Below are 138,536 nucleotides of genomic sequence, written 5' to 3'. Positions count from 1 at the left end.
GCCCCCCGCCCCCTCCTCTCCCCCCCGGCGGCCGGAGGGCGGCCGGTCCTCCAGACGACCCTCCCCTCCCAGCGGCGGGGGAGGGGCCCAGGTTCATCGGAAGGACACGGCCGGACGCCCCCTGGGGCCATGCGGCCGAGGGTCTCTCCGACCGGAGGCGGGGGGCGGAGCGGGGAGCCATTTGGTTTGTTTATTTTTTGTTGGGGGGCGGGGGAGAGGGTGGGGTGTCTTACGGGGTGCCCGGGGGCGCCGGCTGCCTGCATTCCCTCTGCAAAACGCAACAGCATGAGCCTGCACCCGCCCTGCTGCTGCTACTGCTGCGGCTGCTGGAGCCCGCTGGGTCTGGGGTCTGCGCCCCTCCCTCACTGCCGCCCTCGGTCGCAGGCCCTACTTGCACTACTTTGGTTTCATATCTGTGCGGGAGCGCCCAGAACGCAAGGTTGGGGCGCTCCAGGAGAACTGGCACCCTCTTTAATCCACGCCTCCCCCATCTCGAGTCTCAGTACACGCTCCCCCTGTTCCCCAGACCCCGACCCCCCGGGTTTAAGACACCCACACCCCAACCCCGCCGTATGAGCCCCCCCTCTAGATAGCTCGTTGTGGGCAGGAAACGTGTCTGTTGTTATAGTATACTCTCCCAAGCTCTTAGTATATAGTGTCCTGTGCACACTAAGTGCTCAATAAATACGGTTGAATGAAATGAATGAACAGCAGATTCGCCCTCCGCACCTTAGACTCCGCCTCCAGGGCCTTCAAACTTAGACTCCCCCAAACCCCACCACCTGCTCCCCAGAACCCAACGCCCCGAGCCCAAGACCTCCGACCCCTGGGCTTCAGGCACCCACACCCTGGTTCTTCTGACCCCCGGGCCCGTGATCTTTCCACTAGACCAAGCTGCTTCTCTGGGCTGAACTGGTTCCAGCCTGGCCCTGTCTTGTTTTCTCCATCAACAGCTCTGGGATTTTACAGAGAGGTCTGACCTGAGCAGAGGGGTCAATTGTGGTAACGGTAACCTTCCCGCTCTGAAGAGCTAATTGAATTTCACAGTAATAATAATAATGGCATTCGTTAAGTGCCTACCACGTGCCAAGCACTGTTCCAAGCGCTGGGGTAGATACAAGGTAATCAGGTTGTCCCACGTGGGGCTCACAGTCTTAATCCCCATTTTAAGGTATTCCTAAGGCAATCCTCAGCCCTCAGAGAGTGAGCAGTCATCTCTGCCATTATGGTTTAATAATGTGAGAACCTGGATGCTGAGTTCAGTGCTCTGCACAATAAATGTTCAATAAATAGCATGGATTGCCTGGTTCATTGGATGTGCAAAGTATCTTGTAAAACATTACAATTCAATCCCAGGTTCTAAACTCCTCAAGGTGGTTTGGCTTTTGTTAAATTTTCACCAAGTCCCTAGTACAGTATTCTACACACCAGGCATGTCCAACACAATACTCCGCATGCAGCAAGCACACAGTACAGGAATTTGCACATAGCAGGTGCTCAGAAAATACTGTTCATGGTGATGATGATCATGTTGAAGAAGATAGTGGAAGTGAGGATCACTGCTGTTTTTGAAGATGAGGTCATACCCAACTTCAAGGTTCTATTCTGTAGTGAACAGACCCACACATTTCCCACCCAAAGGTCCTCTTTTTGATATTTTAACTGAATTCAATTTTCCTTAACCCTCACAACCTCTTCAGATCATTGACCATTCCTCCTCCTCTTCCTCCTTCCTCCCTTTCCCCTTTTACCTCTCCCTCCTCCTCTTTAGTTCTCCTCCTTTGTTCTTCTCCTTTGTCTTTCCTTTTTCTACCCTCTCCTTTCTTCTTCTATCTTCTTTCTTCTTGTTTCAATGGCCACACCTAGAGCACTTGAGAAACCAGTAGGGAATGCCATCCCTTCTCTGAGGTTGTGCCCAAGTTTGGGTGGAATTGGGGGGGAGGGGGGAGAGGGGAGAGGATCTGGTAGCCCAAAGCAGCCTCAAACAGCCATTCTCAGCCAGGTCCAGGTAGGCAGGGTTGGGCATGCATGCATGCATTCATTCATTCATTCACTCAATCATTTATTGAGTACTTACTGTGTGCAGAGCACTGTACTAAGCGTTTGGAGTGTACAATTCGGCAATGGAGATAATCCCTGCCCAACAACAGGCTCACAGTCTAATAATGTTGGTATTTGTTAAGCGCTTACTATGGGCCGAGCACTGTTCTAAGCGCTGGGGTAGACACAGGGGAATCAGGTTGTCCCACGTGGGGCCCACAGTCTTAATCCCCATTTTACAGATGAGGGAACTGAGGCACCGAGAAGTTAAGTGACTTGCCCATAGTCACACAGCTGGCAAGTGGCAGAGCCGGGGTTCGAACCCATGACCTCTGACTCCAAAGCCCGTGCTCTTTCCAGTGAGCCACGCTTACAGTCTAAAAGGGGGAGACACAACAAAACAAAACAAGTAGTCATGCATCAATACCATCAAAATAGATAAATAGAATCATAGATATATACACATGATTAATAAAATAGACAAATAAATAATATATACAAATATACACAAGTGCTGTGGGGAGGGGAGATGGGTAGTGCAGAGGGAGGAGTAGGGGGAATGGGGAGGGGAGAAGGGATGGAGGGAAAGGGAGGGCTCAGTCTGGGAAGGCCTCCTGGAGGAGGTGAGCTCTCAGGACTTTAAAGAGGGAAAGAGAGTTTGGCGGATGTGAGGAGGGAGGGCATTCCAGGTCATTAGTAGGATGTGGGCCGGGGTCGATGGCGGGACAGGCGGGAACGAGGCACAGTGAGGTTAGCAGCAGAGGAGCGGAGAGTAAGGGGTGGGCTGTAGAAGGAGAGAAGAGAGGTGAGGTAGGAGGGGGGCAAGGTGATGCAGAGCTCAGAAGCCAAGAGTGAGGAGTTTTTGCTTCATGCGAAGGTTGATAGGCAACCACTGGAGGATTGAAGGATCACACACTGCAGCCAAGTGGAGTGGAGCCTTCACAGTAGACTGTAAGCTTGGTGTGGGCAGGGAATGTGTCTGTTTATTGTTCTATTTTCCCAAACACTTAGTGCAGAGCTCTGCACACAGTAAGCACTCAATAACTAGAATGAATGAATGAATACTTTGTAGGGTTAGAACAGCCCTGAAGCATGTAATAGACCCTTGCTCACCCCCGCCCCCACATCTGCTGGGGAGCAGAAACTAAGGGGGGAAGCAGCATGCTATAGTGGATAGAGCACAGGCTTGGAAGTGGGAAGAAGGTTCGTGGTATCTAATCCTGGCTCTGCCACTTGTCAGCTATGTGACCTTGGGCAAGTCACTTCACTTCTCTGGGCTTCAGTTACCTCATCTGTAAAATGGGGACTAATATTGTGAGCCTCACGTGGGACAAGGATTATGTCTAACCTGATTTGCTTGTATGCACCCCAGGGCTTAGTACAGTGTCTGACACATAGTAAGAGTTTAGCAAGTACCACATTTATCAATCGTGCCCCTGTCTCAATGCCAGTAACCTGACCCTAACCCCGACTATACACCTGATTCTGATCAGTCTCTAGCCCTGACCCCTGACCCAGATGTAACCCTGATCCTAATCCTGACCTTGACCACAGCCGTAACCGTAACCCAACCTTAAAACCACTTTTCAACTTTAACCCCTGCTCTGGGGAAAGGAGAAGCTGGTTTGAATGGAGCCTACTCCATTCCCCCCAACACCCCCACACCCCCAACCCAGCTTTGCCAGAGGGTGGTCTCCTGGGCAGCATCATTGGTTGCCTTGGGGAAGACTTGGAATGACTATGGATCTGACTCATGACCTCTAATAGAGTGGCCATAGTCAAATCTGTCTAGTCTGCTCAAAAGTCAACTAATCTGTCAATTAATAGTATTTATTATTAATAATAATAATACTGTTGGTATTTGTTAAGCGCTTACTATGTGCAAAGCACTGTTCTAAGTGCCAGGGTAGATGCAAGGTAATCAGGTTGTCCCACATAGGGCTCACAGTCTTCATTCCCATTTTACAGGTGAGGTAACTGAGGCACAGAGAAGTTAAGTGACTTGCTCATGGTCACACAGCTGATAACTAGCAGAGCTGGGATTAGAACCCATGACCTCTGTCTCCCAAGCCTGGGCTCTTTCCAGTGAGCCACGCTGCTTCTCCATACTGTGTATAGAGCATTACTGTTGAGAAGGTACAGTATGACAGGGTTGGTAGGCACTTACAGTCCAGAGGGGGAGGCAGACATTAAAATAAACAAATAATGGACCAGTGGACAATTAGATCAGTTGCATCCAAAACATCCAGTTACCTGCTCAAAAATATCCAGATACCCTCCCTTCTGCTCTCTCCCCCTGCTCCCCTCTCCAGCCCACTCATTTCCTAAATTGCCCTGTAGTCTAGAGTAAAGAGCACTAGGCCTGGGAATCAGAGGACCTGGGTTCTAGTCCCAGCTCTGCAATTTGTCTGCTGTTTGACCTTGTGCAACTCATTTCTCTGTGCCTCAGTTTTCTCATCTGTAAAATGGAAAGTCAGTATCTTTTCTCCTTCCCCTTAGACTCTGAGATGCAGACTGCATGTTATCTGATTGTATTAATTGTGGTATATGTTAAGTGCTTACTATGTGCCAGGCATTGTACTAAGCGCTGGGGTAGATGCAAGGTAATTAGGTTAGATTAGTCCCTTTCCTTCATTCAATCATTTATTGAGCACTTATTGTGTGCAGAGCACTGTACTAAGCGCTTGGAATGTACAATTCAGCAGCAGATAGAGACAATTCCTGCCCAACAACGGGCTCACAATCTAAAAGGGTTGTCCCACATTGGGTTCACGATCTTCACCCCCGTTTTACAGATATCCACCCAGCACTTGGCTCATAGTAAGCCCTTAACAAATACTACAACTCATATTTCACCCCCTTTTCTTCCTCCACCTCCTTTCTACCCATGCATTTCCCAGATGGGCCTGGCTCAGAACCTTCCCACACCAGACCCAGCAAGTCTGTGGCAAAGCTGAAAATTAGAATTTGCTGCCTGAATCCACTCCTGCCATCCAGTCTGGCTCTCTGTCATCAGCCGGATAAGGCCAGCAGCCCGAGGACTGTACACACACTCGCTCAATAGGAGCTGAAGTTCACTTTCTCGCTCTTCAAGATTACTAATCACTATCTTGTCCCTGAAATGCTGCAAATCCACAAACCCTCCTGGGCCACAGTACTGGCCTCCTCCGGTCCCTATTCCTGGCCCCTGCCCCACACTTCTTTCTGCTTGCACCCGAGCTACATAGGTTCTAATCCCGGCTCTGACATTTGTCTGCTGTGTGATCTTGGGCAAGTCACATAACTTCTCTGTGCCTCAGTTCCCTTATCTGCAAAATGGGGATTGAGACTGTGAGCCCTATGTGAGACAGGGACTCTGTCCAACCTGATTATCCTGTAATTATCCTAGTGCTTAGAACAGTGCTTGGAACATAGTAAGCGCTTGACAATTCTTCCTCTTATTGTTATTATGCTGAATGGAGGGCCAAGCCCTAAGGGAACTGCATGGCCTTCAATCGATAGTATCTATTATCTTCTTACAGTATGTAGTATCAGTACTTACATAATAGTATCTACTTACACTATGCAGGGCACTCTACTAAAACCTTGGAAGAGCATAATGCACCAGAATTAGTAGACCCGAATTTTGGCCACAAGGAATTTATAATCAAACTGCTTCTTTCCCTTTGGGCCATTTTTTTTTTCAGGTGAGGGAGGCACGGGAGCCTCTGGGGAAAGGTGTTCTTTCATCCTCCCAGTGCTCCAACCCCAGGGTTGGGGTGACCAGGGAGACCAGAGGCGGGGTTTCGAGGAAGCTTTCACAGAGAGGAGCAGAAGAGAGAGACAGAATGTGGGGGAGCGGAAAGGGGGAGGGCAACAGCAGGGGGAGGAAGGAAGAAAGAAAGAGGAGGAGGAGGGAGCCGTGTCTCTTGTGCGTGGGGGGATGGGGACGGACTTCTAGCTACTTTTTCAAATCCCCCTTCCTCCCTCTCTTCTTTACTCCATTCCACAACTCTCCATCCCCATTTTTGGTTGCTTTTGCTTGGGAAATAGTGTATGGAAGGGAGGGGCCAGGGACCATTATGAAGGCATTGAACTTTGGAGAAAACAGTGGGAGAGATAAGAAAGAAGCTGCAGAATATTCAGTGAAGCTACCCTCCCCATACCTCTTCCCAGAGGCTATTAACAACATTCCTGCAGCAACCTGTCGTGTGTGTGTGTGTGTGTGTGTGTGCGTGCAAGGCTCAGACCAATCAGGGAGCATGGGAAGGGAAATCAGGAGACCTGGGATCTAATGCTGTGTGACCTTGAGCAAGTCACTTAACCTCTCTGGGCCTTGTCTTCATCTGTGCAGCTGAAATAATTTTCCCTCCCAGTACCAGTGTCTGAGAAACATGAAAACAGGCAAGGTGATGTCAGCGAAGTATTCTGAGCTTCCAGAAAGAAACGGGGTGCTTAGTTCCAAGTTCTGGCAAATGGTACAACCAACTCCACGGTTTTCTGAGGCTTTCTGGACCGGGCTCATTGCTGGGGCCTTGGGTCGTGGTCTCTTTCCCAGTTTGGATGTCAGTTCATCTCCTACCCCAACAACCCCCTCGCAGCTGATACAGTCCTCTCGACTGTAAGCTCGTTGTGGGCAGAGAATGTGTCTGTTTATTGTTGCATTGTACGCTCCCAAGCGCTTTGTCCAGTGCTCCGCACATAGTAAGCGCTCAATAAGTAAGACTGACTGAATGAAAGTTACTGCAGCCAACGGGGCCTCTGACACCCCTTCCCACTAACCTCTTGATGTTATCGTCCCCTACTGGATCAGTTGTAAATTTATCATTGCAGCCCATAAAGGTACAACTGGGACTTTAGTATTAGTTTTTGATTTCTAGTTATTATATTTACCACACGGCCACATTCTTACCACACAGTTAGGACGATAAGGACCAAAGGTGGAAAGAATGATAATAATAATAACAACAACAATAATACAACAACGATAATGATAATGATGACAGAGGTATTTGTTAAGCACTTACCAAGCCCTGTACTAAGCCCTGGGATAGATATATGAAAAACAGATCAGACACAGTCCCTGTCCCACATGGGACTCACCATTTAGAGTAGAAGAACAAATTTTGAATCCGCATTTTTACAGAGGAGGAAACTGAGGCACAGAGCAGTTAAGTAATAATAATAATAATGGTGATATTTGTTAAGTGCTTACTCTGTGCAAAGCACTGTTCTAAGTGCTGGGGGAGATACAAGGTGATCAGGTTGTCCCACGTGGGGCTCACAGTCTTAATCCCCATTTTACAGATGAGGGAACTGAGGCCCAGAGAAGTTAGGTGAACTGCCCAAAGTCACACAGCTGACAAGTGGCGGAGCTGGGATTAGAACCCATGACCTCTGACTCCCAAGCCCGGGCTCTTTCCACTGATTCACGCTGCTTCTCTGTGACTTGCCCAAGATCACAACGCAGGCAAGCGGCCGAGCCAGGATTAGAACTCAGGTCATCTTACTCCCAGGCCTGTGCTCTCTGCACTAGGCCTCACTGCTCTTTGAGCATTAGTGAACAGACTCAGGAATTAATTCTACTAATAATAATTATGACATCCTTAACAGCTTGATAGGTACCAAGTACTGCAGTGGATACGAGTTTATGAGATCTGATAAAACTCCTGTCTCAGGGCTCAAAATTGATTTTGTCCCTATTTTACCGATAAGAAAATCTACTCTATTCCCAAGCACTTAGTACAATGCTTTGCCCACAGTAAGTATGTAATAAATGCCACTGATTGACTCCCATCGACCCCTACTTTTCCACTGGCAGTGTGAGGTCACTTCAACTTTTAGAAAATCAGGAAGACTCTGCCACTTGCCTGCTGTGTAGCCTAGGGCAAGTCACTTAATTTCCCTGTGCCTCAGTTTCCTCCTCTGTAAAACTGAGATTCAATACCTGTTCTTCATCCTACTTAGACTGTGAACTCCATATGGGACAGGGACTGTGTCCAACCTGATTATCTACCCCAACGCTAGTACACTGCTCAACAAATTCTACTTAAAAAAAAGTTTATAGCACTGCTGTGAACCATGAGATGTGTGTGTTCATGTGGGAATGGGTGACTATGTGTCCGTGTGCCCATGTGCATGACCTCGTGAGTGCAGAGTCAAATCCCTGCCTTTCCGATTTTCTCTCCAGGCCAGATCTTGGCTCTGATGTCAGTCATATTTACTGAGTGCTTACTCTGTGCAGAGCATTGTACTAAGTGCTAAGTGCAACAAACAGACATCTTCCCTTCCCATATTGATCTTATAGACTAGAGGGGAAAAGCAATGGGTCCTTTGAGTCAGAATCGAACCAGCAACCTAAGGATGTCTAAGGATACACTTTTCCAGTCCTCCGCTCTACCAGCTGAGGTATCGAAAGCTCCAAATGTTCATTTCTTTGAGGGAAAAATGGAATCCCCTGTGAGAGGACAGAAAACAAGGCTCCTGAAGCTGCAGTTTCAAATGGAGTCAAGAAAGCAGGGAGGGCAGCGGTCAGTAGTCACTATTCAGTGTCTGGTGAGGAGCCATTAGGCCAGGGCCCAGAAACTGTCCTCAGGACTGAACCTTGACTGCCCCAGGAGCTGCTCCTCACTTCTGCACTGATTTCTGTCCCACCTTCTCAATCAATCAGTCAATCAATCATCATATTTATTGAGCAGATACTGTGTGCAGAGCTCTAGACACAGTGCTTGGGAGAGCACAATTTGTCTGTTATATTTTTATGTATACTCTCCCAAGTGCTTAGTACAGTGCCCGGCATACAAAAAGCCCTCAATAAATACGATTGTTTTATTGATTGACAATATAACAGAGTTGGTAGGTACGTTCCCTGCCCGCAACAAGCTTACACAGTCACAACTTCTCTGAGCCTCAGTTACCTCATCTGTAAAACGGGAATTGAGACTGTGAGCCCCATGTGGGACAGGGACTCTGTCCAACTGGATTTGATTATATTCATCCCAGGACTTAGAACAATGCTGACACAGAGTAAGTGCTTAACAAAATTCCACATTTATCATTATTATGATTACTAATACTGAGGCTCAGAGAAGTTAAAGTTCATTCATTCATTCAATAGTATTATTGAGCGCTGAGTATGTGCAGAGCACTGTACTAAGTGCTTGGAATGTATAATTCGGCAAGTGATTTGCCCAGGGTCACACAGCAGACAAGTGATGGAGTCAAGATTAAAACTCAGATCCTTCTGACTCCCAGGCCTGGGTTCTGTCCACACAGCTTCTTTGGAATCTTGAAGTTAAACACCTTTTTGGGTTTGAGGAGATGGGAGATAAAAGTGATTGTGGAGGTGGGGAGAGTTTATGGAGTTAGAGGGGAGGAGGTTTGTGGATAAGGGAGGGGTTCGAAGGTGTGAGGGGAAAATTTGATACCTATTCTCCCTCCTTCTTAATAAATAATAATAATTGTGGCATTTGTTAAGCACTTACTTTCTGCCAGGCACTGTACTAAGCACTGGGGTGGATATAAGCAAATCAGGTTGGACACGGTCCCTGTCCCAATCTCAATCCCCACTTTACAGATGGAGTAATTGAGGCACAGAGAAATGAAGTGATTTGCCTAACGTCACATAGCAGAAAAATGGCAGAACCAAGATTAGAACCCCTGACCCGCTGACCCTCAGGCCTGTATCCAGTACACCATGCTGCTTGAGCCCCATGAGGGACAGGGACTGTGTCCGAGTTGATTGTCTTGGATCTACCCCTGGGCTTAATACAGTATTTGGCACATAATAAGTGCTTAACGAATACCACAAGCGTTATTGTTGGGGGTGGGGGAAGGTGTGTGCGAGGACTCCTCCCTCCCAGGACTGGGTTAACATTGTTATCTTGGCCATTCATTGTTGTGCAATACTTAGCAGTCATCGTACTGTGTGTCTATTTACTCCGTTTAGATGGTGACGGATCTGCTGACCGGATCTGCTCACCCCAGAGCTCAGCCCTTGCGCTTCGCCCAAAACAAGCGCTAAATTGGTGCCAGCCCCGAGAGCGGGAAAGCGACTCCGAGGGCCGCAGAGCAGCGCTGCAGCTCACATTCTGACCACATGGGGGCAGCACGGAGGACCCACCGAGCTGCAGTTCTGATCTCGGCCACAGGGTGTCAGGGTACGCGAGCGGAATCTTTCCCGCGTCCCGCGTCTAATAATAATAATAATGTTTGTTAACCGCTTACTATGTGCAGAGCACTGTTCTAAGCGCTGGGGTAAACACAGGGGAATCAGGTTGTCCCACGTGGGGCTCACAGTCTTAATCCCCATTTTACAGATGAGGGAACTGAGGCCCAGAGAAGTTAAGTGACTCGCCCACAGTCACACAGCTGACAAATGGCAGAGCTGGGATTCGAACTCATGAACCCTGACTCCAAAGCCCGTGCTCTTTCCACTGCGCGACGCTGCTTCAGGGCGTCCCGATTGGGCACGAAGAATCCCGCTTATAATAATAATAATGGTATTTGTTAAACGCTTACTATATGCAGAGCACTGTTCTAAGCGCTGGGGGGAGTCAAGGTGATGAGGTTGCCCCATGTGGGGCTCACAGTCTTCATCCCCATTTTACAGATGAGGTAACTGAGGCACAGAGAAGTCAAGTGACTTGTCCAAAGTCACACAGCTGACAAGTGGTGGAGTCGGGATTAGAACCGATGACCTCTGACTCCCAAACCTGGGCTCTTGCCACGGAGCCACGCTGCTTCTCTGCTCATCTCCTGCCGCCTTGATCCTCAGTGGATTCCAGCTGACAAGTGATGGAGTCAGGATTAGAACCCATGTCCTCTGACTCCCAAGTCCGTGCTCATTCCACTAACCCTCGCTATCTCTACTAAAGTTAGAGGCAGAAACTGGCTTCCAGTGCTATGGGAGGACTTCCTGCAAGGATTTTATTGTTATTATTATTAGTGATAATAATAATGAAATCCTCTAACAATAAAAGTGCAGTTTGTAAAGTAGTTACCTTATGCCTGTGATAAACAAATACAATCAGATCAAACACAGTCCCGTTCCCACATGGGGCTCATAGTTTAAGTGGGAGGAAGAACAGGTAGCTTATTCACATTTTGCAGATGAGGGAACTAAAGCACTGAGAAGTTAAGTGATTTGCCTGAGGGTCACACAGCAAGGAAGTAGCGGAGCTGGGATTAGAATCTGATGTTTTGTGTCCCAGGCCTTTCCACTGAGCCACACTGCTTCTCTCAGACTTTAAGGTAACACAATGGCCACCAGGAGCAAAGGAAACATTAAAGGCCAGGCAGAGAGCCAGGACCTGTCTTTCAGTCCTCAACTCTCTTTCATCTCCAAATGTCAATCCCCAAATTCACCTGGTTTGTGTAAATACTAGAGCTTGATTGCTCAACTGTGGGCAGGTGGGAAGCCTTTGATGCTGAGCAAGGACTGATGGGGAGGGAGGACTTAAATATCTCTCCCTGAGCTCAGTTCTTACATGCATTTATTTAATTTTTTTGAGGCAGTGGAAGGAAAAAGAGAGGGCTGAGGGCTAGCTGTGGTTTGACCAGTTTAAGTGCTTTTGGGAGTGACACCCCTCTCTTCCTATACTCCAAATTGGGTGTGTTTTCGGGGTAAGTCTGATAATGATTGCATTTTGCTGTGGAGTTGGAGGTTTTTAACTCACATTCTCTTCTGCCCCCTCCTTGATCCTCCTTGTCACATTTATATTGAAGCTTGGTAGGGCCACTCATTTTGATGTGGTATACAAATTTCTCCTCTAACTCTTTCCCAGTTCTTTCTGCATCAACCCAGCTCCTGATACTGGCCTTCCAGCTGTTTTCCCCCAGACATCTTGGTGTTCTTCACTGTAGTCCCTAACTCTACTCCCTACTTTTCTCAAGTTCCTCTTCCAACTTTGTCTCCCAACTGATTGGACACAACTTTCTCTCCTGACTCCCTCCAAATGTGTCCTTTACTGTTTCTGATATATATCTGAATTTACCACATTCAGGAGGTCTTCCCTGACTTCCTTAGCTGTGGGTAACACACAGATCCATAGGAAGAAGGAAGACAGAGTCCTCTCCCTGTCTGGGCACAGGTGACTATGGCGATGAGAAGAGCAGTGCACAAGAGTCCCGTGCCAGTGTCCTCGGAGTCCAGCAGCCTGCCTCCCGGAGAGTGCCCAGCAGAGTCCTCAGCATCCCAGCTGGAGAGTGGTCCCCCAAGCCCAGGTGATGAGGGGAGAAAAAGGGAGGGAATGGCCCTTGCCAGAGACTTCTTGGGGTCTCCCCCAGGTCGGGTTCTGGAGTGGCAGCACAAGAAGCTGGGGCCACCTGTAGTTGGGTCCAAATGGGAGTCATCTGGTCCCTGTGGCAGGGGGTGGGAAGGCAGGTCAGGGTGGGGTCTGGGACTCACCAGGGTCCTCTCAGAGATCTGCTTCGTTCACTTTATCTGCCAAACTGCTGGGGAGACAGCGTTCCAGGGATCTTGGCCACCTAGCCCCTGCAGTAGCCTGACAGTCTGGGGAATGGTATCCTTAAGTGGTTCCCCCCCCCCCCCCCACCATTTGCTCATTCTCCTCCTTCCCACTTTACCCCTGGCATCCTTCTGAGCTGAAGCCACAGTTTCAGGATCCTCTGATCCTAGAAGTCTGGTCTGTGCCTAAATCCTTGAGAAGCAGCGTGGCTCAGTGGAAAGAGCATGGGCTTTGGAGTCAGGGCTCATGAGTTCGAATCCCAGCTCTGCCACTTGTCGGCTGTGTGACTGTGGGCAAGTCACTTAACTTCTTTGGGCCTCAGTTCCCTCATCTGTAAAATGGGGATTAAGACTGTGAGCCCCACGTGGGACAACCTGATTCCCCTGTGTCTACCCCAGTGCTTAGAACAGTGCTTGGCACATAGTAAGCGCTTAACAAATACCAACATTATTATTATTATCCTCCTTTTTTATATGATCTTCTCAGATCCACTGCCCCCTCCCTTATTCCCTTCTTCAGGTTTCTGAATTTGTCTCTGACCCCTTCCCTCCTCCATTGTTTTACTGCTCTGTAGCCCACATCCCCCTTCAAATACATGGATCTGCTGATATTTATGTACTTACTATGTGCCAAGCACTGTCCTAAGCACTGGGGTAGATACAAAGTAATAAGGTTGTCCCACATGGGGCTCACAGTTTCAATCCCCATTTTAAGTGGGGACAGAGAAGTTAAGTGGCTTGCCCAAGGCCACACAGCAGATAAGTGGCAGAGCCGGAATTAGAGCCCATGTTCTCTGACTCCCAAGCCAATGCTCTTTCCACTAAGCCACACTGCTCCAGTGGTCCCCCTCAAGCTCAGGGCTTCAAGCTTTCACTGGCTCTATCTTCCTCCTTCCTAAGGGTCTGCCTCTGTCATCCACAGCTCTCCTGCCCAACCTTGGTGCGCCTCCCAAACAAATCTCACCATCCCCTCTCCCAATTCTGGCTCCTAACTCCACCTAGGGTGCCAATTCTCTACTCTACTCTCCAGGTCCTGCACATTTGTGGATATTGTCTTGATCTCCATTTAGTAGTGGTGAGGTACTCTTGTTTCAGCCAGGCAGAAAGGACCAGATGGTTAGTGCCTTTGGGCAGATGTGGCAAGGCCTTTTGGTACTGGCAAACTGGGGCATCACTAGGTCTAATGCCATTCTTAATGTTGGAAAATGACCTATTGGGATTAGTCACTCAGAATGCTGGCCAGGTCTTAACAACAGGCCAGTGGTTCCTTGCCCTTGGTTGTGCTGTGACTGCACAATAATAATAATAATTATGGTATTTAAGCACTTACTATGTGCCTGGCACTATTCTAAGTGCTGGGGTAGATACAAGGTAATCAGGTTGCCCCATTTGGGGCTCACAGATGAGGTAACTGAGGCACGGAGAAGTTAAGTGACTTGCCCAAAGTCACACAGCTGACAAGTGGCAGAGCTGGGATTAGAACCCATGACTTCTGACTCCCTGGCCAGTGCTGTTTCCACTAAGCCATGCTGCTAAGCCTAGGGAAGACAATTGTCCAGGTGTAGCCTGGGGTGTCTGCTCTCACTCCCACACTTTCTTTCCTCTGTGCAGTGCCCGGAGGCTGGGAATTTGAAGCTGCCCCTAGTCCTCCCAGGAGGGTGGCTGCTGCATCAGTGATGGCTGGGGAAGAGCCCTCTGAGGAAACTAGGGTAATTAGAATGCAATTAAACCACAACCGAGACTCTCAGGGCTTACATGTTGGAGAGGTGAGCTGCTTGGGTGTGAGTGGTGGGGGGGAGAAAGACAAAAAGAAAGAAAAGTGTGATGATCCTGAGAAAAGCAAATCTCTCTGAGCCTGAGATGAGAATCAGTTGTGTGACTTCACCAGTTGCATAGCTGTTCCCTTGGGTTGAGACCCCTCTCAACCTGCCCCTTGGAATGTCCCATTTAGGCTCCATGTAGAGAGGCCCCAGATGTTTGCACGCACTCACCCTGGGCCTCCAGGGGTGGGACTGGGGGGAATTCAGTTTTGGCCCCACAAACAGCCCTGGAACCTATGACTTGAGCACATAAGCCACCTTTGGCAGGGTTGCCCAGAGGCAGCCCTAGACCCAGGGACTTTGCTGTGTCTGACTGAAAACTGGGCCTTGCCTGCCTTGAGCAGCTTTAAGGGACAGGGGGCAGGAGAGGAAGCATCTCAAGAGTCTCTATGAACTCCCTCCTTGCAGGGTGGAGAAATCTGGGAGACCTGTCCACCGCCGTTGGTCTCGACCTCCAGTCTTCCTGCTGACATGGGGTACCCGGAGCCCGCCCCTGGAGCCGAAGGTGCAGTAGTCCCCCAGCCCAGAAGCCCCTGGGATGGCGCTTGCTACTGGGACCCTGTGATGCCCATTCATCTACTGATCCCCAACAGACTTTGGGACTAGGTGCTGGGAGTGGACCCTGGGGCGGTGGGCCCCCCGAAGAACAGTTCCCCTGCCCCGGGGGCCTGGGGCCAGCAGGCTGCACCCCGGCTCTTCGTGCCCCGTGCTTGCTCTCCGAGCCTGTATTATCCCCCGCAGCCACCCCCTTCCTCCCTCACGGGGGGCCTCCTCTGCCAGCTGGCTCTCATTACCAGGTTCTCTGCTCATCCCAAACCCACTGGCCGTGGCAACCCACTGGCCTTGAGCAAACCCCTCGGCACTGGCCAATCCTTACTTCAATCCCTCCATCAATCATCAGGCCAGCACATGCCCTCCGTCTGATTCTGTCCTCACGTTTCCTCCTTGGTAACCAGGCAACAACCCCATTTTATCCTGGCTTTCAGCCCCTCTCCATCTCCCCTGTGCCCTACCTGGAGAGTAGAGGGCCTGACTTCTTTCTTTTCTTCCCATCCCCCTGACCTTTGGCTAAATGCTCATATCATAGTTTGTCCATATCTCTCCCCCACCCTCCCCAAGTGTGCTGGAGGACAGAGTTGGTTCTCCCGGGCCCAGTGAGGCCTGTGATAGCATGAATCCTTTTTATCAGAGGTGACAGAGTTCTCTGCTGCTTAGGTCACTGGCTCCCTCGCTGCTCAAGACTTGCTGCTCATGTAGAAGACTTCCTTGCTTTTACAGGATCCTGTGTGGGCTGCATCCAGCCTCTGTGCTTTTACCGTGTGGTATTTGAGCTCTGCTCCTTGCCCGCAGAGTGACTTGAATAAAGCCTCTTACCGGGATCCAGGTCTGTCCATCTTTTTACTACTAATTCCAGTGGCAGTGATTGTTGAGGGGGAAGTGCAGGGGCTGAGGGGGGCTCAAGGTTAATCCTGTCCGTGGGGTAAGGGCAGAATAGCATGGGCAAAGTGACGGGGGGCCAGGAGAGGCCAAAGTCAATCATGGGTAGTAGATTGCTGGGGATGGAGGGGATTTGGGGGAGAGCAGGGAGAAATATCATGGCTTATACCCTGAGGAGAAGCTGGTGGCCATCATGGTGGCTGAATGGGAAGAATTGGTTGGAAAATGACCTTAAGGACTTTATCACTTGCCCATTCCCTACTGGTAAAAGGGCAATTATGGTGTCAAGTCTCTTTTCTGCCCCACTGCCCTCCTACCTTGATTGATTTTTCTGTGCAAATCCCCCAAGGGGCTATTGTTCCTGCTGTGTCTTCTTCTCCACCCACTCCTTTTGGGACCCTCTACAGTCTGTATCCTCCCCCACAGCTTGCTCAAGGGCACCCATAATCTCCTGTGCCACCTCTATAGGCCCATATACCCCTTGCCCCAGTCCCACAGTCATACTTAGAGGCACACACACTCAAGTTGTCTGTCAGTTCAAAGGAGCTTCTGATGATCTCTCTCTCTCTCTCTCTCTCATATACAGTCATGGGTGCCAATACCTATACACTCATCTGTGCACAGATGCTGCTATTTGTGCCTACACCATCTCAGTCACAACCTTGCTCCTATCTGGAAGTCACCAGAAGCATGGGCTGCACCCACCCTGGATTTGGCAATGTCTGGGAGTTGATTGCACTCTTGCGGTGGTGGGCCAGGACACCTGCTGCTTTTTTTCATTTCTCTGAGATGCTGACCTTGGACTTAGTGTCGCTGGGTTCTGCCTAATTCCCCCTGATCTGTTCTCTACCTTGGCCCCTGCCTCTGGGAGGACTGGGTGGGCAGGACTGGAGTGGGGTTTTTTTTAAGCACTCTCTAGGCCAAGCACTACACAGACCAAGTCCATGCTCCTGTCTCAGTAGCCCTGTGCCCCACCCTGGTCCCAGTCACGGGGTGGGGGTAAAGGGCAAAGGGGTGGAATCCGGAAGTCTGGGGAGGGTAGATTGGAGGAGGCAGCACTGTACCATAATCTGAGTCATATGGGCTCCTACCTGACTGGTTCTCACACACAACCCCAGGCCAGCTCTCTCTGCCCCATCCCCACCCTTTTCTTGGGGACAGACCTTGCCCCGGGCCTGTGAGGGGAGAGGTACCAGGACCTGGGATGAGGTCAAGGGTTAGGCGAGGGGGAGGGAGAGAGACCTAGTTGGTAGAAGGGAAGGCAGATATGAGGAACTGGATATGGGAAGCAGCTTGTGCTTTGACGTGCCTGGTCAGCGTCACCCATGAGTCACCCTCTGCTGAGGAAGTGGCACTGAGGGCTCACAGAAAGTCAAAGTCCAGTTGTGTTCCCCCAGAGAGCAGTGCAGGGAGCCTCCAGCCTGAGGGGAAGGTGTCATGGCCAAAGAGAGAGGTACTGGAGCATCTTCTGGTGAGGGATGGGGGTCCTGGTCTGGGCACTTAAGAACCTGGGTCATGGCAGGGGGAGGCCTCGGTTGGCTGGGCTTTGGGCTCCTAGCAGTGCCTCCCCACCCCCACCCAGGGTGCTGGTGGGTGATGGTGATCAACTTGAGGGCCAGGAGCCCCCTTTCCTCCACAGGTCTGATGTCAGAGAGTTTTTCCTCCATGCCACCCCTCAGCTGCCCAGGCCAAGCCCTCTGTGAGCTGGGAGGCTCCTTCCCAGGATCGGGGGCAGGACAGGCATATGTGGGGGGAAAGGGGAAGTGGGGCTGGAATTGGGCAGAGAAGAACCAGACTCTCCACTCCGCTGTGTTGTAAGAGGGCCAGGCCTTACCCAGAACAGGGAGGTTCCCAGAAGCTCTGTGCTCCTCTCTAGTCCACCATTGTGGCTGGAGGGCAGTCCAGAGCCTGGAATGGGAGCCCTGTCTGGCTCTCGCTCGCCGGCTGATGCTATGACCTCTTTGCCAGCAGAGACCTTGGCTGCAGACCCAACCGTGAGGTGAGATTCTTCCATCCTCTGCCTTCTTAGTCTCCCAGTAAGGGACTTCTGGAGAGGGGGAGCCAAGGGCTTCCTGGGTCTTTCGCTACCCCTGACCTCCCAACACTGTATGTTTGTATCCTCTCATTCCCCTGACCCTGACTGAGTGCATGCCTCTTGCCCCTGCTGACAGTGTGTGTGTGTGTGTGTGTGTGCGTGCGCCCGCGCACGCCTTCCTCCCTCTTTTGCTCTTGGATGTGGAACAAAAACAATCTACGGGGTGGTTCTTCTAAAGTTCTTGCTTTCTTCCTATGTATGGTCTTTATGATCCAAAGCAAAGGACGACTTTGCCATCTCTCTCCCCTGTTGTCACTCCCTCCCCTCACACCCTTTTCTCCCTGAGCAGATCCAGCCAGACCCCTAAGCTTTCCCTTGCTGAGGCCTCAAGGATTCCCCATCCTGAGTTGAGCATCCCCTGGCCTCTGACCCAGCCACTCAGGCTGACCAACTGGCCCCCTGGGCTTGTAGGACAATCTACTAACCTGGCTTGGGTCTTAAAGCTCACAGGTTTAGAGACATCAGCCCTAATCAGTCAGTGAGCCAGGTGTCACAGGTTAGGGAGTATGAAGGGGATGAATAATATATTACAATTTATTAAGCATTTGTGCACTCACTTCTGGAGTTCATGCAAGATAATCCATCCACTCAGACACAGTCTAGGTCCTATACAGGGCTCACAGTCTCAGAGGAAGAACAGGGGTCTTGTCTTCATTTTCCAGATGAGGAAACTAAGGCACAGGGATTCCGTGACTTAGCCACAGTCACACAGCAGACCAGGGGCTAATTTGGGTCTTCTGATTTCCCGTCCCATGCTCCGTGCTCTGCCCATCAGGCTCTACTGACTCTGTCAGAGTAAACTGGAGTAGGAGAATCTGGAGCTGGGATCAAAGGGGGTTGGGCCTGGGATCAGGGACAGGTCAGCTCACCAGCTTGGTGAGACCCGGGTTCCAAGGAAATCTGGGACTGCTTATGCCTCCTGGCTGGAAAGGAGGTCATGGGGCTCAGAGCCCCATTCCCACTTGAAGACTCCTGACTCTCTCACCTTCTGACTCCCGGCTCCCTACCCTCTGCCTTCCAACCTCTGCCCTGTGCTCCATTTCAGGAGGAGGATCAAATCATGGGAATTCACATCCTTCTTTGACCCCAGCCAGCTGCGCAAGGAGACCAGCTTGCTCTCAGAGGTGTGGTGGGGCTCCAGCAGCCGCCTGTGGCGGAGCTGCAGCCAAAACAGCACGCATCATGTGGAGCAGAGCTTTTTAGACCACTTCCAGGCCCAGCGGCACCTGGGCCCATCCACTACCTGCACCATCACCTGGTTCCTGTCCTGGAGCCCCTGTTGGGAGTGTGCCAGAGCCATACGAACCTTCCTGGACAAGTACCCCACAGTGAAGCTGACCATCTATGTGGCCCGCCTGTACTGGCACATGGACCCCCAGAACCGCCAGGGGCTCCGGAACTTGGTGAAGGGCGGTGTGGATGTCCGGATCATGGGTCCATCAGGTACGAGTCCTTCTGGGAGCCCCACCCCATCCCAACCCCACAGGGAGAGGACAGTGAGAAAAGAGGAATTGGGTTTCCTTACATGAGTGAGGTCAGGCAAAGGCGAGATCAGGGGAAGAGAGAATGGGGAGAGGGAATGGGGCTAGGAGCGGGTGAGCTAAGTAATAGCTAGGGCATAGGGCAGGGCAAGGAGGGGAATAGGGAGAGAGGTCTAGGGAGCAGGAGAAGGAATTGGAGAGCTCCGTGAAGGAACAGGGCTATGGCAAGGATCTGGGGGAGTGGGTGGACAGAGGAAGGAAGAGAGGAGGAGGAGGACTGTTGACCACAGGCATCCACTTAATAATTCTGCTTATTTGCTGTGGTCCGAGTCCATTCCCTGCCTTGCCCCACCTCTCTCCATCTCCAAGGATGATGGACTGCAGCTGCTGAGAAGATGACTGGGAGATGGTCTTAGCTCTGTACCCTGAGGCAGGTTCATGGAAGCTCCAGGACCTGAAGGTGGAGGGGTTGGGAGTGAGTGGTGGAGGAGGAGGAAGGATGGAGAGAGCAGAGAAGCAACCAGAGACCATCAGCTGCTGACTCCACTAAAGCAGGGAGAAAGCACAGGACTGGCAGTTCACAGACCTGGCTTCTATTCCCACCCCCAGCACTTGCTGATGTGTGACCTTGGGCAAGGCACTTGACTTCTGTGCCTCAGACCCTTCTCTGAAAATGAGATTAAATACCCGTTCTCCCTCATTCTTAAACTATGATCCCCATGTTTGATAGGGATAGTACCTGATTATATGGCATCTCCCACAGTGCTTAGCACAGAATAAAGGCTTAACTAAGTGATTCATGTAGAAACATCTTCTGGTCTCATGGCACTTCACATTCCCCAAATAAGCCCCTCTCCTCCTTCCCGGCTGGGGAGGAATGGAGGAGAGCTGTGGGTGGGGAAGGGGCTGCTCTCCCTCTTCCAGCCCCCACCCTGTTGTTACCTCAAGCTAACTGGTGTTTCTGGGCCTCAGAACACTATTACTGTTGGAGGAACTTTGTGGATTACAGCAGAGGAGAGGAGGAGGAATGGCCCCGATACCACCGTGTGCCCATACACCTGTTCGACCTGGAACTGCACTGCATTTGTCTCGTGAGTGCTGCCTGCTGGGAAAAGTCGGTCCTGAGGGTTTCCATAGGCCCTCGGTCCCAAGGCTTGTCTACACCCTTGAGTGGTCCAGAGGGCCTAGGCCCCGGAGTGGCCTCTGGCCTGAGTTCTTCAGAGTTTCCAGGTCAAACCCCTGCCGCCTTCATCCGTAGTCGCCTGCTGGTGGGCCTGGGGAGGGGTGGCCGGCATCAGCCTCTCTCACTGACCTGCACCTCCACATCCAACTGGGTTCAAGCTGCTACTGGTTGTGGACAGTCTTTGGGAGTGTGGGGGGAGGAGGGGGGGTCGCCATGTCCCAGGCTGGGGAAGGGAGCTAGAGCCCCTGACCCCTTTTGGAGAGGGCTCCGATCCCAGGGTGTCCCACTTGACCAAGTGACCGAGCCCGGCTGGAGGGAGGGTGGGGGACGAGTCTGCCAACTGGCAGCCATTGCCGGTGGCGACCAGGGTGGGACTTGATCTGAGAGTCACTGTCCCCCTCTTATTCTGTCCCATTTCCCCCTCCCCCCCCAGGACCTCCCCGCATGTTTGACCATCTCTCCAGTGAAGCACCAGCAGCTTCTATCTTTCAGCCTGACTTTGCACACCTGCCACTACCAGAAGCTCCCTCCTGCTCTCCTTCTGCTCCTGGGCTTGGTCAGACCACCACCCCCCCAGACATCACTTTCTGTTGCCCACAGAGGGAGGGGCCCAGGCACTGTGAATGGAGGGGAGTGGGACCCGAACAACTGGGGTTGGTTCTGGGTGCTCAGGTGAGGAGGCAGACTTGCTTAATGGATGGGGCTCAGACCTGGCAATCAATCAATGGTATTTATGGAGTGATTCATTCAATTGCACTTATTGATTGTTGAGTACAGTGCTCAGCAAACAGTGATTGATTGGTAGTGTCTGATTGGCAGGCGGTAGATCCAGCTTCCTGTCCTAGCTCTGCCCCGACCTCCTGTGTAACTTCAGACAAGTTGCTTTTCCAATCTGGGCCTCAGTTTCCTCTTCTGTAAATGCGCTAAGATCCCCACTATTCCTCCCTCTGAGACTGAGCCTTGTGTTCAGAAGGGACCTTATCTGACCTGATTATCCTCTATCTACCTCAGTGATCTTCACTGCACTTGGCGCGCACTCAGCACTTAATAAATACTGTCATCAGTGACCGTGGAGTGTGGCTGTGAGCGTCTTGAGTTGGGCCTCTAAAGCTGGCAGGGTCAAACTCTCAGAACCCCAAGGGAGCAGGGGACTGAGAGACTTGGATCAATATTGGGGACTCCTGCTTTAAGGGGGGCCCCTGTCTCCAGCAGGGTAGCAGGACAAGGGAGGACATATGAGTTGGGCCCCTTGCTGCTTAGGGATGGACCATAGAAAAGCAGCGTGGCTAAGTGGAAAGAGCATGGACTTGGGAGGCGGAGGATGTGGGTTCTAATCCCAGCTCTGCCATTTGTGTGCTGTGTGACCTTGGGCAAACCTTTTAACTTCTTTGTGACTGAGTTACCTCATCTGTAAAATGGAGACTAAGATCGTGAGCCCCCTGTGGGACAACCTGATTATCTAGTGCCTACTCCAACACTTAGCATAGTGCTTGGCATATAGTAAAGGCTTAACAAATACCATAATAATTATTATTATCCAACACTCCTAACCCTCCCCTCCCCAACCCTGACTCTGCTTCGGTCAAGAATAAACCAAAGTACACATTTACCGCCATGCTGAAGATAAATCAGCCTTGCCGCAAATGTAGTGTTGGAATTCACTGAGGCAGGCTTCCTGGAGGAGGTGGAATTTGATAACAGAATTGAACCTAGTTGGGGGTAAATGAAGCCAGTGATAAAATGACACCTTAAAACCTAACATTGCTGACAGCAAAGGACTGGCAGAGGCAGGGATTGCAACAGTGAAACAGGAAAGCCAGGCCTGGTTCCTGAAATGCAGATTTACTGGGCTATTTCCAGGCCAGGCCAGAGAGGAACAGGATACCACCCTCCTCCTCGACCCTGCCATCCTCCGCTGTGACTTCCATGAGTCCCTCTTGACTCTCTGGGAGAGTGAGGGACAGTGGCAGCCTAAAGTCTCAACTTTCCAAATGTGGTTCCTGCCTCCGAGATGGTGGTGGGAACCACGTTTAGAAAATTGAGAACTTATGAGTTGAGACGGTGACTGCAGCCGTGGGAGTCTGAGCAGTGAGGTGGGAAACTTTGCTCCACTTGCCCCTTCTGTATATGTCATTGTCCCTGCCTCTCAGGTTGAATCTGCGAGCTTATTGTAGCATCCGTCCTTATGTGCCTGGCATCTGTCCATCCTCTCTCCATTCCTTCTTTCTTAGATGATGAGAGCCGGTGCTGGGGCCCGCAAGGATGATCCTTGCCCGGTTGTCTCGTTCCCAGGAGTCTCTGTGCGTCACCCTCTGTCCACTGCTCCTTTGGAAGGTCCCAGCTAGCCCAGTGGAGCAATCTCACTAGCCTTCTTCAGGAGGCAGGTTTGTACCTCTACCCACTGCTGATGTGACCAGGGCCCTCTACCTGAGCCCTTCATTCCCTTTCTTGGTCCACTGCATCCACCCTCAGCTACTGGCCCCACTCTCTGTCACCTTCTGGAGGCCAACAGGCCCCTTGACCCTCTCCAGCAGTACTAGGGTTGGCTTTGTCACCCGAGCGTCCCTACACTCCAGCCTGGTGGAATGAGCACAGGAATAGGATTCAGGAGACATGGATTCTCACCCACTACTTACCGGCTGTGGGACCTTGGGCAACTCACTTATTTTGTGCCTCAGACTCATTTGTAAAATGGAGATGAAGGGGGAGGGAAAACAGATATTTAGAGTGGAACCCCATGCAGGCCAGGGACTATAATAATAATTGGTATTTGTTAAGTGCTTACTAAGTGCCAGACACTGTCCTAAGCATGGGGATAGTTATGAGATAATCAGATTGGATACAGTCCCTGTCACATATAAATCCCTCTCGGTCTTAATCCCTATTTTACAGATGAGGTAAATGAGGCACAGAGAAGTGAAGTGACATCCAAGGACACTCAGCAGACAGGTAGTGGAGCTGGGTTTAGAACCCAGGTCCTTCTGACTCTCTACCAACTAGGCTGTACTGCTTCTATGTCTGACCTGATTAGCTTGCATCTATTCCGGAGCTTAATACAGTGCTTGGCTCATAGTAGGCTCTGAACACAATTTTTTTCAATTATTATCGTTATTGTTATTATCACTATGTCTTTAGGATTGGCCCTGGCCCATGGCAGGTCCCAGCCAGAAGCAGAAGCCAGAGAAAGTTGTTATACCATTCTTAGATCGTCCAGCCCAGGTGGTTTTAGGGTCAGTGCACATGCATGCACATGTGTGTGAGTGTGTGTGCGCACACACGCAATAAACCTCCCCTTCCCTGTGGGTGGTCCAGGCACAGGGGACAATAAGCAGGTGGTTTCCCACCCCCACCTTGAGGGAAGCAGGAGCCTCCGAAGGAACCAGGTGGCACGTTGCCGCCGGGGGCAGGAGAAGCTTGTCTAGATTCCGGGTCAAAATCAGGCTGGGGTGGGACTGTGGAGCTGGCATGAGTGTGGACATTGAGAAAGAGTCCGAGTATCGAATCCTCTCATGGTGGCCCCTCCCTCTTGCCACCAAGCAGAAATTCCTCACCATCATCATGAGGGGCTCCAATCCACGCTCTCTCTTCTACTGAGCCCCTCTGTTTTCCCTCTGCACCCCCACTTGCACACTTCTCCCCCCTCAAGCTCATCTACTCCCTGCCCCTTCTTTTCATCTCTTTCACACCATCCCTCCCGCCTGGAATTCCTTTTCCCTTCACATTTGGTTAAACCACTGCTCTCCCCATCTTCAAAGCTCTTTGACAATCACACCTCCTCTGGGAAGTCTTCTCTGATTCAGCGGTCCTCGGTTCTACACTTCTGAATCAGTCAGTCAATCCAGGTATTTATTGAGCAGTTACTGTTTGCAGAGCACTGTACTAAGCAGTTGGGTAGATATGATTCCTGCACACCAGGAACAGAGTCTAGAGACAGTCTCTGTCTAGTGACTGGAAACATTTTACTGTTTCAGCACTTCCCCATATGCTTCTTTCAAGTCTCTTCTTCCTTCTGTCTTAGTAGTAGTAACTTAATTAGTGTCTGTATCCTCCACTAGGCTGCAAGCTTCTCGAGGGAAGGGATTGTGTCTACTCAGTCTATTGTACTCTCCAAAGTGCTCAGCACATAGCAGTTTACAAACTCCTTGAGGATAGGGTTCAGGTCTATTAATCCTACTGTATGGTCCCAAGCGTTCAGTACAGTACTCTGCACATAAAAGACTTGAAAGCTCCTTGAGGGCAGGGATCTTGTCTACTCACTCTATTGTACCCTCCCCAGTACTCAGTACGGTGCTCTGCACATAAGAGATGCTTAGTTATTATTATTTATTGACTTGGAATGGTCAGTAGGAACCAACTGGATGGCTTCGTAGGAGGTAGTTATTTCCTAAATATTTGTGGTGGTGGGTGAGGGGAGCAGGATAAAGAAGTCAAGTTTCTCTTAGGATGAATAGAAACCTACATCTGGAATTGCTAGCTCCTCACTCTCGAGACATCCCCAGTTCAGGCAAATGCTCCCCCAACCACTTTCCTTAGGGGGGGAGGGAGCTTGACTGGGTTAAAAAAAAACAAACAAACCCAAAACAAACAACAAAAAAACCAGACCCAGGAGTAAGGAGACCTAAGTTTGAGTCCCAATTCCACACCCTGCTGCCTGTAATTTGTGGTATTTGTTAAGTGCTTACTATGTTCCAGTCACTATACTAAGTGCTAGGGTAGATACAAATTGGGTTGGACACTGTCCCTGTCCCACGTGGGGCTCACAGTATCAATTCCCATTTTACAGATGAGGTAACTGAAGCACAGAGAAGTGAAGTGACTTGCCGAGGTCACACAGCGGACAAGTGGTAGATTTGGACTTAAAACCCATGAACTTCTCACTCCCAGGCCTGTGCTCTATCCACTACGCCATGCTGCTTCGTGCTGCCTGTGTGATCTTGAACAAGCCACTTAACCTCTTCAGGCCTGTTTTCACATCTGCCCGATGGGAGTAAAATACCTATTCTTCCTCCCACATAGAACAGGAGCCCTATGGAGACAGGGACTGTGTCTGACCTGATTAACTTGCATCTAACTCAGTGCTTGGCACGTAGTAAGGGCTTAATAAATTCCATCATCATCCTCATCACAAACATCATTATTCATAAGAACTTTATACACAATGTGAACATGGAGCTCGGACAGCCAGACTGCAGGTTGCCACGCCCAGAGATTAATGCTTTGTTTTGGGGGCAGGAGACCAGTCCTGGCCAGTTTGTGCCAGCCTGAGGCACCAACATGCCCGTGCTAGTGGCCGGCCCACACTGTCCCGAAGGAGGCATAGTGAAGGTCTCAAGATGATGTGGCTGCACGGTCCAGGGAGGCCTGGACAGGCTGACTTGTTAGAGAGGTCAGCTGTGACTGTCTTTTTCAGACTCAAACCCTAGGGCTTGATCCCCCGGGCAGGGGGCATGGGAGAGGTGTCCAGGCTGCTCTGCCCTTCTGGGGCAGGAGGCATGGGAGACGTGTGCCCCCACAGCCCAGGAAGCCTACTCGGTGTGTCTAGGCTGCTCCATCTTCCCTGGGCAGAGGAAATGGGAGTGGTGGCCACACTCACTCCATCCCACCAATCAGGGCTCACGGGAGAGGTGTCCAGGCTCTGCTCTGTCCCACCAGATCCAGGTCATGGGAGGGGTGTCTAGGCTCTGTTCCTGGCCTTCCACTCCCAGCCTCTTCATGTCAGGGATGCCAAAGAATGAGGAAAGGTGGGTCCGGAACAACCCCCACTTCCAGGTCCCCCCAAAAGTACTGCTGGATGCAGAGCAGGCAGGTTAGATGGAGAAGGAACAGGCTGGGTGGAGAGGGAGTGGACTGGAGTGAGGTGGCTGGGACAGACCTTGAGGCCCCGGTTGAGCCTGCATTTCTGCCCCTGCCAGACAAGAGAGCCTCCCTCAGGGCTTATAGACATCGGAGCCTTACAGACATTCAGTGCAGAGCTCAGCCCATTAGAGACAATCAGAGATAGCAAGACAGGAGGGAGAGGAAGGAGAGACAGAGGAAGGGCAGAGGACAGAGAGAAGAGTAAGTAGGAGATAGTGATGGAGGGTAGTCTCATCATCTTCAGAACTATCAGCTGCCTGCAGCCTCCTCGGGGGTTCCTCGGGACTCCTCCTGGGACTCCCAGGGATTCCGGGGCTGTCCTCAGAGTCCCAAGGTGCGGAAGGCATCTCTTAAGTCATCCACTTCATACAGCGGCTGCAGAGGAAGAAGAGGAGTGGCAGGTGAGTCAGGTTGGGAGGTGGAAGAGGGAAGGGACTGGAGGTTGGGAGGGAAGGAAGAACCTTAGGGAGAATCAGAGAGGAAAGTTCATCATTTTCACAATGTGTTGGTGTCTACAGTGTGCAGAGTGCTGTGCTGGCAACCTACTGTGTGAGTAGAGTGCTGCACTGGGTGCAGGTTGAAGCAGGAGCCTGCAAGCTGGTCTAAGGTGGAAGAGACAGGGCAGGAGATGTGGTGGGGAGGAAAGAGAGATGGGGCAGGAGATGTTGGGGGGAGTGGAAGAGAAGGGGCAGGAGACGGGGGCGGGGAGGAGGAAGAGAAGGGTTAGGAGATGGTGGAACAGAGCGGGCAGGAGATTGTTGAGGGGGAAAATGGGGCAGGAAGACACTTACCAATAGGATCCGCCGGAGCCTTCTGGACAGACGGACTGAATTCTCATGCAGCCCCTCCCAGGCCTTGAATGTCCGCTCTCGGTTCTCCACAAAAGTATTCCAACAATAGAAGTAATCTGGGGGTGGGAGAGCATGGTGGGGACATGATGGGTAGGACAAGGAGGAAGGGTGGGTGAGGGACTGGGGAAAGGAGGGGGCTGAGGGAGGATGGGTGGGAGGGAAGATATGAAAGTGGGGCAGTTGACCTGGGACTAAGGAAAGAAAGGGGGAGAGCCTGGAGCGGTAAGGATTCTGCTCTGAGATTTTCCTTTTGCCTCATTTATCCATAGTTCTTCCCCTGTTCCTTCCTCTTGGCTCTGACCAGCCCCTTCCCCTGCTCTCTCTTAGCTGAACCCTGCAACCGGACCCTGCCTCCTCACTCCCATTTCCTACCCAAACCCTCCGCAATCTGTCTGCCCAGGCCCTATTCCCTTTCTCTCCATTCATTTCCCACTCTTCCTCTGGTCCTGCTACCCCATCCTGCACACTGTCGCCTTCCCGGCCTCTTCCTCTTCCCTTCCCAGCCTGATCCCAGCACAGACCTTTGAAGGTCATGATGGCGATCTGCACCCCGGCCCGGTGGAGCCGCCGCAGTCCCTCTGGCTCGGCCATGCGATCCTCGCAGAAGTAGAGGCGGGCGGCAAAGATGCGCAGGCTCAGGTTGGGGTTCCCGCGCAGGAACTCGGCCACGTGGCGTGCGCAGTCGTAGCAGGGGCTCCAGGACGTGAACCACGTGACCCGGTAGCAGCGGCCCGGGTCCAGATCCCAGTCAGAGATGTAGCGGAGGAAGAGAAGCTCCACGTGGCAGCCTGACTACAGGGGAGAAGTGGGGGTGGGGGGTGGGGGGTTTGGTTGAGCCGCTATAGCAGTGGACCCCAGACTGAGAAGGAGAAAGCTAGGGATGGACTGAAGATGATCCAGAAGCTTCCAGAGGGGTTGGAATCAATCCAGGAATAAATCAGTGGTTTTCAAGAAGGAAAGTTAGGGAAAAGGGAGAGTCAGGGGTGTAAGATGGTCCATGCTGTCAGTGGAGCAGAGTCTGTGTTGGAGAGCAGAGTTAGGCATATTGAATGGTTTGTGCTGGGTCACTGGGGGAAAGTCAGAGATGGAGAGGAAAAACTCAGGGGTGTTGGAAGGTTTGTGCTGGATCACTGGGGAGAGTCAGTGATGGAGAGGGGAGAATTTGGGATGCTTGATGGTTCATATTAGGGCCATGGGGGAGTCTGGCATGGAGAGGGGAGAGTCAGGGGCATTGGATGATCAATGCTGGGTCACTTTGGGAGTCAGAAATTTGGATGTTTTATGCTGAGTCACTGGGGGAGTCAGGGGCTTGGGTGGTCCATGCCTGGTCACTGAGGGAGTCAGCGCTTTGGATGGTCTATGGTGGGTCACTGGGGAAATCAAGGGTTTGGATTGTGAATCCCTAGCCCTGAGGAGGCTGACCCAGAAGGCCTCAGCGGATGGTCCGGTGCTCTGACCATGACACCGTACCTTGTTTCGGAGGTGGCCGAAGTCCAGTGAGAAGGAGGTAGCACTGTCCCTCCGCTTCACCACGTAGCACAGGTAGGTTTCATGCCGCCCCTTGGCCCAGCGTACGTTTTTGAAGTGGTAAAGGAACTTCTTCTGATTCATCAAGAGGCTGCAGACAGCAGGGAGGAGAGGGCAGGAAGTGATCACCCCAGAGCCAAGGGCATTGGTTCCGCTTCCTCCCACCTACTGACTGACAGACTGGCCTGCAGCACTAACACCAGCACTGGACTACGAGAGGCTCCACTTGGCCTCCCTGGGCCACAGAGCAGCTTTGATCTCATCTTGCCACCAGGACGGTTCATGCGGAGCCCTCACTGGTTCTGACCTTTTCCCTTTCCAAGAGGCTTTCAAACCTGCTCGTGTTTGTACACGGGATCCCCTGGGGCTTCCTGAGGAGACTCAGGAGTGTCTGATGGTCCATGTTAGGTCACTGAGGAAAATTCAGGGATGGAGAGGGGAGTATTAGGGCTTTTGGATGGTCCATTATGGGTCACTGGGGAAGAGTCAGGGGTGGAGAGAGGAGAGTCAGAGATGTCTGGTGTTGTCTGATGTCTAGTGTTGGGGCACTAGCGGAGAGTCAGGGATGGAGAGAAAATGTCAGAGGCTATCATCTGGACAGAGCCCTGTGCTGGGCAGCCTGGGGGCTGACCTAAGGTGGAGTTATTCAGGGTTCTGTAGTGATAATTGAGGTCTAGTCAGTTAATCAAGGCATATAATATAATGCCTTTGGTGGTCAAAGTCCCACAGAAACATCAGGTTCTCTGAAAATCAGGTGAGTAAACCTGTTCTGTACGTTTTCATTCCACTTACTAGCTCTATTGTTGGTAGGCACTAGCTTGTCCCGGGCAAGCCTGGTCTGATTGGCCTTTCTCTACTCTCTTCTCAGTCAGCTTCCTCTCTTTCCTCCCTCTTCCAATCCAGGAGCTCTGTGATTCTCACCTCCTCTCTCAAGTCCTCCCTTTCTCCCTCTTCTCTCCCTCGGTCCTTCTGCCTCCCCACCCTGGTGCTCCCCAGGCAGCGCTCTTCGCAGCAGCTTCAGGGAGACCGGCCCAGGTTGTTGAGCGGCCCAGCTGGACGCAGTCTCCCCTCAGAGACCAGCTCTCATCCAGGCAGCAGGGTGAGGGAAAAGTTATAGTTGATGTTTCATCTTCTGGGAGGGGGAAGGAGGAAGAGGAGGAGGTAGTAATGGAGGGAGTGTGGAGTGGGGAGAGGAGGTAGAGGGGAAGAGGATGGGAAAGAGAGGGTGGACCGGAGGGGGCAGGACTAGGGGAAGGGGAGAGTAGGCGGCTACTGAAGGCAGTAATTCCGGTCCGAGGCTCAGGCAGTGGTTCTGGGCAGCTGGGCTCTGTGAAGCAGAACCCCAGCGCGTCCCGGCACAGCAAACCAGAAAGGAACAGGTTAAAAATAACTCTGATTCATCCTCGCCTTCCCCAAGCCCTGTGGCTACATTCTCGGTAGAAAGTGGCTTTCTCTCGGGGGACTAAAGGAATTTTCTGTCCCAGATTTGGGCTCTAGGTCCCGTCTGCAGCCTCTGCTTCTTCCTCGGAGCCTTGGGCCTCCGCTTCTGCCTGGCCCCGCCGCCCAGCCTCCACCTCTGAGCCTGCCTCCCGCTGGCTTGCTCTTCATTTCCCTTTCTCTACCACCCTTTCACTTTTTACCCGCACTGAACTCCCTTTCTCTCACCTCTCCTCTCCTGACCCTCCCCCTCTGCCCTCCTCTCCTACCTCCCCACTTTCTCCCCTCGCCCCCCCAACCTCCGCTCCCCTGGGCCCCTCCGACTGAGCCGCAAGAGCAGCCCCGACGCGGCCTGTGTTGCTGACCAGCTCTGGCTCGGGTTTCCGCTGTGGGGAACCACAGTGACATCAGCTTCCCTGGGGAGGTGCCAGCGCACCCCCCGCCACACACACTCCCTCCCCGCATGCCCGCCGAGGGTCCCCCAGACTCAGAATTCAACTCTCCGGTGGGGGATAGGACAGATGGGCCGAGTGGGGCCAAAGGGCAAGGTTGGGCTGTGGATTTGCCCGGTGCAGGATGGGTCCGGAATTCAGCCTGCCCCAGGGCTTCCTGAGACCACTGGCCCCTCGGATGCTTCCACAAGGTCTAGGCCGACTGGGCTGCCGGTCTGCCTTTGTGGGCATCGGTGAAGAGAGAAGAAAATGAGCAAGAGCACTTTCTCCGATTCTGCAACCGAGACCTCAGAGGGAGAACCCCTGTGAATGGAGGGAAACCATGGTAGTAAAGAGGACGGGCGCCGCCCAGGACTCCATTCACTGCTCTTGCCGCTCTCACGCACTCACCGCTGCTACGGTTGGATCATTCACTGCTCCCACTGCTCTCGCTTCCCTCATGTGCTCACTGCTCCCACTGCTCTCCTTGCTCTCACGCACTCACTGTTATCACTGGATCATGCACTGCTCCCGCTGGTCTCACTCCTCTCTCTTCTCTTACCGCTGTCGTGTGCTCACTGCTCTCATTTTTCTTACTGTCTTTGCCGCTCTCACACACTCACTGCTGCTACCGCTGCTCTCACTGCCCTTACGGCTCTCGTATGTTCACTGCCATCACTCCTCTTACTGCTCTCACTGCTCTCATGTACTCACTGCTGCTATTGTGGAATCACTCACTTCTCCCACTGCTATCACCACTTTCACGTATTCACTGCGGCTACCACAGGATCATTATCATTCACAGCTTCCACTGCTCTCATTCCTTTTGCCGCTTTCACTGCATTTACGCGCTCACTGCTCTCATTACTCTCCTACTGCTCACTTGCTGCTCTAATGCTCCCGCTGCTCTTTCACTGCTGTCACGGCTGCTACCATTATTTTGCCCCATTAACCACCACTCCCACGCAAGGCCCTTTCTAGTTCCTGGGTTCTCTGGCCTGAGACCAACCCCAAATCCCCAGAGCCACCACCGGCAATCACAAATATTTCATTACACGCAGGCGACTCCCAGAGAATTCACACCCGCCGTTGCCGGCGTTGTTTGGACCGGAGTCGCTTCTCATCCAGTCAGGAGACGGACGGGTAGAGAGCTAGAGACAGACACACAGGCCGAGGGAGAAAATCAGACAAGACAGGCAAAGATGGAGAACTAGAGAAGAAAATATGTCAGCAGGAAACAGAGATCAAGAGTCAGAGACAGACACAGAGATGGAGAGCTAGAGACAGAAAGCTAGAGACAGACACGCAGAGATAAAGTTGGAGGCATGACAGAGACGAAGAGCTACATACAGAGCTTGACAGAGAGGGAAGCGCTTACCAGAGTGCTCTGCACACAGTAAGTATTCAAAAAATAGCATCGACTGATCGATTAGAAGAGTTGGAGGGGGCAGGGAGCAGCTGAGAAGCAGCATGGCCTATTGGATAGAGCACAGGCCTGGGAGTCAAAAGGACCTGGGTTCTAATACCAACTCTGCCACTTGTCTGCTGTGGGGCCTTGGGCAAGTCACTTCACTTGTCTGCATCTCAGTTATCCCATTTGTCAAATGGGGATTAAGACTCTGAGCCCCATGTGGAACAGGAACTGTGTCCAACCCGATTTGCTTGTAGGGATCCCAGCGCTTAGTACAGTGCCTGGCACATAGTAAGCACTTAACAAATACCACTATTATTATTATTACGTGAAAGAGGGGCCTGGGGCCAGCGGTCTGTGGCTGAGAGGAGTGGCCCTGGGGCTGCCGATAGGGGAGAGGGAGGGGGAGAAGGGGTGAGCCGGTGAGCACCCTGAGTCAGCTAGACAGAAGAAAGAGAAAGGGATCCAGACCTGGGCTGCTCTCAGTGCAGATTCATTGTGAGAAACCCCAGAGAGAGAGAGAGTGTCAGAGATATAGAGAGAGAGGGAAGCGGAGGGGGTTGGAGGACGGGTAGCGGGGACACCCTGGTTACCTGTCCATGGCCAGGCGGAGCTGGTCCGGGCTCGATCAGTTTCCCTAGGGTGGCAGGACAAGTAGGGCGGCAGCCAGTGCCTTCGGGACGGGTCGACCAGGCCCCCAGCAACTCACATTCAAATTTGAACTCTTCTCTGCAGCTCCTCCCCCCCACCCCATCTCCCCCGCCCCCCCCACCCCCCCTGCCAGCACCCTCCCCTCAGCTCTGTTCCCTCCTGACTCAGGTCTGATGATCCTGGGGGAGGAGCTACTGGCCTCCTCCTACCCCCCCACCTGCCCCACCCCACCCCCCATGCACGCACCCACAGGCACACACAGACACACACAGGGTTCAACAGACCAGGGGAGCTGTGCCCTGCTCTGCTGCTGCTGCTGCTGCTGCATCACCTCTTCACCCACAGCCCCCAGATAACCAGCCAGGGTGGCCGGGGGTATTCTCAACATGACAGTATTTACCCAGGTCCTCTGTGTGCAGAGTGCTGGACTGGTTTCTGCTGAGGGCACAGCACTGTACCACGATCTGCTGTGTGCAGAGGGCTCATCCTCTAGACTGTAAGCTCAATGAGGGCAGGGAATGTGACTGTTTATTGTTGCATTGTACTCCCTCAAACACTTAATACAGAGTTCTGCCCACAGGAAGTGCTCAATAAATATGACTGACTGATTGCCTGCTGTGTGCAGAATGCTGTAGCCTGTGATTTATTTATTTATATCTGTAATTGATTTATTTACATTAACATCTACCCCTTTAGACTGTAAGCTTATTGTAGGTAGGGAATGTGTCTGTTGATTACTATACTGTACTCTCCCAAGTGCTTAGTACAGTGCTGTGCACACAGTAAGTGCTCAATAGATATGATTGACTGACTAATCAGAGTGCTGTAGTGAGTGCATGCTGCTATGGGCAGAGTGCTGTACGCAGATCTCTATACTAGGTATCTGGTGTGTGAAGAGATGTACCAAACATCTGATGCCTGCAGAACACCATTCCGAGCACCTACTATGTGCAGATTGCTGACCCAGGTGCCTGCTGTGCATAGGATGCTCTATTTGGGGGCGTCTGTTGTGTGCAGAAGGCCGTGCTTGATGCCTCCTGTGGGTCAAGCGCTGTGCTGGGTGTTTGGGAACCATACAAAGGGGTAAAATGCATGGTCCCTGCCTTCAGGGAGCTAATAGTCTAATGCAGAAGATGATAGGAGGGAGTGGATGAACATTCTACAGTTGAAGATGAGAGTCTGGACACAGGTGAGACCCCAGAGTGACTGGAGAGGTGGGGGGAAGGGGACAGAGATGGGGATAACTGGTCAGCCCACTTGGCACAGCCCAACCTGAACTCTCAGCCTGGCCGCTTTGGCCTGAAACCCTCAGGAGAAGACAAATCAAAAGGCCAAGGATTTTGTACCTCCCTTCACTTGTCCATCCAATGGTACTTCCCCCCATCAATCAATCTGTCCGATGTACTGAGAAGTCAGCACCTTGTGGAAAGGGAACATGTTCATCACCTCTTATATTGGACTCTCTCAAGCACTTAGCACAATTCTCTGCACATAGTAAGTGCTCAGTAAATATAACTGATTGATTGAGTGCCAGCCGAAGGCTACACTCTGTACTAAGTGCTTGGGGGAGTATAGTAATAACAAGATGCATGATCTCTGCCCTCCAGGAGCTGGCGGAAAGCTCTAATGGGCAGACAGTGAGAGCAGGGGGAGAGCAAGGATGTGTGTGTGGCGGGGGAGTCATGTATACCTGTAGGAAGGGTCAGCGTGTGCAAAGGCAATCCTGAAGTACCCAGGGGGGGTCTATCAGAGTAAGAGCCTCCACTTAGCCAGGGAGGCTCACAAAGACAGAAGCCTCTAGGAATAGGATGCTCCCCCCAGCCTCCCCACACCTCCATCCCATAGGCCCACAGGCAGCCAGCGGGCAGCACTGTTTTCCAGATGTCCGGGGTTGGAGTCATGAGAGACCTGATCTTAAGCTGCTTCTGCTTATCCTCTGGGCCCCTGGCATTGGCTCCCCTGGCCCTGGGGGCCTGGGGGCTTGGCCAGCCCAGACCTCTCTGCTTCTAGCCACTCTCTCCACCCCAGATCCGATGGGGCTGCCTGTTTTCGGGGAGTGCATACCTCTGGCTAAGTCTCCAATCTCAGCCTGCGCCCGGCAGGTGGGGACAGAGAGGGTGGTGGCGGGGGTGGCGGGGCAGGCGGGGGGGATTTCCTTTCTGTCTCACAAGCCAAGAGATGTCTTGGTTACAGATGAATAACTCAAAACGGCCATCGAGGGAAGCTGGAAACTGGCCAATTTGCTACTCCAGCTCTCCAAGGGAGGGCAGGAGGTAGCTAGGGAGGTGTGTGAACTTATGCGCGCTTGCGCACGTATGTGCATGCATGTGCATGCGCATTTGTGTGCGTACCTGTGTGTGTTTGTGTCCATCTGTCCCTTCTAATTCCTACCTCCTCCCCAGGCACCAGCAGGTGAGGAGAGGGCTTGCCTGACACCACCGGAGGTTGCGGAGGGTGTGAGGTTCCTGAGGCTCTGGAAGGTCATCCCCCTCTCCACTGTGCTCTTCTGCCCTCCACCACCACCACTCCGGGGACACCGGAGAGCACACTACAGTCCGGGCACTTCTGGGTCCAGCTGCTTTGGAAATCTAGGGATCCCGGAGGTACTACTGCTCTCTCCCACCAGCGGTCCACTCAGGGATCACAACGACTGGAAAGGTCGGAGAGCCTGGAGTGCAGGGAATGGGTCCCGGGCTTGGACAACTCAATGGACAGCAGGTTCGGGCACTCCCACCCGGCCTGCACCTTGGGCCAAGAGTTCACTGCCAAGACTGCCGGCCTGGTTTTACTCACCAAGAGAGAGCCTCGATGACAATTCTGAGCCCCGTGGGCAGACCTGGACATCTGGGCTGAAGGGCTGAGAGACCCGACCCTGGGAACGGCAGCCTGGGTTCTCTGTGGGGAGGGAGGCAGGAAGCGGCCCCCGGGCCCCCGGGCCCCGCCTCAGATAAACAGATTCCCAGGGACAGGAGCCGGAGGGGCCCGGGGCGGCCTTTCCCTCCGGGGGTATTTTTGGACCTGGTTTAGGTTGCTCAATGCGATACCCTGTCAGTGCTCTATATAGTGCCGAGAGGGTCCGTGTGGGCGAGAATGCGGTCCTGGAGGGCTTCAACTTCTCCATTTCCTGATTTTGCTGCGTTTCACTTTCCCGCCTGTGCGTCTGTCTGGATTTCCCTCGAGGACGAAGAGGGGTGAGGGGGACACCAAGCACCGAGACAGGAATCACTCACTCGACAGCTGCTGGGGAAACTTGTGGGCAAGATTGTGGGGATGACTGGGGGCGAAGCAATTTGTTTGGAACGGATTAAAGAACTGCTCTCTGCTTACGTGTCATACCCAGTGTTCCTCTTCTCCACAGAAAAATCCACCGAGCGACCCCCACCACCTCACACCTCGGCCCATCCGGTCCAGGATTCCACCCCCACCAGAAGTCCCAGTACACTGAGAGGTGCTGTATGCTGGTTGCCCTTCCGAACATCCACCTTCATCCAGCACCCTTGACTGTCCCCTCCCCACCTCTGGCTCTCCCCAAGTGATCCAGTACTGACCAACATCCCTAACTGTCTCCTCAGCCCCGACTCTTCCCCAGTGATCCAGTATGGACCAACACCTCCAAGTGTCCCCTCCGTATCCCTGCCTCTCCCCCATTGATCCGGTACAGATCAGCCAATACCCCTGATTCTTCCCTTTTCATCCCTGACTTCCCCAAGTGACCCAACACAGGTTGATAACCTTGACTCTCCCCCCATGACCCAGCACGTATCATCCAACACCCCTGACTCTCCCCTCTCCATCCCTGATTCTCACTGTCCCAGTGTGGACCAGACACCTGACTTTCTCTTTAGCGAGTCGGCTAAATTATGTCATGCAGGACTCAGAAGGGCTCTCTCTTTGTGTAGTTTCGTGTGGTTTTGTGAATGTACAGGCCACCCCTGAAGGCTATCTTGCCAAGTTCCTTCATGTTTCCTCAACTGGGGATCACTGATGCATCTGGCAGAGGTGGAGCTGAGACTCAGGATGGTCATTGGAAGGGATAACTGCTCAGCCCCGGGCCCCAGCTCGCCCCTCCCCTTGCCCCCGTCTGGCTGCTCCTCCCTCTCACCGCCTCTTTCCCGACTCACTGTCGTCACCACATTCCCAAACTCTCTTCTCCTGGCTGCAGTCAAGGGGAGATGCGTCGGTCGTTGCCCCCGCCCCCCATCTTTCCTTCTCCCCTGGCCCCTGACCCCCAACCGGGGAGGGGAGTACTTCAGCCCGGGGCACTCAGGAGGCACTCAGTAAGTACTACTACAGCTACCTCTGCCCTTTACCTTTTTGATGGAGGGTGGTGGTTCCCGGCGGGGGAATCCATCTTAGCGCCTGGAGGAGGGGGAAGGCTTGGAAGCCATGGGGAACCTTTCCTCACTTCTTGTTTAAGGTTGTTGATCAGCAGCTGGTGAGATTTGAAAAGGTTTCAGGAGGAGGGGGAGAGGAATCCAGGCTGTGGGCAAGGAGTAGACTTCAGGGACTACGGGTTCAGCTCTCGCTGTGTGCAGAATGTTGTGTTGGGTACTTATTTTGTGCAGAATACCGTTCTGGGTGCCTACTGGGTGCAGGGCACCCTGCTGGGCACCTTACTGTGTGCGGAGCTCTATACTGGGCACCACCTTTAGGGAGCGCTCAATTGGATGCCTGCTGAGTGCAGAGCAATATGCTGGCCATCTAACGTTTGTAGAGAACTGTACTGAGTGCCAACTGTAAACAGAGCTCTGGGATCAGCCCTCAAAGTGTTCACAGTTCAGTGGGGGAGATGCCCACTTGGTGTAAAATGGAGATGAAGGCTGTGAGCCCCACATGGGACAACCTGATGACCCTGTATCTCCCCCAGCGCTTAGAACAGTGCTCTGCACATAGTAAGCGCTTAACAAATACCAACATTATTACAACAAGCAAAGGGAATCAACAGTGTAACCAAACAGCCAATAACATGCCCCACACCTGCCCACTCCTCTAGGGGTCAGCATCTTTGCTGGGCGCACACTGAGCAATGCTCAAGTGACTACATCCAAGAGACGATGGAGGCAGAAGGGCTTCATCTGCGCTCTGTCCCTTTTGACGACTGGCCTTGGCAGAGACGACAGGGAAAGAGAGGGAGAGGTGGAGAGGGAGAGGGGACAAGAGAGAGAGAGAGAAATGAAGATGGAGAGAGGGAGAGATGGAGAAAGAGAAAGACGAAGTGAGAGACCACTATGGAGAGAGGGAGATGAGAATCCTGAGAGATAGAGAAAGAAAAGCAGGCAAGGAAAAAAAAAATGAACCAATCAAGAGTTTTTATTGAACATCTACCGGGCATCTTCTGAGAAGCAGTATGGGCTGGTGGAAAAAGCATGGGCCTGGGAGTCAAAGGACCTGGGTTCTAATTCCAACTCTGCCCCTTATCTGCTGCGTAACTTTGGGCAAGTCTCTTTTCTTCTCGGTTTACTTACTTATAAAATGGGGATGAAATACCTGTTATACCTCCCCTTTAAAATGTGAGACCTCTGTGGGAGAGGGACCATGTGTGACTTTATTATGTTGAATCTACCCCAGTGCTTAGTACGGCGGTTGGCACACAGGAAGCATTTGCCAATGCCACAGTGATAATTACCAAATACCAGTTTATTAAGTGCTTGAGAAAGTACAGCTGAAGCAAGATGCCAGTTCACTGCTCTCATGGAACTTATACCCTAAAGAGGGAGGCAGGCAAAAAAGCATTGTTCGGTCAGTGAAAGGATGAATATAGAATCAGTTGAACAAATCATTGACTGCTCAGGTGAATACATTACATATGTAAATGAATTAAAATATACAGCAGCCCCTTTCTGCTGAGGATAAGGATTAATGTGCACAGGAGATAAGGGACGACGCTGGGCTGTAGGGACTGAATAGAGGAAATTAATCTGGGAGGGCTTCCTGGAGGAGGAGGGAGCTCAAGGTGCTGTGCCGATGGGGGAGAGCTGTGGTCTGGTGTTTCTGAGGTCGGAGATAGGGGCCTGGGGAAAGGTGTGAGCGTGGGGCCAGACATGGGGGAGTCAAGAGCGGGGAGCTCGGGAGAGAGAAGAGGGTTGCCGGTGAGCCGCAGGTGCAGAGGGCGGACGGGGAGGCGAGCAGGGGGCGAGGCCGGGGGTCCCGCTGGGGACGTGGGCAGAGGACATGGGCAGAGGAGGTGAGAGCAGAAGATGGGGGAGGATGGACGGTGGGGTAGGGACGGAGGTGGACAGGGTGGGCCGACGGACGGACGGACGGACGGACGGATGGATGGACGGACGGACGGATGGGGTGGACAGGGCCGGGGCCAGGGCAGGCGGGCGGCAAAGGGGTCGACGGGGGCGGGTGGACGAGGCGGATGGCAGGACGGACGGGGCAGACGGATGGCCGGTGGGGGAGAAGGGAAGGGGGTGGGCGGCGGCAGTGGCGCTGGGGGAATGGAGAGGCAGCGAACGGTCTCCGGGTGGATGAGTGGAGCTGGCCAGCGCCGGAAACGCGGGTGAAGAAGTGGGGTATCGGGGCGGCTCGGCGGCTTTGTCAACAGGAAGCCGCGGCCGCTGCGCCTCTATTTATACAAACAACACGTGCTTTCTCCGACCCGCCGGCTCGCAAGTCGGAGTCTGACTCGGAGGCTGCTCGCCCTGCTTGGCTGCTTTGGGCCCAAAAGCGAGAGGTCTGCGGCCACCTGCTCCCTCTCCCCACCTTCCTCTCTCCCCTTGTCTCCCCCCTCCCGCCTCCCCCTCTCTCCCCGCCCCTCTCCACCCCCACCTCCTCCCTCTCTCCGCCTCCACCTTCCTTCCTTGGTCCCCCTCCTCTTCCTTCTCCCTCCCCCTCTCCCCCCCCCGCCCTTGAGGAGTGTCGGGGGGAGGGCTCGGTTCTTTCCCGGCTCAGCGCCACCGTGTCGGCCCCCGCGGGAGGGAAGGAGGGGCCTTCTGGGGCTCGGTGGGCTTGGAAGGCCGCTTCGGGGGTTCACGGGACTGAGCGCCCGCCCAAGAGGGCTCCGGCTGCCCCGTGGGCTCCTCTCTCGATTCTTCAGCCCGGGCTGAGCCAGGGGAGACCCAGTGACTCGGCCGCATTCCAGTGTCCTACCAGCTGATCCGCCCCGCCCGCCCTGCCCCCGGGGCGGCAGGATTCTGCCCCACCCCGTCCCGCTCCCAGGACCGGGGCAATCTGCCCTCCTCCCAGCCAACCCACCCCGGCCTCCCCCGATCTCTCCGGGCCTGGACCCGGGCCATTAGAGGGTAGAAAGCGGGTGACCGAGCTCCCCTGCCCCCAGCCCAGCGGGGGGACGGGGCCCAGACCGACCCCCTCGGTGCCCGGCCTGGGAGACAGCTGGCCCGGGCACCTGTCTTGGCTGTCTTGGCCTCGGGCCAGACCACCTGCTCGACCCACCCGGCGCTGGCTGTCGTTCCGAGGCTCCCCGGCTCCCTTCTCTTGACAGGTGAGATCCTGCCCTCCCACTCTCCCTGTTGGTTCCACTGGCCTCCTGTCCTAGGGCTGCCACGCACCTGTGGCCAATCAGGTACTTGGGGCCTGAGTCACTGAGCAATTAGAGGCGGGGTAACCCGAATCTTGCCCCCTCCCTGGAGCTGGGCCTGGGTGACGAAGAGACGCGGGCTCAAGGCCCCGTCAGACTGTGTGACCGCACCTGTGTCATGGGGCCGTTTGGATTCATCCCGAGCCCAGCCCCCGAATTCCCGCTCCCGGATGCTGAAGCCCCGGCCCCCGCCTCTGGAATCCTTCTCCCAGAGCCCATCTCCAGAATTGGCTTCTACACTCCGGGCTCTGGTCAGAGTTCCTCTGGAGTCATGCCAGGGGAAAGGGCGGGCACCCACTCTGGTTCCTAAATCTGTGGCCCTCGTGGGTGGGGGCCCAGGGAGTCTGGCACAGGGCAGACACCCCCACCCAGTCCAGAGGCTCCCTGCTTGGGGAGGGGAGAGGTTAATGAGGGGGAAAGCCTCTTTCTCAAAATATGGCCAGAGACGCTACCCCAGGGAGAGACGCTAGCCCGCACAGTGAAGACTGGCGACTCTTCGGAGCAGTTCCTCCCCTTCCCCTTGTCCCAGTCATTCATTCATTCAGTCGGTCAGTCAATGGAATTTATTGGGCTCCTAGTGAGTAGTGGGCCGGGAACAAAGTATTTTGGGGAGAATAACAGTAACAAGACAAAAGATCCCCTCCTTCGCCCTGAAAGAGACCCCCAAGCAGAGGCTAGTGCTGCCGGGGCTAAGTGGCGGAGAGCCCCAGGAAGGGCACGGAAGGAAGGAGGCAAGGGAGGGAAAAGGAGGAGGGAATTAGGATATGGAAAGGAAACTTCGATCTGTGAACTAAAATTCCAGACTTGCACTTCTCCCCAAGCGAGGGTCTAGGGGAGCTGAGGGACCAATGGAGATTACCTGTTGGAGGCTGAGGGCATTGGCAGAGACCCCTAAGGGAAGGCAGGGCTGGGCAAGGGAAGCAGGGGAGGGCAGTGTGGAAAGGACAGAGGGGAAGGGGGAGAGAGATGGAAAAGGGTTGTGGGGGACAAAAGGGGCCAGGGTCAGGTTGGGGGGCTGAGGGCAGGGCAGGTTAGAGGGCAGGAGAAGGCAGGGTGAAGCAGATTGGGTTTCTTGGAGGTCGGTGATGTTTTCCTTCCTTCTCCTCCCCTTTTTCTTATTCCACCTCCTTCGCCTCCTTCTCTTCAGAGGCCACGAGGTCCCTGGGGGTTCTCGTCCCGGCAATGGGGCCGGCGGAAGAAGTTGGAACGGCGAAGACGGCGTGGGGACAGACCAGCCAAATGGCGGCAAAGCTCATCTGGAAGTGTTGGGGCGGGGGCAGAGAACCAGGGAGAAGGAGGGAGGTATTTGTGAGAGAGAGTCAGAGGGCTCAGTGTCCATCCTTGCCTAGCTCTCTCTCCCGTACCCACTTGGTCCTAGAAAATTTGCCACCCATCACAGAGAGATTAAAAACTGAAGCCTGCTGGGCCCACTTATGGACTCCCCAACAGCACCGGGCCTGCCCCCAGCCCACAGGACCTGGCTGGCCTCCTGGATCCTGGCTCGCCCCCATCCCCGGCACCCAGGGCCTGTCCTGTCCCCAGGAACCTGACCTGCCCCCGTCCCCGGGGCCCAGGGCCTGGCCTGCCCCCATCCCCAGCCCCCAGGGCCTACTCCAGGTTGAACGCAGTTTCTTTCCGCGAAGTCAGTCCTGCTCTGACTCGAGGACCCAGGAGGGAGTGGGCGGCTGAGTCAAAAGGAGCTATGACTGTGGTGGCTCTTCTGACCGCGCTCTCCCTGAGGGGCTGGCTGCTGGCGAAGGTGAGGAGGGCCTCAGGGTCCCTTAGGTACACAGTCAACAGTATACACAGCCAACAGTACCCATGGGCCCCCGGCCCGGCCCCCGGCCCGGTCCCAGCCCGTTACTCTGCCCAGCGGGATCTCAGCCTCCCACAGAAGTCCACCGGGTCAGGGGCCGGGGGTAGGGTCTTCTCAGCCCAACCACTGGTCTGCTGGGCAGCCTGTCTGGCCTCAGTTTTCACATCTGTAAAAGGGGGTTTTCCCTTTGTAGGGCTGGGCTGGAGTTTGTGATTCTTCTGTCTAGCTGGGGGCCTGAGGAGGGCTAAATGGGGCTTAGAGAGTTGCCAGAGAACAGGAAGCTCAGGCCCCAGAGCCTGACTCCAGACCCACTGACTGCTCCTGCCTAGGGAAGGCCCGCTGGCCCAGTGGGGTGGATGCAAGCCTGGGCTCCGGTCTCAGCTGGCTCTCAGATAGAAGGGGTCGGGCAGGGTAGGAAGCTGTTCCCTACCTGATCCTGCAGCCTCTCCCCACTCTAGCCAACCCCCCAACGCTCCCTGGCCCATCCGCTCAAGCCTGCTGCCTTCTCACCTTTCATGACCTCATCCTCCTTGCAGACGACACGGGAACAAACCTCGTTGTTGATGATATACATGCGGCGCAGGCTGCAAGATGCGGAGTCACCGTGTGGTGAGGACAGAGACTGAGCCAGCCGAGGGGCACGGCTCCCGATCCCAGGCCCGGTCCCCTGGGTCCTCTCTACTCTTCCCCAACCCCTGAAATCAACCCTTCCCTGCCCCTGGCCCCGCTCCTAGGTCCGACCCTGCCCTGCCCTCAACCTCAGTCCCCAGGGCTGCTGTGCCCCAGCTCCAGTCCCCTGAGGTCAACCCTGCTCTGCCCACCCTGCCCTGTCCCACTCCGCCCTACCTCCCCCTCTGGTTAGTCCTCCAAGGCGAGCCCGGACCCCTCACCTGGGTCCTGGGTTGAATCCACTCCCCAACCCCAGCCCTCACCAGCTAGCGGGTCTTCTCTTGTCCGTGGCTCCCCATCTTGCCAGCAGCCTTGCCCCTTTTTTCCCCAGTGTGTGTCCCCTGATCCCATTTCCAGCCTCACCCTCAGCCAGTTGTGCCCTTGGTTCTGCCCCACCCCCAGGACTCGATTTATGAAGCCCCTTCCTCTCTAATAACAACAATGATAATAATTATGGTATTTGTTCAATGCTTACTATATGCCAGGCACTATACTAGGCACTAGGGTGGATACAAGCAAATTGGGTTGGACCTAGTCCCTGTTCCACGTGGGGCTCACAATCTCAATCCCCATTTCACAGATGAGGGAACTGAGGCCCAGAGAAGCAAAGTGACTCGCCCAAGGTCACACCGCAGATAGAGCTGGGATTATGACCTTCTGACTCTCAGGCCCCAGGCTCTATTCACTACGCCATGCTGCTCCTCTAGCCCCCTCGCTCTCTTGGCACAACCGGCCCTTCTCCTGAGCCGTCCCCAGGGCCCAAAATGAAGCAGGCCCTCGGCTCCTAGCTGTAGTTCAAACCCGCTGACCGCTCTCTCGTTCCTCCCGCCCGAAGAGGTCTCTACCTGGTGATGCACAGCTGCTGGATGCACTGTTTGACCGGCCGGTGGACCGAGTAGAGGCGGGTGCAGGGGAACTGCTCCTCCCGACATTCTGGAACGGGGTCCGAGGCCGAGGCGGAGGGAACGGGGCAGCCACAGATGGGTGTACAAGCAGCCCGTGGCCACCAGGGGGCCGTCTAACTCTCTCGGCCTCGCTGCGCCCCCTGGCGTCCGGCTGAGAGGGAGCGCTCTGCCCGGGGAGCCCTCGGTGCCCGGGTCACCGCCCTGCCCGGGGAGCTCTCGGTGCCCGGGAGACCTCCTTGCTTGGGCAGCCCTCGGTGCCCCGGGGACTGTCCTGCCCCGGGGAGCCCTCGGTGCCCGGGTGACCGCCCTGCCCGGGGAGCCCTCGCTGCCCGTCTGACAGCCCTGCCCCGGGAGCCCTCGGTGCCCAGGAGACCTCCTTGCTTGGGGAGCCCTCGGTGCCCGGGTGACCGCCCTGCCCGGGGAGCCCGCGGTGCCCGGGTGACAGCCCTGCCCGGGGAGCCCTCGCTGCCCTTCTGACCGCCCTGCCCCGGGAGCCCTCGATGCCCAGGAGACCTCCTTGCTTGGGGAGCCCGCGGTGCCCGGGTGACCGCCCTGCCCCGGGAGCCCTCGGTGCCGGGGTGACCGTCCTGCCCGGGGAGCCCTCGGTGCCGGGGTGACCGTCCTGCCCGGGGAGCCCTCGGTGCCCGGGTGACCGCCTTGCTTGGGGAGCCCTCGGTACCCGGAAGATCTCCCCACTGCCCGGGGGCGCCGCTCTGAGCAAGGGAGGCTGCGCCCAGTAAGGGGCGAATCGAACAGTTGCCGGGCTTCGCCTGGGCCTCTCAAAACCTACAGCCTCCGATCCGGAATGGGGCCTCCAGCGCCCCCGGGGCCCCCCACACCCCCAGGGGCCCCGGCCCGGCCGCTCAGGGTCGGGTGGATCACTAATCTGGAGCAGCTCCGGTCCCCCCTCGCTTCCCGTGAGCTGGGCCCTGGGGTAGGGGGACCCTAACCCATCCTTCGGCCGACCCCGCAGCGGAGAGAGGGTGTGGAGCAGGGGACGCGGGGCATTCGTACCTGCGGTGGCGTTCTTGTCCGAGGCGGCTGGAAGATAGAAGACGGACTTGGGTCCAGCGGAGGCAGGGCCCTTCCCCTCCCCAAACCCAGGTCCTGCAGCCTCCACGGCCCCGGGGCGACTCGGACGGGAGGTTGGAGTCAGGTGTGTCCAGGTAGGCCTTCCCCATCGCCCCCAACGCGCTGCCCCCCCCAATCCCCTAAAAGCCCTCGGAGCGCTGCCCCGGACCCCGAATCCGGCCGGCGCTGTGCCAAGTCGAGGGCCCGGGAGAGACGGGGGTGGTCTGGCGGGGCTCCGGAGAGTTTGGGGCTCAAGGATCTGCCTCGAGAATGGGGGTTCGTCTAGTGCGGGCCTGGGAGCGGAACTCAGAGGGGACCGGTGGGCGCGGTGGCCCGATGAAACCGGGCAGGTGGGCAACGGAGGGGCATCGGGAGGGGTCTGGGGGTCTGGCTGGGCCTAGCAGGGGAAGGGAGAGGAAAGTTGGGGGGCCGATGGGTTCCAGGTCAGCGGAGCACCCCCTCCCTTGTGGACAGAACGGAGTGGCGGGCGGCCTGCAAGAGGGCTGAGACTAGGGAACTTATTGAGGGGTGCGGGGAAGAGGAGGGCGAGGGCGAAGAGGTGCCGTGGACGCCACTGCCCTGGGACCGAACTCACCTGAATCGTCCGTTAGAGGCTGGATATCGGCCAGGGCTGCCAAGGTACAAAGCAGAGTGAAAGGGGAGCCCTGGCCCCCAAGGGTGGGCGGGGGGTTGGCGGGGGCAGTCGGGGTGGCGCCTCGATTGGCATCTGGTAAACTCTCTCACAGGGCACGGCGGGAGAGGCCGGGAGGGAGCCCGCTGGAGAGGCCGGGAAGGAGGGCAGCTGGTGCAGCGCTCTGACCACCTCGCCTCCCTGAACGACGCCAACCTCTGGAGCGCCTCTGGAGGTCCCTCCCCGACTCAGTGGCCCCGGCAGGGTTGCCCTCTGGCCCTGCGGTGCTCCCGCCCCACCCCGGGCAGCCCCCTGACCTTGCAGCGGCCCCAGAGCAGAGCCAGTGGCTCCTATCCCATCTCGATCTCCCACGTCTACTATAACTCGCCTGTGTCATCCGTCGGGGGGTCATCCACTGCTAGGTCTGAAAGACAGGAAACAGGGCGTGACCTGCAGGGGATCCTAGGGGAGCGGGGAGCGGGGGGCGTGAGGAGAGCCCAGGGCAGCTGGAAAAGGGCCAGCAGCAGGGAGAGGCGGCCGCAGTCGGAGGGGAGCCCGGCCAAAGAGGAGGCAAGTTATGCAGAGCACTTCCCCGTAATGGGCCAAGCCAGATTTGGGGGTTGTCCCCGTGTGGCTACGCTCCCTCTCCTCTGCCCACAGATGGCCTTTCTCTGAACTGGGGCCGTTCCCCACTCCCGCTCCTGCTCCTCGGCCCCTCGTCTGTGACCCTCTCATCATCACGCCCCCCCCCCGCCCCCGGCCCCAAGCCCTCCGGCTCCTCCTCTCCGAATGGAACACTTACTAGGGTCATCTGTGAAGGTCTCTGGAGTCGTGTCATCTGAAAGAAGCAGAAGATTTTCAGCCCCTCTCATTCCACAGTGAGGACCCCACCCATCCCGCCACTCATGGCCCCTGGCCCCAGTGCCAAGCTCCTACCTCATCCACTGAGGACGCTAGGGAAACGAAGCATGAGAACTCTGTTAGAGTGAGAGCTCCTGAAGGTCAGGGGACATGACTTTTGCACTCTCAAATGTTTAGTACAGTGCTCTGCCCACCATAGCCTCTCAGGAAACACAATTGAGGGATATAGCGACTGATCAGAAATTCCACTGCCCCTCCACCCTGGGACGGTGACTCTAATTAGGGGAAGGTGGTGACAGAGGAGAAGAGATGAGGACTGAAGGAGGAGGAAGAGAAGGATAAGGAAGAGGACGAGAAGAGAGAGGCAAAGCAACCTCTCCATCCCCAACCTCTCTCTTTTTCTGCAATCTCACATTTCCTTCTCTTTCCAGGACAACTCTAATCAACAGGTCCTCTAATCAACAGGTCCAATACTGAACTCCTCATCTTCCCTCCCAGATCCTCTCCTCCCCCTTACTTGCCCATCCTGTTGACAATACTATCATCTTTCCTGTTTCACAAGTCGACGACCTTGGCATTATTCTTGATTCATCTCATTCATTCAATTCATTCAATATTTATTGAGTGCTTACTATGTGCAGAGCACTGTACTAAGCACTTGGAATGTACAAATGGTCTCTCCTTCAGTCGGGGTATTTGGTCAGGCACTAAATCCCCTCAGTTCTTCCCTCACGATATCTCCAGAATCCACACCTCCTCCTCCATTCAAACTGCTACTGTGCTGATCCAAATACTTATCACATCCCACCTTTATTTCGACATTAACCTCCTCGTAGAGCTTCTTGCCTCCAGCCTCTCCCCTCTCCAGTCCACACTTCACTCTGCTGCCTAGATCATTTTACTAAAACCTTCTGTACACATCTCTCCACTCCTCAGGAACCTCCAATGGTCCCCCAATCCATTTTGGTCTTAAGCAGAAACTCTTGACCATTACTCTAAGGAACTCAATCAGCTGACTCCACTCTACTGTGATCCTCCCTCCTCTTCCACTACACCCCAGTTTGCACTGTTCATTCCTCTCAAGCCAAGCTACTCACTGTGCTTCATTCTTGTTTCTCTCAACACTGGCCACTTGTTCACACCCTCCCTCCTGCCTGGAACTCCTTCTCCCTTTACATCCATGAGAATACTGCTCTCACATCTTCTTCAGAAAGGCTTTCTTGAGCAGTCAACACCCACTTGATGTACAATGCTTTGTGCTGCTACATCAATTCAATTGTATTTATTGAGCACTTACTGTGTGCAGAGCACTACACTAAGCACTTGGGAGAGTACAATACAACAATAAACAGGCACATTCCCTGCCTACAAGCTTACAGTTTAGAGGACACAGTAAGTGCTTACTACTGCCACTTCAACACTTCGGCACTTCTCCCCTACCTGTAATTGATTTTAACATCTTGCTCCTCTTCCCCAGGCTAGTTTGTAAGCTTCTTGAGGATAGGGATCATGTCTATTTATTGTACTCTCCCAAGCACACCACTCGGTGTTCTGCACAGAGTAGACTTCTGTGTCACCATGATTTAACTCCCTTTTTATTCACCCCTTCCTCAGCCCACAGCATATCTGTAATGTATTTATTTATATTAATATCTGTCTCCCTCTCTAGACTGTAAGGTGACTGTGGGCAAGAAATGTGATTACCAGCTCTGTTATTTTATACTCTCCCAAGCACTCAGTATAGTGCTCTGCACACAGTAAGCACTCAATAAATCTGATTGATTAATTGATGGGCAGATATACTGTACGGGCAGAGATCAAGTCTACTAATTCTATTTTACCCTCCCCAGAGCTCAGTGGAGTGGTCTGCACAGAGTAAGCTCTCAGTAAAACTACTGGTGGACTAATGTCAATGATAAAACATGAAATCATCTTATTTGCTAGCTGCAGTTTCATGGGTGAAGATCACATGATGAGTCTTGCGATGCCTCCCCGTGAGGAAGAATGTCATAAAGGCCTGCAGGTGTTGAAGAAGCTAGGGAGCAGGTGACCTCGACTCCCTGGATCCACAGCAAGAGGCCCGGCCTAAGCAACGGTAGCCTGACACCTTGACTTGCCCATATTTCGACACAGTGGGTCCGAGCAGGATCGAATTCCCCGGAGGTCGTGGGATCCCATCCTTGCGCCTTTAAAGGCTTGAATGCCTCTGTCCGGCTCTGCCTGGAGGTAGGGATATTGACTCACGAGATCTCTTCCAGCTCTGGGATCCGGAATTTATTTTCCTCCCGTTGGCCGGCTCAGAGCAGTAGGGCTTCGTGGCCTCTAGAGGCCAACGGAACCACCGGGCTGTCCCTGGTGCTCGGCCTTACGGTGCGGTCAAGATCTTGACCCTTCCCAATAATAATAATAATTGCGGCATTTGTTAAGCGTTTACTATGTCAGCCACTATACTAAGCGCTGGGGTGGATACAAGCAAATCGGGTTGGACAAAGTCCCTGTCCCACATGGGGCTCACAGACTCAAATCCCATTTTACCGATGAGGTAACTGAGGCCCAGAGAAATGAAGTGACTTGCCCAAGATCACGCAGCAGAGAAGTGACGGAGCCGGCATTAGAACCCACTACCTTCTGACTTCTAGGCCCGTGCTCTATCCTTAAGGCCACGCTGCTTTCCACCTTTTCGCCTGCCAACATGTGACTAACTGACGATCCTGCATCTGACACCCCGCTGCACTCAGCCATGGCTTCTCGCCCACTTTTCCGCCTGCCGTTTTTTAAGCCTACTGCCCTTCCCCCTTTGCCCCCAGCTGGGCGGGGTACCCTCTTCCATGTCCCGGATGGGTGGGCCACCCTTTTCGCACAACTCGTCGCTGGACTGGGTGCCCTTTTCCATGTCCCCGACTGGGCGGGACACCATCCTCCTCGCTAAACCCCCCAGCTGGACGGAGGCCTTCCCTTCTTCCCGTTTGGTCCTCCTCACCACCACCCCTTCTCACTGCTGCCCCGCCCCCAAGTTTGCGAGAAGAAGGCCCCCGCCATCAGCGCCCGGTGTCCCGCGGGGTAGGGCTTAGCCCTTCGTGACTTCGCCGGGCAGCAGCAGCAGGCGGGCGACGAGGTCCGTCCGCCTCGCCTCTCCCCTGCAAGCCCTCCAACCCCGAAAAGCGCCACAAGTCGGGCCGGCGTCTAGCCAACCCGATCTTTTTGCCCGTTAACCCGGGGCAACCGGCTCCACTCCCTAACTCCTTTCCTCACGCAGCTGGTAACACCCGCTCTGGCTTCCAGCATTTCCAAGAAAAGTAGCGTCTGTTTTGGGTGGATCTTTTTTTTTCCCCATCCCCTCTTCTCTTTCTGCTGTCCCCTGTCCCCCTTCCGCCCCTCCTGCCCCGCAGGCACAAAGAGACACTTACCCCCTCGCTGGGCATTGGCCCCTGGCTGTATCCAGGCTGCAGAGGAAGGAGGGAGAGAGAGGACAGAGGATGGGGGAGTGAGGAGAGATGCGTGAGTCCGGCCCCGCCCATGGTCTCTACTCTTCCCGTCGGAGCGGAGAGTGTCGCCAAGGGGACCCCACTGCCAGCTGGACTTGTCATACTCTTCTGGGTCCTGACACAACTGATCCATTGACCTCCCCGCCTTTACATACACTGACTCGCCCCTACACTGACCTTGTCCCCTCACTGAACTTTCCACCGCCACCCTCACGGGCCTCAGTCCCACTTTACTTTGAAGTCTCCTGTGGACCTCACCCCGCCTTCCCGCGACCGGCTTTGAGCTGTGGATTTTACTGTTCACAGCCTCACTACACTGCCCCCAGGTTCACTTCACCTATTACCCCTCCCCCGACCCCTTGGCAGGGGCTGTACCCCCTCAGTCCCTCTGTCTTATCCCAAATTCCTGGCCCCCTGTGGTGGGCCTATCTTCCCATATCCTGGGCCTCATGTCTTGTCCCGTGTCCCATGCCCTGGTCCCATTCCCTTGGCCTGTGTCCCATGCCACGTGTCCTATGCCTGTGCAATGCCCAAACTTTCTTCCATGTCTTGAGCCCCGGGTCCCATGTCCTATGTCCTATGTAGTGCCCCATGCCTTGTTCTATATCCTGAATCCTTTGCTCCATGCTATGTCCTCCCCCACCCATCCTCCTGTGTCCCACATCTTATGGCTTATCCGTGTCTTGGGTGCCCTGCCCATGCGGTCCCCCAACTCACCGGACAGAGCAGCAAGGGCCACAAGGCACAGCAAGACATGGGGACCACTGGGCAGCATCTCTGGGGGGAGGGCAGACAGGAGGCTGGTCGTCAGTACAGACCGGACCCCCACCCTCCTCTATCCAGCCTCCTTTGTCCTTCCTCCTGCCTCCATCCAGCCTCTGCTCTCCAGCCTCCCCCTTCCAGCTTCTTCTGTCGAATCTACTGCCTCCTCCAATCTCTTCTGTTCAGCGAGCTCCTTCCAGCCTTCCCCATCGCCCTCCTCCCTTCAGCCTCCCTCCTCCATCCAGCCTCCCTCCAGCTTCCTGGATAGGTTTCTCTCCCCTGCTTGCCTCAGTCTCTCCCATCACTTAGACTGCGGGCAAAAGGAAAGTTTACCTTCAACCCCCCCCCCCCACAAAAAAAAACCCCAAACCCTCCCTGATCTCAGTGATCCTATCATTCCCCCCGGCCAGACCAGGCTCTGGTCATAGGATGATTCTCACTGCTCTTCCTTCCCTTCCTCTCCTCTTCCCTCCTTCCTTCCTTTCCTCCCTCTCGCCTTCCCTCTTTCCCACCCTCCCTTCTTCCCTCCCTCCTTCTCTCCTTCCCATCCTCTCGCCTTCTCTCCTTCCCTCCCTCCCTCCCTCCCTTCTTCTCTCCGTCCTTCCCTCTCTCCCACCGTCTCGTTCGGTTTGCCAGGCGCGCCCCTCCACTCTCGGCCGGCCGTTCTGTTCAGCCCGGGCTGGAGCGCGAGGTCCGGCCCCTCCCCAGAAAGGACCTCCTCAGCTCTGCCGTTGCCACAACAACAAGGGAGGGAGAGGGGCGAGGGCGGGGTGCAGGAGGAGTGTCCTAACGGGACTGGAATGAGGGGCCTCGGCCGTCTGGCGGGGTTGCCTGCGGCTGCAGTCGCTCCCACCCTCATTCCTGGCACTGACCACCCGCGGCTGGAGGACTCCCAGGCCGTCTGGGTGGGCCCGCGGCCAGGTCTCACGCCCGAGCACATGTGCGTCGCCTGCTCTTGGCCTTGTGCCTCTTTGCTCCCCGATCCCTTCCCTCCTCTCACCAACATCCCCTCCTTCCTTCCTTCTCTCCTTCCACCCCACTCCATCCCTCTGGACCCCTCTCGTCCCCCCTACTCTTCGCTCTCTGCCTCCTTCTCTCTCCAACCCCCTCTCTGGCCACCTGCCTCTTCCCACTGAAGCTATTCCTTCTCTCTCCAGAGCTTCTCTCTGAGAACCCAACTGAGCTTCCTTCTCTCTATTTCCCCATGGTTCTTTCAGTTCCCTTTCTTCTTCTCATCTGCATTTTTCTCCGATCTCTCCTGCTTTTATTTCTCTTTCTACTGATCAGCCCTTCCTCTCCCCACTTCCCGTTCTCTCCCCTTCTATATCTCTCCTTCTCACCTTCAGGGCCTTTCCGGGCTTCTTGCCTTTCCTACTGTCTACACTGTCCCCCATGTCTCTCCCTCCAAGGCCCCCCTTGAACCTTCACTTCGTGACTCAGCCAAGGCCGACAGCTGCTAGGTGGGATGCAGAAGAAAGGGCTGGACAGGTTGAACACAGAATTGCCGTTCCCCAAATCCCATCCATCCGAGGTGAGAGTCTCCACTGGATCTAGAGGAAGCAGGTTATTATTATTATTATTATTATTATTATGGTATTTGTTAAGCACTTACTATGTGCCAAGCACTGTACTAAGCACTGTACTAAGATACAAGTAAATTGAGTTGGACACAGTCCCTATCCCACTTGGGGCTCAAGGTCTAAATCTCCATTTTACAAATGAGGTAACTGAGGCCCAAAGAAGGGAGCTAACTTGCCCAAAATCACACAGCAGACAAGTGGCAGAGGTGGGATTAGAACTCATGACCTTCGGACTCCCAGACCCGTGTTCTATCCGCTAGGCCCTGCCATCTCTCTAAAGCTGAGAGCAAATAGCAGGAATCAGGTCTAAGCAGTTGTTCCCCTAGAATGAGCTGAGCACGGGGAACCCTCTCCCACAAGGTGACGCAGAGCCGGATCCCAGAGAGGTTTGCATGGATCCGGGGGCGAGAGGCAGTCGGTTCGATTTGGCTCGCTGAGGGGACGGAGAGGGGAGCGTCGAGGGTGTTAGATTGTCTCTGTTGGGTCACCGTGGGGAGAGTCAAGGACGGAGAGGGGAAGAGTTAGGGGCAACGATGGATAGGGAAAAATCGTGGACGTGCCCCCCTAGGGGGGGAGTCAGGGCTGGAGAGAGGAGAGTCAGGGGTGTGGAATGGTCAGTGCTGGGTCCCTGAAGAGGGGAGAGTCAGGGCCGGAGAGGGGAGAGTCAGGGGTGTGGAACGGTCAGTGCTGAGTCCCTAGGGCTGGAGAGAGAAGAATCGGGGTGTGGGACCGTCCGTGCTGGGTCACTGGAGAGGGGAGGGTCAGGGGGGTGGGTTGGTCCCTCTCGAACTCTGAGGGGGCTTGCCGGGGCAGGGGCGGCTGCGGCGGGGGGCAACAGCGGCAGTGTCGAGGCTCCGGACAGGGCAGGGCCGGGCAGGGCGCAGGCGGGCGGTCGCAGGTCTGGAGGGCTGAAGGTTTCCGAGGGCCCCGAGCAGATGCAAACTGGCCCCGGGCCGCGCTGGCAGCGACGGCCATGAGCTCAACGGCGTGGGCCGCTCGCGTCCCCCGGCGGCGGGAGGGGCTTCTCCCCGGGCTCCGCGGCCTGGAGGCGGCGGCCAGAACAGCGTGTCCCGGGCCAGGCGGCGCCGAGGGGCCTCCGACGGGGGAGCGGGCCGGGGAGAAGCCCCGAGCCTGGCCCTCCACCCCAGACCCCCGAACCTAAGGCCCGTCCCGGGGATCCGGCCCTCCGGCCCCGTGGTCCCCGCCCCCACCCCCTCCTCTGCCCCAGGGCAGCTCAGCCGCCTGGACAGAGGCCGGACAACATCCCACCCTCGGAGGGTGACTCACCGGGAGGCCCCGCCGCCTCCCCCAACACGGCCCCTTTCCCTCCATCTGCTCCCCGGACCCCCACCCTGCTGTCTGTCTAGGCTCGAGGCACCGGCCGGGTCGGAGGCGGGGAAGGGGAGAAGCTGTTCGGACCCCGCATCGTCATCATCACTGGTATATATATCGAGCGTTCACTCTGTGCGGAACACTGTACTAAGCGCTTGGGAGAGTACAGTACAGCAGAGTCGGCAGACACATTCTCTGTCCATAAGGAGCCGCGACGGAGCCTAGAAGCAGAGCTCCGAGCAGCTGCTAAAACTCCAGGGAGACGCTAGGCGAATCCCAGCTTGCATCCCGACTCCATTCTCCACCTCCAGGCCGATCCCCACGATGTAAGGGCGACTCAGATTAAGGGGCGACCTTCCCATCTCCCCAAGATACTTCGTCCATTCTGAGGGAGTTGGGGGACCCTCACTGCTTCTCCCTCTAGATGGCCGAGAGTGACCTCCTGGTTACTGTCTTCTCTGGGTCACTTCCCTGGTCACTGTCTCCACAGGATCACCCCCAGGAAACAGTATTCCCTGAGTCACCCCTTGGTCACTATCTCCCGGGTCACTCCCCTGGTCGCTATCTCTGCAGGGTTACCCCCGGGTCACCCTTTGGTCACTGCCCCTCCGGGTCGCCCCTTGTTCACTGTCCCCCAGGTCACCCCCTGTCACTGCCTCCAGTCACTCCCCTGGTCACTGACTTTACCGTGTCACCCCTTCATCATCATCTCCCCCGAGTCACCCCCCCGGTCACTGGCTCTGCTGGGTCACTCCTTGGTCACTGACCTCCTAGGTCACCTCTCTGATCACCAGCTCCCTTGGGTTACCCCTTGGTCACTCTCTCCCAGAGTCACCCCCTCCCCCCGGTCACTTGTCCCCTCTGTATCTCCCTCCAGTCCCCCAAGGTCACTGCACAGTCAGCAGCTCCAGACCCATGGCCTGAGATGGTTGTAAGAGATCTGTGAGGAGAATCCTCAGGGAAGGATAGGAATAGGGTTGGGATACAGGAGGTTCTTTCTGGGGTGGTTCAGAGGAGCTGGCCAACCTGGAGTGAGGAAAGGGTAGGGGCTGGGGGAAGCAGGTTCCACTAGCCTGGGTTAACTTGGCATCCTCTAGACCGTGAGGTCATTTTGAACAGGGAATGTGTCTGTTTGTTGCTGAATTGTACTTTCCAAGCACTTAGTATAGTGCTAGGCACACAGTAAGTGCTCAATAAATACGATTGAATGAAATGAATGAACGAATGCTTTACACACAGTAAGCGCTCAAATGCAGTTGAATGAATGAAGGAATCTGACCTGAAACTGCAATGGCCTAGTGGATAGAGCACGGGCCTGGGAGTCAGAAGAACTTGGGTTCTAATCCTGGTTCCACCACTTGTCTGCTGTGTGACCTCGGGCAAGTCACTTCACTTCTCTATGGCTCAGTTACCTCATCTGTAAAATAGGGATTAAGACCGTGAGCGCCTCGTGGGACAGGGACTGTGTCCAACCTGATTAGCCTGCACCTACCCTGGCAGTTAGAACGGTGTTTGACATATAGTAACAAATACCATCATCATCATCATCATCAGCTGGAGAAGAGGATGGTGGCCCATGACAAAGAGGAGGCTTGATAAAAGGGGGCATGTTGGCTCTGAGGAGGAGACTGTAATTGGGTTGGGTACTGGGGCCTGTCCATCCAGTTACCCTGCTTCCATACAGGTGAGTGTTCATGTGTGTGTGCATGTGTGTGTTTCAATAAATCAGTTATATTTCTTAAGCGCTTGGTGTGTGCAGAGCACTGAACTAAGTGCTTGGGAGAGTACAACAAAATCGGCAGACATGTCCCCTGCCTTCCCGCAGCTTTAAGTCTGGAGAAGAAGACAGACCCTAAAATAAATTATGGGCATGTAGTTAGGTAGGAAGCAGTGTGGCTTAGTGGAGTGAAAGGACCAGGGAGAGGACCTGTGTTCTAATTCTGGCTCCTCCATTTCTCTGCTGTGTGACTATTTGAACCCAGATCCTGTGACTACCAGGTCTGTGCTCTTTCCTTTACCCCACTCTGCTTCTCCTAATTCTGTACAAAAGGGAGAGGGAGCTCCAGACCAGAGGAGGACAGGGACTCGCTAATGCCAAGGTTACGGGCTTGTTTGGCAGGGGTGTTGTCAACAGGGATAGGAAAGACAGGAGGTGGTGTGTGTGCAAGTGTGAGGGCCACCGGTCGACAGGTGCGTGCCAGGTGACGCCCACCCCCTTCCGCCCTGGGCACCAGAGTAGGGGCCCTGGCATCTCCGGGCCTTCAAGTGGGGCCGCACGGGGCCGGTGGAGTCCCGATGACCCGCCCCGAGGCCTCCCACGTGCCCCCGACCCCGAGCGCTGCCGTTACATGGCGTTAAGCGTTGTGGACGGCGTGATGACGGCATAGGGAAGCCTGTTCCAGGCCTGCTCCGAGGACCACCCCCAGGTAAGGAAGCCGTGACGTTTCCCGCTCCGGTACCTGCATACGCCGGGGTTGCTTTCAGCGGTCAGCCCTTTTAAGTTTCGAACCGCGGCCAAGACCATCCTCCTCCATTCCCCCCATCACCTCACGGCCTCCTACTGCACCCCCACCCCTCCTTCCCCCCCCCCTCCCTATCATCCCATTGCTTCCTGCTGCACCCCCACCGCGCCCCTGCCCGACACCTCACCCCACCCCGCCCCGCCAACATCATCCCACCGCGACCCCCGCCCTCCCAATTTCCCCTCCGTGTCCGGTTCGAGCCTCACTACACTCTGCTACCAGCTGCTCTCCCCCCACATCCCCACCGTGCTCCCTGTCCTCTGCCCCCATGCCCTGCCGCTGCCACCCTCCGCCCCAGTCTTGCACCATGTCTGCTTCATGTACCCACAGCCCTCCCCGATGCACTTTCCACTTCCCTGATCATGATCTCCCATCAGCCACCTTTAGCCCTCGTGTGATAACCTATTTGTTTCCTGTTGCTTTATCTTTTGATTCCTTACTTTTGTTTATATTATTTGAATCTACGGTCCTTTACCTACTGTATATTTAGCAATCTGTACTTGCTTGTCTCCTCAAACACCTCAACCATCGCCCATTTCTTCTGACGTAAAACCAAGTTCCCTGGACCACGGGATTTCAGTCGTCAAGAGCTCTCTCCTCTTTACCCAGACTCTCTCTTCTTCTGCTACTCCCCAGCTGACACTCTGTGCTTCTCGCAAACCCCTTACCTGACAGTGCCTTATTCTCAACTCTCCTGACCCAGAACCCCTGCCTGGGATACCCACCCCTCCACCTTCTGCAAAACTATACCCCTCCCCCTTTCAAAACCTCCTAAATTCCACCTCTTCTCAGAGGCCCTTCCTGAGTCACTTCCCACTTCCTTGATCATCATCTCTAATCAGCCACCTGCAGTACTCGTGTGTTTATGTATTTGTTATCTGTTACAAATATCGTTTGATTCCTTCTGTTTTTATGATTGACTCTACACTTCCTTACCTACTGTGTATTTAGCAGTCTATTTTTAAAAATGATATTTGTTAAGCACTTATTATGTGACAGGCACTGTACCCGCTTGCCTCTGCCCTGATCATGAGCTCCAGAAGGGCTGTCTTTAGTTTTCTTTCCAAGTGCCCAGCATAGTGCTTTGTCCTCAGAAGGCAGGCAGGACAACACTTTGCTTACAGGAGGCACCCAGCACAGTGCTCAACACACAGTAGGCGCCTAGTATAGGGCTCTGCACACAGTAGGTTGCCCAATAGAGCACTCTACCCACAGTGGGCGCCTAATAAACAGCTCTGCCCTCAAAAGGTGCCCAGCAGAGTGCTCTCCCTTTTGAGACTACTCACTGTACTGGTGACAACGGTGGTGAGCCCTGAAGAGACTCCAGAGCAGAGTGAAGATGAACGGTGTCCATGGTGGGTGGGTTAGAGTGGGGAGGAACGGAATGGCGAGGGGAGGAGATAAGGGGAGGAAGTCGCCGGGTGCAGTCCCTTGGGTCGGGAAGGGAACCATGGACAGCGTTCACAGTGCGGTCTGCTGGGGTCGGTCCAGGGGTCCAGAGTTTGGCCTTGACCCTTGGAGAAGAACTTGCCTCCAGGGGCCTTCGGATCTGGGAATGTTTGAGAAAAGGGGAGAACAGGGAAGAACGTATTTCTGGGGACTCTGAGGTCCTGGAGGTAGGGGGTGGGAGTGAATGACCTCTCTCCTCTACCGACCCTGCCCAGAGCTGTCTGATATTTGGTTTTGTTTCCATCAATCGAGTTTACTGAGCACTCTCTGTGTACAGAGCACCGTACTAAGCGCTTGGGAGAGTACAATGTAACAGAGTTAGTAGACAAGGTCCTCGCCCACAAAGAGCATACAATCTAGAGAGGGAGACATGAATATAAATCAATTACCGTATGGACCTAAGTGCTGTGGGCTTCCTCCCTTCCAACTTGGGGCTCATGCGGCCCTCTCCCTGTTGGCACCAAGCGACCCCGACCCCCTCCCAGAATCTGCCCAGAGAATCCTGCCCAGCGAAGCCTGCCCAGTCGACCCGGCTACAAGCGCTTAGCACAGTGGTCTATTCAAGGCTCTACGTCACCTTGCCCCTTCCTACCTCTCCTCCCTTCTCTCTTTCTACCGCCCACCCCGCACGCTCCGCTCCTCCGCCGCCCACCTCCTCACCGTCCCTCGGTCTCGCCCGTCCCGCCGTCGACCCCCGGGCCGCGTCCTCCCGCGGTCCCGGAACGCCCTCCCTCCTCACCTCCGCCAAACTGATTCTCTTCCCCTCTTCAAAACCCTACTTAAAACTCACCTCCTCCGAGAGGCCTTCCCAGACTGAGCTCCCCTTCTCCCTCTACTCCCTCTACCGTCCCCCCCTTCACCTCTCCGCAGCTTAACCCTCTTTTCCCCCCATTTCCCTCTGCTCCTCCCCCTCTCCCTTCCCATCCCCTCAGCACTGTACTCGTCCGCTCAACTGTATATATTTTCATTACCCTATTTATTTGGTTAATGAAATGTACATCGCCTCGATTCTATTGAGTCGCCATTGTTTTTACGAGATGTTCTTCCCCTCGACTCTATTTATTGCCATTGTTCTTGTCTGTCCGTCTCCCCCGATTAGACCGTAAGCCCGTCAAACGGCAGGGACTGTCTCTATCTGTTGCCGACTTGTTCATTCCAAGCGCTTAGTCCAGTGCTCTGCACATAGTAAGCGCTCAATAAATACTATTGAATGAATGAGTGGTCTGCACACGGTAAGCGCTCAATAAATGCCACTGAATGAATGACCCGGAGGGCAGGAGGCACCTGCAGTTCCTCGAGTGAGCACCAGAGGGCAGTGGATGCCTCTTCCAGAACGGCTTGCTGCTTCCCCGGCTCCCGCACCTCCCGCACCTCCCGCATCTCCCGCGCCGCCGCTCCCCTCTCCGCTCCCCCTCCCGGGGTCCTCCCGAAAACCCGAGGTCCGGGGGAGGCAGGGGGCTGCCCTTGACGGATCCAGCTCGTGATGGGGCAGGCAGGGGCCCCGAGGACAAGATTGGGGGAGGGCGCAGAGGGCACAAAGGGCGTCCTGCAAACCGTCTTTCAGACCAGGCCCCGCACCCCACATCCTGCCCCCCAGGCCCCCCGCACTGTTCCCTTCCCTTCCCTTCCGTTCCCCAATCCCACCACCTCTTCTGATCAACTGTGAGGGGACCCGGCTGGCTCCGCGAGGCTGGGAGGGATTGTGCTATTATGGATTTAGATTTTTCTCAATTATCCAGCCACCCCGGAATGACCATCAGTCAGTCATACTTATTTTATTTATTGAGTGCTTATTGTGTGCAGAGCACTGTACTAGATTAGACTGTAAGCCCGTCAAACGGCAGGGACTGTCTGTATCTGTTGCCGACTTGTTCATTCCAAGCGTTTAGTACAGTGCTCTGCACATAGTAAGGGCTCAATAAATACTATTGAATGAATACTAAGCGAGTGGGAGAGTACAGTGCAACAGAATTGGCAGCCACGTTCCCCGCCCATTAAGACTTGCCGCTTCCCTGATGGCTCATTATGGCTAAACCTAGGACCCCAGCCCTGCTCAAGGGGTCTAAGCCGGAGCTCCCTGGGGCACAAATACCCTCAGAGCCCACTACCCCAGATGTGTTTCCCTGAGGTCCTGAGTGAGAGCATCTCCCTGCGCCCCAGCTGCCTTGAGCCCTCTCTGGATGGTCAGACCCCCTCCTCCGCCGACTAGCTGTGGTTTCTGGGCCCCCCAAACAAGCAGTGGGCCCAAGGCCTTCCTGCCACTCACACTCAGCCCTTCTCCACTAGCTTCTCCTCCCCCTCCTCCTTCTCTTTGCCCTCTTCCACCTCCTCTTCTTCCTTTTCCTCCTCCTCCTCTCACCCCAGCCCAGCCCCCCAACACTGTTTTGTCTCCAAATCCCAAACCTCCTTCGATGCGGCTGCTGGGACCCTTTCCTCCCCCGACTGCCCTTCGGGACAGGATTGCGGGTAGAAAGGCCACCGCCCCCCACCCCAAACCCACACCGCGGGGAAGAGAGGGTGGGGGGCCGCTGGGCCTCCAAGGTGCGGCGACAGCGGTGTGGGTGTGTGGCCGGGAATAATGCGGACCGCCTGTATCCTCCTCTCCTTTTCCTCTCCATTCCCCTCCCCCCGCCTTTCCTTTCTTCCCCTAGAAACGGGGCGGGATAAAATCGGAGCAGCGGACGTCGTTTGGCCTCCATCGGCCTCTGCAGCCTGGGAAGCCGCCCCCAGCCCCACGACCCCCTCCCTCTTTCTCCCTCGAGTCCCCATCTCTTCGCCCCTCTTCCCCCTCATTCATTCAATCGCATTTTTTGAGAGCTCATTGGGTGCAGAGCGCTGTCCTAAGAGCTTGGACAGTACAATTATCCCTCACTCCTTACTCCCTCTCCACCCTCTTTTCATTTTCCTCCTCTGGTCCCCTTCCCCCCTCCACATCTCCCTTCCCCGGCCGGGACAAGAGGCGCTGCGGACGGGGGAACCCAGGAGTCCCAGGCCCAAAGGACAGGGAGACGCTCTCAGTGTGCTTGTCGGTAAATGGGCTGTGGTTAAGGATGCGACTCGAGTGCGAGCCGGTGATTGCTGGCTGAGAGGTAACGGCGGACGGATCGTGTGCGGTGTGTGTGCGTGTGTTGCGGGGGGGAGGGGGGGTTGCGTGAGAGGCAGAAAGTGTGCATGTGGGTTGCATTGTGCGTGCGGGGTGCGCTTGCGGAATGCAGACTCCGCCTGTGACCTCACTGGATGCAGATGGGGAATGTGTGAGTGTGTGAGCATGCGCATGTAGACGTGTGTGTGTGTGTGTGTGTGTGTGTGTGTGTGTGAATGAATGTATGTGAGAGAAGGAGTGTAATAATAAGGTTGGTAGTTAAGCGCTTACTATGTGCAGAGCACTGTTCTAAGCGCTGGGGTAGACACAAGAGTGTATGGGCCTGAGAGTTTGTGTTTCTAAGTGAGACTGTGTGAGACTTCTGTTGCCCACTTGTTCATCCCAAGCGCTTAGTACAGTGCTCTGCACATAGTAAGCGCTCAATAAATACTATTGAATGAACTATGTGTGTCAGCCCTACCGAGAGCTCACCTCCTCCAGGAGGGCCTTCCCAAACTGAGCCCCCCTTTCCCTCAGCTCCTCCTCCCCTCCCCTCCCCCTCCCCACCCTCTGCTCTTCCCCGTCCCCCTCGGCACTGTGCTCATTCGTATATATTATTTATTACCCTTTTTATTTTGTTAATGAGGTGTAGATCACCATGATTCTATTAACTTGATGAGGTTGTATTGTTTTGTCATTCATTCACTCATTCAATAGTATATTTTGAGCGCTTACTATGTGCAGAGCACTGTACTAAGCGCTTGGAGTGGACAAATCGGCAACAGATAGAGACAGTCCCTGCCCATTGATGGGCTTCCAGTCTAATCGGGGGAGACAGACAAAAACAGTAGCAATGAATAAAATCAAGGGGATGTACATCTCATTAAAACAGTAGCAATAAATAGAATCAAGGTGATGTACATCTCATTAACAAAATAAATAGGGTAATAAAAATGGATACAATTTAGGGGACGAGCACAGTGCTGAGGGGAGGGGAAGGGAGAGGGGGAGGAGCCGAGGGAAAGTGGGGGAAAAGGGGGCTTAGCTGAGGGGAGGTGAAGGGGGGGTAGAGGGGCAGCAGAGGGAGCAGAGGGAAAAGGGGAGCTCAGTCTGGGAAGGCCTCTTGGAGGAGGTGAGCTCTAAGTAGGGCTTTGAAGAGGGGAAGAGAATTAGTTTGGTGGAGGTGAGGAGGGAGGGCATTCCTGGATAGCGGGAGGATGTGGCCCAGGGGTCGACGGAGGGATAGGCGAGAACGGGGGACGGTGAGGAGGTGGGCGGCAGAGGAGCGGAGCGTGCGGGGTGGGGAGTAGAAAGAGAGGAGGGAGGAGAGGTAGGAGGGGGTAAGGTGATGGAGAATCTCGAAGCCTAGAGTGAGAAGTTTTTGTTTTGTGTGGAGGTCGATAGGCAACCACTGGAGGTTTTTAAGAAGGGGAGTGACAGGCCCAGAGCGTTTCTACGGGAAGATGAGCCGGGCAGCGGAATGAAGAATAGACTGGAGTGGGGAGAGATGGGAGGAAGGGAGATCAGAGAGAAGGCTGACACAATAATCCAGCCGGGTTATTATGAGAGCCCGTACCAGTAAGATAGCCGTTTGGCTGGAGAGGAAAGGGCGGATCTTGGCGATGTTATAAAGGTGAGACCCGCAGGTTTTGGTGACGGATCGGATGTGTGGGGTGAATGAGAGAGCCGAGTCAAAGATGACACCGAGGTTGCGGGCCCGAGAGACGGGAAGGATGGTCGTACCATCCACGGTGCTAGGGAAGTCAGGATGAGGACAGGGCTTGGGAGGGAAGATGAGGAGCTCAGTTTTGGACATGTTGAGTTTTAGATGGCGGGCAGACATCCAGGTAGAGACATCCCGGAGGCAGGAGGAGATGCGAGCCTGAAGGGAGAGGGAGAGGACAGGGGCAGAGATGTAGATCTGTGTGTCATCTGCGTAGAGACGATAGTTGAAGCCGTGAGAGCGAATGAGTTCACCAAGGGAGTGAGTGTAGATGGAGAACAGAAGAGGGCCAAGGACTGACCCTTGAGGAACCCCAACAGTGAGAGGATGGGACGGGGAGGAGGAGCCCGAGAAGGAGAGCGAGAATGAACGGGCCAGAGAGATGAGAGGAGCACCAGGAGAGGACGGAGTCCGTGAAGCCAAGGTGAGATGAGGTGTGGAGGAGAAGGGGACGGTCAACAGCGTCAAAGGCAGCTGAGAGGTCAAGGGGGATTAGGATAGAGTAATAGAGGATAGAGTAAATAGCAATTATTTGCTATTGTTTTAATGAGATGTTCTTCCCCTCGATTCTATTTATTGCTATTGTTCTCGTCTGTCCGTCTCCCCCCATTAGACCGTAAGCCCGTCAAAGGGCAGGGACTGTCTCTATCTGTTACCGATTTGTCCACCGCCGTCGACCCCTGGGCCACATCCTCCCGCTGTCCTGGAATGCCCTCCCTCCTCCCCTCCACCAAACTAATTCTCTTCGCCTCTTCGAAGCCCTACTTAGAGCTCACCTCCTCCAAGAGGCCTTCCCAGGCTGAGCTCCCCTTTTCCCATTCCAAGTGCTTAGTCCAGTGCTCTGCACAGAGTAAGCGCTCAATAAATGCTACTGAATGAACGAATGAAGGTGTTTAGGCAAGGGTATTCGTGTGGGTGAAGGTATGTTGGTGTGAGAGGGTGTGGGGGGGAGTGTGTGCGTATGTGTGCGTGTGTGTGGGTTTGCACGGGCGGTCCTGCAGGCTGCGGGAGGACTCGCCGCAGGAAGGGGTGAAGATGGGCCGGCCCAGCGCCCCTTCCCCAACTGCCCCGCACCCTGCACATAATAACGTCGGTATTTGTTAAGCGCTTACTATATGCCAAGCACCATTCTAGGCCCTGGGGTAGACGCAGGGGAATCAGGTCCCAGTCTTCACCCCCATTTTACAGATGAGCTAACTGAGGCACCGAGAAGTGAAGTGACTTGCCCACAGTCACACAGCTGACAAGCGGCCGAGCCGGCATTCGAACCCATGACCTCTGACTCCAAAGCCCGGGCTCTTTCCATTGAGCCACGCCGCTTGGATGCTAGGCATCCCGGGGGCTGCTAGGAGGAGGAGGAGGCGGCCGGGACGGGCTTGTGGTACCCAGGCGGCGGGGGAAGGGGGGTTAGGACAGGAGGCCTTCCCAGACTGAGCCCCCCACCCCTGTTCTTCTCCCTTCCCCTCAGCACTGTGCTCATTTATATATATTATTTATTACTCTGTTTTGTGAATGAGGTGTACCTCTCCTTGATGCTATTTATCTTGATGATGTTGTCCTGCTTTTGTTTTGTTCTGCTCTGCGGTCTGTCTCCCCCCTTTAATAATAATAATAATAATAATCCTGTTGGTATTTGTTAAGCGCTTACTATGTGCCGAGGACTGTTCTCAGCGCTGGGGGAGACATAGGGGAAACACGTGAGCCCGTCACTGGGCAGGGATGGTCTCTATCTGTTGCCCAGTGGTACATTCCAAGCGCTTAGTACAGTGCTCGGCACATAGTAAGCGCTCAACAAATACTACTGAATGAATGAATTGAATGAATCCTAGGGAATGGATGAATGGGGACGGGCCGAAGGCGGGCGGCGGGGCCACCGCTCCAATCAGACCCGGATCCCCGGGCTCCCCCGCGCCGCTTCTCCCGCTGCAGCCCCCTCCCCCCATTCCCTTCTCCCTTTGTCTGCGGCGGGGGGCGGCGGGAACGAGGACGCGGGGTGGCGGCGGGGGCTGGGATCGATGCCTCCCCCCCCCCCCCCCGGCCCGCCCCTGCCGCCTGAATGGTCACCTCTGGCCACGCCCCCTCCCGCCTCCCGAATGGTCACCGCTAGCCTCGCCCCCTCCCGCCTCCCGCCTCCTGAATGGATACCTCTAGCCACGCCCCCTCCCGCCTCCCGAATGGTCACCTCTAGCCACGCCCCTCTCCCCCTCCCTTCTCCCGCCTCCTGAACGATCACCTCTGGCCCCGCCCCTTTCCCCGTCTCCTGCCTCCTGAATGGTCACCTCTGGACCCGCCCCCTCCATCTCCCGCCTCCTGAATGGTCGCCTCTGGCCCCGCCCCTTTCTCCGTCTCCTGCCTCCTGAATGGTCACCTCTGGACCCGCCCCTTCCATCTCCCGCCTCCTGAATGGTCGCCTCTGGCCCCGCCCCTTTCTCCGTCTCCTGCCTCCTGAATGGTCACCTCTGGACCCGCCCCTTCCATCTCCCGCCTCCTGAATGGTCGCCTCTGGCCCCGCCCCTTTCCCCGTCTCCTGCCTCCTGAATGGTCACCTCTGGACCCGCCCCCTCCCCCTCCCGCCTCCTGAATGGTCACCTCTGGCCCCACCCCCTCCCGTATCCCGCCTCCTGAATGGTCGCCTCTGGCCCCGCCCCTTTCCCCGTCTCCTGCCTCCTGAATGGTCACCTATGGACCCGCCCCCTCCACCTCCCGCCTCCTGAATGGTCACCTCTGACCCCGCCCCCTCCAGCTCCCGCCTCCTGAATGGCCACCTCTGGCCCCGCCCCTTTCCCCGTCTCCCGCCTCCTGAATGGTCGCCTCCGGGCCCCGCCCAGCCCCTCGCTCCCTTCGGTGACGTCACACTGCACCAGCTGCGGCCCCTCGACACTGACCTACTTTCGGTGGAGCCCGCCGCCCCCCCCCCCCCCCCCCCCCCGGCCGCTTCAGCCTCCAACAGCCCCCCGGCTTGGGGCGCCCCCCACCGGGAGGGTCGCTGGGATGGGGATGGAGAGACAGAGATGGGGGAGGTGAGAGATGAGGAAGGAGGGGGTAATAATAATAATAATAATAATAATAATGTTGGTATTTGTTAAGCGCTTACTATGTGCAGAGCCCTGTTCTAAGCGCTGGGGTAGATACAGGGTCATCAGGGTGTCCCACGTGAGGCTTACAGTCAATTCCCATTTTACAGATGAGGGAACTGAGGGCCAGAGAAGTGAAGTGACTTGCCCAAAGTCCCACAGCTGACAGGTGGCGGAGCCGGGATTCGAACCCATAACATTTGACTCCTAAGCCCGTGCTCTTTCCACTGAGCCACGCTGCTTCTCTATAATAATGTCGGGTATTTGTTAAGCGCTTACTATGTGCAGAGCCCTGTTCTAAGCGCTGGGGGAGATACAGGGGAATCAGGTTGTCTCACGTGGGGCTCACAGTTAATCCCCATTTTACAGATGAGGGAATTGAGGCCCAGAGAAGTGAAGTGACTTGCCCACAGTCACATCGCTGACAAGTGGCAGAGCCGGGATTCGAACCCATGACCTCTGACTCCCAAGCCCAGGCTCTTTCCACTGAGCCACGCTGCTTCCCAGGGGTAGGGAGAGAGAGGCAGGGTGGGCCAATGGGTAGGGCACAGCTGGGCGTCAGGAGACCTGGGTTCTACTGCTGATTAATAATAATAATAATAATAATAATGTTGGTATCTGTTAAGCGCTTACTATGTGCAGAGCACTGTTCTAAGCGCTGGGGTAAACACAGGGGAATCAGGTTGTCCCACGTGGGGCTCACAGTCTTCATCCCCATTTTACAGATGAGGGAACTGAGGCCCAGAGAAGTGAAGTGACTTGCCCACAGTCACCCAGCTGACAAGTGGCAGAGCCGGGATTCGAACTCATGAGCCCTGACTCCAAAGCCCGTGCTCTTTCCACTGCGCCACGCTGCTTCTCAACCCAGTTTTGCTGGGTGACCTTAGGCAAGACACTTCACTTCTCTGTGCCTCCGTTCCCTCTGCTTAGGCAGAGCAAGCAGCGTGGCTCCGTGGAAAGAGCACGGGCTTGGCAGTCCGAGGTCATGGGTTCTAATCCTGCCTCCGCCGCTTGTCTTCCCTTCTCTGTGCCTCAGTTCCTTCATCTGTAAAATGGGGGATGAAGACTGTGAGCCCTACAGGGGACAACCTGATTACCTTCTATCTACCCCAGCGCTTAGCACGGTGCTTTGTACACAGTAAGCGCTTCACAGATGCCATAATAATAATTATTATTACTTAGAGAAGCAGTGTGGCTCAGTAGAAGGAGCACGGGCTGAGAAGTCAGAGGTCACGGGTTCTAATCTCGGCTCCGCCACCTGTCAGCTGTGTGACTCTGGGCAAGTCACCCGACTTCTCGGTGCCTCAGTGACCTCATCTGTCAAATGGGGCTGAAGCCCGTGAGGCTCACCTGGGACAACCTGATGACCTTGTCTCTCCCCCAGCGCTTAGAACGGTGCTCGGCACAGAGTAAGCGCTTAACAGATACCAACATTATTATTATTATTATTGTTATTTAACCTCTCTGGGCTGCTTCTCCCTCTCCTTCGTAGACTGTGTCCCATCTGATGGTGTAGTATGGACACCAGCGCTTGGCCCCGAGTCGGCGTTTAATAATAATAATAATGTGGGTATTTGTTAAGCGCTTACTCTGTGCCGAGCACTGTTCTAAGCGCTGGGGTAGACATAGGGGAATCAGGTTGTCCCACGTGGGGCTCACAGTCTTAATCCCCATTTTACAGATGAGGGAACTGAGGCACAGAGAAGTGAAGTGACTTGCCCACAGTCACACAGCCGACAAGTGGCAGAGCTGGGATTCGAACTCATGAGCCCTGACGCCAAAGCCCAAATCCCATTATTTTTATTATGGAGAAGGACGGGGAGGTGGGGAGGGAGGAATGGAGCCTTTAAGAGAGCGGGAAGGGACCCAAACCGAGGCTAATAGGAAGACCCAGCGGAGAACATGGATGGGGCGGGGGTTTAGACAGAAATCTTTGGGGAGAAAGACCCGCCCCCAATCCGGCGCCGCCCTCTTGTCCCGGGTCCCCGCGGGACGAGTTCACTCGCTAGTATTTATCGAGCGCTTACTAAGTGCCGAGCACTGGACTGAGCGCTTGGAATGGACAGTTCGGCAAAAGATAGAGACCATCCCTGCCCGATGACGGTCTTAAACGGGGGAGACGGACAGCAAAGGCAAACAGAACAAAAGAAGCAGCGTGGCTCAGTGGAAAGAGCACGGGCTTTGGCGTCAGGGCTCATGAGTTCGAATCCCAGCTCTGCCACTTGTCGGCTGTGTGACTGTGGGCAAGTCACTTCACTTCTCTGGGCCTCAGTTCCCTCATCTGTAAAATGGGGATGAAGACTGTGAGCCCCACGTGGGGCAACCTGATTCCCCTATGTCTACCCCAGCGCTTAGAACAGTGCTCGGCACATAGTAAGCGCTTAACAAATACCAACATTAACATTAAGAAAGCAAGACCAACATCATCCAGAGTTCTCTGGATTTGCTCCAGGCCTTCCTCCTGGCCCCTGCTCCCCCGCTCCCTCAATTCGGATCCTCCCTTCCAGCCCTCCAAAGGCGGGGACCGGTGGAGAGGGATCGGGATGGAGGATTTAGGGAGAGGGGCGAAGCCCCCCTCCCCTCGGTCCCCTCCTGAATCCCATCCTTTCCGTCGGGTGCCATCCCGTGCCCTCCTGTGCCAGTCCGTCTTCCCTCTCCCCCCGGGGGGGGTCTACACGGCTCTGAGCTCGGCGGCTCCTCGGGGGGCGAGGCTGGCACCGAGGGTCTCTGCCTTTCGGGCAGCAGGACTCGGGGGGTCGAGGCCGCTGCGAGCCAGATGGAGAGGGGTGGGGGGCTGCGGACAGACAAATGGAGGGGCGATGCCCTTGCCAGCTCAGCCGAAATCCTCCGCCCGAAGCTAAGGTGCTTTGTTCCTCCTCTTCAGCGAAAGAGTGGAGTAATGACAATTATAATTGCGGTATTTGTTGAGAGGTTATTCTGCGCCAAGCAAGCACTGCCCGAAGCCTCGGGATAGATAAGAAATAATCAGATCGGAGGTTGTGCCTGAACCACCCGGGTCTTACTGTGCCAGTCACAATGCTTTTTTTTTTTTTTATGGTATTTGCTAAGCGCTGTGTCAGGCACTGTACTAAGCCATGGGGGTAGGGACGAGCTAATCGAGCATGGCTCAGTGGAAAGAGCACGGGACTGGGAGTCAGAGGTCATGAGTTCGAATCCCAGCTTTGTCAGCTGTGTGACTGTGGGCGAGTCACTTAACTTCTCTGTGCCTCAGTTACCTCATCTGTAAAATGGGGATTAACTGTGAGCCTCACGTGGGACAACCTGATGACCCTGTATCTACCCCAGCGCTTAGAACAGTGCTCGGCACATAGTAAGCGCTTAACAAATACCAACATTATTATGTCCCACATGGGGCTCACAGTCTTAATTCCCCTTTTACAGATGAGGTAACCCATAACCAAGAAAGCTAAACTCATCTTCACGTCTCTTTGCAGGCTAGGGCGTGTGGGGTGACTGCCAGCAATCAATCAATCCATCAGATGTATTTATTGAGTGCTTATTGTGTGCAGAGCACTGGACTAAGCACTTGGGCGAGTACAATCAAACAATGTAAGAGAGTTGATAGACGTTCCCTGACCACAAGGAGCTTGTAGTCTAGAAGGGAAGAGAGACAGTAATATAAATACATTACAGATATGTACGTAAGTGCCTTTGGGGGTGAGGGTGGGGTGGTGAGTAAAGGGAGCAATTCAGAATGACACAGAAGGGACTGGGAGAGAAGGAGATGAGGGTTTAGTCAGGGAAGGCCTCTTGGAGGAGATGTGCTTCCGTGAGGCTTTGAAGGTGGGAAGAGTAAATGTCTGTCAGATATGAAGAGGCCAGAGAGAGGATGTGGACGCGAGGTCAGTTGCAGAATAGACGAGATTGAGGTACTGGGAATAGGTTGGCATTAGAGGACTGGGTTTGTAGTGGGAGAGTAGGGAGGAGAGGTAGCGGGGGACAGGGTGATTGAGCGCCTTAAAGCCGATGGTAAGGAGTTTCGGTTGGATGCGGAGGTGGGTGGGCAGCCACTGGAGGTTCTTGAGGAATGGGGAATCAGGAAAGTGATGCAGTAAAGTGCAGCCAATGCAGCATCAGCCTTGAAAGCCTGGAGACATCAGCCACAGATAGACCCGCCTGGGTCTGGCATGGATCCGGAAAGGAGCGGCTCCTAAGTATCAATTGGGAAAGGATCTAGAGGCAAAGGGGAAGAAATGAAAACACTGCCAGACCCGACCGACAACGAACCCGTCAGCACAGCGAAGTTGGTTGTGTGCACGGTATGGGTGGGAGTGTCAGTCCCCGCTGGCGTTTTCAGCTACACTTGAACCCAAAGACAAATTTCACCATCAGCAGTGTCACCTTCCAACATGGAAGACCAGTGTTTTCTTACAGATGTGCATGCTTAGAAAAATATATTTATATTTGATTCTTGCAGGAATTAAGCCCGGTACAGTAACACTACTGTAGATTCCTCCTTGTCAATTGGTAAATCTCGTCACTCCTCCCACAACCTGGCTTTTTTCCTCCTGGCAGAGATAGGAGTTAATGGGGGAGGCGCTGTAGGTTTTAAGGGGGGATGGAAGAGTCTGAGTGAGTGGGATTGGGTATGTGTTTACGTCAAGGATGGAGATGGTTTGGAGAGATGAACTGCAGATGGGAGGAGCAGGGACTCAGTTATTGGGGCTGAGGGAGGTATGATTCTGAGGAGAAATTTAGGTGTTGGATGTGTATAGGGTCTATGAGCATATGAAAGAGCTAAGGGGAGAACATGGAGTCAGAGAAGATGGTGGCTAAAGGAGTGTACGAAATCTGAGGGAGGATGGGTGACTGACGGGTGAAGGGGGGATTGTGACATTCCCAACTGTATCTTCTCTCCCAGTGCCTATTACAGTGCACTGCACATAGTAAGCACTTAGTAAACAGTATTACTTTCACAGAGGGAGAATGGGGGAATTCTGTGAGGGTTGTGTATGCGTTTTGAGGACGGCTATGAGTCTGAGGAATTGTGGGGGTGAATTGGGTCTGAGTGAGGATGAGGGGCTGAAGGTCGTGAATGGGGTCTGAGGGAGGATGTGGTGGCTGAGAGGTACAAATGGGGTCTGAGGGAGCATGTAGAGGCTGAAGGTCGTGAATGGGGTCTGAGGGAGGATGTAGTGGCTGAGAGGTACAAATGGGGTCTGAGGGAGGATGTAGAGGCTGAAGGGTATGTGGTGGTCTGAGGAAGGATGGGAATCTAAGGGAGGAGAAGCAGCGTAGCCTAGTGGAAAGAGCACGGGTCTGGGAGTCAGCGATTTGGGTTCCAAACCCTGCTTTGCCACTTGCCAGCTATGTGACCTTGGGTAAGTCACTTCGCTTCTCTGTGCCTCAGTTGCCCCTTTTTTATGGTATTTGTTAAGCACTTAACTATGTGCCAGGCATATAGTACTAAGTACTGAGGTAGGTAAGTTAATCAGGTTGGGCACAATCCATGTCCCACATGGTGCTCAGAGGCTTAACCCCCCAGTTTAGAGTTGAGGTAACGGAGACACAGAGCAGTGAAGTAGCTGGCTCCAGGTCACCCAGCAGACATATGCTGGAGCCAGCTTTAGAACTCAGGTCCTCTAACTCCCAGGCCCGTGCTTTATCCATTAGACTATGCTTCTTCTCCCCAAATGAGGATCCGTTCTCCCATTTGGAAGAGGGGACTGTCTGGCATAATTAGCTTGTACCTACCCCAGCGCTTAATACACTGCTTGGTACATAATAAGGGCTTAACTTTTCAAGCGCTTAGTACAGTGCTCTGCACATAGTAAGCGCTCAATAAATACTATTGAATGAACAGGTATCATGATGGTTCTTATTACTAGAATGTGGAGGCTGAGATGTTTGAAAGGATGGGGTCTCGGCATCTGGGGGAGGATGTGGAGAGATTGAGAGGTGTATAGGGAGTCTGAGGGAGGATGGGGTAAATTCATTCATTCAGTAGTATTTATTGAGCACTTACTATGTGCAGAGCACTGTACTAAGCGGTTGGAATGAACAAGTGGGCAACAGACTCGAGCTGAGGGCCGGGACGTAGAAGGGCTCAAGAGAAGCAGCGGGGCTCAGTGGCAAGAGCCTGGGCTTGGGAGTCAGAGGTCATGGGTTCGACTCCCGGCTCTGCCACTTAATAATAATGATAATGTTGGTATTTGTTAAGCGCTTACTATGTGCAGAGCATTGTTCTAAACGCTGGGGGAGATACAGGGTCATCGGGTCGTCCCACGTGAGGCTCACAGTTAATCCCCACTTTCCAGACGAGGTGACTGAGGCACAGAGAAGTGACTTGCCCAGTCACACAGCTGACAAGTGGCAGAGCGGGGATTCGAACTCATGACCTCTGACTCCCAAGCCCGTTCTCTTGGCACTGAGCCCCGCAGCTGTGTGACCGTGGGCGAGTCCCTTCCCTTCTCCGGGCCTCAGTTCCCTCCTCCGTCAAAGGGGGGGATGAACTGTGCCCACGTGGAACATCCTGATTCCCCTGTGTCTACCCCAGCGCTTAGAACAGTGCTCGGCACAGAGTAATAATAATAATGTTGGTATTTAAGCGCATACTATGTGCCGAGCACTGTTCTAAGCGCTGGGGTAGACACAGGGGAATCAGGTTGTCCCCCGTGGGGCTCACAGTCTTCATCCCCATTTGACAGACGAGGTCACTGAGGCCCGGAGGAGTGAAGTGACTTGCCCAAGGTCACCCAGCGGGCAAGTGGCAGAGCTGGGATTCGAACTCACGACCTCTGACTCCACAGCCCGGGCTCTTTCCACCGAGCCACGCCACCCCGACATCAGGAAGTGTGAGCCTCCCCCTGGGACGGACCTGATGACCCTGTAAGCCCGTCAAACGGCAGGGCCTGTCTCTATCTGCGGCCGACCTGTTCATCCCAAGCGCTGAGTCCAGGTGCTCTGCACATCGCAGGCGCTCAATCAGTGCTATGGGCTGAACGAATGAATGAATGACCCTGCATCTCCCCCCGCGCTCAGAACAGGGCTGTGCTTCACAAACACCAAGATGAGGGGGAGGATTAAAGGGAGAGGAGGGAGGCGTCGCCACCATTGCTTGGGGGGGGGGGGGAAATAGGGAGTTCCCCCAACGCCCCAGGCCCGCAGGGCAACGTTGGGCGGGGACCGTTGCGGGGCGCGGGGGCGCGCGCGCGCCATGGGGGGGGGGGAGGCAAGGTCTCGCGCGCGGCCCCCCCCCCGGGCCGTTGGCTTCTCCTCCTCCCCCTCCCCCTCCTCCTCCTCCTCACGGCGACTTTCCCGCCCCTCTTGAGGGGGGGAGGGAGAGGAGGCTGAGGGAACGGGCGCGCGCGCGCCGGAGGGAGCGGCGAGCCCGGCCGGGGGCGCGCGCCGGCGGGGGAGGCGGGCGGAGGGCCAGCGCGCGCGCGCGCGCGTTCTCTGGGGGGGGGGGGGGCGCGCGCGCGCGCTTCTGTGCGCGAGGGAGAGCGGGAGGCTTGCGTGCGCGCGAAGGTGTGCGCGAGGCCCAGGGGCTCCCCGGCCCACCCCGCCGGGGGACCAGACGGGACCGGATTCCCACCTGCGGCCACGGGAGGGAGGAGCCCTCGGAGCCAGGTGGGTCATCACCTGCCCCTCCCCCCCGCCCCCCCCCGGGTCTGTGACCCCCCCCCAACCGTGTGTGTGTGACCCCCTCAACCATGTGTGTATGTGTGTGTGAGACCCCCCCCCTCAACCGTGTGTGTATGTGTGTGTGTGACCCCCCCTCAACCGTGTGTGTGGGACCCCCTCAACCATGTGTGTATGTGTGTGTGAGAGCCCCCCCCTCAACCGTGTGTGACACCCCCTCAACCATGTGTGTATGTGTGTGTGTGTGACCCCCCCCTCAACCGTGTGTGTGTGTGGGACCCCCCCCCAACCGTGTGTGTGTGACCCCCTCAACCATGTGTGTATGTGTGTGTGAGAGCCCCCCCCTCAACCGTGTGTGACACCCCCTCAACCATGTGTGTATGTGTGTGTGTGTGACCCCCCCCTCAACCGTGTGTGTGGGACCCCCCTCAACCATGTGTGTGTCTGTGACCCCCCTCAACCGTGTGTGTGTATGTGAGACCCCCCCTCAACCGTGTGTGTGGGACCCCCCCCAACCATGTGTGTGTCTGAGACCCCCCCCCAACCGTGTGTGTGTGACCCCCTCAACCATGTGTGTATGTGTGTGTGAGACCCCCCCCCAACCATGTGTGTATGTGTGTGTGTGCCCCCCCCTCAACCGTGTGTGTGGGACCCCCCTCAACCATGTGTGTGTCTGTGACCCCCCTCAACCGTGTGTGTGTATGTGAGACCCCCCCCAACCGTGTGTGTATGTGTGTGTGTGCCCCCCCCTCAACCGTGTGTGTGGGACCCCCCTCAACCATGTGTGTGTCTGTGACCCCCCTCAACCGTGTGTGTGTATGTGAGACCCCCCCTCAACCGTGTGTGTGTGTGTGTGAGACCCCCCCCTCAACCGTGTGTGTGTATGAGACCCCCTCAACCGTGTGTGTGTGTGTGTGATCACCTCAACCGTGTGTGTGTGTGTGACCCCCCTCAACCGTGTGTGTTTGACCCCCTCAACCGTGTGTGTGTGTCTGTGACCCCCCTCAACCGTGTGTGTATGTGTGTGTGACCCCCTCAACCAAGTGTGTGTGTGTCTGTGACCCCCCTCAACCGTGTGTGTGTGTCTGTCTGCGACCCCCCCTCAACCCTGTTGTGTGTGTGACCCCCTCAACCGTGTGTGTGTGTCTGTGACCCCCCCAAACCATGTGTGTGTGTGTGGGGGGGGAAGGACTGTCCCTATCTGTTACCGATTTGTCCATTCCAAGCGCTTAGTCCAGTGCCCTGCACCTAAGAAGCGCTCCATAAATACTCTTGAATGAATGAATGTGTGTCTGGGACCCCGCCCCCCCAACCGTGTCTGTCTGTGTGTGTGTGTGTGAGTGTGTGTCTGGGACCCCCCCCCCTCAACCGTGTGTGTGACACAGACCCGCCCAGCGGGGGATCGGGGGCCTGGGGTGGGTGTGCGCAGCGCTGTGTTGAGTGTGGGATCGTCCATCCCTCCAGGACTGGGCCCCCGCAGTAAAGGGACATGGATGGATTTCATCCTTGTGTGTGTCCCAGGAATGTGAGCGTGTCCCTCGTCGGCGCCAGGAAGGGGGGGAAGGGGCGCGGCCCCCGACGGGGGGTTCAAACGGTGTGGTGCGGCCGGTGGTGCCCCGCAAGGATGGTGTGTGCTTTGGGAGGGAGAGAAAGGCTCTCAGCCCCGCGCCCCGTCTTCCCCCACCCCTCTCCCCCTTTTGGGCCCAGCTTTTAGGGGCTCCAGGACCTGACACACGTGTGTGTGTGTCACCCCCTTTCTTGGGCCGATGCAGGGTGCGAGTGTGTCCCTAGGAACGATGTGACCTCCCACTGTCCTTGCTGCGCTGGGGTGCAGAAACATGCCCCCTCCCCCCTTTCCCCCCCGGTGCCCATGGAATCGCTCCACTTTTAGAATAATAATAATAATGTTGGTATTTGTTCAGCGCTTCCTATGTGCAGAGCTCTGTTGTGAGCGCTGGGGGAGACGCGGGGGAATCAGGTTGTCCCCCGGGGGGGCTCGCGCTCTCCATCCCCATTTTACAGATGAGGTCACCGAGGCCCAGTGAAGCGACTCGCCCACAGTCACCCAGCTGACAAGGGGCAGCGCCTGGAACTCGAACTCATGACCTCCGACCCCCAAGCCCGTGCTCTTTCCACTGAGGGAATATCATTTAGGGGAGTGCCCTCTCCCCCGGGTCACAGGTCATGAGAAGCAGCGTGGCTCAGTGGAAGGAGCGCGGGCTTGAGAGTCAGAGGTCATGGGTTCGAATCCTGGCTCGGCCACTTGTCAGCTGTGTGACTGTCACTTCACTTCTCTGGGCCTCACTTCCCTCATCTGTAAAATGGGGATTAAGACTGTGAGCCCCACGTGGGACAACCTGATGACCCTGTATCTCCCCCAGCGCTTAGAACAGGGCTCTGCACATAGTAAGCGCTTAACAAATACCAACATTATTATTGTTATTATTATTATTAGTTTTCTCCTGAGTGACCCGTTGGTGACCCCCACCCCTTCGGTCTCCGTGGCCATTTACCTTCCTCATTTTCCCAGGGTGTACGCAATTTTTGTCCGCAGCCAGGGACCGTCTCGAGCCACGGCATCGCGACGGTCTCCCTCCAGGCTGTGGGTGCCATTTGGGGTATGAATTCCTCCCATCGGCTCTGCCTGTTTCTTCTCTCTCCCCCTCTGGGTGTGGATGAAATTTTAAATCTTGGATTTGCACCAAAGTATGAATGGGAATAACAGAATAATTCATGGTGAATTTTTCCAGAGTTTAGGGGCCGGGGGAGTTTAACAAATCCGAATTGTTTGAGATTTTAATTTCAAATAGGCCACGTCCATTTGGATGGCTTTCCAAATCTCGGGGTCTTTTCCCCTTTCGGGCTGATAGTTTAAAATCCTTAATAAAGGGTTTAAAGAGGACCTTTAAAAAAATCAGGTAACTTTTAAAGTGGTCACATAGGCTAAAATACCTTCTTATTATTATCAATTATTATAGCTATGGCATTAGGCACTTGCCTTTGTGCCAAGCGCTGTACCGAGTGCTAGAGTAGAGACAAGATAATCAGGTGGAACGTAGTCCCTGCCCCACAGGGGGCTCACAGTCCGAATTAGACGGAGTAGTGGGATTTAATCCCCATTTTACAGGTGAGGTAACTGAGGCACAGAGAAGTTGTGACTTGCCCCGGGTCACAAGTGGCAGAGCTGGGATTAGAACCCAGGTCTTCTTGCTCACAAGCCGATGCTCTTTCCACCAGGAAGGCTGCTTTCTTTTAACGTCCCAAGAAGATCTTCTAGTTCATAGTCTACTTTTAAATGCTTAAATTTTAGAATGAAGATGCTGCTGTAGTTTTGACATGGTGTGAGCTTTCCATCAGAATTTATTGTGCCACTTGGGTAGTGTGTTAAGAGAAACGACACTAATGTTCGGGATGACAGTTGTGTTTATTTTTCCCTGCCCTGGTTAGGGCTGTTTGTTTCCTTCCTTCACTCTCATTTCATTGATTTAGTTGTTTGTTTGGCAACATGGCAACATTAGTTGATGTTTTATTTTCTCCCTTTCTCCCTCCATTCTCCCTCTCCTCCTTCCCTCACTCCGTTTCTTCCCCCACCTTCCCCTCTCCCTTCCTCCCTGTTCCTTCTCCTTTCCTACCTTCCCTTCCTCCGTTTCTTTCTCCCTCTCCCTGTCTCCCTTTTCCCTTCCCCCCTTCCCCTCCTGTCTCTCTCCCCCTTTCCTTGTCTCCCCGCCCCCACCTCCCCCTTCCCTTGTCTCCCTCTCTCCTCTCCTGTCTCCTTTTCTCCTTCCCATCTCCCTCTCTTCCGCCGTCCCTTTTTCTTCCTTACCCTCCTTCCACCAGGTGCTGGAGTCTGCTGGTCCTGGGAGGGGGCAGTCTCTGGTTCTGAGGAAAGAGACGAGAAGGGGAGCAGCAGATGCGGTCTCACATAAAGCAGCACTCAGCCGCCTGCCATGTTTCCCTTCCTGCCTCTGCCCCCTGGGGAGGAGGAGCTGAGTATCTATCTAGTCCCTGGGTTGTGGGGCCCCAGCTGGGCCCGTACCCAACCTAGAATCTAGAGAACAGCCTTTTCTTCACCTTCCTCTTCCGGGACCCCTGTTGGATACTCCCTCCCTCCTCCCAGGGGGTTTCAGGGTTTGGGGTCACAGCATCAAGAGAGCATACTTTTCCTCCCTCCGGACTCAGCTCCAACTGGAGATCAAGGCCTTCCACCCTCTGACAGAGCTGCTGCGGAGAGAGGCGCTTAGGCTGGACATCATCTCTCTTCCAATCCTGGAAGCATCAGGACCGAAGCTCCCTGTTTCCGGGGGCGCTGTGAGCAGCAGCCAGCTTCTAAACATTCTTCCCATCCCCCTCTCCCCATTCACATCCACCTGGGGTTGACTGCTGGGGTAAGTCCACTAGATTCATTCATCAAAGCTCTTCCCCTCCCCCAAGAGCTGAGGGACAAGCACACATGGAAATGGGGGTGGGGAGAGGAGGTGGAGAGAGTGACCCTGGACCTAGGGAAGCAGGAGACTATTCTATGACCTTCCCCTGGAGAGCGGGCAGTGAGTCTTCACTGAAGGAGAAAGGGCGGGGAGAGAACTTTTACATAGTCAGGACACACAAATAACCCACAGATGAGAAGGGGGAGAGAGAGAGAGAGAGCAAACACATCAAGTAAGGGTTTGTGTAAGTTAGGGTTGGCCTGCTGATAATCATATTTTGGAAAGAGTTCTGCCGCTCACTTTGGGGGAGGGAGAGGATGTCATCGCGAGGATTCTAAAAGTGAAGTTGTTTAGTCAGTCGGTCAGTCAGTCGTATTTATTCAGCGCTTACTGTGGGCAGATCACTGTACTGAGCGCTTAGGAGAGTACAGTACAATAGCAGATACATTCCTTGCCCTCAGTGAGCTTAGAGTTAGAGTGGGAGGTAGACATTAATATAAATAAATAAATTACAGATGTGTACGTAAGTACTGAGGGGCTGGGTGGGGGGGATGAGTAAAGGGAGCAAGTTAGGATGATACAAAAGGGAGTGGGAGAAGAGCAAAAGAGGGTTTAGGAGAGTTTAAACCAGAAAGATGTGGGGGGGAAAAGAATGACCAACTTAACTAATAATCCTTATGTTAAGGTTAAGATCATTTGCCCTAAGGAGCAGGAAATTGACAGTGTTTCATCTTTAGTGGTGGGGTTACAGAGAGGAGCAGTGAGACTGTTGAGCTTTTTACTCAAGGCAATGTACTCACAAGGGCAAAACAGAAAAGCTTTGTGTACGTGTGTGTGTGTGTGTGTGTGTGTGTGTGTGTGTGTGTGTGTAAGGCAGAGAGAGAGAGAGAGAGGGAGATCATTTTTCTGCCAATTGCTCTGGTATTATCAGCAAAGAATTTGGTGTAGCACCCCAAGAAAGTATCAGGGTGGTAATCAATCAGACTCACTTATTTACTGTCGACATGCATACTAGCATGCGTTCAAAGGGTGGAGGCTAGAGACAGACTGACTTCAGGGAGTCTCGTAACTAGTGCCGTGGTGTTATTTTTAACATCTCTTTTTCTAATGTATTTTTTTTCCCAGTCTTGCAATTAACTTAGATGACAAAAGGCATAAAGCCAGCTCCTTTCCCAGTCTCCACCAAATCCATCTGCTTTCGTAGATTTCACTCTCACCAAAATTACAGCTATTTTTTTTTACCTTGCCGAGGATATTGGCTTATTTTGCTGAATCCTGGTGGCTGGTACGAGACGTGATTTAATTTGTGAGTTTGTATTTTTAAGAGGGAAGAAATTTTAACAAGCTGTGTGAAAACCTATTCATTGGAAAGTTTTTATGTGGTCCTTTCCAGAGAAAATTTGGGCCTCACCTATCTAGTATGTAATTCTAATAGGACTATGCCTTTTGCCGGGCTTGTGTTTTGGAGCAAGGGTGCTTATCTAGCAGCCTCTGTTTCAGCTGCTCCTCCTCCTTTAACTTTTCCTTCCAGTCTTCCTCACTGTACTTCCTTACCCCTGCTGTGCTAGCTGCAGTCTCGTACACCTGTGTGGATGGTGCCGTTACAATTAATTCATCTCGGCTAACTGTATAAAGACGTGTGTATGGATCACTCTTGCGTTTGTTGGTGGGAAATGGTAGCATTTACCTCCAGAGTATATGGCATTGGCAAGAAAACCATTTTAACCTTAGAAAGCGCCATCTGACAAAGGCTAGACTTGGTTTTTCCTGTTCCTTCACCCCACCTCTGAAATTGTATCATTTCTCCAACATCTTTTTGGTCACTTGTTTCTGGATGTGCCCCCGACCCACGTCTGGTCAGGTTGAGTCGCTACCTTGGGCCACATGCCACTCATTAGTGTCTCAAGGACCCACCAAAATGCTCCTCTCCAGATCTTGCCATTATGGCTCTTTGCAGGGAACCAAGAGTATCCTTCGATGCCCCCCCACCCCCTGTTCTTAGTTATCGGCTTATTCTTGTGCCCCATTTTTGGTTGGCCGTATTTGACAAAACCGGGGCCATCAGGGAAGTGATTTTTGGAGAGGGGGTGATGAAGACCGATAGGATAAGAGAGGTCTAGGGAGCATCTTTCTTGGGGGCCCTAGATTCTAGGTACCTCAACAGTTTTGAGAGAAGGCAGACTTAGTCACGTGGGAGTGTATCTCCTTGACTTCTCCCCTTGTTTGCCCACCTGTTGCTGGAGGTGCTGTTGAAGGTAGGCAAGTGGAGCATAGGGCTTATCATGTGTGTTTGTTAGACCTGTCTTTCGGGAATGTGGGTAGAGGAGCAGAGTGAAACTGTTGCAGGAGATCTGTTTTTACAGAAAACACCTCCACATGTAAGAGAGAGTGGGACTGCTCTTTCCCCTTTTTTGTCTCATTTTGGGCCGGCAGTGTGTGGATTTTCTTGTGTGTATGTGTTGCTATCTTTTATTGCTGTTGTTTTTCAGCTGCTCATTTCCCTTGAATTTTTATCATCTAAATTTGGCCAGCACGAGGGCCCACACAGTAATGGTTTAGGATTGGGGCCCATCCGTCCTTCTCACTGGGAAACTCCATCATCATCCTTCTCCTCCTCCTCCCCCTCCTCCTTGTCATCATCACCAGAGAAGCAGCGTGGCTCACTGGAAAGAGCAGAGATCATGGGTTCGAATCCCGGCTCTGCCACCTGTCAGCTGTGTGACTTTGGGAAAGTCACTTAACTTCTCTGTGCCTCAGTTACCTCATCTGTAAAATGGGGATTAAGACTGTGAGCCCCATGTGGGACAACCTGATTCCCTTGTGTCTACCCCAGCGCTTAGAACAGTGCTCTGCACATAGTAAGCGCTTAACAAATACCAACATTATTATTATTATTATCATCGGCCTTGAGGAGGGGGTGACATAACAGCCTCTGCTCCAGAGAGCAGTCGTCCCAATGTGGCCCTGCACACATCACCCGAGCAGCCGGCTCAGGACACGTGCTACTGGGTGCCAGGGGAGCGGGCGAGAGGTATGGCAAAAACCACTCAGATGTCCAGCTGGCAGGAGGGCATTCTCCTTCCAGCCACCCCAAGCCCCCCTCCCCAAAACCCCCATTGAGAGGGGACAGCTGAAGATGGAGCAGCACCTGGCTGGGTGAGCAGCCCTCTTGAGGCATGCAGTGCTCCCCTGTTGGGGTAGAAACAGTCTAGAAAGGGGGCCCAGAGGGACTTTTGTGAATCCAGTGTGGAGAACGTTATCCTTCAGCGACACCTGCGTATGGGGAAGAAGTCTAGCAGTTGGGATTGTTATCTTTGAGTCTGATGATGATGATGGACTCTTCCAACAGGAAGGATGAGTAAGTCCCACGTCTGAGACTTTGGGTCTGAGAGCCCGAAGGGAGCAGTTGATTCTTTTCCAGGGAGTTTGTACAGCGCCAATCACTCTCGCTCTTCCCTGCTAATCAGACTTCTGCTGGGCACTTGGAATATGAAGAGCAACTATCCATGTATCCAATTGTCCTTAAAATCAAGGAGGGATTCTCCATTAAGGGAGCAAGTTGGAAAAGAAAGAATGAGAAGGGGAGAGGAAGGCATCCTCAAGGGACTGTCGCTCAGTGTTTATTGAGCCCTTAAGGTTCTCTGCAGGCACTGCTGGAAACTTTTTTTTCCAAACTCCCAAGATTAAAAAAAATGGCAGGCGGTTGGCCCAAAGTACCTTTTCTCTGTGAAAGTTGGAAAACATTTGGAATTGCCTGCAGGTTTCCAGGAGCCAAGAGTATTTGGTTAGCTATTTCGAAGGAGGGGAAATGAATCAAGTAATGCGTCGAGGAGGAAGTGGCTTTTCCTTCAAGATAGGCAAGATAGACAAGATCGAGGTACAGTAATTAGGTTGGCATTAGAGGAGTGAAGTTTGTGGGTTGGGTTGTAATAGGAGAACTGTGAGGTGAGAGAGGAGGGGGCAAGGTGTTGGAATGTTTTAAAGCCAATGGTGAGGAGTTTCTGTTTGGTGTGGGGTTGGATGGGCCACACTGGAGGTTCTGGAAGAGTGGGGAAACATGGACTGAATGTTTTCTGAAGAAAAATGATCCAGGGAGCAGAGTAAATATGGACTGGAGTGGGGAGAGACGGGTCTGGGAGGACAGCAAAGAGGCTGATAGAGTAAGCAAGGCAGGATAGGACAACTTGGATTAACATGATAACAGTTTGAATGGAGAGGAAAGGGTGGATTTTAGCGATGTTGCGAAGGTGGAACCCACAGTACTTTTAGCGATAGCTTGAATATGTGGGTTGAATGAGAGAGATGAGTCGAGGATAATGCCAAGGTTATGGGCTTGTGAGACGGGAAGGGAAAGTAGACGCTGTCTACAGTGAAGGGAAAGTCTTGGGGAGGGCAGGGTTTGGGTGGGAAGATCATGAGTTCTGTTCTGGTTATGTTAAGTTTGAGGTGTTGGCGGGACATCTAAGTAGAGATGTCTTGAATGCAGGAGGAAATGTGAGACCACAGAGAGGGAGAGAGATCAGGGTGGAGATGTAGGTTTGGGTATCATCTGCATAGAGGTGGTAGTTGAAGCCATGAGAGTGAGTGAGTTCTCCAAGGGAGTGGACGTAGATGGACACTAGGAAGGGAATCAGAAGTGAACCTTGAGGGACTCCCACAGTTAGGGGGTGGGAGGCAGAGGAGGAGCCTGTGGTGAAAGAGACAGATTGAGCGGCCAGAGAGATAGGAGGAGAACTACGAGGGGACAGGGTCAGTGAAGCCGTGTTTCTAGAAGAATGGGGTGGTCGACAGTGTTGAAGGCAGCCGAGAGGTTGAGGAGGATTAGGATGGAGTAGAGGCCGTACATGCGTTACTGCAGGGAGTGCTTATCCTGCCTCTGTTTGGTAACTTTTCTGGCGATAAAGTGAAGAGGGCAGTCCCCAGGAAGCTGTTGATTCATCACCTTTTGACAGCGCTAAATTCATTTTGAATTAAAATCTGTCATTCCTATCCCAGTGTTTTACAAATTCTAATCTAGCCTTCCTCCTTATTGTGGAAAATAAAATGACATCTTGGGAGCTCATTACATGGAACAAAATGTCGAATTACTCTGTGACATCACAGCTAAAAGTGGAGACCGCAGAGTCGGACTTAGTGGTCCGTTGATCTTTTGGTCCAGCATGCTTGGCAAACGGTAAGCACTTAATAAATACTATCATCATCATCACATATGGTTGATGGTTCAGCCACAGCTGTTGCTTCCAAAATGGTTCTCTCCTCACTGCTTCCTCTTTTCTCTCCCCATCCCTTTCTTTTAAGACTTGCGACTAAGACTACGAGATTTTTTTTTTCCAATTTTCTTTTCTGACTTTTGTTATTTGTTGTTGTTGATCTGTTATTGTTGCAATTGCTCAATTCATCTGAACAGGGCCTGAAAGATAGTTGGCTGTAGTGTGAAGGTTTCTTTCAACACTTAAAAAATGCATATTTCAGTAGTTTAAAGGTCATTTTCCTTTATGTTCCCACCCTTTCCCCCCTCTGAATACCTCTCCTCCTGTCCCCACCCCAGATCCTCCAGTTGTGACTTGGCTCTTCTTTAGACAGTGCTGAGGGGAAATGTTTGACACACACCCAGCATTGTCTTGGTATTTTGCTCAGCGGTGATGGAGAGGTGAGGGGGGAGTAGGGGTGGGGATTTCCCCAGGACATGAGTTGGGAGGGGCCCTGTCAAATCCATAGTCAAAACCTGGATCTTTGTGGAGCTGGTTGCAAAGGACATTTTCACTATTAGAAATGCTTTCTGAAGGATCGCTTCAGGGGTCATACTGGTAGAATACATCCCATTTTGCATATTTGTTGTGTGAAACTTGTTTTTCTGTACCAGCTCAACTGTGGCATTGGAGAGGGGTGCTGTTCGTTTCTCCTGTGGAATGCTGAACTAATGTAACGACTCTTCTGTCCACTTCAAATTGGGAGGCTGTGATAACAGCGAGAGGCAAATACACATTTCTGCCCTTGTAATTCTGCCTGGCTGAGAGACAACGGTTCAGTGATTTGCCCAATGGAACTGCTGTTTTCAGCTGGGAAGGGAAAGGAATGGTGGAGAGTCCCAGTGAGAACGACAGGCGAGCCTGAGGGTTCAGAGCCCAGAACCTGCCTGAAGGCATCAATTATGGGGTATATTGGCATTTTCTCAAATCGTGTATTTGAATTTTGATCTTTGGTTTGGGTGAATCTCCTGCTTCTTTTGAGTCTCTGCCTGCTGAAATAGGATGCGTTCTCGGTCTCAGGGAGGCCACATATAACTATCATTTTTCAAAAATGCTTTGAAATGATTGACAATGGGCACCCAGGGTTTAAGTAGGGGGGCTTGACTCACCCAACATCCTGCTCCCATTGACTGATTGCAGTCATTTGTACAGAAGCAAGAACATTACATCAGGATTACCCCTTGGGTGCTTGAAAGGCAGGAAAGGTTCACCCGTTGAGTAGGCGGAGGAGACAGAGAAAGCTTCTGCCGTCATCAGATGGGGTGATGGGGAATCTGAAGCAGGAGAGGAAAGAGTCTGCCTGATTTTGACATTTGAATCAGGGCCAGAAGGGCCAGGGACTTGGGCCAGGTTTCTTGACCTCCAGGGACTCTATCTCGATCAATCATAGTAATGATAAGAGTAACAGCATTTACAGAGCACCCATTTAGTGCAATGCACTGAACTAGGCACTTGGGAGATACTGAATAACGAAGTGACGGGTCCCCTGTCCACACGGAGCTTACGTTCTAACGGGGCAGGTAAACATCAATCAATCAATTCTATTTATTGAACACTTACTGTGTGCAAACACTGAACTAAGCACTTGGGGGACTACAGTGCAACAGAGTTGGTAGACATGTTCCCTTCCCACAGTAAGCTTACAGCCTTGATGGGGACACAGTCATTAATATAAATAAATTTCAAATATGTACATATGTGCTGTGGGACTAAGGGCTGGGTGAAAGCCTCTTTCTGGGTGGTAGTTCCTCTGTCTCAACCAGACCCTGTCCTGTCCCGCAGCCTGAGCCTGCAAAACTTGATTTGATGAGAACATTTGGAAGCCACTAGTGTTTTGAGACAGCAAGTGACAAAATCAGTGGTGAGGGTGGAAGATGATCCAAGCTTCAGGGTATAGATTATTTTGAAGACGAGACAGGCAGAAGCAAGAGGGAATGATTTGTCCCTCCCGTTGAGTGGAATGAGTTTCTAGGAGGATTGGAATCATATCCTGACCCCAGCTTCCAGATTCCTTGGTGAGTCTTCGAGAATGGCTGCCTAGATGCGGCTGACAGGGCTGGGCCTAAGACACAGCCCTGCTCATGCCCTGCGATAATGGAGATGGGAAAGGAGTTAGATGAGGTCTTCGTAATCCTGGCGCAGCTCGCCATGGTAATTTTAGAATCATCTTGGGATCTTGGTAAACATCTCAGGCAGAAAATATTTCCAGGAGTTGCCAGAACCCATGTGAACTGATGGGGTCAAATGTTCCTGTGAGATCTCTCCACACCTTGTAGAGTCTTCATGATTGTTCCTTACCCGTCATATGGTTGAAAGGAATCAGCCTGGCTTAGTGGAAAGAGCCCGGGCCTGGGAGTCAGAAGTCCTGGGTTCTGATCCCAGCTCTGCCAGATGCTTGCTTTGTGACCGTGGGCTAGTGGCTTCAGTTCTCAGTGCTTCAGTTCCTTCATCTGTAAGATGGGAATTAAAACTGTGAGCCCTAGGTGGGACAGAGACTGCGTCCAACCCAATTATTTTATTTCTACTACCCTGGTGCTTAGAACAGTTCCTGGCACATAGCGCTTAACAAATATCCCAGTCATGATTATGGTTATTATTATTCTCCATGCCTCAGTTTCCTCAACTGTATAATGGGGATCAAATTCCTGTTCCCCCTCCTAATTACACTGTGAGCCCCATGTGGGACGGGGACTGCGTCCAAGCTGATTGCTCTGTATCTACACCAGCACTGAGAACAGTGCTCGACGTACAGTAAGTACTTGACAAATACAATAATAACAATAACTGTGCACCGGCAGGGTCCCAAACCGCATCGCCATTCTGGGAGTGCGTGTGGTGACAGTGCTCTTCAGCTGCTGGCCCAGGAGCCTTGTGGATACAGTCTCGTTTGTCTCTGAAAATAGCGAATGGGAACGTTTTGGCTTTCTGCAGCCAGCCCTCCCCCTTTCTTCTTGAAGATGGTGCAGGTGGTGGCATTTAGAAATCCCATGACATTTCTTCAGTATTCGTCCATCGTCCATCATCCCCCGTCACTTGACAGATGCCAGAAATAATGAGAAGAATGATAATAATTACTGCTGTTTAACTCACCAGTCCTGAATTGTCCAGTGATGATTTCAGCACTTTTTCCTACACATTCATTGAACTGTCCCCTGAAGATCAGCTTGTCAGACACTGGTGCCACTGGGATAAATCTGTTCAGATCCTTGTAGGTTTTTTTTTTCTCCTCAGTGGTGTTGGTCATAATGGGAGAATATACCCTGACGACTGTAGCAGATTCCTGCTGTTTAAGGAGGAGGTCTGAGGTCATTAGACAATCACGGATACCGCCTGGCATTGGGAGGTTTGAGACAAGCGGTTGTCTCATTGGTAAGGCTGCCCGCAAACCCTCTGCTCCGCCGAGGAAAGACTTCCCTAGAAAATGGTATTGCTTTGTTGTGGTGGTGGTAAGGGACAGGAAGAAGTTAGGGTTAGCATTTAAGAAATATCCACAGTAACAATAACAGGATTTGGTCCTCGACTGGCTGCTGAGGTTGAAGCAGAGAAGAGTTGTAGATGACTTGGCGATAGAAGTGCCGTGAAAGTAAAAGCCAGCCCCTTTTTTCACTTTATTTTTACCCTCCATGAGCAAAATGCAGAGTGGGGTAGATGCTGTGATTCTTCCTGTCTTTTTCAAGTGAGGTTGGAAGGAATGTTAAGCTGAAATGCTGCGAGCTTGGTCCTTTTGATTCCTCTAACCAGCTCTACCGTCTGTAAATTCGACAATCTCTCTTCTTTTTTCGATGTGGTTTTTGTGATAGCTTCTTCAGATTTCATATGAAGGCATTGTCTTTATCTTTTTAAAACATCGTTTTGACCCGAAAAACTCAGTGCAAGGGGTCTGACTGGAGAAAAAAGACTCTCCTTACTGTAGCGATGATTTGTGTGATGCCGCTGGGAATGTGGGTAGTGGAATCTTCGGGAAGCAGAGGCAGGATGCGCAAGGGGCCTGTGAGTCAGGATCCTTGGGTTCTAGTCCCGGCTAGGCCAGTGACCTGCTGTGCGACCTTGGGTAGGTCACTTAACCTCTTTGTGCCTCAGTTTCCTCACCTATAACACTGGGATTAAATACCTAGTCTCCCTTCCCCCTTAGACTGTGAGCCCTGTGTGCGACAGGGAGTGTATTCCTTCTGTGATTATCTGAAGTCTTCTCTACCATTTAGCACCATGCTTGGCCCAAGGTAAGTGGTGAATGCCTATCAATATCATCATATCTTTAAGGAGGGATGGTGTCCAAGGAGGTGGTCAGGATCTAGCCTTCAGTCCACGGCCTAGTTGCTGAAACTGAAGGGGAGTGAGGAGCGAGGTCCATTGCAGCAGAAACTCATCAGTTGCTGACTAAACTCTCTGGCTGTAAATGAACTAGTAGCATAGGGCTTCCTACACCACTCCTCCTTCAGAGTTGCAAACGAGAGGACAGGAGAAGTTGAAAGAGGAAAACAGAATCACTGATGAGTAGATGACTTACTCTGTGTGTGCGTGTGTGTGTGTGTGTGTGTTTCCTCCTCCATCTAGTGCTCTTTGAAGAAGAAACAAGCCTGCAGGAGCAAGACCGGATCAAGATGTGCAGCTCAGTTGCTGCCAGGCTGTGGTTCTTGACGGATCGCCGCATCAAGGAAGACTACCCCCAGCAAGAGATCCTGCGGGCACTGAAGGCCAAATGCTGTGAAGAGGAGCTGGACTTTCGGGCTGTGGTGATGGATGAGGTGGTGCTGACGGTTGAGCATGGAAACTTGGGTGAGAATGCCTGCCTCCCTCCCTCCCCTTCCCTCCCCCCTAGAGGGACGGAGCGATCGCGTGCATCCCTGGCACCTAATTGCGCGGGAGATAAGTTGACAACCAACTCTCAATTATCTGTATTCATGGAATCGAGAAGGAACATGGGATAGAAACCATCTTGTTTTGTAAGAGCCCAGACTGGACCTGGAGGACGAGGTTTGGGCCATGCTGGGCCCCCTTGAGCTTTGGGGAACCACAGGATTCTTGCAAGCACCCTGCCTATCTGCTAGGTTGTTCGGTGCCAACAGGGGTTCTAGGTCCCTCTCCTCCATGGGACGGCTGTACACGCATCCATCTGCCACAGATCATGCTCTGAGGGGATAATCCATTTGGAATTAATTGAGAGGTGACTGTTTTGGGGTAAATGAGGTAGGGAGAGGAAATTCTGAGTTGTTCTAAGACTGCTAAGGGTACGATGTTTTAATCTTTGAAATAGGTATTTCCAGAGGCATCAGCAGAAGGTCAGTTATTGGAAACACTGTGTTTAGAAAAAGTTCCAAGATGCGATGCGTATGGAACATTCAGCTAGCAAGAGGAAAACCCGTGTTTGCGTGGGAGATATGACTGGCATTCGCACATTTAGGGTGGGGCCTGTCTTGGGGAACATTACTGGCAAGTTACCAAAGAATCCTAGGGCTGCCAGTGAGCTCTTTGGGGTTTCTCCTGTTTTCTTGTTTTTGATCGGAAAGAGAGATAAATATAAGAACAGAGCCAGAGCTGTTTCCCTTATAGTAGACAGATAGTGTTCCGTGTCAGAGCCTGTGGTTAGGAGCTCGCTTCCTACATCAGGACTGTCCCGGGGATTCCTGACAGGCCTGTGGCGGCCTCATGGTCCAGTACTCTCTCTTTGTGTGGGGGCATGTTTGTGTATGGACATTCATCTCCCTCTGTCGGTATGTGCACACCTCGCTGGATTCACCTCTCTCTAGAGTTGCCCTTCTGGATTAAAAGATCTAGCCCCCGTGGTGGTATTTACCTATGAGTGCGGGTGTGACCGAAGAGACTGATGTGGGACTGACATTTCATTTCATACTGTGGGCATATGAAAGGTTGTTCTTTATTTTGTTGGGGTGTTTCGATGAGGAGTCCCCGGGGCTGGAGAGAGTGTTGTTTTTGCTATTTGTCTTGGTCTTCCGATTTGGTTCTCCTGATGTATAGTAATAATTGTAATAGTAATTGTGCTATTTGTTATGGGCTTACTTTGTGCCAAGCAGTCTATTAAGTGCTGGGGTAGGTACAAGATGATCAGGTTGGACACAGTGCCTGACTCACGGTCTAAGTGGGCGGGAGACTAGATATTGATTTATTCTCCATTTTGTAGATGAGGAGAGACATAGTGAAGTTAAGTGATTTTCCCAAGGTCACCCAGGAGGCAGGTCGTGGAGGTAGGATTAGAATCCATGTCCTCTGATTCTCAGGCCTGTGCTGTTTCCAGTAGGTGATGCTGCCTCTGCCTAGACCTTTCCTAGACTATAGACTGTAAGCACGTTGTGGGCAGGGAACGTGTCTACCAACTCTGTTTGACTGGACTCTCCCAAGCGCTTAGTAAAGAACTCTGCACACAGAGAGTGTTCAGTGAATACTATTGATGGATTACTTCCCTCCAGTCAATCATCAGTACAGTAGAGAAGCAGCGTGGCTCAGCGGAAAAGAGCACGGGCTTTGGAGTCAGAGGTCATGGGTTCGAACCCCGGCTCTGCCGCTTGTCAGCTGTGTGACTTTGGGCAAGTCACTTCACTTGTCGGTGCCTCAGTTACCTCATCTGTAAAATGGGGATTGAGACTGTGAGCCCCACGTGGGACAACCTGATTCCCCTGTGTCTACCCCAGCGCTTAGAACAGTGCTCGGCACATAGTAAGCGCTTAACAAATAGCAACATTATTATTATTATTATTACAGACCCTGCAACAAATACAGTTTTGTGGGGTGCATCGATGGCAGTCAGAACCTTGCAATTAGAATGTTGCTGAGCCTGGGACAAAGCAGAGAATCCACTGGCAGCAAGAGGCCGAGAGAAGCCCTGGGCTTGGACAGTGCTTAGCGCTCTTAGTGCTCTGTTGTCATGGTCGTGGAGCCTAGGACTTGAGCAGCACCAGGCTGGCAGTTGGACCACTCTTATTAAAAAGCTTTTTGTGTCCTTAGTTGGTAGCAGGATACGTTTAAAGTTGTTAGGCATTTTTCAAAGTGTTTTTGGAGGATCCATATCCTTTGATTTGTCTGCCAAGAACTGGGTTTGTGGTAACCTCAGCCTTACTTCATGACCTCTTTTGTAGCTCTACAACTCCTTGTCTTTTACTGTACGATGTGAGGAAAATGCAGAATTTAGATGTGGGTTGATTACCAGTCCAGTTTGACTCACCAGTAAGTAATAAGTAGAGCTATTTGCTCCTCTCCCGTTCCTCTTTTCTTTCTCACTCTCTCCTCTCTAGTTTTGGATCCATGGTTACCAGACTGGCAAGCTTAATCCTCAGGGTTGGTTGTCGGTGACTGTAAAGTTGTCTGTATTGGTGGTGTCATTTGTAGACACATGTCTGCAAGCAGGCACTAATTGTCAGAGGCTTACAGAGTTGAAGTAAGGGGGCTAATCTTGTACATGTGAGAAGAAAGAAGAATGTGATGATCCTCTTTGCCCTTCACATTCTTTTGTAATTGGTGTGAAACAGATCTGATCTTAAACAAGAAGTCTTTCTGGATGCTAATCGCAGTAATGTTTAGTGTACTTATTAATCACTTACTATGAGCCAAGCACTGTGTTTCTCCCTCAGCTTCTTTTCCCTTTCTTTCCCTCCTCTTCCTCCTCATCTTTCTCCTCCTCCTCTTTTCTGTCTTTCTCCACCTCCTCTTTCTTTTTCTCTTTTTCTGTTCCTCCTCCTCCTCCTCTTCCTTACCTCAACAGTAGTTGTAGTAGTCTCTAACAGATTAAATGAATACAGAGAGTATGCTCGACTCTTCCTTGTAATAGGGCCAGAAGAGACCTCAGGGGTTCATTCATTCTAACCTTCCTACTTCACTACCACCTCTTCTTCTCATCTCTTTCTCCTTTTCCTCTTCCTCCCCTTCATCTTTGTCTTTCTTGTCTTCCCTCATTCCTTTTCTATTTCTCTTCATCGCCCTCTGCTTTCTCTTCCATCTCCTGCTCCTTCTCAATAAAAAAGTGATCACATTTTTTATTATAAAGTCTCCAGAGGCCCTGGTGAATGAGGGAATATCTTAGCACCACGTGACTGATCCCTCCTTAGCGCTCCACATGCTTCCTTGGGACGCTGTCTCATCTTCCTGTTTCGGTTGCTGAAAGGAGAGTAGGGAATACTGACTGGTGCATCTCAGGCCTCAGTCTCTGTGACTATAGAATCTCCAGGATTGGCCGTTTCCTCTTTAGTATGCATTTGCATCAGTCAATCAGTGATGTTTATTGAGCTCTTACCATGTACAGAGCACTGTACTAAACACTACTTGGGAAAGTAATAATGTTGGTATTTGTTAAGCGCTTACTATGTGCAGAGCACTGTTCTAAGCGCTGGGGTAAACACAGGGGAATCAGGTTGTCCCACGTGGGGCTCACAGTCTTAATCCCCATTTTACAGATGAGGGAACTGAGGCACAGAGAAGTTAAGTGATTCGCCCACAGTCACACAGCTGACAAGTGGCAGAGCTGGGATTCGAACTCATGAGCCCTGACTCCGAAGCCCGTGCTCTTTCCACTGCGCCACGCTGCTTCTCCAGTACAGTACAGTACAGTACAGTACAAGAGTTGGTAGACGTGATCCCTGTCCACAAGGTGATTACAGTATAGTCCCATGTGTATGCAAAAAAATGCAGTGATTTGGTCTCCTCATCCCCTCTCCCCTCAGACTTATTAATTTATTTACTGACCAGTGGAATTTGAAACACAAAGATTGGAAGTCACTTAGATTTTAGAATTAGCCAGCTAATCATAGAATCAGATGACAGTGAGAATTATTGGGTAAGAATCCCAGAGGAGGCCATCTCAACCATCTACATCAAGAAGGATTTCACCTAAACTCTTTCGGAGAGGAGGCCGTATATTATCTTGTAAGAGTTTTCCTGGAAAGAAGATTCCACCCTCATCTTTGATGAAATAGTCCAGAAAATACCATTACTAAGAAACTCTTCCTCAAATTTTCTCTGTGTATGATTCCTGCTGCATAAGGTCTCTTCTGCCTCATCCTATCCTCTCTAAAAATGGGGAACAGCTGCTCTCCATCTTGCATGCAAAATCCATCCTTTCTTAAACTTAAAAATAATTACCCTAGGCTTCTACCTTCTTATCTCCAGCATATAGAACTTCATTTCCTTTAGTTGTTTCTCAAATTTCCCTACTCTTGAGTCATTTTCACTGCTTTCCTCCGGTCGACAGCTCTAACGGACTTGATGAACACAGAGTGCATTCCCTTCTCTTGCTTGTTAAATGGCCAGAGGAGACTTCAGCCAGTCATCCACTCTAACCCCTTACGTCTTGGGAAGGCTATGTCTCGCTCTTCAAGCACATGGAGATTTTATTCCTAAATTTAGGAATGCCATACTCACAACTTGCCTTGGAAGCTTTTTTCCAGTCATCCTTACCATCAGCAAGTATTTCACTCAACTTAAATCTCTCTTGCTGCAATTTAATTTCCTCTTTTTCTATCCTTTAGAGTTTTGCCCCTCATGGAAATGGAGAATGTATGTTCATCTGTTTGATGGCTGTCACCTTTCAGTCTTTTTTTCTAAACTAAATAATTTCACTTTCTCTAACCCTCAACAACATGAGTAGTATTTCTGCCTAGTCCCTGTTTTCCAAACCTTGATTTATTTAAGTTCCTTGATATGGGCCCCTCTCCAATTCTCCACGCACTTCAAAATGGGGCACTCCAAAGTAGAAGCAAACTTTGGTTGATATATTCCAGAATCATGGTTGTCTAAAAAAGCCAGGTGTGCTACCGACTCGAATACAACCAGTGGTGAGTTTTTGCCCTCCGTGGCTTTTGCAGGACTCCTCCGATTTCTCTCCAGTCAGTTTCATCAAGCTCCCCAATCTGATGAAACATTTCCCCCAGCTGCCTCCTGAGACAGTTTTGGGAAAATGCCATGTTTACTGCTGCCTCATCCTCTTCCCCAAAGCCATGCTCCCTTGGAATTTGAGGTGATGATTTAAAGGGGGGCCAGGACCCCTCCTCCCCTTCCTCTGTACAGCATGTGCTTAGGAGTCAGAAGTATCTGAATTTTAATCCCTTGAACCTTGGGCAAATCACTTAGCCCCTCTGTGCCTTATCTCATCTGTAAAATTCATTCAGTTGTATTTATTGAGTGCTTCCTGTGTGCAGAGCACTGTACTAAGCGCTTGGAGCACTGTACTAAGCTTTTGGTACATTAAGACTGTGAACCCCATGTGGGAAATGGATTGTGTCTAACCTGATTAGCTTGTATCTAGCTCAGCACTTAGTACAATGCCGAGTACATAGTAAGCACTTAACAAATACCATAACAACTGACTTGGGCCAAGCTTGGCGGGGAGGAAAGCCTTTGGGGCCAAGCCTGCGGGACCAGGCTGGACTTGACTTCCTTGCCATAACCCCCAATTCCTCTTTCTTTTCCCCTCCTCCCTTTTGGGCAGATGTACCCAGTGCTCTTGCTGTGGTTGGCTACGCTGATTCAGATTTAGAGTGATTTCCTACGAAAAATTCACATGACACCTGCTGGTTCTCAGCCAAACCTGTGACCCCAGATTTCACTGTCCTGAACTATTTTAAGATGAGTCCATGCTGTTTCTTAGTGATGCATGAATTCTTAGAATTTTTGTTCTTAATGTTACACAAAGAGCACAGACTTGCCCAATAGATTCCCATTTATGTGCTGTTTAGAAAGTTGTGCTAGAGAAGGCACTGCCTGATTCCAATCTTTTTCTAAAAAAAAGCACTGGGGTCTTTGAATTTGGAGATATCTTTGTGTATTGAAGTACACCAGATGGGAGAGTTACAGGTCAGGCTGAAGCATGGGGCTGAAAGAGAGAACCAAGACAGAAAAAGGCGTTGTGAGGGTCAGGAAGAACTGCTGAGGAGCGGGGGAAAGGTCACATGCCAAGAGGTTTCTACCTGCAGGAAGGAAGGCCCAGCTACCAAGCCCATCGAAGGCTAGTAGCCTTTGAAGCCATTTAGGACATAGATCCTAGCTCTGGGAGTTGCCCAGGTCAAGGGAAAAGTTTGTGTTTTGTGACTGGATTTGATTTCATGCCCTTTTGACCTCTAGTGCCTCCTCATTCCCCACTCTTTTCTCAGTCCCTCTGAGGACCGTATTTGCAAAGCCGGGGCAGACAGCAACTCAGAAAACAATGCTCTTCCCAACCTAGGGCACAGCCAGGTAATGTGCTCTGAATCAGGGAGCCAAGATGCCATCGAGGGACGGTAGTGGTGGTGACAGTGGCAGTCCTCTCCCTGGAAAGTGTTCACCAACCGATTGCCCGAGGTTGAACAGCTCAAGATTACAAAGCCCAGTGGGTTTGGGCTGGGAGAAGTCCGGGCTGATGCAGGCTGGGCCTAAGCTTGGCCCACCCCAGGGAGGGGTCATGGGGAAATATAACCTAGAAAACTGCAGGAACCAGCCCCAAGTGTCCCAGAACTAGGGGACACTTTACCAACTAGGGTCTGGAGGAAGTTTTCCCTGCCAGTACCTATCTAGGGCCAGCCAGCACTGAGGGAGGTGAGCAAGAGATTTTTGTGGGTGTAGGTTGAGAGCCTCCTTTTATCTAGAAGAATATAGTCGGTCGTAGCAGCTTGAAGGGGATCTAAAATCTAATCAGTTTTCACAGATTGACTCTCTCAGAATGAAACTCTAGAAAAAAGTGAGGAAGACCTGTACTCGAATAGTGTTTGGGAGTGCCCAAACCATTTCCGAAGAGTGATGTTTTTGTTTTATTTGGTGGCTTCTTGAAAGGACAGTTGGAATGAAAGGCAGGATTAGTAAGCTTCTCTCAATGGAGAGATTTTGTTGGTAATAAAATAGCAAAGAGCAGGGGAGGTTTAACTGATGACCTTGTGTTGCTGGTGGCATGGGCAGATTTTTGCCATGGACTCGTTTGGAGGCCAGACTCGTGGGACCATTTGGTATCTGTTGCCCTGGCACTGACCTGGGTGTGGTGGCTGTTGTCAGCAAAACAGAACTGAGTTTTCATTTCTCACTCCCCAGTGAAAAGTATTTCAGAACCACGCAGCTTATTTTGGCTGCATTACTTGTCCGGAGTGGCATTCAGCACAATTATCTTAGCACTTTCTCACCCTTAGCCCTAATCCTTGATTGTGTCTCTCTGAGTAGAATCAGAGCCCTGGGAGTTACTTGTCCACAGGGTCATAGGAGTGTTGTACTTTACCAAATCCTGACTTAGCACAATCTCAACTATAGCGCTCTCTCTGTCTTTCTCTCTCTCTCTCTCTCTCTCCCTCTTCACACACACAGACACACAAGCTTTATTTTTAAAAATCCTTTTCCTTTTTCACCAAAATGCCCAGGAAAATACAAAATAATCAGAAGCACTGGAGGACTTGTAGTTCACTGGGTAGGAAGAATAAATTCTGTTTCTGGTTTTGATATGTTAAATGATAAAGATTTGGACCCTATTCTTGATTTCAGTTTCTCTGTAAATAAATCCCTGTTCACTGCCTTAGGGGATTTCGAGGAGCGGGGCTCTGATGACAGTAAACCTTGTGTAGCCGGGAAGCAGGGCCCTAAAACTGAGGCGATCCAGGGCCCTGCTGATAACCACCAACTGAAAGGCTTATACTCATCTCTAAAGCAGCCCTTTGGACACATACACTGCACACTCTACCCCTCTGCTATATGGATATGGATAAAACCACCCTCATCATCAACAGAGAGGGAGTCTTAACCCTCAAGCAACAGCACCACATGGGTTCCTGAACATGCCTGGCCCCATCAAGGAAACAGCCCTTCAGAGATGGGAACAGGGAGCATAATGTGGAGACCTATCCCAAGCCCCAACTTTGGAGGAAGTAAACTCCCAGGCCAGTCCCAAGCAGAGAAACAGCATGGCTTAGTGGATAGAGCTTGGGCCTGGGAATCAGAAGGACCTGGGTTCTAATCCCAGCTCTGCCACTTGTCTGCTGTGTGACCTGGGGCAAGTCACGTAACTTCTCCGGGCCTCAGTTACCTCACCTGTAAAATGGAGATTAAGAGTGTGAGCCCCATGTGGGACAGGGACTGTGTCCAACTTGTATCTACCTCAGTGCTTAGAACAATGCTTGGCACATAGTGAGCGCTTAACAAGGACCATAATAAAAAAGAAAAGCACCCAGATGTGGCAGCATCCCGGCAGAAATCTGGAGGCATGGAAGGGACCTCGTCATCAGGCGCAGCATGAGCTTTTTCTCAACTTATGGGTCTGTGAAATGCCACCATCCCCACCATCTTCCAGAAGAAATGGGAGAAAGCGGACTGGAAACTACAGGGGAATCTGCCTGCTTTCCATCGCCAGAAAGAATCTTGCCAGAGTCTGGCCAAACAGCTACTGAAGAATGCGGTCATGTGTGCTCCACCTGATTGACAACGTGACTTTGGAACAAATCCCTGTACAGCAGATGTAATAGTTGCAGCGTAACAGATATAGGAGAAATGCAAGAAGCAACACCAAGACCATTCTGCTTCATGAACCTGACAGAAAGCATCTGAAATCATTAAAAGACCAGGACTCTAGAAATTGTAAGCAAATTGAGCAGACCTGAGAATTCACCGAGATCCATGATGGTCACAGTTGAAGGAGCCCTGTCAGTCCCTGTCCCTTTCCCCATCCGAAGGAAACAGGGCTGTGGGTAGGAAACGGCTGTGGGTAGGAGCCCTGCCTGTCCCTGTCACCGTCCCCATCCGAGCGAAGCAGAGCTCTCTGTTAAGAGCCCTGCCTGTCCCTGTCTCCCTGTCCATCTGAATGAGGCAGGGCTTTGGGTAGGAGCCCTCCCTATTCCCAGGAGTGTGTGGAAGGCCCATCCTGTTCAACATGTTGTGTACTATCCCAGTTCTGCCACTTGTCAGCTGTGTGACTGTGGGCAAGTCACTTAACTTCTCTGTGTCTCAGTTCCCTCATCTGTAAAATGGGGATTAAGACTGTGAGCCCCAAGTGGGACAACCTGATTCCCCTGTGTCTACCCCAGCGCTTAGAACAGTGCTCTGCACATAGTAAGCGCTTAACAAATACCAACATTATTATTATTATTACTACCATCCTTGAGACTGCAATGAGAGATTTGCGAGCTGAGCAACTCTTGCAGTTGAACAGGCTGTGAGAACCATCTGAAATCTTTGAGCCGATGGTTCAGGAACATGCACGGGACTGTTCTAGGTGCACATGCCAGGGAAGCAGCATAGTGTAGTGGATAGAGCAGGGGCCTGGGAGTCAGAAGGTCATGGGTTCTAATCCAGGCTCCGCGACTTGTCTGCTGTGTGGCCTTGGACAAGTCACTCACTTCACTTCTCTGTGCCTTAGTTACCTCATCTGTAAAATGGGGGTTAAGATTGTGAGTCCCATGTGGGACAAACTGATTACCTTGTATCTACCCTAGTGCTTTGAACAGTGCTTGGCACGTAGTAAGCACTTAACAGATACCATAATGATTAACAAATTCCGTAATTATTATGAATCACATTGTAGATTGAGCACAGTGCTGTAAATCTGATGAGAGCGGAAGTGGTGGAGTACTGTACCTCCAGGAAACCCTACCCACACGCAAGGCAACAAAGAACCTTAAACAGACTCTGAATTCTGCTAGCGAGGCAGTCCGCTGTCCATCAAACATCCCAGAGTGATCCTCTGCAGTCTGCAAGACGGGGGTAACAGTGGGGCAGCCCACTCCATACCAAGTTCAAGATCTAGAAGGATGTCATGGTGCCTGGCCTTCTCTAGGACCGAGAGACCCAGATCATCCCGAGAAGACGCACATTCAGCACCTGGAGCAGTTTCATCAGCCTCAACTGCACACCCTCCGCCACTTCAAATGACAGGGCAAGAATACCAACAACAGGGTCCCGAAATAATGCAGCCGGCTCACCAGCATTTAGCCAAACCGAGCAGCTGCTCTATGGGGGTTGAAAGGAAACAGACGAGCCCAGAGGGCAGGAGAAACCCCGTAAAAATACAGTGTAGCACAGTCTTTGACTAGGCGACCGAGCAGTGAACTATAGGGAGCCCGCTGCAGTGGACAGACAACCCGGCAGAAAGAAGTGCGAGAAGAGTTGCGCTCCTAGAACAAAGGCTTGGTGAACACCATGATGGAAGGAGGCGGCTTTGAAAGCAGAGGCAGGTCTGATGGTTTAGCCCAAGGATTTATCCTTATTTCTAAACAATATGAAAGAGTGTGGCCATCCTGAATGGGTCTCTTTTAACCTCCAAGACAAAAGACAGCTCTGTGTGTATGTATGTGTATATAGTTGTCTATGTATATATGCATATATATGCACTTTCTGTAAGAGCTGTATTATTCTCGTCAGGCTGTGGCACAGTATAATGACTACCCAAAAGGATACTGAAAAATGCCACTTGAGATCCTCAGGCTTTAAGGGAAAGTGGTTTGGTTTTTTTTTTTTTTTTGGTTTTGGCTTTTTGTAAACGTGGAATTTTTCTTCCTATCTCTGTTCAGCGAGGACCAGCCCCGGGCTCCTCTGGATGTGGGCGTGACTCTCAAAATACACTTCCTCATCCAGTCCGCAAGCCCTGCAATCTGCTCTCAGATCCAGCTCAACACATTCCAGAAGATGTAAGCAGAAGATTTTCTCTCTGCCCATCTAATGTTTATCTCGAAACATGACAGCGTCCAAGAGTTCGCCATTCGGAAAATGTACCGTTCTCAAGTTAAGTGTCTGGGAAAATGGAACGGGAGATGGGGGTCTCGGAACAGCAGGAGAGAGAATTGTCAAGATGCTGGAATCATTCTGCATCTAAAGTGGATTAGGCCAAGATGTTGGATGTTCTTTCTCAGGTTCTACTGAACTGAATGCTCGTGTTTGGAGTGAGGCAGTTTGCATTGGTCCAGGGTAGCCAGGAACCTACAGGTTGGCACGCTGTGGAGATTATTTTCCTTCTGAGCGGCCTCCTCGGGGGCAGAAATATCCCATTTGCTCCCCAGGGAATGGAATGAATGGCAATTTGGTCTAGGAAACGACCATACCTTCTGGCCTTCTTAGATCATTGTCAGCGAAACGTGGATGGAGTCCTTAAAATTCAAACTAATAACGTGATTCAGGGTAGGGGCTTTAAATCTATCTTGATGTTTCTAAAGGTTGCCCTGTAGACATTTGGAAAGTTTTCAAACATTCTGAGTTGGACAAAAGTGAAAAACAACCAAGACAGAGGGAGACTGAACTACCGGTATTTCCTTTCTGTCCTGATTTAGGGAGCATCCCTGCTTGGAGAGAAGGGTTTTAACAGGAGTGGGCCCGAGTGATATCTCTGAATTTTCAATGTGGAAACTATGGACTTCTAAAAGGAAAAGGGAAGTACTTGTCCCCCTATCCTTAGAGAACTATTCCTGCATGCGCTGTGAGAAATGTAAGGGTCTGTCTTGGTGACATTCTAGAAGAGGATCTTGAAGCCATCAAGAACCACAGTTTAGTTTATTGGTTCACGTCTTCCCTGTCAGAAAAGTCTCCTTTTTTTGTTAAGATGATGCCCTGCATGGCCACAGTCCCGGGTCCAGCCCATTTTCCGTCTTCCTGTCCTTAATAGAAACGAAGAACGGTTGATCCTGTCCTCTCCTGTGGAGTGTCCCTTTGTCCTTTTCCTCCCCTGGCTAAATACCTCCAGTCCCCATCTCAGGCAAAACATAGCATTTTAGCATGGTGGGTTTTTGTAGCGGCAGTGTATTGAACAGAGCGTTCTGGGAGGCCAGTTCCAAGCTTTCACTGTCCCCGTTGTACAGAGAAACTTCAGCTTACGTGCTTGTCGGGTCCCGGATCCCAAGAGTCATAGTTGGAGCTCTTTTCACTGGGCCTTAGGTCCCTGGATGTGCACGTTCCTTTGTTGATTTTCCCCTGGGTTCTCCTGGAGGTTCAGAAACATCGACGGTAGTAATTCCCCAGGAAGCAAAGAGCACATCTGCAATACACTGTTCTATTCGAAGGTTGACTTTCCAGGAATGAGGGAACAAAAGAGGGAAGGAAGTATATTTGCCCTCGATAGGTTTGTATGTCTCTTCCTTTACTTTTCTTCTCTTTTTTTTTGAATGGTATTTGTTAGGCGTTTATTATGTGCCAGGCTCTGTACTGAGCACTGGGGTAGGTACACGTTAATCAGATTGGACACAGCTCGTGTCCCAGGTGGGCCTCACAGACTTAATCCTCATTTTACAGATGAGGTCACTGAGGCACAGAGAAGTTAAATGACTTGCCCAGGGTCACACAGCAGACATTTGACAGAGTTGGGATTAGAACCCAGGTCCTCTAACTCCCAGGCCCAGGCTCTTTCCTCTAAGCCAAGCTGCCTTTCGAGAAGAATGTACTTTTAAATACATTTCCCTGCCAAGCACCCTTCCAAAAAAACATTTTTAGTAAGAGTCCAGCAGTAGGAAACCAAAGAAGGTGGGACGAGTTATGGGGAAGCCAGAACCATGTTCTTTTCCTCTGGAAAGAGCTAGAGGTGAGCTGAAAGGGGTTATGTGTTTGAGTTTTTCACAGCACGTTAATGTACAGACTTGATAACGGAAATGAGATCCGTCGCCCAAGTCTCTTTTTCCCATCGTCATCATCATCATCGGCACTTGCGGAGGGGCTAGGTTGTGGTTGCCTCAGGCCCTGGAGAAGGCCTGGCTCCCTGCAGGGTGCGTGATGGTCCCTGTGATGGTGGTTGTGGTGTACCATCACACTGGGGTGAGGCCTCTCCTGGATTTGGATTTGGGGGAAGTTGCGTTTTTTTGTCATCAAGCTGATGTTCACCGGGGGACGGGAGTGTTGCCTTCACAGACTGACAGTTGCTCACCTCGGCCCTTCAAATCTGCCCAGAGGGTTCAGAAGCTTCGGGATGTCACACTGCCCTGGCTCGTAAATGCCCAGCTCGGACGTCCTTGCTATTTTCCGGCTCTAGTCTGTCTAGTTGGGCGGAGGGCATCAGTCTATTTTTGAGTGTTGCTGCGGTTCTTTGTACAGATTGTACGGTTTTTTGCTTTTCTCCCAGTTTTTGCAAGGAAGTGGACTGCGAGCCCGTTGTTGCGTAGGGATTGTCTCTATCTGTTGCCGAATTGTACTTTCCAACCGCTTAGTACAGTGCTCTGCACACAGTAAACACTCAATAAATACGATTGAATAAATGAAAGTGAGCCAATTTCATTCAATGCTGTTGGACCAAATGGGTGCTGGCACAGTGTGTCCACTGCTGGCGAGGTCCCAGAGATTCTGTACTGTGACCTCAGACTGCCCCCGTTCTCCCTACCAACAGCCCCGCTGCATGGAGCCTCCGGGCCCACGGGCACCGGGTGGCAGAAAATGTGCGTGGCTCAATGCCAGCCTTCACCACCACTGCTAACGCAAATCAAACGCAGGTCGTTTGATGGTATATGGGGGTAGCAACTCTCCCCTGAATGGTATGGGCTGGCAAAAGGGCACAACTAATTCCCATGGACCCAGTGAGCCAGAAATTCTTTCTCAGGAACTGGCATACTCAGAGATGCGTTGTCAGTGTCAGCAGCTTTGGGCAAAGGCAGTAATCCCCTGATTTAGTCTTTTTATCTGTGTCCCTGGCCTCCCTGTCTCCAGTCTCTGTTCTCTTCAGTCCATGCTTCATTCCGCTGTCCATCGTTTTTCTAAAACATCTTTCTGTGCACGTCTCCCCACTCCTCAGAAACCTCCACAGATTGTCCATTCCTCTACATGTCAAGCGGAAGCTCCTGACCATCAGCGAGAAAGCTGATAAAGTAATCAAGACCGGATGTGACAAGTGCTTGGACCACTGTAGTGGTAATGATAGTAATTGTGGTATTTGTTAAGTGGTTACTGTGTGACAGAAGTACTGAACTAAGTGCTTGGGTAGATAGAGGGTAATCAGGTCAGACACAGTCCCTGTCCCACCTGGGGCTCGCAGTCTTTAGAGGGAGGGAGAACACATATTGAACCCCCACTGTATAGGTGAGTAAAATGAGAGGCAGAGAAGTTAAGTGACTTGCCCAGGGTCATACAGCAAGTAAGTGGCAGAGCGGGGATTAGAACCAAGATACTCTAACTCCCAGGCCATTGCTCTTTCCAGTAGCTTATGCTGCTCTTTCTCCCGAGTTTTACAGGAAAGTGGAAAGAGTAGCAGTTTGGATGGAGAAAAAGGGCTGATTCTCGAGATGCGCATGTAAAGCTGACAGGATTTGGAGACTCACTGAGTATGCTGGTCAAATGAGAGAAGTCGAGGGTACTGCACAAGGTTATGAGATCGAGGGACAGGGAGGGTGGCGGGGGTGTTAATGGTCATGGGAAAGTTATGGGGAGGTGAGGATTTGGTTGGGAAGATGAGTTCAGTTTTTGACAGACTGATCTGGAGGTACATCCATGTAGAGATGTCTTAGAGGCACGAAGGTATGGAGGATAGCAGAGAAGGCGTGAGGCTGAGGCTAGTGAGGTAGATTTGAGAGTCATCCTTTAGAGGTGGTAGGTGAAGCCATCAGATTTCTCCAAGGGTGTGTGTGTAGATTGAGAACTGACACCCGGATCCCTAAAGCACTAGTCAACGAACATAACCCCTATGCCTTCTTTCTGACTGTATCTAGTGAAGCTCTCTGGGGTACTCAGAACTCTGAGTCCTGGTCTCCTTGCCCGTGAGCCCGTGGAGGAGTGGCTAACTATTTCCATATCTGAGCCGTCTCCATTCTTGGTGGTGGTTAATTCTGAGCCCAGTGGCAGTTTCTGTTAGAAAAACCAGTGGAAGGAGGAAATGTTGAGAATTGGGAAAATTCCTTAAAAGGGGTTGGGAGCTGTGGAAATGAGGAAAACATAAATTAGAAAACCCAGTCATTCCTGAGTGCCGTTGTGCCATTTGAAAAAATGCCTGAAATCCCCCTGTGTGGATCCAGTTCCCCCTGTGTGGATCCAGTCTTTTTGAAGTGTCATTTCTCATTTGGCAGTCCGGGAAAGTTGCGCCAACTTGCCAAACCAGTCATCACTCCTCCCTCACCATTTACTCTTACACATCTCCTCAGGTGGTGCTTCACTCTCCTCCCTTCTCTCTTTATACTGCCCACCCCGCACGCTCCGCTCCTCTGCCGCCCACCTCCTCGCCGTCCCTCGGTCTCGCCTATCCCGCCGTCGACCCCTGGGCCACATCCTCCCGCGGTCCCGGAATGCCCTCCCTCCTCACCTCTGCCAAACTGATTCTCTTCCCCTCTTCAAAACCCCACTTAAAACTCACCTCCTCCGAGAGGCCTTCCCAGACTGAGCTCCCCTTCTCCCTCTACTCCCTCTACCGCCCCCCCTTCACCTCTCCGCAGCTTAACCCTCTTTTCCCCCCATTTCCCTCTGCTCCTCCCCCCTCCCTTCCCATCCCCTCAGCACTGTACTCGTCCGCTCAACTGTATATATATTTTCATTACCCTATTTATTTTGTTAATGAAATGTACATTGCCTCGATTCTATTTAGTTACCATTGTTCTTATGAGATGTTCTTCCCCTTGATTCTTTATTGCCATTGTTCTTGTCTGTCCGTCTCCCCCGATTAGACTGTAAGCCCGTCAAACGGCAGGGACTGTATCTGTTGCCGACTTGTTCATTCCAAGCACTTAGTACAGTGCTCTGCACATAGTAAGCGCTCAATAAATACTATTGAATGAATGAATGGACAGGATCCAAAACTCCTGCCTGTCTCCAAGGCTGTCCATCAGTCATTCCATCACTCCATCCATCTGATTGACTTGCAAACACAGATTCAATTGACTGTCTAAACTGTCATTTAGGCATTGAGGCATTGGGCACCTACCCTTCACATGGTCATTGTTTACACATTTATCTTGTGGACAGGTGAAAAGATGAGGTGTGACTATTTCTACCACCTAGGTACCCGAGGTCTGACCCGACTGCCTCATGAAACTGTTCCTGCCTCTTTCCGTTCACTCAACTCTGCCCCGACCCTTCCCCACCATCCCTGTCACGCAGACCCAACACCTCCACCCGCACTCCACATTGAGTTCCCAGATGGTCTGTAAACGATTCTTCTCTGCTTGGAGTCCAGCTTCCTGTCAGGCCTTCTGAGAGCAGACACTTCTTCAAAAAACCACTGTGCCAGAAGTCCTGAATCCTGAGACATAGGAGGGTGCAGAAGACATATGAGCAGAGGATAGGCCATTTGGTTTATGCTACTTTTTCCAAAACAGTGGTTTGTGTAATATCATTGCCTCATTCACATAGTTGTAGGGAGCCAGGGTCCAAGGGAGACTGAGTCCGGCCTGGCAGCTCTCTCCCTTAGGCCAGGCGACGCTGACAGCGGAAGGAGGGAGCTCTTCCATGGAACCCCGGACCGACCGGTTCCACGCACCATCTCCTTCTGCTCCTCCTGGTAGATCTGGGGTGCCTATGGGACCGTGGGTTTTTTTCCTTTCATTCCCTGTTTATGGGTATTTTCATTATCAGTTGGCTCTCAGCCAGGAATTCAGGAATTTGGCAAAAGCAAGCCTGGAAATCTGTGGCTCAGATTTTGTATTTTGTGTGCGGCTATTATTTGAGCAGAATGTTTTTCATTGATAAAGTCTCCTTCCATTTCCCCTCCACCCCCTTTCATTTGCTTCACTCGACTCAAGCAGTTTGTTTCAAATGGTGGCTAAAGCTCGGCCTGTCCTACTGGTTGCATGATTTTTCTTGGTCATTTCATGTGTTTCTGCAAATCTCATCATTGATTGTCTGTCTTCAGGATGAGTCGGCCCTTGGAGTCTTTGAGCTGTGTGTTGGCGTAGATATTTATCTCCTGTCCATCAGAGCTCCTTCTGATCCTCCCCCTTGCCCCTTTCCCCCTCCCCTCCCTTCACCTCCCAGCTGAATGTAATAGATTCCTGCTTTAAAGAGTTACGGTCCTACTGTCCAAAACTCTCGGCCGGCTTTGCTGACTCTTCTCCTCTTCGGCTCCTGCCTGTCCAGAACCTTTCCCTCTTCGGGAGATGACTGTGGCTGATGTGATTGACACCGGTGCTTCTTTCTCTGTTGATATTCCTTTTTATTCTTTCTCATGTAATCTCTTTTTTAATTTTGCACTCATAGTAGGCTATTGGAGGTCCGGTCGGGATTAAAATGTTCCCGGGATGCTGCCTTATGCCACTCCCCTGTCACGTAGAGGCTTTACTGACGGCGATGCAGAACTGAGGGAACATTTTGCCAAGAAGTTAATGTGGATCCCCTGCCAGTGATTAGATAGGTGGCTTTGTCCAGCTTGAGTGAGAAACTGTTTCATTGGAGTCAAAAAGTCTGGGTTCAATTCCTGATTCAGTTCGGTCTCAAATTACGTACCTAATTGGATGACACTGGGCCTTGATTTTTTCATCTACCAAATGGAAAGAATAAAATTGATTACTTTGTGCACAGGAATGGCGAGAGGGTTTCAGACCAATGCTCGCTGCAAGCCCGTTCCATGCCAAATGGTGAACACCATCTTCACTGTCTATGGGCAAAAGTTTGTGTGTGTGTGCGCTTGCACAGGTTCAGGTAACCACCTGCGTGAGGTGGGGCGTTCCTACGTTTTGAAGGACTTGGGTCCCTCCCATTCGCACAGTGAGGTCCGGGGGACTCTCGTGGCATTTTCGGTGCAGGGCCCTGGAGCCTTTTCCGTACAGCGGAGGGTGCCTCTGCGGGGCCCTGTCTCACGGCGTGTTTCGTTCCCCACCTGCATGGGCCAGCCGGCAATGGATAATGCTTTTCTGACTTGGGGCTCAGAGGTTCAAGGCAGTTGGACCTGTCACGCTCAATGAGGCCTTTGATTCAGGTTAACTTTGCCCCTGGGGTGTCACCTTCAAATAAGGAGGCAGCCATACTCATGTGTATGTATTTGAAAATTGCTTTCTTGTGGATTTATGAGTTGGAACTAGTCTCTTGTTCTTTTACCTACTGTACGTGTGGCAGCTTGTGTCCCCTCGCCTTCCCATAGTTTGAAAATAAACAAGGAAAGACCCTAGTGATTCGGGGGGCAGGTGTGAGTGCCCGGGGAAGGAACGGCAGCGTCCGCTGCAGGCAGAAGGTGACCCGCGCTACTCTGGCCTTGACCACTGCTCCGAACCTGATCAGCTGTCTCAGGGTGCCTGCTGCCTGTCACGGCAGGGCTGGGCGAGAGAGAGCAGATGGCTCGGTGACCTCCATCTCCACTCCTGGAAAATCAACTCTAGCATCTGGCGTATGGATTGGAACATATTCCTGCCCCTCACTAATAGACAGATGTCAATCATTCAGTCAGTCGTATTTATGGAGCGCGTACTGTGTGCAGAGCACTGTACTAAGCTCTTGGGAGAGTACAATATAACAGACACATTCCCTGCCCACGAGAAGCTTACGGTCTAGAAGGGGACGCAGACGGTAATATAAAATAAATTGCATTCATTCACCAGTGAAGCGGGGGGAACAGCGGTTGAGTCGGCACCACCTGGGGTATCTGAGCAGCCCCAGGCAGGGCTGCATTGCTCAGTACTTACTGCTCAGTTCCACTCTGGGAGCTAGAAGCTGCAAGGATGGTTTTTTTTGTGTTTGTTTTATGGTACTTGTTAAGTGCTTACTATGTGCTGAATACCGTACTAAGCACTGGGGGAGATTCAGGATCATCAGAGCGGACACAGTCCCTGTCCTACATGGGTCCCCCACCCTAACTAAGAGGGATTAGGATTTAATCCCCATTTTACAGAGGCACAGAGAAGTTCAGCCATTTTCCCAAGGCCACAGCAGACAAGTGATAGAGCTGGGTTTAGGACTCAGGTCCCCCACTCCCAGGCCCTTGCCCCTTCCACGAGGCCACACTGCTTCTTGGCATTAGTGCTTACTGGATGGCTTTAGGTACAGGATTGAGCAGAATCAATTAATCAGTGGGATTTACTGAGCAACTATTATGTGCAGAGCACTGTACTAAGCACTTGGCAGAGTACAGTACCAAAGAACAAGCAGATGTCTTCCTTGCCCATAATGTGCTTACAGTCTAAGAAGGAGTAGACTGTTCACTTTCCAGTCCTCTTTGGTGCAATTTTTTCCTTCCCGTCTGGGCGTCATTGCTCTTGTTGATCAGCTTGTCAGCTATCATGGAAACCTGTCTGCCGGGTCTGGGGAACTGGGACCTAGAGAGATAGAAATATATATTGTATATGTATATACATAGAGAGAGACAGACACTCTGCTCTCCTGCGAGGAGCCTTCCTTCAGCATCCAGAAGCTTTCCTCCCCCCTCTACAACTGAGTGTGTTCCTCCAGAGTGCTGCTGGGGCTGAAAGGACCCCCCTCTTTGGGGGATATTTGGCAAAGCTGGGAGGTAGCAGGTTGATGGAAATGTCAGCCTGGGGATGTAAAAGCTTTCCAGAATGCAAGATCATCGGTCCCTCTAGCCCCACTGACCCCTTGGCCCTTCCAGCTCTCCCAGGCCCCTAGCCCCTTCTGGTTCTCAATCCTGGAAGTGTCTTTCTTCCTCTCTCCCTCTCCTCTGCAGTTGGTCGTTGCCGGGAAACTGCAGCTAATTTTTGTGTCTTGCGTCGACAGCAGTGCCTCGAGTGATATAGCAACCAAGCTGCCGTGGGCAGCTCTCTGGTTTGCTGTTTCGCCTGACATTGAAAGGTTCTGGGCGTGTTTGGGAGAAGAGAGCTTGTCTGGACTGGTGCAGTGTTCCAGCTTAGCAGCTCAAAGCAGATATGAAGGGGTCAGCTGCTCTTCTTTTTTCCTTTCCTTCCTGCTTGATCTGTGCTGGTGGTGTTGGATGGATCCAGGGGTGCTCCTTTCAGCTCTCTCCATGCTGCTTCTGCTCCTGATCTGGGGAGGCTTAACTCCAGCCTCCAGGCAGGTTTCAGCAGGCCTAAATTAAGGTCGTGATCCTCAAGATCAAACTGCCCTCTGCAGAATGCACCTGCCCAAGAGGGTGGTACCCGTCGTCTTAGCGTCTGCAGCAGACCTGTCGGCTGAGGAGACGTGCCCGGAGGCCAGGCCTGCCCGACGATCCAGGACGTGGCCGGTGGATGTTTCCGGTGAACTGTGCGTTCGTGCTGCCTTTGGGGTCAGGGGCTCGGCCCCTTCGGGGACCTGATGGTGGTATCTCTGGATTTCACCTTAGAATCTTGACCAGGATGTCTCAAGCCAAGCCACAGATTGCACATTGGCCTCGATGCTGTCACAGAGTCAGGTCCTCTTTTCTGGGGCACTGCCCCACCCTTGGGACCCAGCCTGCCGGAGGGGTGGTTGGGTGGGAGAGGGCGGTTCAAGGCAGAGCGAGGTCCCCTGCCCTGCTCTTCCTGGCAGATGAGTTTGTATCGGGTACAGTGTGGCAGTGCTCCCTGGGAATGATGCCAACTGAGGGGAACGGTTCTCTCTCCTCTCTCTCCTGCTTTGGGTGTTCCCATCCTAAGCTCCAAGCGCTTAGTACAGTGCTCTGCACATAGTAAGCGCTCAATAAATACTATTGAATGAATGAATTGTGGAGAGGAGTGAGGAGAGGAATCGGTTCTGTAGACTCTCTGGCTTCCTCTCCGTTCCTAAACGATGAAATTTGTCTGTGGGGAATAGGGTGGTACGGGAAGCAGAACGTTTGAAAAAGGAGAGAAGAGTGTGAAGAGATTATGATTGATGAGGAAGACCAGAACTGTGGTTGAGCATTTTTGTGTTAAGGCTTGCCATATCCATGTTTACCCCATCTCTCTTGCTCCCCAGGGCTCCCGTCCCACTGAGCCCTTTCCCTCTTGTTCCTCCAGTCTTCATTTCCTCTGTCCAGCTGCCTTGTTAAAGATAGCCATTCTGCCAGTTTCTACCAGGGAGCAGAGCCTGAAGCTCTGGAGAAATCACCTTCCCAATCAGCAGCTGAGAAGCTGTCCTGCCCACTGGGCCAATTGAGCAATGAGAACCTGTGCCCCTGCGATTGTCCGCTCCCCACTCCGGAGAGCCCGGAGAGGGCTGTGGTGTGGTGAGGGTTCCTAATCTCTCAGCCAATGGAGAGGCCACCAGAGCTGCCGAGTTCTGTTGCCAAACAAATCACCAGTGGAGGTGCTTCTGCTAAGGGATCGGCTGAGTGTTCATTTTTTTCAATTGAGTCGCATCCTTTAGATTAGGCTTGTTTGTCAGCTACTAGTTTGTTTAAAAGCCAGAGCTGTGGGAACCAGAATTCCTCAGGATGAAAGATAGGGAGGTGGGTGCGAAACCATCTTCCCCGAGCCGCTTCAAGAAGTGGCTTAGGCGCATGACCCACAGGGCTCTTCCCCGGGCCAGTGAGCAGCATCAGGGAAGGCGGCCCGGGAAGACCCAGCTGAGCCCTCCACGGCACCCGGCACCTGCCCGAGGCTGCAGGAAATCTGGTTTTAGGAGCGTTTGCACTCAGATGGGAGTTGGCGTTTTCAGGAATTTGCGACCTTCAATACCTCTGTGCAGGTAACCCCACCGTGGAGGCTGATGCTGCAGCTTTGATTTCAAAGTGTTTCTGTTCTCTGACTGGGTTGTTACCTCAAGGAAATGAAACCTGCCCTCTTCTCTAAGTCTAGCCGGGCTGCACCAACTCAGAAGGTTGGCATCTCTCAAGCTGGTGGGACTGTTCCAGTTGGGACACCTTACTTAAACTAGGAGGGAAGCCATGCTGAAGCCAGAGCCCCTGTGATTGCTCAGAGGTTGGTGTGGCTGCCTTGGTCAGATGGTTCAATCTCTGTGTCCTCCAGGTTTCTCCCTGGAAAATCAGAATATTGGGGTCCACCTTTTCCTTCCCAGGGATGTGGCCGTGGTAAAGTTGATAGTAGACGACAACTGGAGAAATGTTTCAGGAAGATAAACTAGATGGGAAACTCTCTGAATTCAGGAGAAGGGGTCTTGGGTAAGTAATAATGATAGGCTGCTGTGATGAAGGGCCTGAAACCTGTTCTCTCACCTACTTAGACTGTGAATCCCAGTCCCTGATTAGTTTGTATCTACCCCAGTGCTCAGTACAGTGCCGGGCACATAATAAACACTTAACAAGTACCATTAACATTAACCTTTACTAAATAAGTTAAAAACAACAACAAAAAAAGGAAACGTGATGACACTGAGGCTTAGTAAAAGAAAAAAGAACAGCATTGATCTTGACGATTAGGGGGACACTCAATACATTGATTAAGCGTATTAAAGAACTGGAGTCTTCTGTGTTGGCCTTGGTTCAAATGATAATGCTTATGGATACTTGCTGGAGAGTCAGGTTTTTTGTGTGGGTTTTTTTTTGGATGTCTCAGTAGGGACTAATCATGGTCTACTTAGTTTCTGCTTTGCTGAGGTGTAAAGATCAGGTGAACCTGAGAAATTAAAAAAATATTTAAGTTTTGTCCATGCTGTTTTATCACCTCTGCCAGTTTGCTGTGGCCCATGCTCCAGCTGAAACTTGTTGAGAGTGTGAGGGGCACTGTGCCAACCACTAGCCCGATTACCAATCCCTTTGCACAGGTTCTCCTTCCTGAGGTCTCGGGACCGAGGTCGTCCATTCTTCCTGACGGAAGACTCCATCATCCTCTTCCCATCCTCGTCACCATCACTGCCATGACTGCTGGCCCCAGAGCTATATATAGGTTCATGGAGCTGGAAGCACCTGTCCTCAGGCCAGCTGGACTCAAACAAGGAGAGGCTGGATCTCTTCTGGTCCCTTCTAGCCCCACGATGGTCAACTAGGCCTCCTCAAATGAGTAGATGTCAGAGCCGTTCTCCCCGACCCCCTGAAGAGGAAATTCTCTCTCTGAAGCCACCCTGTTTATCAAGTACCTACTTGGGTAGGGGTAGCTAAAATAAAGGCAAAAGACCCAATCGGGGCCCTCAAGGGAGTTGCCATCTCCCCGAGGAGAATCAAGTGGACAAATCCTCCTCTGATAAGTTCTTCTGTGATTATGTAGTCTTCACTGCCAGGAAATATGTATCTTATCCACCTTTTGCTGCAATGCAAATCTTGTTCTCTCAGTTACCATGCGCGCAGTGCAGTGTCAAACCTGCACCTCCTTACTGTCGAGGTCCGCCAGTCCAGCCCCACCCCCTTTCAGCCCATGGCTTTCCTGCCCCCCTCCACCACCTCCCAACCCCCACACCTCTCTGACCCCATCGCCCTGCACCAGCCCCATCACTAGCACTTAGCACCGGGCTGTGGCCCATAGGACGCCTTAGTGAACACCATTCCTCTTGGCTAATTGTCACCCCTTCCTGCCAGCAGCAGTAGTTTTGAGGAGCAGCCTTGGGTGATGGAATCTGGTCCCCTCAGAACTCCAGCCAGTGCCAACTGAAGCTTCGCTCCAGGTCTGCCCAAAGCTCGCTTTCACGGACCGGGGGCTTCGCTCCGTACTGTGCTCCCCCTTTGGGTCTGTGGAGCCCTTGGAGCTAACGGGCTTCACTCTCTCGCCTTTGCGTCCCAGGACTCCGGATCAACGGGGAGCTGGTCACTGCCTACCCCCAAGTGGTGGTTGTGCGGGTACCGACCCCCTGGGTACAGAGCGACAGCGACATCACCGTCCTCCGCCATCTGGAGAAGATGGGATGCCGGCTGATGAACCGGCCCCAGGCCATCCTGAACTGCGTCAATAAGTTCTGGACCTTCCAGGAGCTAGCCGGCCATGGCGTGCCTCTGCCAGACACCTTCTCTTACGGTGAGCCCAGCGGCAGGATGGATCGTGGTAGGGCCTGGAAAGGGCGAGCTTGGGCTGACATTCCAAAAACCTCTCCGGACCCAGAGGCTGTAGTTTGCCCCCGGTGGCCTCTTGCCCGTCTGCTTGCCCCGGTTTCTTTGGAAGGAGGAACCCTGGCTGACTCCACAGTCCTGGCTGCTCTGGATAACTAGTGGGTCGCGAGCGGGCAGGGAGCGAGGGCTAGGGGGAGGAGGGCAGGGCTGTAGGCAGCTGGAAATTCTTGAGAGTTCAAGGGGTGAGGAGAGGAGATCAGAGAGGTGGAGATTTGTAGGTTGGGAAGGAAAGGGTGTCTGACAGTAAACTAGAGGGTTAAGGGGATCAAATCCTTTTTACTGAGAACTGAGTGTCTCAGGGCTCAAACAACCAGTGATATTTATTATGGGCTTACCACGTAGAGCCTGTACGAACCACTTGGGAAAGTGAAATGCAACGGAGTTGGTAGATGAGATCCTTGCCCACAAGGAGCTTACATTGCCACGGTGGGAGACGGACATTAAAATCCATTGTCTTCAGAAGCCCCCGAGGCAGGTTAGAGCACTTGGTATTTAGAGCCTGCTGGCCCCCCCCCCCCCCTTCATTTGAATCCTATTCTGCTGCCTATGAAAGATGCAGGGGAGGAGGAACAAGCGTTTAGGCATTCTATGCTCTGAATTCCATTGAGTGCCCCATCTATGCTCCTGCTTCTTTATCTTTTCTGAATACAGGTGGCCATGAGAATTTTGCAAAGATGATTGATGAAGCTGAAGTGTTGGAGTTCCCGATGGTGGTGAAGAATACACGGGGCCACCGAGGTGGGTGCCAGGTGTGGTTGGCCCGTTTACCCCCGAGACGAGGCCGACGTGGGAGGCGGGAGCAAGAGAAGGAGAGTACCAGGAAGTGGTCGGCGAGAGTGCTACTGGGACTCACAGTGCTCTCTCACTTGGGTGTAATCTTATAGATTATCATTATTATGTATTCTTATTGTTATTGTATCTTTTAAGAGCTTACAATATGTCAAGCACTGTTCTAAGTGCTGGGATAGATGCAAGTTAGTCAGGTCAGATTCAGTCCCTTTCCCACATAGGACTCTAGAGCCCTAGACCCCTCTAGACTATAAGCTCTTTATGGGCAAGGATTGTCTCTCTTTATTGCTGTATTACACTTTCCAAGCGCTTAGTTCAGTGCTCTGCACAGTAAGCACTCAATAAATACGATTGAATGAATGAAAGGGCTCGCAGTCTAAGCAATAGGGAGAACAAGCACTGAATCCCATTTTACAGATGTGGAAACTAAGGCCCATAGAAATTAAGTAACTTGCCCAAGGTCACCCAGTGGACAACTGGCAGAGCCGGGAGTAGAATCCAGTTTCCCTGACTCCCAGGTCCATGCTCTTCCCACTTGACCACGCTGCTTCTATAGATGCTGAGTCCCAGGTGGGTGAGCTTCCCACCCTCCCAGAACCGGGTCTAGTTACTTGGGCCCATGTGGTTATCTTGGCTTGTTGATCAGGTCATCTATTATTCTTTGGTATTTTGCTGTCTCTGTCTGTGGTCTGTTTCCCCTCTGTGTGGCACAAGGGCCTCTTTGAACTGTTTACTTTGTAATTATCCCAGGGCCCTCATCCATTCTCATCTGTGGTCAAACGGATGCCCCAAAATGAGGTCTGTCCCTCAGAGGAGAGGAGGTGATTTAACCTGGGACCCCCTCTGAGAGAAACAGACCGACTGTAGTCGAGGCCGTATTCATCGAGCACCTCCTGGGTGCAACACGCTCCAAGAAGCATTCGGAAAAGTACAACAGCAGCCCGAGACATTGCCTACCTACAAGGAGCTTACACTTGAACAGGGTAGACTAACCAACTAATATTACAGAAAGAGAGATCAGAAAAAAATCACTGACTGTATAATTGTGTGTTTACACACAAGTGCTGAGGAAAAGTAGAAATAAATACATAAGAGCTACAGATAGTATTAACTCAGGTGAGTGTACAGAGCTCCGGGCTCACAATCTAAGTGAGAGGGAGAATATGTCCCCATTTGGAAGATGAGGAAACTGAAGCACAGTGAAGTGACTTGCCCAAGGTTACCCAGCAGGCAAGGGCAGAGCCAGGATTAGAACCCTGGTCCTCTGACTCCCAGGCCCAGGCTCTTCCCACTAGGCCAACCTGCCTCTTCTAGAAGGGCCCATTGAGCTGTTGTGATTTGGAGTGTGAGGAATTAATCAGAAAAAACTTGTTGAGGGAGATGGGATCTAGAAGGGTCATGAAAGTTGGGAGCGGAGGGGATCTGTCAGATTTGTGCAAGGGAGCCACATAAGCCAGGAGACAGAGACTGGAAGAGAGAGAAGCGGGTACGGTCAGCAGATAACCTTAGGAAGATTAAAGAGAGCGAGCTGGAGAGGAGCGAGTGAAGAGAACTGAGGTTTAAGATCGGGAGAGTTGCTGGAGAACCCTGAAGCCAGCTGTGTGGAGTGTTTGCCCGATGTTGAGGAAAATCAGAAGCCCCTGCAGGGTTTCGAGGAGAGAGGGGGTGTTCGCTGAGCAGCACTTCAAAAAGATGATCCATGGAGCAGGGTGAAGTCTAGAGTGGCACGTGGAGAGTTTTGGAGGCAAGGGGATCAGCGAGGTCGTTGATATGGTAGTGCAGTAGTTCACAGTAATACGGGGAAATTCCCAGAGCTGTAGGGTGGAGAGGAAGGAGCAGAACTGGAAAATGTGGCCGGAGGGCCGGAGGAGGGAGCAGGATTTATCAGTAGATTGAAGGTGAGACTTGAGAGAGGATGATGCCGAGATGGTGGGTGTCTGGGGCTGGAAGGGTGTGTGTGGTAGAGGGTGGGGGGGGTGTGTTGACTGATGGGAAAATTAGGAAGAGGGGTGGGTTTAGGAGGAAAGATGAGTAGTTCAATTTTAGATATGTTAAGTTTGAGACCTGGCAGGGCATCCAAATAGTGCTGTCTGGAGGCAGGAGATGTAGGATTGTAGCTAAAGAGAGAGGTTGGGGCTGGAGGGTTAAATTTGGAGGCCCTCTTCATGGTGGGGCTGGGCCTCATTTGGACATAAAGGAAGGAATCCATGGTCTGGCTGGAAAGGACCCCCTCTGACACCAAGAGGTGGGAACCAGGAGAGAGGACAGACTGTCCACCGCGTTGGGGAGAGCTCAGAAATCGGCCCTGGATCATTCCAGATGGCGTCACCTGCAAGTGGCTAATAAAGAGTTGATGGAGTTAACTCTGCCCAGGACGGAAACTCTTACATCTTCTTTCCTGCCTCAGGCAAAGCGGTCTTCCTGGCTCGGGACAAGCACCACCTGGCTGACTTGAGCCACCTGATTCGCCACGAGGCTCCTTACCTGTTCCAGAAGTATGTGAAGGAGTCCCACGGGCGAGACGTGCGGGTCATTGTGGTTGGCGGCCGTGTGGTGGGCACCATGCTACGCTGCTCGACGGACGGGAGGATGCAGAGCAACTGCTCCCTCGGTAGGAACCGGGCAACAGGCCTGGCCCTGCCCATGCCGGGGAAAGCGGCCAGTGGGGTTCCCTTCCTTCCCTACTCGGGGACCTGCTGGCGTGAGGAGACTCTGGCCTCCCCCAAATAGCATTCAGGCTACTTAATTTGTCAACCTGGAATACCGTCTGTACTCACAGGTGCATGGTCTTCCCAAGCCGAATGCCCCCGGGTGTCCTATTAATCAAGCAAGTCGGGAAGCAGCAGGGCCTCCTGCCTCTCTCTTGAGACCCCCCGCCCCCCCGGCCCCTTTGTGGGCAACAGCAGAGCAACAAGGGCCATATGGAGGCTCAGTTTGTCAGACCAGGAGAGGCCTGAGCTTGCAATTCCAGCCAGGGGCTGGACCTACTCCAGGGCCTCAGTTGGAACATGCTGGGGTTGGTGGGGGTTGAGGGGGGTGCGGAGACACCCGCCATCAGCTTCCACCCTGCAGAATTTCAAGCAGAAAGGGTAGGTAGGCTAGCTGGCCCACCCCAACTTTTGGATTTGGAAAAGAATCCAAATCCATTCCTCAGCGCCGGCCAGCTAGGGCCGAGGTCTTCATAGGGACTGGGAGGTGGCTGGGGTCTCTGCAGCAGCAGCCAGGGCTGAGCGTGAGTAGGGGTTGGCACTCTGGGGCTGTGGCAGTTGGGCGGGGTGGAGGCCAGTGGACCATCAGCCCCACAGTAGGGGAAGAAGGAGTCGCTTGTGTCTGGCACCGGTACCCACGGAGGTCAGGAGGTGAGGCAGTGATGGGGCCCTCCTCCTTTGATATCTTTCATTTCTTCTTCCAGCCCTCTTTCTCTCTCCTTTTTGCTCCTTCTCCTCCCTCTTCCATTCCTCCCTATTTTCTCTCTTCCTCCCTTGTTCCCCTCCACTTCTTCCTTCCCATTCACTCAAAGCCCTTCCCCATCCTCAGAATGAAAAAAGGATGCCCAGTAAAATCGCACATTCGTTCATTCATTCAATTGTATTCATTGAGCGCTTACTTTGTGCAGAGCACTGTACTAAGTGCTTAGCGAGGCCCCTGGTGCCATATTAGTTTCTCCGTCTGGTGTCACGTTTCTCGTGAAACCTCGACTCTAAGAGTGGTAATTTCATTTGTCACTGTCAAGTGCCAGGTTGGCGTTAAAGGAGCTACGTTCTCTGCAGCCCAAGCTTTGGCTCCACCAGGGCTGTTCAAATAGGGCTCGAAGTGGGCTCGGAGCCACTGAAGGGTTTCGAAGGAGTGCTTCTGCGCTTACAGGTCATTTCTCAATAAGGCTTTCTTTCTCGTATCTTCCTGACGGGTACCTGCAACCACCTTGGATTCTTGAAAGCAGTAGAGTAGTTGGACAAATCAAGGTATTTCGGGGTGACTTCTCACTCTGAGGAAACATTGCTGAACTGGCCCCTTGGGCTTCTCGTCTTCATGTGGGGCTCTTTAATCCCCAACTCTTCCATCCCGCCTCCTCTGCCCCAATCCGTCAGCTTCCTCTTGCTTCGGGGGCAGTTGAATTTCAGTTGATGCATCACCCTCTTGATTCTCTGCATTCTTATACTGGTGCTGGGAGAACGAATGAATTTGTGATTGCCAGTTGCCTAAGGATTTTTGTCAGGAGGAGCAGAGCAGAGGCAAGTGTTAATCATATTTCGTTTCCAGGGGTGATGGGAACTGAAAGCCCACTAGTTCAGATCTCAATGTGACCCAGGGACCAGACTGGTGCTGTCCTCAAGCCCCTGGACCACAGTTATGCCAGAGGAGCAGTGACCAGCCTAGATCAAGGAATTAGTTTCTTCTGGGACAGATGACATTCAAGGAAGAGACTTGTGGGAGTTGGGTCAGCACTGTGGAAGTTTGCTTGGCCTCTATTTCTTTGAGCCTCTTTGCTCAGGCTTCCAATAAACATTCCAGTGAGTAGGAAGAGTTCTTTTGAAAGCAGCCCGCCCCCAAGGAGCCTTAGCATCCGCCGATGGCCACGAGACATTCCCTCCTTCTTCCCCCCCATAGCATCCGCCGATGGCCACGAGACATTCCCTCCTTCTTCCCCCCAAGGGGTCAAGTCAGGCAGCAACAGGCTGCCAGAACCAGGACCGGGTATCCAATCTGTGCTGCCAGCGGCGGGACTGGAGGTTTTATTCCTAGGAGCGCGGCCCAATCTCGAGCCCAGCAGCCTGGAGAGTGGGCGCCAGAGGCTTCCTCTGCACGGGGGGTGGACGAGGAGCAGAAGAGAGGTGCAGGAGTTCTAGGTCTCAGCGTTGCCTCGGAGCAGAACGGGATCCAGCCGAGGGGCCGCGTCCAGTGCCCGTCCCGAGGAGTCTTGGTGACCTGGGAGTAGCCGGGGCGGGGACCCGCCGCCCCCCCCCGGGCCGGGTTTGGTCTGTGGCCTCCCAGCGAAGGGAAACAGCAGATGTTGGAACCGGGGCGGGTTGTTCCCCCTAGGGCCCACCCCCCTCTGACCGTTCCCTTGTTCCCAGGTGGCGTGGGCATGATGTGCTCCCTGAGCGAGCAGGGGAAGCAGCTGGCCGTCCAGGTGTCGAACATCCTGGGCATGGACGTGTGCGGCATCGACCTGCTGATGAAGGACGACGGCTCTTTCTGCGTCTGCGAAGCCAACGCAAACGTAGGTTTCATCGCCTTCGATAAGGCTTGTGGTCTAGACGTAGCTGGGATCATAGCGGATTATGCCGCCTCCCTCCTGCCCCCCGGCCGGCTGACCCGGCGCATGTCGCTGTTGTCCGTCGTGTCCACGGCCAGCGAGACCAGCGAGCCGGAGCTGGGGCCCCCGGCCGGCGCCGCTGTCGACAACATGAGCGCCAGTTCCAGCTCTGTCGACAGCGACCCGGAGAGCACCGAGCGGGAGCCGCTCCCCCAGCTCCCCCAACTGCCCCAGCACCCCCAGCTCCCCCAGCTCCCCCAGCTCCCCCAGCTCCCCGGGGCTCTGTTCAACATGAACCAGCTGCTAGCCAATGAAATCAAACTTCTGGTGGAGTGACTCCGCCTACTGGCCAATGAGATCAAACTCCTGGTGGAGTGGCTCCGCCTGCTAGCCAATGAAATCAAAGTCCTGGTGGAGTGGCTCTGCCAGGAAGCCCTTACCCCTCAACCCCTCCCCTGGAAATCTTTCCTTTCTTTTTTCTTCTTCTTTGAAGCCGACTTGCGATGCTGTTTCTGGAAGCCCCTCTAGGAGTGGGTGGGTGGCCAGAGGAGCCAGATATGGCCAGATTAGAGGCGGTGGGATGGGGGCGGGGGGCGGGGGGGGTGGGGAGGCGGGAGGGGAGAGGGGAGATAGAGGAGGAGAAAGGCTTCCGGTTCACAGTCACCACTGCCCGTCATCACCAGACCACTCCAAACAGGCCAGGGAATTGGATTGATTAGATTGCCGGGCCACAGAGAGCGGCAGAGGGTCTCCTGGCTCAAGCGCACCCTCGCCGCCGGCTTCTCAGGCTCGCCCTCGGCCTCCGAAGGCTGGGCCTCAGGGCCCGAGGAGGAACCCGACTCCTTGCGCCCGAGTCTCCGCCAAGTTGGAGCGCGGGCCCCGAGCCGCCGCTCCTCTCGTCAGCGGGTGGCAGGGCCGGTGGTGGGGATGGCGCATAGAGACACCTACCCATCTCCCAAGCCCGCGACTTCTGCCACTGAAGTATTAGCCCGCTGTCCGGGCCGGTAACTGTTCGCGCAGCTCTGGGGGAATTGGCGATTTGGGGGGTCGCTTCCGGTTTTATCGTTGGGAGGGAGCGTGAAGTGCCCCCGGTATGTGAGAAGGTTCCTCCTCGTCGTGGCAGAAGGGGCATGTTTGCATGAAGGAAGGGAGATGAACGGCGTGCGATGTCTGCTGAACAAAGTAACGTTTAATCCAGTTTGGAAAAAATTTACACTAGTTTAAGCATATGTGCATTGATTGACTTGTATCTGTTAGTGTTTTAGTATTTTGGGAAGGTATATGCTCTGTTAATGTTGCAGTTTTGGGGGGGTTTTTTTGATACTCGGTAGTCCAAACTTCCCTGCTCTAAGCCTGCATCTCTTAACAGTGGCCAAAGTGGAGAGGAAATGCCACCTTTTGGATTTCAAAGCAGCGACTGAAAGCCTTTCTCTCCAGCGCTCTCTTTTTAAAGGGCCTTTTTGTTTTTGCCCTTGGGAGGTGGTTGGCCCTTTGGAGGCAAGGAAAGTAGTTGGGGAGAAACGAGGTTGTTTCTGAGCCCTTGAGTGCAGGGCTGGATGAGTTCCCAGGCCAGTGTGACGTGCTGCGTTTTCCATCTTTCCAACCACGTGAAAGATGTACTTTTTTTTTTTTTTAATTTGTCGTTAGCTGAACTCAACCGGGCAGTAGTAAGAGCCCGGAGGTTGATGGGGCTTATAGAAACACTGCGTGAGTTGCTTTATGGAGGAGAATTGTCCAGAAAGAGAAGCCCCCGCCGATGTTCCGAGTGAGGGATCGGTGCTTCCATGATCCCGGCGTGTGGGTGTGAGGCTGGCCCCCCCTTGGGCGCGTGTGCGAGTGTCTTAGATTTTGTCTTTCTCTGTTGGTTTTTGGCTGTTTGGGCTGTTGTTTCGTTTCAAGGGCCGCTTGCTTTTCCTCAGTCATCCTGTTTGCATTTTCTCCTCCTGCTCGGATGGTTTTGGGGAAAAGAGAGAGAGAGGAACCAAGACGGCAGTAGCGGGGGACCCTTTATGACCTTTTATCAACCCTCCAACTCTTCCCTCCCTTTTGTTTCCCTGTCCGGCCCCAGCCCAGGCCCCGATTCCCTCACACACTAAGCCAGATGCCATCTGAGCCTTTGACAGCAAATGGGCAGAACCATCCCGGGGGAAGGAGAGTTTGCAAGGAGGCTGAGCCGGAAGGGAAAGAGGCTGCTGAGCTCAGCAGGATTCTAAATAGCATCAAGAAGCTTCTCCCTTCTGGTGCTCTGCATTTTTTTCCTCACGTTCCTCCTCCCCTCTCAACTGCTGTTTTACCTTCACACGGACGTTGAAGACCATCTCCTGGAAACTACATGGAGAGACTTCCAGAGGCAATAAAAACGGAACAGTATATTAACCTGCTTTAAACGGAGGTTTGATCGTGCTTATTTGTACAGTTTTGTTTTGGGTTTTTTTTTTTTCCATCTTAAAAGGAATGTAATAAAAATGGATTTCTTTTGGTAGAATTAAATAATATTCAAATGAAGTGCAAGGTTGATTGTTGGCCAATAGGGTAGTCACACTCACCTCTGGGGAAGGGATCCAGCTGTCTCTGACCCGGGCCAGGGCCCGACTTCACCACAGAGATTTCTTAGGAGAAAAGGTTCCCGACGAATCAAGCCTCCGGTGTTCTCCTCACATCCCGAAATGGGCCGGTGCGGCAGGTTGGGTGCTGTTCCATGCTCCCCCCTGAAATTCCCCGCCCGGGTCCCTCCTGGGACCCTCTCTCCTCTGGTGGCCTTCTGTCAGAGGGAAAGAACCGGCTTCCTCCCCTGCTCGGTTTGGTGGGCAGAGGTCGGGAACAAAAAGCGCACGTGAGCTCAGCCTCCCACCCCCTGCACCGCTGGGCCCTCCGGAGAAAGGTTTCGGCGGCCCCGCCGCTGACGGCACAGTCACCCTGTGGATTTTTTTTCTACTCTGCTGCACAAAATGACATTTTCTCTCTGCCCTCGGCTTGAGGTCTTGAAGTTTGGGTTTGGAGTGGGGAGGGACGGCGGGCGGGTGGGCGGGCCGGCTGTGGCGGGCCGAGTGAACAGGTTGAGAGCCGCTTCCCTGATGTGGAGGGCCAGGGGAGGGTCATCTGCGATCCCTCCACTGTCCTTTCCCTCTGGCATTCCCATCTCTGCCGCCAGAGAATCCCACCGCCCTGAAGCGGAACCCGGCGGACTGGGGCCCAGCTCAGACTGAGAAGGGCAGTTCCTCTGTGACCCTGGATCTTGGGTTGTGTGCCCTCCTCTGAAAAAGGCTGTAAACTGGATACCCACAGTTTCAGGTGAAAATGAACCTTGGGCTAGGGGCTGTTTGGCTTCTCCTGTACAAGCTCCTTGCTGTTTGGGGGTGGGAACGTGACTGTTGATGTGTTCGATTGTATGTCGTCGGGTCAAATTTCGGATTGCTTGAACAGCATTGTATATGATCAAACGTGTGTTTTTTTCACTGTAGTTTTAAAATAAGCCTTTTTTGGAGCTGTGATTTTTCATGTCCCGTTGGGGGGAGAGGTTGGAGAGACGTGTGCGTGCGTGCGCGCACACACACACACACACAAACACACACGGACTATTCTACCTTTCCCCCCCTTTTTTGGGGGGGTTGGGGGTGCGCCTTCAAGCTGTTTGGTCATTCCTGGTGGATATTCCCCCACTCACCTTTGACACCTCTGCTCGTGTGCTACCTGCTCAGGAAACCAGCTTTGGAACATTGGCGATTATTTGAAACAAAAACTTGACTAAGGGACATGCTTTCCTCAAACCCTCCACCGGACTCTCTCCGAAGGCATCAGGCGAAATCAGTGACTCTCCCAAGCAGTTCTCATTCTCTTTCTGGAAGGAACAAAAAAGAAAGAAAGAAAGAAAGAAAGTGGTCTTATGGGGCTGGGAGGTGGGGAGGTTGCTGCTTGCCTCTCCTGCTTGGTGAAGGTTCACGGGCTCTGTGGGGAGATGCGAACTCTGATCCTTAAGGCTTACGTAGGTGCTGCTCAGACAGGTAACTTTGGGCTACTTCCTCTCGTTTCCTCCTCTGACAGTTGATTTTCATCGCTCTCGTGGTCTCTCACGGAATGGATCGCAGGATCTAGAGGGAGGTTCACTGCTTTTTTTGTTTTTTTCTGAATAAATGATTGCATTTAAAGTACCCTAGGTGCCTTCGAAGCTTGAGGGTTTGGAGTCTCAGTGGTAGACAAAGATCTGCTGTTGGAGTCTCCTTGCTCTCTTCCAGATTTGAGTTGAGTTTTTTGGATTTAATTTTTGGTCATGGGTGGGTGGCATTTTTTCTTTCTTTTTCTCCAGTGTCCTGGTCCTGGTGCTGGGTGGGCATCTACATTTTGCGCTGTCTTTTTGAATCAACAAGACTCGTTTGATTTTTTAAATTGCTTTGTTAGTGCTGTTCTGTGTTCCTTTTTAAAGAAACATTCTAACTGTCTGTACTGTTACTGTTCTTTGCCAGACTTCTCAGGAGCCAAAAAAAAAAAAAACCCAGAGAAAAACCTTCCCTCCTTCCCCCTTCCTGATGATGATTGAGAAGTTTTGAGAACTTGCGGGGTCCATGCCCTTCTAAACTCCCCTCCCCCTAATAACGCAGCTCGTGTAAGGGTAAATGCCGCAGTCTGGACCCGGGCAGATCTCCGGCCTGTTGGCAGGTAATTTGACTCTTTATGTTCTCTGATGGTCACAAGCCTATGGGCTAATGTGTGTCTTTCTCTTTTCCTCTGTTCCCTCCTACCCTGACCCTTTCGTGTTTGAAACCCACCCCTATTAAAAACTGCATTAAGCATGAGTAGAAAATCTCTCTTCAGTTTGGGTGGACTTTTGGGTTGGTTGGGGTCAGCCCTGTCCGGGGAGCCCTTGAAGCATGTCCTGGAGTACACGGTCACTCTGCCAGTCCTCTGTGGCCGCTTAAGGGCCGGGATGCTTGAGGGGAGGTTGGGTGTGTGTGTGTTTGGGGGGGTGGGTGCAGGAGGAGGACTTTGGGGGTTGCTTGTTTCTTCCATTGCGCTATTCTGGCTTCAGCTTTTTCAGGGGTTGGTGTTCCAGGTACACAGTGAGCTCACAGTGTAAAGGCCTCAATTGGGAGTCGACAGGTATGGAAAAGTAGAATTCTGAAAACATTAAATTAGGAATTAGATTCAATGGCCAAACTCTCTCGTCAAGAGTATTTAACTGCTCCCTAGAACTCCCATTTCTGTGGCAGCATTGTGAAGCAGAGTAGGGAGGTTAGGGGAGGGAATAAAGGTAGAAAAGAGCTCTCCTCTGTTCTTTACAGTCAGTGTTACTCCAACCTTTTCCTTCATAGTCAGCATCCGCATGGCACTAGGTTGAAAAAAGTGTTCTCCGACCATTTCTCCGACTTCCCAGCCTCCTGGAGAGGATGACAGATGAGAAATATTGCGACCAAACTAAGCGGTTGGGCCAAGAGGTCGCTGCAGCTTGCCGAGAGAAAGAGAGATTCACCCCCAGAATAGCCTGCCGCTTGTTGCCCTGGTCCTTCCTTCTCGTTCTCTCCTCCCTGCCCGTCCCTCCTTCTCACCTGCTGCCCGGCCTCTCCCCCCTTTCTTTCCCTTCCTCCTTGCCTTTTTCGCTCTCTCCCTTTTTTCCTCCCCATCCTCCCACCTCCTCCTCTCCACCTTTCCCAACGTCCCATGGCTCCAGCTGTGATGGGAAATGGGTGATGATGTTATCGACAATGCTGCCCACCCTCCTGCCCTTTTGGCTCGGGTGACTCAAGGCCCACCCCGGACCATGGCTCCTCAGTGTGGCCATTCTCCTGTTGGGCTTTGGGCAGGCCAGTTGGAGTCCAGCCTTCTGCTCTCCTTATGCACTCCCTGAATCCACTGCAAGTGGAGCAAGGCACCCTCTTCTCTTGGGGCTTCAGCTCCTTCTTCCCAACTAGAGTTGCTCTCTCCTTCCTAAGAGCGCGGAGGTGGAATCAGTCAACCATCGTCAGTGTTATTTATTGAGTGCTTAGTGTGTGCAGATCACTGTGAAGCGCTTGGCCGAGGACAGTATAACAGAGTAGGTGGGCCTGTTGTTGTGTCCACCTGTGATTGGATTCCTCCCCCAGGGGACAGTTCCTCTTAAGGCTGCGTTCAGAGTGTCGTGGCTTCCCTGGTAGCTGTGGGCAGCAGCACCGTTCAAGTGAGGGTATGAAATGGGTGGATGTGCCACTTTGCAGAGAGGTTGAGGGAGCCCTTACTCCATGAGAGAGAGAGAGAGTATGTGTGTGTGTGCGTATACGTGCGCCAGTCATTTACATGAGGAGGACACAACCATGCTTCCGAGCAGACTCCTCCTCTCAATGGACATGACCCAGAATGGGAGCCTGGTGCCATCCTGGAGATGGGTTTGGTAGAGTATGTTGGTGTGTATGTATCTGTGTGTCTGCGTGTGTATTTGGGTATGTCTCTGCTTATGTGTGTGTTGGCGGGGCAGGAGAAGAGGAGAAATTATCCTTGTTTCAGATTTATCAGACAGACCTTCGGGTCCAGCTACCCCGGGCACTGCAGGCTACTCAGGAGCCACCATGAGAACCACAGAGCCATGATGTCACCATTTCTCCTTCTCCCACTGCGGGGGAGGGAGCGAGGAGTAAAGTAGAAGCCACACAGCCTCCACATCCCCTTCCCCCAGTGACAAGAATTTCAGTTCTGTGGCCAGGATAGTGATTTAAGTGTTTTTTGTTGGAAAAATTACTTTCTTAAACATTAGGGGGCAGGAAAGAGCAAAAACAAAAAAAATCATGCTTTACCATCATCACAAGTTAATTTGTGATGTGTGACCTGGGTATCTGTGAAATTCCTACTATGTGTCAAGCACTGTACTAAGCACTGGGGTAGATACAAGATAATCCGGTCCCTCATGGGGCACACGGTCTAAGTAGGAGGGAAAACCGGTATGAATCCCCATTTTGCCGAGGAGGGAACTGAGGCACAGAGAAGTGAAGCGATTTACCCAAGGTCACACAGCAGGCTAGGAGTGGAGCTGGGATTAGAATCCAGGTCCTCTGACTCCCCCAGGCCCTGGATCTTTCCATTAGTTCACACTTATTCTCAATAGCGACCAGGTTGGTCCTGGACACTCTTCACTGATGAAAGCTGATGCCTCCGGGAGGCCCTGAAGGTGAGAGCAGGGTGGGAGGAGCCATAGGTCAGGGGAAGTGAGCTGAACAGCGCTTTGCTAGTCCTGCTGTTCTCCCATTCTCCTCCCCTCCCTTCCCTTCCCTTCCCTTCCACCTTTCCTCTCCGGGACTTCTTGTCCCTCCTGGATGGGGGTCCCGGTATGTGTGTATGGGTGTGGGTGTGCAAGTGTGTGCATGCATGCATGTACCCATCTGTGTGGGTGCCCTTATGCCTGAATATGGGGCTGTGCCGGTGCGTTCGTGTGCATGTCTGTACGATGCAAGAAAATGAGCATTAAGCATCTTGCCCAGTATTTGTGTGGTTGCCCTTTGAAGTTATTTTCAGCCATTTGCCAAATACTCCCTAAATGGCTACTGAAATTTCTATTTGGTATTCAAATGTTGTCTATTGTAAGATCAGTTAGTGTGTGCTTCAATATATTTAAATTGTTTGGCAACACCAGGGCATTGTCAACTTAAATAGGTCAAAACTCCCATCTAGGGCACTTAAAGAATTAAAAAATCAGTCTATTCCAGGTTCCTTTAAGTGGCTTGTGAATATGAATTTTACAAGATTTTTGGCCTTAGAATCTTAGTGACAGATGAAGAAGCATCTGTCCCCAAACTGCGTCATGGGGTGGGCAGGGAATTGGGCAACACAGGGAAAGCTCACCTGGCAGGGGAGCGGGGGTCATCCGCTCGGGCCCGTGGGCAGCTGGGGTGCTGCCCCTGCCACAACTGACTTGGGGTTTGTCCTGGAAGTTAGGGTTGCTGTAACTGGGCTAGCTGGGAGGCGAGGGGTGGTTCGGGCAGGATGGGGGGTGGAGGGGACGCTGCCTCGTGGGTTGCCACGCACAGGTGTCATCTCGTGGGTGATGCCAGAATTGAACAGGAACCTCTTCTGTATACCCTTCTGCTGCAGCAGAATAATAAACTGGTAGGTGGCGGCGACGGTGGCCAGAGAAGGGATTTTTCAGACCTGAGGCTGGGACCTGACAAACCTGGCGAGGAGGAGAGAGGAACTGCAAGTTGACAGGAGGCAGCCAGGCGGGCAGGAGGCTGGAGAGAAAGTGACCCCGTCGGCATTTGACCCCTGGACGGTGAGTGTGCTTCCCCGGCATTTGGCATGCCCGATCTGGGCGGGGTCCTGCGATCGGAACCTGGGTTCTTGAGGCCCAACGGACCGAAAAGGTAGAAAGGGGGTCTGAAAAGGAAGGGATCGCCCAGCCCAGAGATGAGAAAGCTGAAAGGGGGCTTGGTGCCTACCCTGAGGAATCTGAGAGTTTTCGAGAGAAGCTTACCCTGGTTCTCTGTGTCCAGTTGAGACTGCGCAAGAGGAAAGGGGCCCCGATTCCAGTGGGAGAGGTTTGGGTTGGATAGAAAGAAGAATGTCCTGACCGTCGTGAGCGTCCGGAAATGGGCTACCAAAGCGGATCATGGAGTCATCGTCACAGCTCGAAGAGAAATGCCTCTAGAGAGCTGTCTCCACTCTAGGATTCTAGGATCCTCCTAAATTTTGAGCTCTTTCTCTCTTTGTGGCCGCTTGGATGCCAAGGCCATTTTGGGTTTCCCTGGTGCCACCTCCCATACAGAGGCTCAGAGCTCCCCAAGAGGTCGCGATCAGAGGATCCTGGCCAGACAGGCCCCAGCCTTCACTAGGTGGGATGGAGATTAGAGGTCCTGGCCAGACAGTATCCAGCCTTCCCTGGATGAGGTGGAGAGAGCTGTCACCGTCTCTCCGGGGAACCCTGGCCGGAGGGTCCCAGCCTGGGAGCCTGGTGCTTCCCTGGGCTGGGGGATGGCGGGATGTGGGTCTGGGGTGTCTGTGCGTGTGTGCATACATGTCTGCCTATGTTTGAGTGACCACATCTTGGTGTGGTTGTGTGCGGACCACTTCACAAAATGTGCTCGTGGGTCCCGCAGTTAATAGGAAAAAGATCACAGGGTGTGGCACGGGGGTCTGTCCTGTCCCGTCTGCCCTTTCCATCTGTCCCATCCCTCCTGTTGCCTCTCCCTTCTGTAGCAATTGTCCCACCTCTCCCAGAACCAAGGCCGGGACCAGTGGCCCAGGCCCAACCGGGAGCCAAGTTTCAACCTCCGCCGACCCCCCCAGCCATCTCTGCTGCATCCCAGGGGCGAGTTGGGCCCATGCCAGGGTGAGGTGGGTGATTCAGGTGGTTCCCCCTCTTTGGCCCTCCCCCTCTCCCCCCCCCGGGTGGGGCTGAGGGTCCAGCTCCAGGCTCTTCACCCCACGTGCTATCAGTATCTGGGCCCGCAGGCAGAAAGGAATGCTCTTGTTTTCTCTCTCACCAACTTTACGTGTGTGTATGTATTCAGTAAACGTGAACAGGCTGTCCTTGGACTTAGAGTACCAAATGATCCCGAAAACCACATCTTAAGTCAAAAAGTAAGTCAGAAACAATTTTCCAAGAGGAATGATGTTAGAAAATGATGTTGGATTGATTCCCAAACCGAGGTCGGACACCTTATTTTCAGCAAATGACCCAGAGCGGAGAAGAGTAAATGTAGCTGCATTAATGTATTCCTGTTGAGTCAGAGGATCCACGGTAGGGTTGCCTTAGGGAGAACAGATATTTCATTCCCATTTTACAGATGAGGAAACTGAGGCACAGAGAAGTGAAATGACTTGCCCAAGGTCGCACTACGGGCCAGTAGTGGAGCCGGGATTAGAACCTTCAGGTTCAAAGGTGGCACTGCTGATGGTGAGATTTTCAGGGTGAGGGGTAAGACCAGTGTGTTTCCCTGCTACACATGGAAAGATTGCTGTGCTGTTGCATTTGCTGCCCCACGGTGCCTGGCACTGTTTTCTCGTTTCCCTCTCAGTGTCTGGACTACAGTGTTCGCACAGCAGGGCCTTGACCCTGAGCCATGCCCAACAGTGAACAAGACCCAGAGGAAGATTTTGTTCCCTTGCTGACATCTGGGAGAGATGGGGATGAGAGGAGGATATGAGGACAATGGGCTCCAATAGCTTCATCTACCCCTGCCCTCCTCCCTCCCCGCCTCCAAATTGAAGTATGGATTAGTCGGGAACAAAGAAAGGCATTTACATTGCGCTGAGGGCATTGATTCCCATTCTCCTTTGTTCTTTTCAGAAACTCCTTCTTTTGTGCAGATTTTCATCCTGAGGAAGGTTGAGAAACACCCAAACAGGAAAGGGGGCAGTGCAGGAAATGAGGTCAGTTGATTTCACTAGGGCTTTACAGTGTGTGCCCTCCATCCCCGAGGGAGAGAGTTCTCACCTCACTCGTAAACCAAGCACTTGGCGGTTTTGAGTTGCGGGGCCACATGGGCCATGTGTCAAAGTCACCTGCCTCCTAAAGTGCCCTTTCTGTCTCAACTCTCGAGGCAGCCTGCCGGCGGTTCTGCGAGACTCCGAAGTTCGCCCTTTTCCGAAGGTCACCTGGCTGCCAGAGGCAACCCCCCCCCCCCGGGTTGGGGCAGAAAGGCAGAGCCGGCAAGACCGAGGCGTGACCCACTTCCATCGGAAGGCCGAGGAAAACACCCGTCTGAGAGACCGGCCACGCCGGATGGCCGGGGAATCTCGGACGATGCCCGGTGGGTTCTCAAGGAAGGGAGAACCGGAAGCTGACACCGCGGAGCTTCCGGGACCCACGTCCCTGGCCTGGCCCCTTCCGTTCTTTGTGCCCGCACCAGGGCCTTGTCAGTGAACATCGCTGTGGCCCTGGGCTTGGGACCCGAGCGTTTTCTCTTCCCCAGCACCTTTGTGGGTAGCTGTACCCTGCATCGGTTTCTCTCTTGCACCTCCCAGATTCTCCTACAGCAGATTGAGCTTTTAATAAGAAAATGGTCAACGTGCTTGGTGGCAACTTCATTCTTGGATCTCCGATTTTTATCCAGTGGCTAAGGCGATTCTAAATCAAATGATGAACGTGCAGTGAATATGAGACCTCCACGAATGCCAGATAGCCTCCAAACTTGCCCCGTATCCACGGACCACCTCCACTCCCTATCCATCCATCTCTCCGAAGAAGGCCCGCTGCCCTGCCCTCATGCTTTGCCATAGGTCTCTTGGGCCAGCTAAACTGTGGCTCCACCCGTTCTTCCCACAGTCGAGGGAACTGCCGCGGCCCTTGCCATCCTCCCGTGCTCCCGCCCCGGACCATGCCCGGGTACCGGCCTCCTGCCCCAGCCCACGTCCCACTGCCAACCTCCCGCCCGTCCGGTGGGGAAATGAGTCCATCAGGGTCCTACCTGGGCCCCTATCACAATTCTTGCTTCTACTTCTTAATGCACCTTTCTATGCTCACATGGAGTCTAATTTGAGCTGGGGTTTTAGTTTTTTTTCAGGTTTTCACGAGTGGCAAGCGGTCGACTTCCTTGGCCTTCCTCGTCCCTGGCACTGACGACGACAGAGTGACCAGACCAGCCCGAGGTTGAGGACGTGGAGCGGGAGAAACAGACAGAAAATGAGAGAGGTCCATAGACCTATGAGCTGTAACCCTGAATGGTAAAATAAAGCTAGCGTGTGGACTACATTCTGAGTGTGTCGGGCACGATGGGGTGATTCAGAAGCCACCACCCAGGCCTCCCCTCGGCTTCGTGCTCCTGTCCCAGCTACACACCCGAGGCAGAGGGACCCCACCCAACCCTGAGCTACTGTGGGGCTACCGTTAGGTCTGGGGCAATGCCACAGGAGCCCTGCCTGTTTGGCCCTCTCTCCACTCTGCCCTCTCCCTGGCTCCCCCACCTCCACTGCCACTTCCACTCCGGCCTTGCCACTTGGTTGGGTCTGGATCCTCCCACCTCCTCTCCGGATCCCCCCACCTCCGCTCCGGCCCCACCCCTCAGCGTGTTGGAATCCCCCCCACCTCTGCGCTGGCCCTCCCCTTCAATATCCAGGGATTCCCCCCCCCGCCTGCTCTCGTTCTCCCCTCCTCAGTAAATCTGGATCTCCCGCAGCTTCTTCTCCCATCCCTCCCAGACTCAGTGGGTCTGGGTCTACTTCCCTCCATACTCGGTTCTCAAGGTCCCTAGCCTGGTTGGTTCCCTAACCTCATTTTTGGTTCTATTCACTCCTTGTGTGACTGTCCCCCCCGCTTCCCCCCCCCGCTTTGGTTCTCTGTCCATGCCTGGTGGCCAGGAGCCGTTGGCCTGAGACTGCTCTGACCTTTCCCCTCTCCCTCCCTGCCTTCTGGGGCCCCAAAGCACTTTCTACCCACCATATCGGGAAAATGGGGCGGGGCGGGGGGCTTGCAGAGGGCACAAACGTACGTGTTTTCCTAGGTGGGACTGGGCAGGGCTGGCAAAAGGCCACGGTGGGGTGGGGGAGGGACGGGGGAAGAGGAGAAACGATCTCTCTCTGCCTCCTGTGCTTCCCCCAGCCAGACGGGGACCGCGTCCTCGCGGCACTTGGTCACGGGCAGCCGGACCCCCCTGGTTCCGCAGCCGGGGGTTGGGCTTTTTCCGCGGTGACGAGAGCCGGGCGAGGGCCGGACTTTCTCCGCCTTGGCCCGGGCACAGCGACACTAGTTCAGGGTGGCTCAGTGGAAAGAGCCCGGGCTTTGGAGTCAGAGGTCATGAGTTCGAATCCCACCTCTGCCACTCGTCAGCTGTGTGACTGTGGGCGAGTCACTTAACTTCTCCGTGCCTCAGTTACCTCATCTGTAAAATGGGGATCAAGACTGTGAGCCCCACGTGGGACATCCTGATTCCCCTGTGTCTACCCCAGCGCTTAGAACAGTGCTCGGCACATAGTAAGCGCTTAAAAAATACCAACATTATTATTATTATCGTTAGTTCGCACCACTCCCACAGCCCCGAGATGGGTCCGTCGATTCCCTGTACTGGCCACTTGACAGCGGCGCCTTTTAAGGCCCAAAGTGGCTGCCCCTCTGACTGACCGGGCGCCTTGGCCCGAGCCTCAGTTTCCTTTCAATCCCGCTCTCAAGGAGGGATTCGGTCAGGTCCAATGCTTAGCAAACATGGAGAAGCAGAGTGGCTCAGTGGAAAGAGCCCAGGCTTGGGAGTCCGAGGTCATGGGTTCTAATCCCAGCTCCGCCACTTGTCCCCTGTGTGACTTTGGGCAAATCACTTCTCTGACTCTCAGTGAACTCATCTGTAAAATGGGGATTAAGACAGTGAGCTCCATGTGGGACAACCTCATCACCTTGTATCCCCCCCAGCGCTTAGAACAGTGCTTCACAAATGCCATCATTATTATTAGTAGCCAACGAAGAATAGCCGAGAAAGCGGGAGGGACCCAGGACTGCTCTCCCCTCCCCGGTGACGTCAATCCATCTCCGTCCCTCCCCCATGACGTCAATCCATTCTCTCCTTGGCCTTATCCCGTTGTCCTGGCCAGCCCCGCGACCGCCTCCGGGTAATAATAATAATAATGTTGGTATTTGTTAAGCGCTTACTATGTGCCGAGCACTGTTCTAAGCGCTGGGGTAGACACAGGGGAATCAGGATGTCCCACGTCCGGGTCTTTCTCTGGTCCGGCGTGGCCAGCCGGCGAGGAGCCGGCCGGAGCCCCCCAGGCCTGGCCGTCGAGGCACGGGAGAAGGAAGAGGAGGAGGAGAAGCAGACAAGCCGAGCCCATCGGGCGCCACCCCCAACCCCACGCCCCACTTGCTGCCACTTGCCGCCGTGGATTTAGGGCGGGGGAGGACAAGATGCTCGCCCACCGCCTTCGAAAAAGAGAGAGAAAAAGAGAGAGAGATTAGGCTCCTCTGAATAAGGGGATGGGCAGGGTAGGGGGAAGGGGGTGCGCAAGAGAAAAAGAAGGCCTCGGCCCATCACGACCTTGACTGACTAGACTGAAAGACCCCGTGGGAGGTCATAAGGAGAACTTATCGTGCAGGAATTGCTAAGAGCCAGGGATTTCTGAATCTCTAGGGTTACGGAGTGGGACAGCCGAAGACCAGTGCGGGCAGGGTGGGGCTGTCGGGACCACAAGTAGGGCAAGGGGCAGGCAGGAGAGCGCGGGATGAGGTGGGGAACGGGGCCTCGGTCTAATGTACCTTCATCTTGTGGCATAGTTCATCCTTCCGAGTTCCCCCATTCCCCGGGGTGGGGTCTGCTTCACTCAGATGGGAATGGGGAGAGCGTCGAAGAGGACTCCTTCCACACAGCCCTGCTTCGTTCAGATGATAAAAGGCCAAATTTTTTTCCTTAGTAATAATGGCATCTGGGAAGCACTTAGTATGTACTAAACGCTGGAAGTAGATTCAAGATAATTAGGTTGTACACAGGCCGTGTCCCACATGGGACTCGCGGTCTAAAGGGGAGGGAGAACAGGTATTGAATCTCCGTTTTACAGATGAGAAGACTAGGCATAGAGAAGTTCAGTGACTTGGCAAGGTCACATGCAGGCAAGTGACTGAGCTGGGAATCGAGCCCAAGTCCCTGGATTCCCAGGCCCGTGCTCTTTCCATTAGTTCATGCTGCTCCTTTTAATTTTGTTACCAAATTTCGTCACTTAAAGGCTACAATACAGAAAGAAGACGAGGTCTCTGCTCTCTAGGAGGCTGCAGTCCCAGCGGGGAGACAGGAAATAAACACTGTACTGGGAAAAGGAGGGAAAACCTAGAAACAGCTATCGAACAACAAACGTCAGCAAAAACGCACCCACAAGTGGAATGAGTGAAGCGATACGCTCGGAAAGGAGACAGCAAGGAAGCAGCTTAAAACGATGGTATCTGTTAAGCACTTACTGCGTGCCAGCACTGACTAAGCGCTGCGGTGGATACAAGCAAATCAAGTTGGACGCGGTCCCTGTCCCATGTGGGGCTCACAGTCTTAGTCCCCATTTTACAGATGAGGTAACTGAGGCGCAGAGAAGTGAAATGACTTGCCCAGGGTCATAGAGCAGACAAGTGGCGGAAAGCATTCATCCACTCAATCATATTTATTGAGCGCTTAGTACGGTGCTCTGTACACAGTGAGTGCTCAATAAATGTGGGGTTGGGGGGTCGAGCCCGCTGGTCGCGCTTCCGTACTAAGCGCTCGGGAGAGTACAGTACAACAAATGGACAGATCCCCTGCCCACAATGAGCTAAGAGTCTAGAGGGCTGTAATCGTAGCAGGGAATAATAATAATAATAATGCTGGTACTTGTTAAGCGCTTACTATGTGCAGAGCACTGTTCTAAGCGCTGGGGTGGATCCAGGGTAATCAGGTTGTCCCACGTGAGGCTCCCAGTCTTCATCCCCCTTTTACAGATGAGGTAACTGAGGCCCAGAGAAGTGAAATGACTTGCCCACAGTCACACAGCTGACAAGCGGCAGAGTCGGGATTCGAACCCATGCCCTCTGACTCCCAAGCCCGGGCTTTCTCCACTGAGGCGCGCAAACGCGGCGCCCCCCCTCCATCATCTCCTCTCCATCTCTCAACCCGGCGCTGGGGAACCCGGGGTCCCCCAAGAGGTCGCCAAGCCAGTGGAAAGAGCCTGGCCTTTGGAGTCAGAGGTCATGAGTTCGACTCCCGGCTCTGCCCCTTGTCAGCTGTGTGACAGTGGGCAAGTCACTTCACTTCTCTGTGCCTCAGTTACCTCATCTGTAAAAATGGGGATTAACTGTGAGCCTCATGTGGGACAACCTGATTACCCTTTATCTACCCCAGCGCTTAGAACAGTGCTCTGCACATAGTAAGCGCTTAACAAATACCAACATTATTATTATTAAGCCAACCGGCCATAGTAAGCGTTCAATAAATACGATTGATTGATTGAATGAATGAATGAATGGATGGATGAATGAATGCCGAAGAAGGGCTGCCCCCGCAGGAGAGGGGGATTTAGCTGGTCCGCGGCTGCCCCCGCGCGGCGTCCGCGAGAGTTGCACCAGCACGTGACCGCCTCTCCGGACCGAGAAACACGCATGCGCGGGCCGGTCCCTCCCCCACCCCGGCCTGAGGCCGAGCTCCCCAGCCCTAATAATAATAATGTTGGTATTTGTTAAGCGCTTACTATGTGCCAAGCACTGTTCTAAGCGCTGAGGTAGATACAGGGTAATCAGGTTGTCCCACGTGAGGCTCACAGTTAATCCCCATTTTACAGATGAGGTCACTGAGGCCCAGAGAAGTGAAGTGACTTGCCCACAGTCACCCAGCTGACAAGTGGCAGAGCCGGGATTCAAACCCATGACCTCTGACTCCAAAGCCCAGGCTCTTTCCACTGAGCCACGCTGCTTCCCCGAATAATGATGGCATTTGTTAAGCGCTTACTATGTGCAAAGCACTGTTCTAAGCGCTGGGGAGGATACAAGGTGACTGAGGCACAGAGAAGTGAAGTGACTTGCCCACAGTCACCCAGCTGACTAGTGGAAGAGCCGGGATTCAAACCCATGACCTCTGACTCCAAAGCCCAGGCTCTTTCCACTGAGCCACGCTGCTTCCCCTAATAATGATGGCATTTGTTAAGCGCTTACTATGTGCACAGCACTGTTCTAAGCACTGGGGAGGATACAAGGTGATGAGGTTGTCCCCCGAGGGGTTCACAGTCTTTATCCCCATTTTATAGATGAGGGAACTGAGGCACAGAGAAGTGAAGTGACTTGCCCAAAGTCACACAGCTGACAACTGGCGGAGCAGGGATTTGAATCCGTGACCTCCGGCTACCCAGCCCGTGCTCTTTCAACTGAGCCACGCTGCTCCGCTTCCGCAGAAGAACCGGGCAGCGCGGCCCTGCAGGATAGACCCAGCCTGGCCCCTTGAGCCCCCAACCCGATGTCCTCCCCAGCCGGGCTGCCTTTTCTGTACTTTTCTGTCGGCCGGGCCACAGATTGGGCATCAGGGAAGACAGAGCCCCGGGCCGGACGGTGTTTCCCACCGGGGAGCCGGCGGCCAGGGAGGGCACGGCCCCAAGACAGACCGTTCTCTAGCCTTTGGGATGCCCTCCGTCCTTATGCCTCCCCCTGGACCCTCCACCTTTGGGCACATTTACTGCCTGGGGCAGGCAGGCCCCGGATCGGAAGCGGCCTCGTTGGGTGGCAGAGTTCGGGCGGGTCTCCCTCGTTTATCCCCGCCTGTGTTCAGGGACCGACATCCCGCTGCTCTTCTGAAAGTCTCCATTCCACCAGCCCCCACAGCACTTTGCCGCTCACCCTTTTTCCTCCTCCGTTTTGCTTCCTACCTTCCTCAGGGAGGACAGTAAGGGAAAGATGAGGGGGAGGCCCAGTGAGTAGGTTGCTTAGAGAAGGGGCCGTGTTTGGGTTGGGGCGCAGTGGGAGAAGAGCAAGGATACATAGGGGACAAACCTCACTGAGTGCTTTAAAGTTCATTCATTCATTCAATAGTATTTATTGAGCACACTATGTGCAGAGCACTGTACTAAGCGCTTGGAATGAACAAGTCGGCAACAGATAGCGACAGTCCCTGCCGTTTGATGGGCTTACAGTTTAATCGGGGGAGACAGGCAGACGAGAACGATGGCGATAAATAGAGTCGAGGGGAAGAACATCTCGTAAAAACAATGGCAACTAAATAGAATCGAGGCCATGTACATTTCATTAACAAAATAAATAGGGTAATAAAAATATATACAGTTGAGCGGACGAGTACGGTGCTGAGGGGATGGGAAGGGAGAGGGGGAGGAGCAGAGGGAAATGGGGGGAAAAGAGGGTTTAGCTGCGGAGAGGTGAAGGGGGGTGGTAGAGGGAGTGGAGGGAGAAGGGGAGCTCAGTCTGGGAAGGCCTCTTGGAGGAGGTGAGTTTTAAGTAGGGTTTTGAAGAGGGGAAGAGAATCGGTTTGGCGGAGGTGAGGGAGGGAGGGCGTTCCGGGACCGCGGAGGACGCGGCCCGGGGGGGTCGACGGCGGATGGGCGAGACCGAGGGACGGTGAGGAGGGTGGGCGGCGGAGGAGCGGAGCGTGCGGGAGTGGGCGGTAGAAGAGAGAAGGGAGGAGAGGTAGGAAGGGGCAAGTGATGGAGAGCACCCCCCCACCCAACTGATATTATGCCTATATTAAAGGCCAATCACATCTCCACGATCTCTTTTCCTGACTTAACCGCTATCCTGTTCCACCCCCGCCATCTCATTACCACTCCGGTGCTTCCGCATCACCTTAGCCGTTACAGATTCGCCCCCCCCTTATTACCCCGTAGCACTTATGTCTGCATTTTTAAACCCTGTTTCTTCTCTCCTGTCATTTATCTAGGTGTCTGGCTCCCCTGTCGTTGATGGTAGGGATCCTGTCCACTTATTCTCTTGTATTCTCCCAAACACTCAGTACGGTGCTCTCAATCAGTGGTACTTATTCAGTGCTTCCTCTGTGCAGAGCACTGTACTAAGCACTTAGGAGAGCACACTACAACAGAGTTGATAGACATATTCCCTGCCCGCAGTGAGGTCACGGTCTAGAGGGAACTCACAGAGAGCTCAATGAACCCAATACATTAGTTCTAACTCCATTCATTCGATCGTATTTATTAAGCGCTTCCTGTGTGCAGAGCGCTGTATTAAGCCCTAGGGAAAGTACAGTACAACAGTAAAGAGTGACAATCCCTGCGCACAATGAGCTCACAGTCTGGGGGGGGAGGGGAGACAGACAATAATATAAATAGACATCAATATAAAATAAAATTACAGATATAGGCATAAGTGCTGTGGAGCAGGCAGGGGGGGGTGCTCACAACAATGCTCTGCATACAGTAATAATAATAATAATAATGTTGGTATTTGTTAAGTGCTTACTATGTGCCGAGCACTGTTCTAAGCGCTGGGGTAGACATAGTGGAATCAGGTTGTCCCACGTGGGGCTCACAGTCTTAATCCCCATTTTACAGATGAGGGAACTGAGGCGCAGAGAAGTGAAGTGACTTGCCCACAGTCACACAGCCGACAAGTGGCAGAGCTGGGATTCGAACTCATGAGCCCTGACTCCAAAGCCTGTGCTCTTTCCACTGAGCCACGCTGCTTCTCCAGTAGACAGTAGACAGCCAGTATTTGCCATTGATTAACTAGGGACACAGGGCCCAATCAATTGTATTTACGAAGCGCTTACTATGTGCAGAGCACTGTATTTAGCACTTGGGAGAGTACACCCTACGAGTGGCTAGACACCTTTCCTTCCCACAAGGAGCTTACAGTCTATGGGGGGTGGTGGGTGTCGGGGGGGAGATGGGCATGTAAATATAGAAATATAAATACAGAATTACGGTCCCACAGGGTCAATTCCCATCCTCAGGCCGCACGGGCCAGAGGTTGGAGCGGCGGTTCCTGATGTGTTGGAGGTTGGAGCCGCGGTTCCACACTGCCCCGGCTCCCACTCCCCATGGCCCACCCGCTCCCGCCCTCGTTCACTTTTTCTTTCCCCAAGCCGGGCCCGGCCAGGACGTTCATTCATTCATTCATTCATTCAATAGTATTTATTGAGCGCTTATTATGTGCAGAGCACTGTACTAAGCGCTTGGGATGAACAAGTCGGCAACAGATAGAGACAGTCCCTGCCGTTTGACGGGCTTACAGTCTAATCGGGGGAGACGGACAGACGAGAACAATGGCAATAAACAGAGTCAAGGGGAAGAACATCTCGTAAAAACCGATGGCAACTTAAATAGAATCGAGGCGATGTACAATTCATTAACAAAATAAATAGGGTAACGAAAATATATCAGTTGAGCGGACGAGTACAGTGCTGTGGGGATGGGAAGGGAGAGGTGGAGGAGCAGAGGGAAAAGGGGAAAATGAGGCTTTAGCTGCGGAGAGGTAAAGGGGGGATGGCAGAGGGAGTAGAGGGAGAAGAGGAGCTCAGTCTGGGAACGCCTCTTGGAGGAGGTGAGTTTTAAGTAGGGTTTTGAAGAGGGAAAGAGAATCAGTTTTGGCGGAGGTGAGGAGGGAGGGCGTTCCGGGACCGCGGGAGGACGTGACCCGGGGGTCGACGGCGGGATGGGCGAGACCGAGGGACGGCGAGGAGGTGGGCGGCGGAGGAGCGGACCGTGCGGGGTGGGCGGTACAAAGAGAGAAGGGAGGAGAGGTAGGAAGGGGCAAGGTGATGTAGAGCCTCGAAGCCTAGAGTGAGGAGTTTTTGTTTGGAGCGGAGGTTGATAGGCAACCACTGGAGGTGTTTAAGAAGGGGAGTGACATGCCCAGATCGTTTCTGCGGGAAGATGAGCCGGGCAGCAGAGCGAAGAATAGACCGGAGCGGGGCAAGAGAGGAGGAAGGGAGGTCAGAGAGAAGGCTGACACAGTAGTCTAGCCAGGATATAACGAGAGCCCGTAACAGTAAGGTAGCCGTTTGGGTGGAGAGGAAAGGGCGGATCTTGGCGATATCGTAGAGGTGAAACCGGCAGGTCTCGGTAACGGATAGGACGTGTGGGGTGAACGAGAGGGACGAGTCAAGGATGACACCGAGATCGCGGGCCCGAGAGACGGGAAGGATGGTCGTGCCATCCACGGTGATAGAGAAGTCTGGGAGAGGACCGGGTTTGGGAGGGAAGATGAGGAGCTCAGTCTCGCTCATGTTGAGTTTTAGGTGGCGGGCCGACATCCAGGTGGAGACGTCCCGGAGGCGGGAGGAGATGCGAGCCTGAAGGGAGGGGGAGAGGACGGGGCGGAGATGTAGATCTGCGTCTCCCTGACCCCCGACCCCCGGTGCGGTGGGGTGTGGTGTGTGGCCGCCCTCCACGCCGCACGAGCCCCTGAATGCGGCGCTGAGGCCCAGCCGGGCGATGAGGACAGAGGAGAAGAGAGAGGAGGAGAGAGGGGAGAAGAGAGAGAAGGAGAGGAGGGAGGACAGGGGAGAGGAGAGATGAGATGAGAGGAGAAGAGAGGAGAGAGGACAGGAGGAAGGAGAAGAGAGGAGAGGGAAGAGAAGAGAGAGAGGAGAGAGGACAGAGGAGAGGAGAGATGAGATGAGAGGAGAAGAGAGGAGAGGACAGAGGAGGGAAGAGAGAGAAGGAGAGAGGAGGGAAGAGAGAGAAGGAGAGAGGAGGGAAAGGAGAGAAGAGAGAGAGGGAGAGGAGAGAAGGAGAGAGGGGAGAAGAGAGAAGAGAGAGAGGGAGAGGGAGAGGAGAGAAGGAGAGAGGGGAGAAGAGAGGAGAGATGAGAGAGGAGAGGAGAGGAGAGGACAGGAGGAAGGAGGAGAGAGGAGAGAGAGGGAGAGGAGAGAAGGAGAGGAGAGGAGAGGAGAGAGGACAGGGGAGAGGAGAGAGGAGAGATGAGAAGAGAGGAGAGTAGGAGAGAGGAGGAAGGAGGAGAGAGGACAGGGAGAGGAGAGGAGAGAGGAGGGAAGAGAGAGAAGGAGAGAGGAGGGAGGAGAGAGGAG

At 53.0% G+C, this 138,536-nt stretch overlaps 4 protein-coding genes and 1 long non-coding RNA gene across 8 annotated transcripts; 3 read left to right on the top strand and 2 right to left on the bottom strand.

The window, feature by feature from the left end:
* The first annotated feature begins 17,119 nt into the window (after nucleotides 1-17,119).
* On the top strand, nucleotides 17,120-21,571 carry APOBEC1 (apolipoprotein B mRNA editing enzyme catalytic subunit 1). Of its 2 annotated transcripts, XM_029054257.2 has the most exons (5): nucleotides 17,120-17,197; nucleotides 17,716-17,743; nucleotides 18,885-19,282; nucleotides 20,293-20,411; nucleotides 20,937-21,571. In XM_029054257.2, exons 1-5 carry the CDS (start codon nucleotides 17,182-17,184, stop codon nucleotides 21,177-21,179), a joined length of 804 nt encoding a protein of 267 aa, XP_028910090.1. In that variant the 5' UTR covers nucleotides 17,120-17,181; the 3' UTR covers nucleotides 21,180-21,571. The 2 variants fall into 2 exon arrangements, with proteins under 2 accessions (XP_028910090.1, XP_028910088.1); XM_029054255.2 differs by lacking the exon at nucleotides 17,120-17,197 and having other exon boundaries at nucleotides 17,542-17,743.
* Nucleotides 21,572-26,535: 4,964 nt separating this feature from the next.
* On the bottom strand, nucleotides 26,536-29,140 carry AICDA (activation induced cytidine deaminase). Its single transcript, XM_039910673.1, has 5 exons — nucleotides 29,045-29,140; nucleotides 28,681-28,902; nucleotides 27,732-28,002; nucleotides 27,151-27,266; nucleotides 26,536-26,734 (listed from the first exon to the last, which is right to left on the bottom strand). The coding sequence occupies exons 1-5, from the start codon at nucleotides 29,138-29,140 to the stop codon at nucleotides 26,681-26,683; spliced, it is 759 nt and encodes a 252-aa protein (XP_039766607.1). The 3' UTR covers nucleotides 26,536-26,680.
* An 11,618-nt stretch (nucleotides 29,141-40,758) lies between these two features.
* On the bottom strand, nucleotides 40,759-51,135 carry MFAP5 (microfibril associated protein 5). The gene is made up of 10 exons (XM_029054212.1): nucleotides 51,027-51,135; nucleotides 50,366-50,425; nucleotides 49,571-49,606; nucleotides 46,105-46,140; nucleotides 45,691-45,726; nucleotides 45,267-45,302; nucleotides 44,615-44,641; nucleotides 43,541-43,628; nucleotides 42,537-42,610; nucleotides 40,759-41,466 (listed from the first exon to the last, which is right to left on the bottom strand). Exons 2-10 carry the CDS (start codon nucleotides 50,421-50,423, stop codon nucleotides 41,354-41,356), a joined length of 504 nt encoding a protein of 167 aa, XP_028910045.1. The 5' UTR covers nucleotides 50,424-50,425; nucleotides 51,027-51,135; the 3' UTR covers nucleotides 40,759-41,353.
* A 21,486-nt stretch (nucleotides 51,136-72,621) lies between these two features.
* RIMKLB (ribosomal modification protein rimK like family member B) lies at nucleotides 72,622-117,742 on the top strand. 3 transcript variants are annotated; one of them, XM_029054288.2, is made up of 7 exons: nucleotides 72,622-72,762; nucleotides 76,612-77,159; nucleotides 87,002-87,223; nucleotides 110,794-111,024; nucleotides 111,768-111,854; nucleotides 114,313-114,516; nucleotides 116,981-117,742. In XM_029054288.2, exons 3-7 carry the CDS (start codon nucleotides 87,049-87,051, stop codon nucleotides 117,496-117,498), a joined length of 1,215 nt encoding a protein of 404 aa, XP_028910121.1. In that variant the 5' UTR covers nucleotides 72,622-72,762; nucleotides 76,612-77,159; nucleotides 87,002-87,048; the 3' UTR covers nucleotides 117,499-117,742. The 3 variants fall into 3 exon arrangements, with proteins under 3 accessions (XP_028910121.1, XP_028910120.1, XP_028910123.1); XM_029054287.2 differs by lacking the exon at nucleotides 76,612-77,159; XM_029054290.1 differs by lacking the exons at nucleotides 72,622-72,762; nucleotides 76,612-77,159; nucleotides 87,002-87,223 and adding exons at nucleotides 107,433-107,573; nucleotides 109,090-109,241.
* Nucleotides 117,743-126,974: 9,232 nt separating this feature from the next.
* LOC103165335 lies at nucleotides 126,975-128,809 on the top strand. Its single transcript, XR_003755862.2, has 4 exons — nucleotides 126,975-127,012; nucleotides 127,406-127,488; nucleotides 127,663-127,868; nucleotides 128,611-128,809. It is a non-coding gene; the product is annotated as an uncharacterized LOC103165335 (long non-coding RNA).
* Nucleotides 128,810-138,536: the final 9,727 nt, after the last annotated feature.

Source organism: Ornithorhynchus anatinus, chromosome X4 (assembly GCF_004115215.2).
Source record: "Ornithorhynchus anatinus isolate Pmale09 chromosome X4, mOrnAna1.pri.v4, whole genome shotgun sequence".
NCBI lineage: Eukaryota > Metazoa > Chordata > Mammalia > Monotremata > Ornithorhynchidae > Ornithorhynchus > Ornithorhynchus anatinus.
Note: the sequence above shows the minus strand (reverse complement) of the source record. Positions and strands in the feature narration are given on the sequence as shown.

What these genes read in the sequence shown, in the direction of transcription:
- AICDA (XM_039910673.1), bottom strand. Translation starts at nt 29,140, where the DNA reads ATGGACCATCAGACACTCCTGAGTCTCCTCAGGAAGCCCCAGGGGATC. An exon ending in TCGGCCACCTCCGAAACAAG is followed by an intron (nt 28,003 to 28,680) that starts GTACGGTGTCAT and finishes TCTCCCCTGTAG; the next exon opens with TCAGGCTGCCACGTGGAGCT. An exon ending in CGCCATCATGACCTTCAAAG is followed by an intron (nt 27,267 to 27,731) that starts GTCTGTGCTGGG and finishes TCCCACCCCCAG; the next exon opens with ATTACTTCTATTGTTGGAAT.
- MFAP5 (XM_029054212.1), bottom strand. Translation starts at nt 50,423, where the DNA reads ATGCTGCCCAGTGGTCCCCATGTCTTGCTGTGCCTTGTGGCCCTTGCT. An exon ending in GGCCCTTGCTGCTCTGTCCG is followed by an intron (nt 49,607 to 50,365) that starts GTGAGTTGGGGG and finishes CTTCCTCTGCAG; the next exon opens with CCTGGATACAGCCAGGGGCC. An exon ending in GGAGGATGAGGTCATGAAAG is followed by an intron (nt 41,467 to 42,536) that starts GTGAGAAGGCAG and finishes CAACACTTCCAG; the next exon opens with ATGAGCTTTGCCGCCATTTG.
- RIMKLB (XM_029054287.2), top strand. Translation starts at nt 87,049, where the DNA reads ATGTGCAGCTCAGTTGCTGCCAGGCTGTGGTTCTTGACGGATCGCCGC. An exon ending in GGTTGAGCATGGAAACTTGG is followed by an intron (nt 87,224 to 110,793) that starts GTGAGAATGCCT and finishes TTTGCGTCCCAG; the next exon opens with GACTCCGGATCAACGGGGAG. An exon ending in GCAGAGCAACTGCTCCCTCG is followed by an intron (nt 114,517 to 116,980) that starts GTAGGAACCGGG and finishes CCTTGTTCCCAG; the next exon opens with GTGGCGTGGGCATGATGTGC.
- APOBEC1 (XM_029054255.2), top strand. Translation starts at nt 17,658, where the DNA reads ATGGGAGCCCTGTCTGGCTCTCGCTCGCCGGCTGATGCTATGACCTCT. An exon ending in GCTGCAGACCCAACCGTGAG is followed by an intron (nt 17,744 to 18,884) that starts GTGAGATTCTTC and finishes GCTCCATTTCAG; the next exon opens with GAGGAGGATCAAATCATGGG. An exon ending in CCGGATCATGGGTCCATCAG is followed by an intron (nt 19,283 to 20,292) that starts GTACGAGTCCTT and finishes TCTGGGCCTCAG; the next exon opens with AACACTATTACTGTTGGAGG.